General features: G+C 37.5%; 3 protein-coding genes across 5 annotated transcripts; 2 read left to right on the forward strand and 1 right to left on the reverse strand.

Annotated features, from left to right (window-relative positions):
- Nucleotides 1-590: 590 nt before the first annotated feature.
- LOC107826647 (mitogen-activated protein kinase kinase kinase 18-like) lies at nt 591-2,697 on the forward strand. Its single transcript, XM_016653647.2, has one exon. The coding sequence runs from the start codon at nt 982-984 to the stop codon at nt 2,050-2,052; it is 1,071 nt and encodes a 356-aa protein (XP_016509133.1). The 5' UTR covers nt 591-981; the 3' UTR covers nt 2,053-2,697.
- Nucleotides 2,698-36,868: 34,171 nt separating this feature from the next.
- LOC107811222 (zinc finger CCCH domain-containing protein 19-like) lies at nt 36,869-74,445 on the forward strand. 2 transcript variants are annotated; one of them, XM_075217529.1, is made up of 10 exons: nt 36,869-37,236; nt 37,416-37,576; nt 56,712-56,791; nt 65,403-65,590; nt 66,424-67,357; nt 68,398-68,507; nt 71,627-71,686; nt 73,296-73,346; nt 73,583-73,653; nt 73,831-74,445. In XM_075217529.1, the coding sequence occupies exons 2-10, from the start codon at nt 37,470-37,472 to the stop codon at nt 74,171-74,173; spliced, it is 1,944 nt and encodes a 647-aa protein (XP_075073630.1). In that variant the 5' UTR covers nt 36,869-37,236; nt 37,416-37,469; the 3' UTR covers nt 74,174-74,445. The 2 variants fall into 2 exon arrangements, with proteins under 2 accessions (XP_075073630.1, XP_075073631.1); XM_075217530.1 differs by having other exon boundaries at nt 36,873-37,157.
- Nucleotides 74,446-131,033: 56,588 nt separating this feature from the next.
- LOC107804681 (uncharacterized) lies at nt 131,034-139,817 on the reverse strand. 2 transcript variants are annotated; one of them, XM_016628604.2, is made up of 9 exons: nt 139,691-139,817; nt 138,039-138,145; nt 136,369-136,498; nt 134,377-134,499; nt 134,213-134,266; nt 132,904-132,950; nt 132,678-132,782; nt 132,406-132,463; nt 131,034-131,238 (listed from the first exon to the last, which is right to left on the reverse strand). In XM_016628604.2, exons 2-9 carry the CDS (start codon nt 138,120-138,122, stop codon nt 131,129-131,131), a joined length of 711 nt encoding a protein of 236 aa, XP_016484090.2. In that variant the 5' UTR covers nt 138,123-138,145; nt 139,691-139,817; the 3' UTR covers nt 131,034-131,128. The 2 variants fall into 2 exon arrangements, with proteins under 2 accessions (XP_016484090.2, XP_016484093.2); XM_016628607.2 differs by lacking the exon at nt 131,034-131,238 and adding an exon at nt 132,086-132,293.
- Between the last annotated feature and the right edge of the window lie 4,362 nt (nt 139,818-144,179).

Genomic DNA, 144,179 nt, shown 5'->3' on the forward strand with positions numbered 1-144,179 from the left:
TAAATTGTAGGAGAGGCAGTAGTAAGGAGAGGTTCCCGAGGAAAACTCCACTGAAGCTTGTCCTATTACAGATTCGAACCTGGTATTAAATTGTAACTTTTTGACCATTTGCTGTTTTCTTGTATATGAGAACTAATAGTACTACTTGTCTTTTAAAATTAATGCACGGCCCCTTAATTAAGTTATTTAACACTGATAGTAAAAATATTTGTCTATACTATCATTTATCTCTTAAACATCTTATTTAATTAACACTCTACTAATTAAATTTGCAAGACCGAATTTAAAAAAGAAAAGGTAATACAATGCTTCGTGTTTTTGAAAATGTCAAATATTTTTTGAGCAGATTCAGTTTATCAAATGTAGTAGTAATAATTAATTACTGTATGTTTAGACACATTTAATCAAGTTTAAATGTGACCTTCAAACATCCCCCTTAGAAAGTTCTCCTTTAGTCAAAATTCAAAGAACATGAAATTAGTTTAATGTGGCAGTTACTGTCCGTTTATTTCCAAAATTCTTGGATCATCAGACACACCCCTTATAAGTTGGATCTTGTATACAAAATCATACTTCTCCCTTTTTACTTTCTTCTTTCATTCCAAAGAGAAAATTATCAACACTGCCAAAAAAAAAAAATCAATCTTCCTATTGATTGTATACAAGGATTACTTGATGAGAGCGGTTTTCCATTATATGGGAAACCGCTCCTTCAATATTATCCCTGGTGATCCTTTGAAACTTTTGTCAATATACAACAACTTTTGCTATCAAATTTCCTACTTTTGTATTTTCTGTGAATTGTTTGGGACTGCCCAGTTTTTGTTTTATGATATACTTGTGCATTATGCAGTTTAGATCAAATTTAGAAGAAGTTGAGATCTTTAGTCTAGATTGTGAATTGAGTTTTGACACCCAAATCAAGATTGATCATTTGATCTTAGGTATACCATATATATACCATAAAGTGAGGAAGAAAATATGGCTGGAATTTGTAAATGTTCATGTCCTCAACCTACTAAGTGGTTGAAGGGAAAAGTGATAGGATCAGGATCATTTGGGAGTATTCATTTGGCTATGGACAAAGCGACAGGGGGACTTTTCGTCGTAAAATCTGCGGACTCTGAGGCTGGACTAAAGTGTCTCGAAAATGAAGTAAAAATTCTTGAGAATTTGGGTTCACCTCATATTGTCAAATTCATAGGTAAAGATTTCTCTTTTGAAGCAAATGGTAAGAGAAAGTTGAGTCTTTTTATAGAGTATATGACAGGGGGGAGTTTAGCTGATGTGGCTGAGAAATTTGGAGGGTTCTTAGATGAAGAAGTTATAAGTTTGTATACAAAAGGAATTCTTAAGGGTCTAAAGTATATTCATGAAAATGGGATTGTACATTGTGATTTGAAGTGTAAGAATATACTATTAGGAACTAGTGGAGAAGTAAAATTGGCTGATTTTGGATGTGCAAAGAGAATAAAAGACAATAAGGTAAATGGTAGTCCAAAATCTTTGTCTAAGTCTATTGGTGGCACTCCTTTGTGGATGGCACCAGAAATTTTGAGAAATGAAGAGTTAGATTTTGCTGCTGATATTTGGTCTTTAGGTTGTACAATTATCGAAATGGCGACGGGGAAGCCTCCCTGGGGAGGGGATATTTGTACAAATCCCTTGGCTGCAGTTTTGAAAATTGCTTGTAGTAATGATATGCCACAGTTTCCAGCACATTTTTCTGATGATGGTTTGGATTTCTTGGCTAAGTGTTTGGAAAGGGACACTAAAAAGAGGTGGAGAGTTGAACAATTGCTTGATCATCCATTTGTATCAAAGATGTCAAAAGGCAAGAATTTAGAAAAGATTGATGCTAGTACACCTGCTAGTGTTTTAGATGCTAGATTTTTCTCTGAGATGGATTTCTTAGATGAATCAAGTGATGAAGATGATTCTATGAGTGGAAATCCATTCTCAATGAGATGCGATCACGAGTTTTGGATCTCGAGAAGAGGAGGGAAAAATGACTTGGAATCATCAGAAAGTTGGATCACGGTGAGAAACTAGTTGAGGATGATGTAAATACATTAGGTGAAGTATGTATGATATGTGGAAATGTACAAAAGATAGGTGAGCTTGGCACCAGAGTCGGAGCCAGGATTTCAACCTTATAGGTTCTAGATTTTTGGATCACGACTTCAAGTGTTAATGACTGGGTTCTAAATTTAATATTTATACATATTTCATGACTTCAAAATACCAAATATACTGTTTGAGAAAATACAATTGACCGAACCCGTAGGGCGACTTGTGCCTCCGCCCCTGCCTGGCACAACGGTAAGAGTTGTCGTCGTTTGACTAAGAGATCATGGATTCGAGTTGCGGAAACAATCTCTTGTAGAAATACAATAATAGACCTAATTTAGTCTGGGCATCCCTAAACGCCGTGCATAGCATGAACGCGGACTGCCTTTTCTTAATATAGAAATATAAAAAGATAGAGGTTAGTATTGTGCCATTCTTCTGTATGAAATTGTAGCAGCAGCTATAGACAAGAAGATTAAAACAATTGTTAGCTGCCTTAGTTTGTTTTAGATTTTGACAGTATTTTTCTCTTTAGTATATGAGGGCTACTTAGGGATGTGAATTGTACAATTGGCACATTGCTAAGTTGATTCTCATTGAATAACATTAGCTTTTTGTTTTAAATCAGTTGGCAAATGCATCTTACCTTGTGTTTTAGTTTATTGACAAAGTTAGTGAACTAAATAGCAGTAGATATTTACATGAACTCTCATAAGTTTGCCGTTGAAACTAGGAAAACAATTAAAGACAGCCAGTGAAATTGACATGGAGCATGTAATGTTGGTTTTCTTTTGATATCTTTGAGATTTTTATACGTTAAACGTGAAAAAACCTAATTATACCTGTTGTTTATATTAAATCAATTATAACATGGCATGTGTCTTCAACGTTGAGTTTATTCACTTGAACTATAGTTAATCAACAAGTAGTTTCGCTTCAATTTATCAGTTGACAATTACTACTATAAATTGGTGCAGTTTAGATAAACACCATTGTTTGGGCAAAAAAGTTTAGGATTCTTTTGTCAAATCCAATTATCAATAATAAAGAAGGTAAATCTTAGCCAAGCATAATTAACTTCGGATTCAAATATACATAGTAGGAAATAACAAAAGATCAGAATGTACCATATTTATTGATGTCATAATCTTATATCAAACACGAGAATTGGGCTTACATCAGAGGCAGAAAAAAATTACAAGTGAGAGAGTAAAGAGGAAAAGCCGAGCCACTGTTTCTCGTGTGAGATCCCTTTTTATTAGTGCTTATATCCATCTATATATAGTTACTAGAACTTCTATTAGTGGTCTTTGACCAACATGCTTTCCTACGAATGACCTTTTCGTCATTACTCGAGTATAGTATTGACTTAACATATGCTGTCGATGATTTGACCCTGAGGTCGGTCGTGGCGTTCTTTGCTATTTCGCCACCTAGGCGAGCTCCCAGCTTGGTGATAATAGGTGAATTGGACTATAATTAGGCCCTAAAGAACCACCTTCTTGTATAGTTTTTATGGTAAAAAGTGATAACAAAATACTCTGATTAGTGCTTTTCATGCGTTGCAGGCTATATACAATAAAAGAAGTCTATAGAGTACTTTTGGGATCAATTACAGAGAAAAAGAGGCCAATAGTACAATATCCGTTAAGTGCACCACGGAAGGCAGCAAAACCAGAACTGGAGATGGACTGTCGCGGTCCCTGCGTAACCGCGGTCGGACCGCGGCAGAAGGCTGTTGCGGATTCTGAGAGGCTAGTTGGGCGCGGTGGCGTAACCGCGGTAGGACCGCGATAGGAAGCGGAAAATTGAGGGACTGAAGTGCAAAAATACGGGATTTTTAGCCCAAAACCCTATATTAAACAATAGAACTGGCCCAAGGGAGGCATGTAATATTTTAGAGAGTACTTTGGCAAGAAAAACAAGTGTGAGAGATCACCCAAAACATCATATTTTCTTCTTCTCTTTATTTTTCTAGCAATTTTGATCATGAATATTTTCATAGTTTATCTACCCATTGTCATGAGTAGCTAAATCCTTTGTCTAGAGTTTTGATGGAACCTATTGAAGGATGAACTTCTTGATTATGTTAATATAGTTTGTCAGTTTAATCTCTATTTATTTAACTACGTGTTTGTTGTAATTAATTGACAGGATCCTCAATTAGCTGTGCCTAATTAGTGTGCATAACTCGGGAGAGAGTGCATATTAGGTGATTGTTGAACAACACCACTCCGAAAGTATAAGAGGGATCTATAACTGCGGGTTTAAAGGTGGGATTAGGGATAACGAAGTCTTGGGTGCAATCTAAAGTGAACTGTAATAAACAAAGCCAGCTAGCGTATCTCGGGAGAGTGCGTCTAGTAAATTATCGTGATTACTCGGGAGAGATTCACGGTAAAAAGAGTGTTCATGATTGATAGAGATGTGTTGGTAAATCTATATGAAACATAAACAGAAGGGATTCCATCAATAGGGGAAATCACTACCTTAGAACGTTCTCATTATTGTTCACAACTTAAGCATATTTAGTTTACAACTATTTATTGACTTTCAATCTTAGTTATTAAATATACCATCAGCTGTTATTCACAACGTTTGGGGAAGTTGATTCTAAAGAATTTAGTAAGTCCAACGAAAGTAATTGATAGGTTAATTTTCTGTGGATTCGACTCTGGGCATAAATACTCAGGTTATATTTGCAACGTACGCATTGTCCTTTTATAAGGCATAGTTGGGCGTGATCAATTTTTGGCGTCGTTGCCGGGGAATTAACGGTGTTATCAATTACAATTGAAAGAAGTGCATGCCTAGAAACTCATCGAGATCTGGTGAAGTATTTGAAGCATTATCAGATCCCGAGAAAGTTTTCAAGGCCTTGAATCGGGCTAATCGGAAAAACAAACAAAAACCAACAACTGCACAATTCGAAACAGTCATGGGGGTCACGAGGAAAACCCAGCGGTACCAATAGTGCCAGAGGCTGCTCTCTATGACTGGGCACAACCCACAGCTGAAAATCTGTCCACAGCCATTGTAGTTCCACAGATACAGGCTGAGTCATTCCAAATTACGAATAACATGCTGCACTTGTTGCAGAACAAGGGACTATTTTCGGGGTCGCAAGTCGAAGATCCTCAGCAGCACTTGAAGAACTTCCTTTCTATCTGCAAAACCCAAAGGCAGCCCAATGTAACTCGTGAAGCAATCAAACTGTTATTGTTTCCATTCTTAGTGACAGGAGCTGCTCAGACTTGGCTAAACTCACTTCCCATAAATTCTATAACAACTTGGGATGAGTTAGTTAGGCAATTCCATAACAAGTTCCACCCACCCAATAAGACTGCTCAACAAATTGATGAAATTTTGAGTTTTAAACAGAGACCAATGGAGACACTGCATAAAACATGGGAGCGCTTTAAAAGGATGCTGGTTATATGCCCGCACCATGGTATTCCAGATCTGATGTTGGGGCAGCGGTTTTACATGGGATTGTCAGATAGCATGAAGAACATTGTTGATGCTTCAGCTGGTGGAGCATTTTTGAGCAAAACATGGAGAGTAGGCCAGAGTCTGCTTGACAAGATGGAACAAAATTCGGGATGGACAACCAGGAATGCACCTATCACTCCAATGGTTCACTCAGTGCCCTTAGATCCATCCAACTCTATGGCTGAAAATATGGCCACCTTATTGACACAGATGAGTATACTCACTAAAAAGGTGGAAGAGTCAGGGCAGAAGCAACAGGTACACATCGTAGATACTACCAATAGGGGCTTGTGCGCATCTTGCATTAGTCAGCCAATCGGTAACCAATGGAATGCAGAACATGATCATCACCACTACCCTGAAGACATGAATTATGTGTCTAATCATGGAGGCCAGACACAGGGTGGTCAGAATTGGGACCAGCAAAATCAGCAATATAGGCCAGTCCATCCACAGTTCAACAATGGAAACATGGGAGGTATGAGACCCCCTAACAATATGGCACCTTACCCAAGGCCACAGGAATATAATAATCAGAATCAGCAGCAGGGGTATCACCCTCCTCAGCAGCAGCATGGTGGAAGGCAAGAAGATGGGTTTGCTAGACTTGAGGCAATGATGCAGCGGGTTATTGGGTCTAATGCAAAGATTAATGAGAGAGTGGATGCACATGATGCAGCAATCAAGAATATTGAAGTGCATGTGGGCCAAATTTCTATGTCTCTGAACAATCTTCCTCATGGGACACTACCTGCAGACACCCAGATAAATTCAAAAGATCAAGGCCCAAAGCAGATGATAGCGGTAAGTCTATGTAATGGCAGAGATCTGGATGTAAAGCAAGAGAGGGATCGAGAAACTAGATAAGCTGAGACACTTATACCAGTGCCCATTGAGCTGGATGAGTCAACGAAACTGATAGAGGTGCCAATCCAGCCTGCCCAGGAAGAAAATAGCATTCAGAATGCGACCGATAAAGAAGCTGAGACAGTCCACGAACCTGTAGTTGATGTAGCAGTTGATAAGGATCAATCCCAATTGATTGGGAAGAAGAGACCTCCTGCACCTTTCCCTCAGAGGTTGGCTAAGTACCAAAAGGAGGAGCAATACAAGAAGTTCTTCGAAATGCTGAAACAAATCTAGGTAAACATACCATTGATTGAAGCGTTGAAGGAGATGCCTGGGTATGCAAAAATGATGAAGGACTTGATGTCCCTAAAGTTTGATTTCCAAGACTTGGCCACAGTTACTCTTACTCAGACATGTAGTGCAGTGGTGACTAGATCAATTGCAGAAAAACTGTCTGACCCAGGGAGCTTTACAATTCCATGCACTATTGATAATTTTGCTTTTGCTAAAGCACTGTGTGATCTAGGGGCTAGCATCAATCTTATGCCCCTGGCGATTTACAAGAGGTTGGGCATTGGAAGAGCTAGACCCACCTCTATGTTGTTGCAGCTGGCTAACAAGACAATGAAATGACCCTCTGGTATCTTAGATGAATTTCTAATTCAGGTAGGGAAATTTGTGTTCCTTGCAGATTTTGTGATCTTAGACTGAAGAGTGGATGAAGAGATTCTCATAATTTGGGAAGACCATTCTTGGCCACAGGGAGAGCTCTCATTGATTGTGAAACCGGGGAGCTCAAGATGAGATTGAACGATGAGGAGATAACATTCGATGTGCAGAAATCTATAAGGCGACCAAGTGAATTTGCCAATTGTTCTCTTATTGATGTCGTGGATGTAATCGTAGAGACTGATGATGAGGTGCTAACCATTGAGGACCCCCTTGCTGCATATTTAATGAATTTGGATGAGGTGAATGGAGAGGAACTGGTGGAATGGATGTTGGCATTAGATGGTAGAGGGTTCTGGGATAGAACTCTAGAATTTGAGCTCTTGCACTTGGAAAATCGAGAGACTCCTCCAGCCAAGCCATCTATCGAAGAACCACCAAAGCTGGAGTTAAAGTCATTGCCCAACCATCTCAGGTATGAATTCCTTGGACCTAACTCCACATTACCTGTTATTATCTCATCTAGTTTGTTAGATGTGCAGGCGCAACAACTCTTGCAGGTACTTAAGGAGTGCAAGACTGCCATTGGGTGGACCATGACAGACATAAAGGGGATCAGCCCCGCCTACTATATGCACAAAATTCTACTGGAAGAGGGACACAAACCTTCTAGGAAACACCAAAGAAGGATGAACCCTAACATGAAGTAAGTGGTGAAGAAGGAAGTAATAATGTGGTTAGACGCGGGAATTATCTTCCCAATCTCTGACAGCAGTTGAGTTAGCCCAGTTCAATATGTACCTAAAAAGGGTGGCATGACGGTAGTTAAGAATGATAACAATGAATTGATCTCTACAAGAACAGTCTAGGGCTGGAGAATTTGCATGGATTATAGAAAGCTAAATCTAGTCACCCAGAAAGACCACTTCCCACTTCACTTCATTGATCAGATGTTAGACAGACTGGCAGGGAGGTCGCACCTTCTGTTTTCTGGACGGGTACTCAGGATACAACTAGATCTCCATTGCACCGGAGGACAGAGAGAAGACCTCTTTCACTTGACCTTATGGCATTTATGCCTTTCGGAGGATGCCCTTTGGCCTATGCAACACACCCGCCACATTCCAACGGTGCATGATGACCATATTCACTGACATGGTAGAGGACATAATGGAGGTGTTCATGGATGACTTCTCAGTGGTAGGGAACTCATTTGATGAGTGCTTGATAAATCTGACTCGTGTGCTGAAACGGTGTATCGAGACTAACCTGGTTCTGAACTGGGAGAAGTGCTACTTCATGGTACAAAAAGGCATAGTCTTGGGGCACCGGGTGTCAAGCAAAGGAATTGAGGTGGATCGTGCTAAAGTGGATGTAATAGCAAAGCTACCTCCTCCAACTTCAGTCAAAGCAATCAGAAGCTTCCTTGGGCATGCCGGTTTCTACCGGAGATTCATAAAAGACTTCTCAAAAATTGTCAACCCTCTTTATAAGTTGTTAGAAAAATATCACCCTTTCTTGTTTTCTGATGATTGCAGGGTAGCATTCGAGGAGCTAAAAAAGAGACTAGCATACGATTGCACTTTGGTATTGCTGAAGTTTTCAATCTGTTACTGGGTTATTCTACTGGTTGTCACTGGTTTGCGGTGTTGCTGAACCTGCTGTTGCTGTGTTATTATTGCTGCTGACTTCTCCTTCTTTTGTTCTTGTACTGCCATTTCCAGGTACACATTTGTACACTTTCGGCTTGAAGCGAAATGAAATATTAATCAGGCTTTGTTCCTGTTGAATTCCTCCTGTTTGGATTTGTGTTTGAATATAATTTTCCTTTCTTTGTATAAAAATGTAGTCGATTGAGCAATGAGTAATGAGGCTGCATATGTTAGCTTCTTCATCTAATAATGTTAGTTTAAATTAATCGAAGAATAGTTAATCTGTTTTGATATTATTGTGCGTCAATCTCATGTTCCAGTGTTATTAAATAGTAGAATATAGAACTAAAGCAATCTCTCTTTATACAAACTCCGTTGCAATTTTCCATTTGTATCAACCGTAAACTAATAACTAATAAGTTACGTATTTTTCAACATGTATATTGAGGGATTTTCTTTTATTTTAGAGACGAACTTAATAGAAAAAATGTAGTCACTATAGGTTTATCCTTTTAAATAAAACGAGACGAGCCTCGCCAAATAAAACACACATATTGCGGGGCCCTCACAAAAATATATGTGTTAATTACTTAGAATTCGGGAGAGCCGTTTAGCGAATTTTACGGCCTTCCCAGAATAATAACACGATAGTCTCTTTAGGCGCGTGTTTAATAATTTACTTTCTTAAACATGGGTGTGCATTTCATGCGACCCAAATCCAAATCCCAAAACATCAAATAAAATGTGTTCCGGATTGTGGGTGATTTCATGTGACGCAGCCCAAAGACATGTTTTAAGCGATGTTCACATTCTTTTAAAATAATAATAATAAAGTGGTAAAAAGTTAAAATTGGCACATCGGTTCATAATTGTATAAAAATCAGATAAATAAGCTGAATATGACAGTTGAGCGACCGTGCTAGAACCACGGAACTCGGGAATGCTTAACACCTTCTCCCGGGTTAACAGAATTCCTTATCCGGATTTCTGGTACGCAGACAGTAATATGGAGTCATTCTTTTCCTCGATTCGGGATTAAAATTGGTGACTTGGGACACCCTAAATCTCCCAAGTGGCGACTTTGAAATAAATAAATAAATCCCGTTTCGATTGTCCTTTAATTGGAAAAAACTCCTACGTCCTCGCGGGGGCGAAAAAAGGAGGTGTGACAGCTCTGGCGACTCTGCTGGGGACAATACCCAGAACCACTGGTTCAGGGTTAGAAATTCGAGCTTATATAAATTGTTATATTTGGTATTATCTGATTTTGTTACATGTTTTTGGCTCAATGTGCTAATTGGTTGCCTTTTACCGCTTTGATATTTTGTGAACTGTATATAAACTGTGCCGAAACCCATATCCTCTCTGAGTCTTCTAAATCATGAAGAAGGGTGTACTTCGTACGACTTCTTTTCTGTATAGTGTCAAATCCCAATTTAGAACGAGGTTCGGATAAGTTGCTAAGCCGGTGAAGCTTCTGTATTCCCGGTACGCTACCCCCCTCGGCTCGAGCTGTCCGCTCGGGTAAGCCAGGTCTAGAACAAACACCCAGGTTCTGAACCTAGTATAACAAAGCCACATGCCGGATCCCTAGTAGGAACGTTTGTTTGCATCACGTGCATCTGACTTTGGAGGCTCAACACAGGGGTTGGGTCTGTCTAGGACAGGTGCACCAAAAATGAAAATAACCATCCTGGTGCATCTTACTTGCTGCTACTTGCGCATTTATTCGATTCGGACTTGTGTGTTGACCGATTTTTGAATATCAGGAATATTGTGAAATTGAGGGAAAAAAAGAGAAAAAAAAAAGAAATAGCGGTTAGGGAATTGATTGTTTATTTTTGAAAAAAAACAATACACAAATACTGTCAAAACTTTGCCGAAATTTTGAGAAAATGAAAAAAAAATGTCTTATTAGTTTGTTTATTAAAAGCAAAGGAAAAATAGAAGAAAAAAAAAAGTCGTTGTTCCGTCTTGTTTTTCAAAAAATATAGAAAACATAGTTTGTCTTGCCATAAAAATGAAAAAAAAAAGTCTTGTTTTTAAAATGGTTTTTATTATTATTTTAGTTATTTGTTTATGAAAATGCCAAAAAAAAATAATAAAAAGAGTCGGGCGTTGAAAGTGGTTTGCATATATATATATATATATAAATCCAAAAAGTTTTTCTTTATTTTCAAAAAGAAAATATATATATATATATATATATATATATATATATATATATATATATATATGTATGTATGTATGTATGTTGCAAAAATATTTATCTTGCCAAAAAATCTAGAAAAGTTTTCTTAGACCCCCAATTTTCAAAACAAAAAATCCAAAGATATTTTTCATTATTGACTTCTTTAGAAAGTTTTTTTAATTATTTTTTTAAAAAATAAAATAAAAAATATATATATATATAATAAAAATAAAAATCCGAAATATTTTCCGTGTTCTTTCAAAATTGAAATGAAAATTCAAAATTCAAAAAATACTTTTAGAAGCCTTTCTTTCATTGAAGGTAAAATTCCAAAAAAAAAAAACATTTTCTTAGAAATCTTTCTTTGTAAAAATGCTCCTTCTCTTAGTTCATTTACTTATTCATGATTCGCCCGAACTACGCGGGTTTGATTCTCACCGGATGTGAGATACGTAGGCAACCTTCATCGGGTCCAACCCCACCTTATGCTAAAATAGCCAAAAATAAATAAATAAATAAAAACATGTCAAATTTTAATTCTGTCATAAATAAGCCAGGTGATTCTGTTTTGTCATAAATAGCCGAATGTTTCCGAAAGGGACGCTGGAAGGCTGACTTTGCATAAACAGCCACTTTTTGGGTCATGTTTAGGATTTTTGGTCTAGTTGACCCACACAGCCCTATAAATCTTCGTCCCCGAGGCGCTGAAGGGCCGTGTTTGCAACACCAGGTTTTATTGTAATTTGAAAAGAAAAAAAAAAGTCAGCGGTCGGGTGAATACAGGTTGGATTTTTAGACAAAATAAGCCGAGCCAGCTTCGGCAGTGTCTTAAACCGTTCTTGCCGAAATAGCCTTAGAGTATCTTTCAGTTGTCGAAAGGCTATTTTCGTAAAAGAATGGACAAGTTTGTAAAGCGTCATAAAATAATCCTCCCCGGCCTCAAAATTCATGTGAAATTTGGAAGGGGCCACGTTTGCAAAAAATAACCGTTCGGTTGCATTTGTCAAACAGAGAAAGGAAGTTGGTTGTTTGTTTTTGGAGTTTGTAAATCTTTTAATTAGAATACGTGGGTTGTTTTATTTTCGAGTTTGTAGGTCATCTTCAAACCTTTGAAACCCAGTTTGTTTAATATGAAAATTGAAAAAAAATGTTTAGTATTGTTTATCTTTTATTGGTCCGAACTACGCAAGGTCTGATTCATGCGGGGTCATGATACGTAGGCAATCTCCATAAGATTCGACCACGACAAAAAAAGCAAAATGAAAAAAGCAAAAAAAGAGAATGAAAAATGAAAAAAGAGAAAAAAAATGGAAAAAAAAAAAAAAAAAACATCGGAAAAAAAAAGAAAAAGAAAAAAGATGTTGTTATTGAGGACCGACTGAGTCCATTCTAACCTGTTTGTTTCGCAAATAAAGTTAAGGTGGTTGGTTTGTGGTAAGCCGGACAATGACACTCAGAATCCTTTACTTGCACCTCATGATACACACTCTGCGGGGATCAGGCCTGATAACAGAAGCACTTGAATCCTATTGGGAACTTGTTGACGGAGGTTGATGATATTGAAGTTGGTAATGGTCTTGGCAGTATTGATGCGAAGCTCAGTGGCTAAGATGCCAGTTTTGATAAAGTGGGAGGACGCTGCGTTCCTTGGTTAGCAAGAGAGAAGCTCGTGGTAGCTTATTTTGTTGTCATTTCTGTTGTTCGGATTCTTAGGATTGTAATTCGGATATTGTTTTGTGTCAATATCTTTCCGCTTATCTTTCCATTTTGTCATAGCGGTTTGTTTAAGTTTTGTCCAGGTTGTTTAGGATTTTATTCCGGTTTATTTTTGTTTTTTTTACCATTTCACCGGTAGTCCAATGCAAAATCCGGTCTTTTATTATTTCCAGTCATCTTTTTGTTTAGTCCTTTTGTCATTTTGTTCAGCGCCGATTCTAGTGACATGTCGTGCGCACACAGTTTGGGCCTAATCTTAGAAGTTAAATCATAAAATCCCGGAAAGGTGATCAGAACCTTTAAAGAAAATAAGGACGGTTTGAGAATGTTCGGAGCTCGAGTCATGTGGAACTAGGGCAAGTTAAACACAAAGAAAACCGTTAAAAGCAAGATTCACCTTTCATGATAATAAGAGTGAGAGTGTCGCCCAACGGTGCTTTAGAAATGACAAAGGAAAAATAAAATGTTTAACATAATTGTCAAGTCCAGCACCATCGGAAGAGACTATAAATCTATGTTCAATTATGTTGTTTGCACTTGGCATATTTTGAAGACTGGAATGACGAAGGCATTTTGTTCTGCTACCTAAACACTTTATCCTTTATTACCCCTTTTGAGCCTTATTTATTTTCTTTCATACCCCTCGTTCGGAATCAGTAGCAACGAAAAAAAAGAAAGAGAGAAAGAAAACAACAAAACGAAAAAAAAAGAGGAAAAGAAAAGAAAAGAAAAATGATAAAAAAAACAAAGGAAAGTCAAATGAAAATAGAGGAAGTGGGAACTACTTTTGACCTGATTCCTCAAAGAGGATACGTAGGCGCTTCACGGCTCGGTCATAGTTTTAAAAAATGAAAAAAAAATCAATTAAGTTATCCCCAAGCAAGAAACTGGGGCAGAGGTTGTGTTCGTTGTAAATAAATCTGGTTCCGAAGGTTGTAATTAATAACCCAGAATTGATGCACTTTTGAGCCTTTAATACCCTTTCTTTCTAGCCCTATCCAAAACCCACATTACGGTCCAAAGAAAGACCTTCTGATCAGTCTTCGAAAGATGTCAAGTCAGGCAAATGAAGAGTCTTACCAACGAACATAACATTCTGTTCCACAGCAGAAAGGACTCTAATCTCCAACAGAAAGAGTCATACCGGCAACACTCCAAATCCCCAGATGGAGAGAGATATAAAACGAGAGAGTCTTATTGGTGAAAACCTTCACAGGCACCATAAGGCGATGAAAGTTGAGAGAAAAACCAAAATGAGAGAGGCTTGATAGTGAAAACCCTTCGGGCACTACAAGTCGAATAAGATTGGAGAATCAGATGAGGAATCGCCAATTGAGGGTCTTGAAAGGTGATTGACGGCGGAGGATAGACAACATATGCATGTCATGACCATTAGAGTCGGTATCTGCATTTGATAAGTTTTTATTTATATTTTCTTTTGTTAAAGAGTCATTTTTCCTTTTGTCTTTTTATTCTGTTCCCTTTTATCTTTTTCCTTTCATAGAAAAATCTCCAATAGAGATCTGACTTCAAAATAGGCCATCAACTTTCCAATCATGCAAGATGAGATCTGACTAGTACGTCCAAGTGGTATAGTCATCAAGGACCAAGCGCGAGGCCAGTGTCAAAAAAGGATATCCCCAGCAAAGGGAATTGACAAAAGGATTGACGAGTGTCAAGAGGATACCCTTGTCGAAATCAAAGGTTATAAACCTCAAGGCCAAGGCTCGTGAACAAAGCAAGGAGAGCAGTGAGCTATGCCACAAAAGAAGAGGGATATCCCCATCAGAAAGGGATTATCCCCCGCAAATAATATCATCCCCAACAAGTTGTGGAGCGCAGAGCAAGGAAGGAGAAAAGGAAAAGTCATCTCAGTAGGAGTATCACAACCAACCACCATGTTTTAAACTAACAAATTTTGTTTGATTTGAAACAGGTAAAGGAAATGGCATTGATGCCAGAAATACATGCCACAAGGGATATTATCAAACTGGGGCAGAAAATTTTCCTTCCATTTAGAAAATTTTCTTGAAGTCAGGTACACATTCGGGGAAGAATAAAGATAACGCCAGTCTCAAGGGAAGTGGTCTTAGAACTAGTGTTGCCCCCAACATAATAAGTTTCAATGGAGGAAGTTGTTCCCCAGCAAAGGGATGAAACTTGAGCTCAGAAAAAGCAAGAGGCCAGCATCATTCCCAACAGCCTTCCGAAGAGTGAAGCACTAGTTCTGAAGGAATCAGAATCCCCCAGAAGTGTTATCATCGACAGCGTTATCCCCAGCTGATAACATTTTACCCCCCAACAGGTAAGTAAATAATTCCCCAACAGTGTTATCCCCAACAGTTTCGAGGAGTCCAACACCAGTTTGGTGAAAATCGGTATCCTCAGCGGTTCCTTTCGGGGAAAGGCAAAATGAGTCTCAAGGGAGGTAGTCTTCGAAGGAAGAAGCTATGCAAAAAAACAAAAAAAAAGAATAAAAAAGAATTTTTTTTTTTAAAAAAAAGGGAAGCAGTTGCAGAGGAATGAAACATCCTACTCAAAAGGAAGTAGTTCTAGAAGGAGTAAGATAACATATTTACTCAGCAGAGTTATCTTCATCAGTGTTATCCCCAGCGAATCATCAAGATGTAGAAGCATCTTCGACAGATTTTCGACCAAGTTTCAATAGGGTCATAATGGGGAAGGAAGAAAAGGAAAATTCATCCCCAGCAAAATAATCCCAAGCAAGTTTTCGAAGTAAGACATTTTCAAGTTTTAAAGATATTTTGGGTTCATCCGCCCTCGAATAGGATATTTTGGGTTCATCCGCCCTCGAATAGGATATTTTGGGTTCATCCGCCCTCGAATAGGATATTTTGGGTTTATCCGCCCTCGAATAGGATATTTTGGGTTCGTCCGCCCTCGAATAGGATATTTTGGGTTCGTCCGCCCTCGAATAGGATATTTTGGGTTCGTCCGCCCTCGAATAGGATATTTTGGGTTCGTCCGCCCTCGAATAGGATATTTTGGGTTCGTCCGCCCTCGAATAGGATATTTTGGGTTCGTCCGCCCTCGAATAGGATATTTTGGGTTCGTCCGCCCTCGAATAGGATATTTTGGGTTCGTCCGCCCTCGAATAGGATATTTTGGGTTCGTCCGCCCTCGAATAGGATATTTTGGGTTCGTCCGCCCTCGAATAGGATATTTTGGGTTCGTCCGCCCTCGAATAGGATATTTTGGGTTCGTCCGCCCTCGAATAGGATATTTTGGGTTCGTCCGCCCTCGAATAGGATATTTTGGGTTCGTCCGCCCTCGAATAGGATATTTTGGGTTCGTCCGCCCTCGAATAGGATATTTTGGGTTCGTCCGCCTATATAACAAGAGAATACATTCCACGCCTTTACCAATAGGAGACGCACTTCCTAGGTCTAGTTTTGCCAATAGGAGACGCACTTCCTAAGTTTTGCCAATAGGAGACGCACTTCCTAAGTTTTACCCATAGGAGACGCATTTTCTAAGTTTATTTTACCTAGAGGAGACGCATTTCCTGAATTAAGATTTCACGCATAGGAGACGCACTTTCTAAGTTAAAGATTTCATTAATAGGAGACACACTTCCTAAGTTTAGTTTTACCGATAGGAGAAGCACTTCCTAAGTTCATTTTACCCATAGGAGATGCATTTCCTCCTAAGTTTACTTTTACCCATAGGAGACGCATTTCCTCCTAAGTTTAGTTTTACCCATAGGAGATGCATTTCCTCCTAAGTTTAGTTTTACCGATAGGAGAAGCACTTCCTAAGTTCATTTTACCCATAGGAGATGCATTTCCTCCTAAGTTTACTTTTACCCATAGGAGACGCATTTCCTCCTAAGTTTAGTTTTACCCATAGGAGATGCATTTCCTCCTAAGTTTAGTTTTACCGATAGGAGAAGCACTTCCTAAGTTCATTTTACCCATAGGAGATGCATTTCCTCCTAAGTTCATTTTACCCATAGGAGATGCATTTCCTCCTAAGTTTACTTTTACCCATAGGAGACGCATTTCCTCCTAAGTTTAGTTTTACCCATAGGAGATGCATTTCCTCCTAAGTTTAGTTTTACCGATAGGAGAAGCACTTCCTAAGTTCATTTTACCCATAGGAGATGCATTTCCTCCTAAGTTTACTTTTACCCATAGGAGATGCATTTCCTCCTAAGTTTACTTTTACCCATAGGAATACTTTTCTGTCTTTTCATTTCTATTCTAGGTTGCCCACCAGTATAATGCGGGAATACATTTATGTTCTAGGTCGCCCACCAGTATAATGCGGGAATACATTTCATGTTCTAGGTCGCCCACCAGTATAATGCGGGAATACATTTCATGTTCTAGGTCGCCCACCAGTATAATGCGGGAATACATTTCTGTTCTAGGTCGCCCACCAGTATAATGCGGGAATACATTTCTGTTCTAGGTCGCCCACCAGTATAATGCGGGAATACATTTCATGTTCTAGGTCGCCCACCAGTATAATGCGGGAATACATTTCTTGTTCTAGGTCACCCACCAGTATAATGAGGGAATACATTTCTGTTCTAGGTCGCCCACCAGTATAATGCGGGAATATATTTCATGTTCTAGGTCGCCCACCAGTATAATGCGGGAATACATTTCATGTTCTAGGTCGCCCACCAGTATAATGCGGGAATACATTTCATGTTCTAGGTCGCCCACCAGTATAATGCGGGAATACATTTCTGTTCTAGGTCGCCCACCAGTATAATGCGGGAATACATTTCTGTTCTAGGTCGCCCACCAGTATAATGCGGGAATACATTTCTGTTCTAGGTCGCCCACCAGTATAATGCGGGAATACATTTCTGTTCTAGGTCGCCCACCAGTATAATGCGGGAATACATTTCTGTTCTAGGTCGCCCACCAGTATAATGCGGGAATACATTTCTGTTCTAGGTCGCCCACCAGTATAATGCGGGAATACATTTCTGTTCTAGGTCGCCCACCAGTATAATGCGGGAATACATTTTTGTTTTGCATTCAGGCACCCACCTGTAATACAAGAGGAATACTTTTGAGTCTTATACTGCAGATCTTGAAATCAGTAACCCACCGGAAGGTAGAAGGTTACAACAGGAATCCCCAGCAGGAAACAATAAAAATCCCCAGCACCGGGAAGCAGAAGGTTGCAAACTCAGGCGCACGAGTCAAAAGGACGCGTAAGGACGCGTTTCGAAAGAAGCAGCTTGTGAACATTAAATCATGCCCAACATGGCAAATCTGATGAAGAGAGCCGTATCCCCAGAGGAACCGCCGAAAAGCTTAATGAAGAAAGCCATGTCCCAGCGGACCGAGCAAAATGATGAAAGCTGGTATTCAGAAAAGCGAAGGGCCAGTATCATTCCCAAATTCACGGAAGAAAAGCACCGGAGGAAACACAAGCCGACAAGAAAGCAAGGCAACAAGAACAAATTTTAGTCTAGCCTAGCTTCTTGTTTTCTTTTAAGCACGGTGTAACAAGGAGATCGGTAAGCAGTGATAACAGCATGTAGCAGCAGTAACATTGCAGTCCCACGGTAGTCCCAGCTACCAAAACTTCCCGAACTACATTAATCTGATTCCCCTTTAGCCAGGGATATGTAGGAAACCTTTGAAGCAAAGGTTCGGTTAAATCTTTTTCAAAAAAAAAATGCTTCACACGGAGTACTCGGATGGGCAAAAATCGCTCGCTTTATCTTTGCGCGAAAACCCTTCGTGTCTTCGGGCAAAGAGGGGCAGCTGTAAGCACGTGATTTTTACCCTATATGAGAATTACTCCCAAAAAATTCAAAATTAAATGATTTTCCTTGGTGTGCAATTTTGTGAGATTTTGTGATATTTTTGGATAATTATTTGTATTTGTCCGTATTTGTTTATTTGTTAAATTAATAAAAAATACAAAAAATATGCCGCATTTTGCATGTAGGATTTAATTCTACAATTGTTAGTAATTAAATTTGTTTTACAAAAATTAAAAAATTACAAAAATAGGCATCTTTTGCATTTTTATCATTTAATGTCCAAATGAACAATTTTATGCTTAATTATTACTTAATTGTGCGTTAATTGTTATTGGGAGTTAATTTGCATTTCTATAACTTAATTTAGTTCTTAAATTTAAGTATTTTTAGAATTTAGTTTTAGAAAAATAAAAGAAGAAAAGAGAACAAAAATACAAAGAAAAATCGGATTGGGCCACTTCTTCAATTTTCAAACCATAGGCCCAAGTAATTGCCCAATCTTCCCCACGAACCGGTCCACTTCAAACCGGGTCGACTCGGTCTGCCCCATTAACAAAAAACATCCGTCCAAAGTCCAAACACCCCTATCTTGCAAAAAACAAAACCCAAAAACCCTAAAAGACCTAAAACCATCCGCCCCCCCCACTGTGGCTTCTTCTCCTCAAAACTCCAAAGCACAACCATGGCTGCCCTCGACCCCACTCCCTCTCGTCCAAACACGACCAAAAAACAGTTCGTCATGTCCAAACGACCCCAAGAACCATAGCTGCTGCTGTCCACGCAGCTGTCTCTGCGTCGTCACTTCATCTTCTTCGTCCTTCGTCAAGCTCGAGCTTGAGCTCGACATCCATGGCTGCCCAGTTCCACCAAGCAGTCCGCCATTTCCCTCGTCGACCACTCGCTTCCATGGCAGCTGATTCCGCGTCGACTTCTACTTTCTGCTTTATCTTCTCCGTCCAAACAACCGAACGCACCCCAGCTGCTTCTGTTTCGCGTCAACTGCTGCTACTGTCTGCTCCTCCGTCGTCACTGTAACGGCTGCTGCGTCCAGCCATAGATCACCGTCGCATCTGCCTTACCTTCATCGCATTGCTGCCCACGAGCAACTTATTTTGTTTCAGTTATGCTGCTGCCACCATTTCGTTTGGTCGAGTTTTAGTCGAGGTCGTCAAGCGTCATCTTGAGTTCATCAAGTTTACAAGGAAGGTGAGTTCGTCGTTGAGTTAGTCGTTGAGTCCGGACAGATTTATTCCCATTCGAGGTTTGTCGAAACAGTCCGTACATATTCGTGTCGATCTGGTTGGTAGATTTTGAGTTTTATTTTGTCCGTATTTTGTTTTGATATTCTCGAATCTAAAATCGGCAAATGACTCCATATTACAGTCTGCGTACCAGAAATCCGGATAAGGAATTCTGTTAACCCGGGAGAAGGTGTTAGGCATTTTCGAGTTCCGTGGTTCTAGCACGGTCGCTCAACTATCATATTCGGCTTATTTATCTGATTTTTATACAATTATGAACCGATGTGCCAATTTTAACTTTTTACCACTTTATTATTATTATTTTAAAAGAATGTGAACATCGCTTAAAACATGTCTTTGGACTGCGTCACATGAAATGCACCCACAATCCGGAACATATTTTATTTGATGTTTTGGGATTTGGATTTGGGTCGCATGAAATGCACACCCATGTTTAAGAAAGTAAATTATTAAACACGCGCCTAAAGAGACTATCGTGTTATTATTCTAGGAAGGCCGTAAAATTCGCTAATCGGCTCTCCCGAATTCTAAGTAATTAACACATATATTTTTGTGAGGGCCCCGCAATCTGTGTGTTTCATTTGGCGAGGCTCATCTCGTTTTATTTAAAAGGATAAACCTATAGTGACTACATTTTTTCTATTAAGTTCGTCTCTAAAATAAAAGAAAATCCCTCAATTAATTACATGTTGAAAAATACGTAACTTATTAGTTATTAGTTTACGGTTGATACAAATGGAAAATTGCAACGGAGTTTGTACAAAGAGAGATTGCTTTAGTTCTATATTCTACTATTTAATAACACTGGAACATTAGATTGACGCACAATAATATCAAAACAGATTAACTATTCTCCGATTAATTTAAACTAAAATTATTAGATGAAGAAGCTAACATATGCAGCCTCATTACTCATTACTCAATCGACTACATTTTTATACAAAGAAAGGAAAATTGTATTCAAACACAAATCCAAACAGGAGGAATTCAACAGGAACAAAGCCTGATTAATATTTCATTTCGCTTCAAGCCGAAAGTGTACAAATGTGTACCTGGAAATGGCAGTACAAGAACAAAAGAAGGAGAAATCAGCAGCAATAATAACACAGCAACAGCAGGTTCAACAACACCGCAAACCAGTGACAACCAGTAGAATAACCCAATAACAGATTGAAAACTTCAGCAATACCAAAGTGCAATCGTAGTCAAAGCAGAAGAGAGACGGATACAAGATGCAGTAGTTTACTGATTTTGAATAACACTCGAGAAAAGCAAACGGAAATTATTCAAGTGAAAGTTCAAATTGTCTTTCTCTTTTCAAAAACTTTACCACACTTCTTCAGATTTTCAGAATGTATTACTCTCAAAATATTCTCCCCAAGAATCTCTCTAGAAAATAATCCTCCTAATAATCTCCAAGTCCATCAATAATGTTCAACCTCCGTCCTCAAAATATGTCAAATGACCCTATATATATAGCAAGACAAGTCTTGAATCCCCAACCCCAAATTATTCCCCCAATGGCATGCTTTGTCCCCACTACTTAATGTTTTATTTATTTTAAACCTTGTCCCCCATGCCTACATTAAATAAATACAACCACCCCAACCCATTACAATTTGTCCCCCATGCCTAACATAAACAAATGCAATATTCCCCTCCACTACTTTATGTTTTGTCCCCCATTATATTAAACAATTATATCAAACACCACCCCATTATATTTTGTCCCCATGCTTAACATAAAGAATAAAAATAATGTTCAATTACCAAACTACCCCTCCGACCTTATTGCAATTTACCAAAATACCCCTGAATGTAATGCAATCTACCAAACTACCCCCATCAGTTCTAAACAATCAATTAATCATAACTTAACCAAAATATAGCCAAGATGACCAATATCTCAACAATCTTCAACAACAACTCATATGAACACGATGAACAACACAACTCAAAATTAATGGAATGAATTAACCATATTGGGAACCAATCCTGGTTAATTTAGACCAAAAATGGATGAGCAAGGATACAACAATACAAACAACAAAATACATGATTCAAACTAAATCAACAAATCAAAACAAACAAACTCATATTAAATTACTGGACGAACTTCAAACAATGAATAATCATGCATTAAAATCTATTTTAAAACAACAAACATGACGGATTAAATGATTCAAACAACATTAATAATTTCTGGAAAATACATAACAACACATGAAACAAATTGAAGAAATAATTAATTAAATTTTAATTTGAATCTAACAAACATTAAACTAACAAATATTTACCTAAACAATAATACAAACATGAAATAAACATGAAAAACAACTAATTAAACTTTCATTTGAAATCTGAAAATTAATTTAACAAAGCACATGAACAAACTAAAAAATTAATTCAAACGATGAACAAAACAAACATTTGCCGATTTTAGATTCGAGAATATCAAAACAAAATACGGACAAAATAAAACTCAAAATCTACCAACCGGATCGACACGAATATGTACGGACTGTTTCGACAAACCTCGAATGGGAATAAATCTGTCCGGACTCAATGACTAACTCAACGACGAACTCACCTTCCTTGTAAACTTGACGAACTCAAGACGACGCTTGACGACCTCGACTAAAACTCGACCAAATGAAATGGTGGCAGTAGCATAACTGAAACAAAATAAGCTGCTCGTGGGCAGCAATGCGATGAAGGTAAGGCAGATGCGACGGCGATCTATGGCTGGACGCAGCAGCCGCTACAGTGACGACGGAGGAGCAGACAGTAGCAGCAGTTGACGCGAAACAGAAGCAGCTGGGGTGCGTTCGGTTGTTTGGACGGAGAAGATGAAGCAGAAAGCAGAAGACGACGTGGAATCAGCTGCCATGGAAGTGAGTGGTCGACGAGGGCAATGGCGGACTGCTTGGTGGAACTGGGCAGCCATGGATGTCGAGCTCAAGCTCGAGCTTGACGAAGGACGAAGAAGATGAAGTGACGACGCAGAGACAACTGCGTGGACAACAGCAGCTATGGTTCTTGGGGTCGTTTGGATATGACGAACTGTTTGTTGGTGGCGTTTGGATGAGAGGGAGTGGGGTCGAGGGCAGCCATGGTTGTGCTTTGGAGTTTTGAGGAGAAGAAGCCACAGTGGGGGGGGGATGGTTTTAGGTCTTTAGGGTTTTTGGGTTTTGTTTTTTGCAAGATAGGGGTGTTTGGACTTTGGACGGATGTTTTTTGTTAATGGGGCAGGCCGAGTCGACCCGGTTTGAAGTGGACCGGGCCGCGGGGAAGATTGGGCAATTATTTGGGCCTATGGTTTGAAAATTGAAGAAGTGGCCCAATCCGATTTTTCTTTGTATTTTTGTTCTCTTTTCTTTTTTTATTTTTCTAAAACTAAATTCTAAAAATACTTAAATTTAAGAACTAAATTAAGTTATAGAAACGCAAATTAACACACAATTAAGTAATAATTAAGCATAAAATTGTTCATTTGGACATTAAATGCTAAAAATGCAAAAGATGCCTATTTTTGTAATTTTTTAATTTTTGTAAAACAAATTTAATTACTAACAATTGTAGAATTAAATCCTACATGCAAAATGTGACATATTTTTGTATTTTTTATTAATTTAACAAATAAACAAACACGGACAAATACAAATAATTATCCAAAAATATCACAAAATTTCACAAAATTGCACACTAAGGAAAATCATTTGATTTTGAATTTTTTGGGAGTAATTCTCATATAGGGTAAAAATCACGTGCTTACAGCCGCGACGCTAAATCAGGTACTGCGTGGGGGGCAACCCACGAATGTGTTGTAAGTGTAATGCATAACTTCATGAAAAAAAAAGTAGCAGGAACACGCCCAGACCGCGGTCCTAGCATAACCTCAGTCAGACCACGGTCAAGGACCTCCTCTGAAAGAAGTCTACCACGGTCCCAGCGTAACCGCGGTAGGACTGCGGTCAAATACCCCCTATGAAAGAGGTCTACCGCGGTCCCAGCGTAACCGTGGTAGGACCACGGCAGACCAACGCGGGCCAGGTAAGTTGCAGATTTTTTTTCCTTTTTCCCCCCCTTTTTAATAAACCTAACCCCCCACTATTCCCCCATCCCTTTCTTTCTTCTCTTCTCTCTTTCACACCATCTCCTATCCCTCAAACCCCCATTGTTGCCCTTCCTTTCTTCTCCATCTCTCTCTCTCCACAACCTATCCCTTCCATTCATCCTCAAGGTAAGCTTCTCTATTCTTTTCTCTTTCTTTTACATAACTTAGTGTAATGAGTAGTCTAAATTAGTTTCAATTAAACCCTAGGTAGTGTTTTAGTGTAAATTTTTTCTTTTTTTTCTTTCTTTTCTTTCCTTTTCTCCATTATTTGCTTCTTTTGGCCATGATTGATGTTTAAATGGCCGGGTTTTCATTGTGCTTAACTTGGGGGCAATTTTTAGAATGTTTGGAGGCCTAAACAAATTTGTGCGTATGGATGACATGTCTCAGCGGCAGGCCAGGTCTGAGAGTCGGATGATAGCTTGGTTCCGTGCTTTGGGGAGGGCTTGTCATGTGGATCCCAACACCGTTTCCGACTCCGAGTGATGCTCAGGGAAGTCTTCTTACCCTTCTGCACTTTATTTGTGTTATGACATGGGGACATGTCATATTCTTTTTGTGTGGGGTGAGAGACTTGCTTTAGTGGTGTATTGTTAGTGTACATATACATTGGTTGTAAAATAAATAAATGTAGGAGACTCTTCCTGAGGACGGACTACTTGGACATCACTCTTGAGGAAAGTAGTCCGTTTAGATTTTTTTATTTTATTTTTCTTTTTAGGTAGTGTAGTAATTCCTTCTTGGTTTTTCTTTTGACCACGGTTCTTTTCCAAGGGCTTTTCTTGGACCGGGTTAGGTAGATTTTTCTTTAATATTTTTAGGACTCTTAGGACTCTATTGGACCAAGATGGGTGAAGGCAAGAATGCAACCCCTAATGTACACACCTGCAAATAACTAAAACGAACTTGAGGGTGCGACGTCTAGGCTCGTTTGTAGACTCGTAATTTTATGCCTTAATTCTGCACACCTTGTCTTTCTTGAACGCTCATGTGAGTGTGTTGACAAACTAATTCGGAATGAGTTACATGCCAAGTGTGTGTGAGATAATACTTGTATTTTGTGCTTGCATGTGATACCTAGAACTTGCCATGTGTGTTTGCAAAGCGAAATAGAAGTTGTTTGGCCTTAGAGATGATTGAGGCAGTTCCTTGTGTAGCATGTATAATTATGAACCCACCTGTACATATTACCATAGTTAACTCCTTCGAGCCTGAAGCATGTTCTTTGATAACCTTACAATAACCTACATCCTTGTGTTTGAATAGTTTGACTGTTTGAACCTGTACCTCCTAGAAGCACTTGAATCGTTAAAGAGCATATAAAAGTCAAAGTGTGGGGTAGTAATGGAGTGAGAAAAGGAAAATCAGGAAAATACTTGAATGGTGCAATGGCTATGAAAAAAAGAGGCCAGTTGCACCTAAAGAAAAGTGGGGGTAGCCTATGAAACAAGTGTGGAAGAATGATTGGGTTGAACATGAAAATTGGAATAAAGGGAACGATTGTATTAAAAGTGCTTAGGGAGGTTAGTCACTATATCCAAATATATCCTACCCGTATCTTAGCCTACATTATAACAAAATAAAGACCTCTTGATCTTGGATTGAACAACTCGATTAGTAGAGTATTACACTAAGGGCAAACTTATGGTGTATCTGTGTGGCATGTGAATGTTCTTTGCTGAGAGTGAGTGGATTCGTTCTATCGATAGTTCCTTGTTGCTTGATTTTATGTGTGTGGAAGTTCTCTCAGAAATGTGATGTGAAGGCATGTGACTCAAGAAGAAAAAGCAAATTTTCACATCTGTTTAGAGTAACTAGAAGCACGAGTGTGACATGGCATTAGAGTCTTCATCTGAGGTGTGGCTGTTACACTACTTAGATTGTTCTTTCATAATGGCGGGTGTGACATAAACTGGGTAATGCATCGAAAGATTAGGCCTAGAAGTGTGGTTCAACTTGCTCGAGGACGAGCAAAGATTTAAGTGTGGGGTGTTGATAATAGGTGAATTGGACTATAATTAGGTCCTAAAGAACCACCTTCTTGTATAGTTTTTATGGTAAAAAATGATAACAAAATGCTCTGATTAGTGCTTTTCATGCGTTGCAGGCTATATACAATAAAAGAAGTCTATGGAGTACTTTTGGGATCAATTACGGAGAAAAAAGGCCAATCGTACAATATCCGCTAAGTGCACCACGCGAAGGTAGCAAAACTAGAACTGGAGATGGACTGCCGCGGTTGGACCGTGGCAGAAGGCTGTTGCGGATTCTGAGAGGCTAGTTGGCCGCGGTCATGGTGTAACCGTGGTAGGACCGCGATAGGAAGCGGAAAATTGAGGAACTGAAGTGCAAAAACACGGGATTTTTAGCCTAAAGCCCTATATTAAACAATAGAATAGGCCCAAAGGAGGCATGTAATGTTTTAGAGAGTACTTTGATAAGAAAAACAAGTGTGAGAAATCACCCAAAACATCATATTTTCTTCTTCTCTTTATTTTTCTGGCAATTTTGATCATGCGTATTTTCAAAGTTTATTTACCCATTATCATGAGTAGCTAAATCCTTTGTCTAGGGTTTTGATGGAACCTATTGAAGGATGAACTTCTTGATTATGTTAATATAGTTTGCCAGTTTAATCTCTATTTGTTCAACTACGTATTTGTTGTAGTTAATTGACAGGATCCTCAATTAGTTGTGCCTATTTAGTATGCATAACTCGGGAGAGAGTGCATATTTAGGTGATTGTTGAACAACACCACTCCCAAAGTATAAGAGGGATCTATAACTGCGGGTTTAAAGATGGGATTAGGGATAACGAAGTCTTGGGTGCAATCTAAAGTGAACTGTAATAAACAAAGCCAGCTAGCGTATCTCGGGAGAGTGCATCTAGTAAATTATCGTGATTACTCAAGAGAGATTCACGATAAAAAGAGTGTTCATGATTGATAGAGATGTGTTGGTAAATCTGTATGAAACATAAACAGAAGGGATTCCATCAATAGGGGAAATCACTACCTTAGAACCTTCTCATTATTGTTCACAACTTAAGCATATTTAGTTTACAACTGTTTATTGACTTTCAATATTAGTTATTAAATATACCATCAACTGTTATTCACAACGTTTAGGGAAGTTGATTCTAAAGAATTTAGTAAGTCCAACGAAAGTAATTGATAGGTTAATTCTCTGTGGATTTGACTCTGGGCATAAATACTCAGGTTATATTTGCAACATCCGCATTGTCCTTTTATAAGGCATAGTTGGGCGTGATCACTTGGTCGACCACTATGGCCAGATTTTGACCTATACAGTTAGTCCCTTCGTCTGTCGAGGTCGTATCTTAGTGGGCTCGACGGGCGAATTCTATTGATTCGAGAGTTAGGAGAAATCTGAATGTTTACACCTTGAGCGAGATTTTTAGGTCGGGGTGATGGCGTAACGCTTCAATGATACATTTGGATCGTCACATCCGTTCGGAGTTGAACCGTTGTGCTGATTCGAAACTTCGTTTGTAATCATTGTCACTATGACACACGTTCCCTATGGATTGAACCATTTCTCATGCCCTATTAGTTTTGATTGACGACTCTCGGGTTTCCCGCTCGGTGCATTTATGTTCCTATAAGTAGCGGAAAACACCATTCAATTGGCACACCTTTTCGATCTATCAAAGGAGCTTTGTGAGTCTTTACCTTTTCTGATACTTCAGATTTTTAATTCACTCTCCTGTTAGTCGGAAATTGACATCACCGTCTTCCCTCTTACTTCCCTTTGCTTATTCACTCTGTTCAATTGAGATAAATGGCTGGTACTTCTTCCCGCGTTGGCAGTCTTGCCGAAGTTTCGGCGTCAAAAAATGATGCTCTTACTCCCGGAGGAGTGGAGGTGGTGGAGGATGAGGGGGTTCCAAAAATGGCCGAAATATTGCCCCGTCCGGGGAAGCCATGGACTAATTTTAACAGCCCTGCCGAAGAGGAACCGGAGCCTGTTTCCTCTATTGTGGATGAAGCGGCGATTGCAGAGCTTAAGACCAAATGGGGGATTCCACACCATGTTGAGATGTTGCCGGCAGTAGGAGATGATATTATACATTTTGACCGCCCAGGATATTGTGTGTTCTATGCTTATCCTTCTATTGTCGGGTATATGCTTCCTCTCTCTTCCTTGGTGGTAGACTTCTGCCTTTTCTACGAGGTATGCCCGACTCAACTTTCGTTGTACTTATACAAACTGTTCCTTATGCTGCTCAAGTTCGCGGAGCTTGCCGGTCGGGAGATCACTCTGGGGCATATGCTCAATATTTTTTCCCCTCAACTTATTCGAGGCACTATGATACACATGGGCTATCGAGGAATGAAGAGTCTGGTAGTGAAGATGGATGACATAGCCAATCGTCGTTTCTACGAGAACTATTTTTATATGCGGACCGAACACCTTGTGACGGACTCTGCAGGGTTCCCTGAGAGGTGGAACTTCGCACATAAGTTTTTGTATCTCCTGTCGGAGTGATGGTCGACCGCCATTCTTCCTCATATGGTGGGAGTTCGCGAATGGGCATCTTTTTACGAGACATACATATATAAGCCCCTTACTGGTAAGCTGACTTACCGTAGCTTTTCTATTTTTCGCCTTGCAATTTGACCGCGTTGCTTATATGACCATTACCGTTATTAGGGAGAGTGCGAAGGGCGAGGGATCCTCCGCTTGCATTCCGTGCCGACGTCTTCCGCTCGGCCTGCACCAAGGTCTGTTGCCCGAACTATAGCGAGGGTTGCTCAAGTTGAACCTACGACCGGAGCCGTATGCATGGAAACTGTTCCCAAACTGGGACTCCGGCTCCTACCACCCGCTCAATGGGTGAGTCTTCCCGTGCTGAGGACGGGGAAGGTCCGTCGATGAGACAACGAGTGAAGTCCAAAATGGCTCCCCTAGCCGCAGTATATTCAAAGGGAAACATTCCCTTGACGGTGTTTGAAATGGGTGGTGATGCTAACCCGGCCGCAAAGGTAAACCCGACGACCGTGACCAACCCGATGATAGAGGCTTCGGCTGCTACTATTGATTAACAGACTACTGCGACGGGAAGTCAGGACCCCGAGGCCGCTGTTGCTACTTTGGGCGGGCCTTCGTCGTTTGGATCGAGTCGTGCTTCTTCTTCAGCCGCAGAGAGGGGAAAGGGTATCGTTGTCGACGACTACGAGTCTGAATCCTTGATCCTGATGATGTTAGAATGTTTGAGGAGGGCCTTACCCACACGGTGGTAAGAGCGGGAGGTCCGTCCTGTACACTTGAGATTCCGTCGGAGATTAACCTTCTTGGGGACACGGAGAACTTGGTACCGCAGTTTGACATTTTGTGCTCTGCCGCAGAGTGTGAGGCTCTTCGGGACGTCTGTGACGTTGATTTGATGCATGAGATGGTTGTTATGGGCCTGAGGGTAAGTTTCTCCTCTTTCATTTTTGTGTTCCTTTTGTTTTTGGCAACCTTGACCTTTACCGACTCTTTTCGTCTTTTTTGGGCTTTCAGTCATACATGGTGGAGATTGAAAGTACTCGCAGGGCCGACACTCGGGCCAAACGTTTTTTGATGATGTTGGAGAAGTATCGGTGCTACCGTAACAAGTGTTGTAAGATGCACGAACGACTTAGGGCGAACGCCTGTAATCAATCTCTCGGCGAGGACTGGAGAAGAGGTATCAGAAGCTGATGCAGGCTATTCGCAGGAATAGCGAGCTCGAGGAGCTACTTCGTGTAAAGGACGAAGAACTTAAGTTGGGAAAAAGGGTCACCGTAGGGTGTGAGCATCTTCAGGCAAAGGTGCTGTCATTGCAGTCCGAGTTGGATCATAACGCCATCAAAGTCGAGGCTTTGAGTACATAGTGGATGGGGAAATTAACCGAGCTGGAGAGAAAGGTCTCCGAGTTGGAGAGAGCCGAGAGTGCTTGGGCGTAGGCTTCAACGATGGCTGCGGCATTGGAGGACACTATCTGCGTCCTTCAATCCAAGCAAGAATCCGAGAGGGCAACGACTATGCTAAGGGAGGCGAGGCTCGAAGAACACATTGGCGAAATTGATCGAGAAGCTTCAACCTTGGGAGATCGGGTTGCTGCTCTTGAGGCCGAAAAGGCGCAATTGTTGGCCCAAGTTGAATCTGTCTCCGTCGTTGTTCCTTGCTATTTGCTCGAGCTCTGGGTCCATGTTGAAGCCCAGCGTGACATATACAAGAGATTGTGAGAAGCGGGCAATGTTTCTGAGGCCACTTATGAAGGAGCTCGGGCGAAGGTACGCGAGGCTCGTGTTAATTGTGGCTACGATCCTACGACACCGGAGGCCAGCAAGGATGTTCATCCTGAGGAGGAATTTCCTGGAGATGGTGATGGGGAGGACGACAGTGATGACACCGAGTGAAAAGTTGTTACCTTAGTCTTTTTTTGTATTTTCTGTACTGGACCGGTTTTAGCCGTGTATAATCTGCGGCAATTTGCGCAACTGTCTAAATAAAAGGAATTATCGTCGTTATACGTTCTTTGTATTTCTCTCCCTTCCCCTTGTTTCATACATCTTTAGCGTAGATTTTCGGATTTTTGCATGGTGAATTCCTGAATTTTTAAGGAAGTTAATTTTAACCGGACCGATTAGGATTTCGTCGTGTGAGTCCAAATGGAGTCTCATCGGATTCGCCTATTTGGGCGAGATCGACTTTTGACTTATCGCTTTAAGTAGATTCATCCTTGACTCCAACGTGGTTATATCCGGATTCATTGTTTTGGATAAATTTAGTCTTGACTTGAGTCATTCGAGTGGGATCAAACTATTGTTGATTTGGCGATGGCCCTTGGCCATAGGGGTGTTATTTCGAGCTAATGTCAAAATGTTAACCTGTTATGATTCGAACGAGGTCGAACTCTTCTTTTTGGCGATGGCCCTTGGCCGTAGGGGTGTTATTTCGAGCTAATGTCAAAATGTTAACTCGTTATGATTCGAACGAGGTCAAACTCTTCTTTTTGGCGATGGCCTTTGGTCGTAGGGTTGTTATTTCGATCTAATGTCGAAATATTAATCCGTTATGATTCGAACGAGGTCGAACTCTTCTTTTTAGCGATGGCCTTTGGCCGTAAGGGTGTTATTTCAAGCTGATGTCGAAATGTTAACCCGTCGTAATTCGAGTGAGGTCGAACTCTTCTTTTTGGAGATTCACAGGCTACTATACTGTTTGTAGACATCAGAGAGGATCTTGGCGTATTTGATTTTGCTTCTTTTTTTAGAAGAGTTTCGGGTGTCCCCTAGAGGAGTCCCAGTTTTGCTTAACCTCTGTGTTTTCTGGGTGAGTCCCAGTTCGCTTAATTTCTGCATTTTTTTGGGTGAGTCCCAGTTCGCATAATTTCTGCGTTTCCTGTGTGAGTCCCAGTTTGCTTAATTTTGCTTGTATTGGAGAGTATGATGTCAGAGAGTATAAAATGTTGTTATTTTGCTAACTGGGGGGGGGGTACCGTATGTCGTTTCATGCATATATTGGAATTTCCCCGTATCTAGTCCCTTCATCGTCCGGCCTGGAGAGCTCATCGCTAGGCGGGGTGATGAATTATCCCTTGAACTTGGATACGTCCCCCTCATCGCCTCGTTAAAAACCTCCCCGAGAAAACCCAATTGGGACAAAACCCGGGTGAGGGAAACGGAGTACGACTTAAGGAGCGTCATTTTTCAGAAGTTGAAGTGTTTGAGATGGGCGATATTCGAGTTATTTTGTAGTAATTTTCCTTTCAGTGTCTCTAATTAGAATGCTCCTTTGCTCGCTTGCCCGTGCGGCGCTTGTGTTCCTGTTTAAGCAAACAACAGAAGGTAAACCAAAATGAGATTTTCCTTACCTCGATCCAATGAGTCGGTGAACGACGATAGCCTTATAGCGTTGCTCACTCTGCCTGGCGTTTAAGTGGGTGATGGAATGGTGGTTTTTAGATTCGGCGGTTGTATTCAACTCTCCTTTCCTTTTTAAAGGTGTACTAGCTCAGCGTGGGTTGGGTTAGCCCTAACTGTTGCGGTGTAAAAATTGAGTCACAGTTCGATTTCATCTAATTCGTACTCATAACAGGGGAGACATGTCGTATCTTGTTCATGGATCATCCGATGTGTGTGGGGGGGGGGATGTCAGAGTAGGGCAGGATGTGCCCATTCTTTTATAGGATTGAGCAGCAGGTGTCGTCCTCTCGTGTGGGCTTTGCGTGGATATTGGTTATAACTTCTGCTTTTATGTAGCAGGCTGATCTGGGTTAGCATGTGAGGTTTGCTTACCACTCTTTTGGGTGGGGTGATTATGTTTCACCGGCTTTGGATCTAAAGGAAACTAGAAAATTTGGCTAAGAAATTCCCACATACGGCGCCAAATTGTTTGGGCAAAAAAGTTTAGGACTCTTTTGCCAAATTCAATTATCAATAATAAAGAAGGTAAATCTTAGCCAAACATAATTAACTTCGGATCCAAACATACATAGCAGGAAATAACGAAAGATTAGAATGTACCAGATTTATTGATGTCATAATCTTATATTAAACACAAGAATTGGGCTTACATCAGAGGCAGAAAAGAATTACAGGTGAGAGAGCAAAGAGGAAAATCCGAGCCACTGTTTCTCGTGTGAGATCCCTTTTTATTAGTGCTTATACCCATCTATATATAGTTCCTAGAACTTCTATTAGTGTTCTTTGACCAACATGCTTTCCTACGAATGTCCTTTTCGTCATTACTCGAGTACAGTATTAACTTGACATACGCTATCGATGATTTGACCCCGAGGTCGGTCGTGGTGTTCTTTGCTATTTCACCACCTGGGCGAGCTCCCAACTTGGTCGACCACTATGGTGAGATTTTGACGTATACAACCATATGTATGTGAGGTAAGTTTGTTTCGTTTACTTTTCTACGGTTGTTAAGATGTGTTTATTGTATTGATTATTGAATATTTGGTTCTTCATGTTTAATCTGGACATACTAGATCTAATTTAACACCAAACGATTGATTTTTAATTCGATGGCAACTTGTTGCTTTTAACAGTAATATCCTTGACTTATATTAAGATTATTCAATCGTACACGATCAAAGCTAAATAGCACAACGTAATTTTCTTTTTGTTACACTTGTATTAATATTTGTCTTATTTTGCTTTTCAACATCAGTTTGATCAATTTAATAAAAAACAAAATCATTGTCTCAATTAAATACTATTAATTGACGTACCCTTTAAGTTAAATATCAAAAAGGATACTCTTGAGGAGTTTTGAAAAAAGAGATACTCCTAAACATTGAAATGGGAGTGTGTGAAGATTGGGAGCAGTGTAATCTTTCTTACTATTTTTTTTGGTTTTCATCCGATTTTCGGCATCCGCATTGAAGTCCGATTATATCCGGATTTACATTGCGTAGGGCTTCATTCGAGGTTAAGCGCTCCCTGCCAAGGATTTTTTCATACTTAGGGCTCGAACTCGAGACCTCTAGTTAAGGGAAGAGTAGTCTCATCCACTGCACCACATCCTTCCACATTGGATAGGTATTTTCTTTTCATATTACGACAGGGGTGAACACAACCCTTATCATCAACTATAATATTTTCGGCACGAAATATAAATAATTATATAAATCAATTAAAAGTCCAAAAAATACTGAATTAAGAACCATAGACGGCTTCACGCAAAGTCCTATTCATAATTGGGCAAAATACAAAATTGTTCCGTGGACCGATAGTAATATCATAGACACTTCACAACTTCAGGCAAGTATGCAGTGGCTTATTTAAAGTTGGTTAATAGGCTGAAACTAATTATATTTTCTAACATATATATATATATATGATCAAACATGTTGTTGTATATATATATATATAAAAAAAAGTAGACAATACAAAAGAAAAAAAAGTCAAAGAGAGAAAAAAAGATAAGCGGAAGAATTCATCTTTGAATTTTTTTTGTTATGACGTAAGTGCTTACGTCAGCATTTCTTATGACGTAAGTGCTTACAACGGCAAGTTGAATTCTTTTCTTATGACATAAGTGCTTACGTCGGCAGGGCATTCAAATGCCTATAAAAGGAGTCTGCATTTTCATTTGTAGATCATTCCTCAATTTCTTATTTCTCTTCAATTAATAAAGAACTTTTCTTTGTGTGATCGTGGAATAAGCAAAAATTTAACGAACCATGTAAATCTTGTCTTGTCTTCTGTAATTTATTGCTTTTCACTTTTAAATATTTTTTCTCTTCTATTAGCCTGACACGCTTCCCAACAACTGGTATCAGAATGCAGACAATGTAATTCTGGTAGAAAAGTATGGTATTGGTGCAGGTACTATTCACAAGAATAATGTGACGCTATTGATCATCATTATTAACACTATTCATTAACAGTGATAGTACTACTCACCAACAACGATTGTTGTCTACCTTATACGGTTGTAATATTTTTTCTTACACGGAAGTATTCGACTTTACTATTCACAAGCACTATTCACATAAAAAATTGAGAAAAATGGCATTGGAAGAAGGGAATGTTAAGATTGATAAGTTCAATAGCAAAGATTTTGGATTCTGAAAAATGCAAATAGAGTATTATTTGTACCAGAAAAAATTATACTTACCTCTGACCGAGATAAAACAAGAGAATATGACCAAAGCGGATTGTGATCAATTGGATCGCCAAGCTCTTGGTGTGATTCGTTTGACACTAACACGAAATATGGCGCTTAACATCATTAAGGAGAAGACCACTGCATGCTCGATGAAGGCGTTATCAAATATGTACGAGAAGCCATCTGCTTCAAATAAAGTCGATTTGATGCATCAATTGTTCAAGTTAAAGATGACAGAAGGTGGATCTGTCACGGAATATATCAATGAGTTTAATATAATATTTAAGGCAAAGTCAGGGCATTTATTCTACTATCATCTCCACTGGAGAGTTGGTCTGCAACGGTAACTGTAGTTAGCAGTTCATCGAGAAGTACCAAACACAAATTGAATGATATCAAAGACTTGGTTCTGAGCGAAGATATTAGCCGGAGAGAATCAAGTGATTCCCCAGGATCTGTTCTTAATACCGAAAGTAGGGGAGAATCAACCAAACAGGACAAAGTCATGGTCGTGGCAGATCAAAGTCAAGGAGAAGAGGGCAATCCAAAAATCGCAAGGACATTACTTGTTGGAATTACGATAAAAAGGGTCACTACAATAGTCAATGTAGAGAACCAAAGAACAAGAAGGAAGAAAATTCAGCAAATGCATTTGCTGAACAAGTCGGTGATACACAAATTTGTTATGCAGAGAGTCCAATCGAATATTAGATTCTGGACTCAGGTGCATCCTTTCACTCTACATCATGCAAGGAACTATTGCATAATTATATTGCTGGAAAATACGGAAAAGTTTATCTAGCAGACGACGAACCTCTGGATATTGTCGAGAAAGGTGAAGTTCATATAAAGACTTCACAAGGCATGCTATGGAACTGTAAAATGTCCGACATATTCCCGGCCTCAAGAAAAATCTTATATCTATGGGTCGGATTGACAGTGAAGGAGTCCTTAATTTTTTGAAATCATAATTAATGTAATTTTACACGATATACTAACTTAGTTATCATTTATTTTAGGTTATAGTAAACGAGTAATCTATCTATCTACATCTATACTTTGTTAAAAATAAAAGTCCCTTAGCTAAATATCGTTCATCATGTTTTATTTTTTAAAAATAGGTTTCACATTCTAATATATGAAAATTTGAAATCAACTAAATGGTTATTTATTTAAATCTTTTTTTATTTAAAATATGTAAGAATTTAAGACTTTCAAATTAATAAATATTTAATTCGTATATTAAATCTTTCTTTAATTGAAATGTATAGGAATCCAAATATTAAAATTTTTAAAATCGAATAAAAATTCTTAATAGTAAGTCATAGAGATAAAAAACACGACTTATTTTATATTTTATTTGAGGTGAGATATATAGGTAAATTGTATGATACGTGATCATTTGCAATATCTCAAATTATTACCTAATTCTAGCATTTTAAAAGATAAAATACCCCTAAATTATTATACACCTAAATAATTCACTAATGAATCAGTTGATCAATTCGATAATTAGTCGTGATAAATTTAGTCAAGTAATTTTTTGTTTAATATTATCCATTTAAAAGTAACTTCATTTATCAGCTACGTTATTTGTCCTTGATCGTGGATGCAATTTCATTTGTAATGTTCTCCTTCAATTAACTAACTAGCTTAGACTTTTATTTTACAACTTAGATATAGTTTTTTATCTAATATTTATGCTATCTTTTACAAAAAAAAAAAATACCTTTGAGATTAGTGTTTATTAAAGGGAAACTATCAAACTATGTTCATTTATAAGTAACTTATTACAAAAATTGGTCAATTCATAAAATACTACTAATATTAGAAAAATATTATCAATATTAGACAATTAGCTATTTGTAGCACAAAAAAAGGTCAAATTTTTGCTTTCTTTTGGGTGAGTGTTATTAGAATAGATTGAGTATATCTTAAGGAGCTTGAATCTCACTTGTGGGATGATTTGATGGAGTTTTGAGGTGGTTTGAGTTGAAAATTTAAAGTAATTGATGAACATGAAAAAAATATGTGCAGCATTTGTATATCACATATGTATCATATATGTATTAAATGTGTATCACATATATATCCATGTATAATTGTGTGTGAGATACATGCGTGATACACGTGACGCAGAGGAATTTTCGAACTCGATTTTAACTTGAATTTTGATACCAAATCACCTCTACTATTCCTCAAATTTTGTATATTGGCTCATCTATATGTTTTTAATGAATTTCAACCATACTCATTGTATATTGACTCATCTATGTGATTTTTGGAGAGAAAAAATCTTATTTATTTGAGTTTTTAATTTTTATATATGCTTTACTAGTTTTAATAAACCTATGATTAATAGTTAGAGGTTGATAAATTAAGACTTATTTGAGATTTTTGTAACATTCCGTCTATTAAATGAAGTTAGTACTATTACCGTAATGCATCTCTTAAATAAAGTTAAAGCCTCTTTTTATACTAAAGCGAACTTTTTTTAAAATAAGCAATTACTAATAGACATTGTTTAGTTGTTCGTTCCAAACTGACAATTGTATCCATTTTTCTGCCAACTGTTTAGTGTGTGTCAGTAACTTAACTTTGTTGTAATCTAACATAGATTTCTCCAAATCCCATTTGATTCTTCTTTCCTGAATAGGATTCTTCTCTTCAATTCAATTCCTTAATTACAAAAATCTGTCTTTCTCTTTATCCCTCTTCTCCCCCCAATTTTCTGTCCAATGGTAGCAGTACCAGCTTTCTATTGAACAAGGTTAGACAAGTAAAGCTGATTTTTTATTTTATTTTGTGAACATCTTTCAGTTGATCAAAACGACATTCATGTTTTCTAGGTAAAAAATCTCTGTTTTTTTTTGTTATGATTCTTGTGATTTCTTTAGAATTTTATGCTATTTCTTCTAAAAGGGTTTGTTTTCTTTAAATTTTTGGACCAAGAAAAAGAAAAAAAATCATCTATCTGCATTCTAGTTTTGATTATCTGAACTAAACCAGTGGCTTATGTTGATTACAGTGAAGTGGGTCTCAGGTAATTAACTTTTGGCCTATATATATCAAAGAACTTGAAATGAAGAAGAAGAGGGGCAGGCCCAAGAAATTGAAGAAAGAAGAAATAGCAGAAGATTGGTGCTTTGAATGTAAAGATGGAGGAGAGCTAATGATTTGTGATTATGGGTAAGTTATTTTAGTAAAACCCATTTTATTTTGATACGTCGAAACAGTTGAGGTAGGCGCAAGCTAATCTGAACATAAAAGTTACAGTATTTGTTCCTTCTTTTCGGGCTTTACTTTGGTCAATGAAAACGTGGACATGAAAGGTGGGAAGTTTAATTTTTTTCTGGGTTGAAAAAGACACCTTTACTAAATTTAGGTCAAAATTGCCCCTCTGCATGGTGGGAGGTAACTTTTTGTCTTTTTCCAGAACCCTAGGTTGTGTCTTGTCTTTTTCTATATTTTGCGTTACTGGCCCTAAAAGATTCGTTGATTACAAAAAAAAAAGTTCTTTTTTTGTGAAGTAATAGCCACTGTTTGGCTTTCTGGGGAAAGGTTGTTTCCTTTTCCGTGACCAACCATAAATTTCTGTGGATAAACTCAAGCTTGCTTGCAAACATTGTTAGTTGGTTCCAATAATTTTAAAAAATGAATGAAAAATGGAACAGGTTAATTCATTCAGTTTTCAGCTGGGACTTCTTTTATTAGGAACTTGTCAACTTGACTTTTATGAAAGACAAAGTCTGTAGATTTACAGATGTCCACTAGCCTTGGATGCTAGAGTGGATTGTGTGTGGACAGTAATTCTTAACCTCATGCTCTACTTACTGGCACAATGTATATACCTTTGAAAGAAAGGGATGGCATAGTAATTCTGGTCAATATTCCTTTAGTGGAAGGATAAAGTAAGAGTGTATCTTGGAATGTGAGGGGATGAATCACCCAAACAAAAGGTCCATTGTTGGGGGATGAATATGAGGGGGAGGGGACGATGACTTACTTTGTTGATGCTATAGTCCAAGAAGTGTAAAAGGAGGGAGGTGATTAGCTTGAGGGAATGCGGGACCGAGAGAAAAATGGAGGTAAAAAAAAGAGGTCCGTGATAGCAGTTCTCAGAAATTGCATGGAAAAAATAAGGGAGGTTCCTGATGATTTTTCAATCTTTTCTAAATTCAGAAAGGTGTGCTTCGCTGAGGCGAGGATGCCTTGTCAGCGACTAAAAATTTAAAAGTTGGGAAGTTTTGGTGCTTTTTGGAATGTATATGGGTCAGTGGGTAGGGTCTAATTAAATTAGAGGTATTTGTAGGCATATAAATTTTATTAAAATTAAATTCACAAAATAATTTGGACTATATTTTAAATTCAAGATATATTGGCCAAAATAAATATTATGGGCTAATATAATTGAATTAATTATATAAGTCCAACACATATGGGTTAAGTAAATAAGTCTTAATCCATTGGGCTAGCCCATTTAATTGGGCTAAAGGGATGAGCCCACTTCATTAAGCCCAAGATGACATCTTCCTAGAGGCCTAGTTTGGTGCCACGTGTCAAATGACGTGACACACCAAGTCAAACAGAAGAGCCAATAGGATCATGCCACGTGTCAAAATGGCAAGGCATGCCAAGTCACATTAGCAGGCTAATGAAATCGCGCCACGTGTGCAAGTGACATGTTCTGGCCAATCAAATGTGGCCATGTCACACTTCAATTTGATTGGTCGGAAAGAGTTTGTTCTTATCACAACTCCTCCCTTCCACAACTACAAATAAGGGTTTTCATAACCCAGAAAAGACACCAGAAGTTATAACAAGAAACAAGAGCAAGCAATCAGTTCAAGTTCAAGAAATCAAGTTCAAGCTCAAGAACGAAGAACGAATCAAGATCAAGTTCAAGCAATCAAGCTCAAGAACAAGATCATCATTCGTGGAAACAAATATAGATTCAAGATCAAGCTCTAAAGCCCTTGAATTTATTTACTATTGAAAAGAAGAATCAGAGGATCCATAGAGATTACAACAACTACTACTAACCTAGTTTGATCCCAACATGTGAGGTCTAGGGAGGGTAGTCTGTTGTAACACTCAAATATTCAAAATAAAATACTACGATTGTTGCGATATTTTCGGTCTTGATTTTATTTTCTCTATGCAAATTTATTGTCTACAAATTCTAGCATGCCCGGTGGGACAATCTCTACCTCTCATCTCAACTTTTCAATCACCAAAGTTCAAGAACATTGAAATGGCTTCGAAGAAAATCAACTCCAGATCAACATCCACCAAGGCTGCTAACTCCAGGTTCTATGCTGATGTGGAAAGCATCCTCGATGTCACCTTTGGAAGCTTCGGACCAGTTACGAGGAGCAAAGCAAGCTCTTTAGGACAACAAGCACCCCAAGTGCCGTCCGCATCAACCCCTATTTTCGGATCTTCATCCTCAAAAGGAGCAAGATCTTCCACAAACGCATCTGAAGGAGGAAGCGATGTTGCTGAAAAGATCAAGAAAACTCTTGCTCTGCTTGACCTCTCCGGATCCAAGCACTCTGTTGTGAAAGAAGATGATGATGCTTCAAGTGACGAATCCTCCCCACTTACACCACATAGCGTGAGTCAATCAAGGATCAATCTGCGTGGAAATCCATGCTACTCTCAGTCTTCCACAACAATCATGCAAGCCATGGTGACAAATACTTCATCTGTGGAGGAGCAGTTGGCAAACTTGACGGAAGCAATCGCTGGATTGACCAAATGCATGCAAAATCAAGAGGCTAGAATTGACAAGCTAACCGACAGGGTGAGAATCTTGATGGAAGAAGAATCCACCCATGCACCCGGCAAGCTCCTAGAAGTTCTAGAGAGTGACTCTCCCCCAAGACCAGTAGCATCTACTAAAGTTATCCCTATCTCATCTGAAGGGACGATTCCAATCGATCAACTGAAGGAGTTCATTGAAGGAACCATTAAGAACAAATATGAAGTTGTTGCCAAATCCTCCCTTACATATGCAAAGCCATACACTGCAAGGGTCGATATGTTGAAGATGCCTGCAGGCTATCAACCTCCAAAGTTTTAACAGTTTGATGGTAAAGGTAACCCAAAGCAACATGTGGCGCACTTCGTGGAGACGTGCAACAATGCTGGGACTTGTGGAGATTACCTCATTAAGCAGTTTGTCCGCTCGCTAAAAGGAAATGCTTTTGACGGTACACAGACCTCGAGGCTGGATCTATCGATAGCTGGGATCAACTAGAGCAAGAGTTCCTCAGTCGCTTTAATAGTACGAGACACACTGTGAGTATGATAGAACTTACAAATACTCGTCAACGAAAGGGGGAACCAGTTATCAACTTTATCAATCGTTGGAGGAATGCAAGCCTAACTGCAAAGACAGACTTAGTGAAGCTTCAGGCAGAGAGATGTGCATCCAAGGCATGTATTGGGGATTCCGCTACATCTTGCAAGGTATCAAGCCTGACACATTTGAAGAACTTGCAACTCGTGCCCATGACATGGAATTGAGCATGGCCTCCGCTGGAAATGAAAGGCTGCCCATCTATGAACCTCGCAAAGGGAATGACAAGCAAGAAGTCAGGAAGTGGGGCAAGTTTGCACCCAAGTCTGAAAGCAAAGAAGCTATGAATGTCAACACATCACCTGTGAAGTTCACAACGAAGGTGAGCAAGAAGCAGAATATGAAATCCACTTCTTTTCAAGATAAGCCATGTGGAAAGTTGACTTTAAAAGAAATGCAAGAGAAAGAGTACCCATTTTTGGATTCTGATGTGCCAGCTATTTTTGAAGAACTCCTCGAGTTAAGTCCCATTGAGCTTCCGGAGATGAAGCGACCAAATGAAGCTGGAAAAACAAATGACCCAAATTACTGCAAATACCATCGACTTGTGAGCCATCATCTGGAGAAGTGCTTTGTCTTCAAGGACAAAGTCATGGACTTGGCTCGCTAAAAGAAGATCGTGCTTGAAGATGAGAAAGCAAGCGCAAACCAAGTCTCTATCACATTTGGCTTATTTAGTCCGGATGAATTATGCGGTATTAAAGAAAGTAAAGATGAAGAATTACTGGAGAATGACAAAGCTGAAGTCAATCAACCTGAGGATGATGAAGGTTGGACATTGGTGACTCGTCGTAGGCGCCACAAAAGGAGCCCACAGAAAGGATCAATGGAACAACCAACAAGGAAAATAATGGTGAAAAGACCGAGGAGATGGAATCCAGTTAAGCACGTAAAGAAAGCAAAAGTGGAGGTGCACCACCCTCAAAAGCCACGACATCCAGTGACCTTGGAGGATTTCTTGCCATGTTGGTTCCGCATGAAGATTTCCCGTGATGATATTGAAGCCTCTTGTTGCAATGCTGATAAAGGGGAAGAAAAGAGTGATGACCTACCGTTAGCACCATCTTCAGAAAAGCTCATCGAGTCTATTCCTCAAGAAGCTAATGCGTGCGAGGAAAAGGTTACGTTCACAAACGGCGATCTTCTACTAGGTGACACTCTTGACAATCGCCCATTATACCTGGTTGGCTATATGCGCGATGAAAGAATAAATCGAATTTTGGTTGATGGGGGATCCTCAGTGAACATTTTGCCAATTCGCACTGTGAAAGAACATGGTATTCTCATGAGTGAACTCTCAGAAAGTCGTGTGATGATCCAAGGATTCAACCAAGGGGGGCAAAGAGCCATAGGCGCGATCAGGCTGGAAATCACCATTGAAGATATGCAATCAAGTGCATGGCTACATGTGATCGATGCAAAGACTTCATACAATGTCTTGCTTGGAAGGCCTTGGATACATGAGAACAAAGTGGTTCCATCTACCTACCATCAATGTCTTTCTCCACAACTAAAAGAGTCGAAGTGACTACTGGTAGAGTCAAAGATGTTACCGAGGAGGTACAACCCAACGCGAATAAATCTTATAGAGGGGGTATTGCATCTTATCGCAAGAAAGTGAGTCATCCGCTCCAATATGTCCCTAAAAGGAAGAAAGATAAGGGTGAATCATCTAATCTCCAAACTAACACGCTAAAGGAGTTAACTCTTCCGGTAATACGAATTGAGGCAGTAAAGTTGTCCTCGAAGCCGCTTGCAGGGTTTGTAGCCCAAAATCGTTTGCAGAATGTGGCACTCCCTACAAAGCGAACAAATGAAGGTTTTGACCCTAATGCTTACAAGCTATTTGCAAAAGTTGGATACAATCCTAATGAGCCGTCAAAGTTAGGGAAGCTCCTATCAGAAGCTACAATGAGGCAACCACGTGAAGGTTTGGGATACAAGCAATCCTCACCGGTGCGCATCTCAATAAGAAGAGCGAGCAACAATTATATCACTGTAGAAGATGAGTCAGCCGCTTCTAACAAGCCTTTTGTCTTTGATCGACTTGGAAAATCACCTGTGAGGACCTCCGTATGTTGAATGATAGCGGATTTCCAAGAAGATATTCTCCATATCAAGATTTGTTCCTCTAAGATTTGTCCATATCAAGTTTTGATTCTCTAAGATCTTTCCATATCAAATTTTGATTCTTGTTTTATTTTATTTTGTATAATCCCAGATTTTATGGGATTTTGTTAGATTTTATGGGATTTTGTTTCTAACCTCTTCTTGTATATAAAGCCATGTATATGACATTCAAAAATATGAATGAAATTATTCAAGTTTCTTACTCTTTCCACATGGTATCAGAGCCTTAGGCTTATTACTGACATATTTTTTTCATTCATCCATCTTTTCATCACATTTGTCCTCTTTATTCCGCCCAAGAGTTGAAACCATTTGAAAACCATGTCCGAAGAGAGTACTATTGCGAATACTCCAGTCTCTGAAAATGTTTTTGCCACTGTAGAGCATAGCTCTACAGCTTCAACGGGAGATTTACAAAATATTCAAGCCTCTTATCGGTTGAATGGGAAAAATTATCTAAAATGGTCTCAGCTTGTTCGTACCTTTCTAAAAGGTAAAGGGAAATTAGGACATCTCCTCGGTACATGACCATCCAAAGAAGACCCCAAGTTTGATGCATGGGATGAACATGATTCAATGGTGATGTCATGGTTATGGAACTCCATGCTTCCAGAAATTAGTGATACTGTTATGTTTCTGAATACTGCTAAGGAAATTTGGGATGCAGTGAAGGAGACATACTCTAAAGTTCATGATGCTGCCAGGATCTATGAAATAAAAACAAATTATCTGCAACAAAACAGGGAGCTTGATCTGTCACGTAATATTCTAACCTTTTATAGGGGTTATGGCAAGAGATGGATCACTATCAATGCATTCAAATGCGTTAGACAGACGATGCTGTAATTTTGAAAAGATTTATTGAAAAAGAAAGGATTTATGATTTTCTTGCAGGGCTAAATGCAGAGTTTGATGTTGTACGAGTGCAAATTTTAGGGAAAGAAGATCTGCCATCATTGAATGAGACAATGGCCATTATACGGACAGAGGAAGGACGGAGGAGTGTTATGCTTGAAACTCAAATAAATGAAGGATCAGCTCTTATGACAAAAGGGATAAATAAAAAGGAATCTGGAGTTTCACAATTGGAGAGCACCATCAAGCCCGCAAGTTCATTCAAACCGATTGTCAACAGGGACAATCTTTACTGCACTTACTGCAAAAAGTACCAGCACACGAGAGAGATGTTGGAAACTCAATGGTAAACCTCCAACCAAGAATACTTTTGATGGAACGCAGGCACACATTGCTAACAACCCTCAGGTTAATAAAAAAAGTCCATTAGTCCCAGAATTCAACAAAGAAGATATTGAAAAATTGAAGACATTGCTGGAATCTCTGGAGATATCATCTTCGGCAGGTAGTTGTTCAATGGCCTTTGCAGGTATTTCTTCCACTTTTGTTGCTAATGCTAGAGACAAATTTTCTCCAATGTGGGTGGTTGATTCCGGGGCAACTGATCATATGACTTGTTCCTCCCATCTCTTTATATCATATTCACCTTGCCTTAGCTATAAAAAATAACTATAGCCGATGGTTCAGTTATTACGGTAGCTGGCCAAGGAGACATACAACTGGGAAAGTCTTTGATACTTAAGAATGTTCTTCATGTCCCAAAGTTATTTGCATATCTCATTTCTGTCCACAAAGTCACCAAAGATTCCAAATGCAAAGTAACCTTTTTCTCTTCATATTGTGCATTTCAGAAACAGGACACGAAGGAGATAAATGCGTGCTAGTGAGAAAGGTGGTCTTTATTTTCTGGATTTTCACAATGGTGGAGATACAATTAAGAATTCCTTATCTAGTTCATTCTTGTCTGAATCTGTTATGTCCAATAAAGAGAGAGTTTGGCTCTATCATCGTCGCTTAGGTCATCCTTCTTTTTATGTAATCAAGCTAATGTTTCCATCGTTATTCAAAAATTTGGTTGTTGAGTCTTTTCATTGTGAAGATTGTGAAATCGCAAAACATAAATGTGTTGCCTTTCCAATAAGCAACAAAAGATGTCAGACTCCATTTTCTCTTATTCATAGTGATGTATGGGGACCCTCTTCCATTCCTAATATTTCTGGTGCTAGATGATTTGTGTCATTCATTGATGATTGTACAAGAGTAGCATGGATCTATTTGTTAAAGCAAAAATCAGATGTCAGCCACGTTCTTCCTACATTTTTTAATCTGGTTAAAACCCAATTTGATGTGACAATTAAAAGATTTCGTTCTGATAATGCCAAGGACTACTTCAATCAAAACCTCTCTGTTTTCTTAAAAAATGAGGGAATTATTCACGAATCTTCATGTGTCAATACTCCTCAACAAAATGGGATAGCGGAGAGAAGAAACGGTTTGTTACTTGACATTACTAGATCACCATTGTTTCACAAAAGGGTTCCAAATCAGTATTGGGGGGAAGTTGTTCTAACTGCTGCATATCTTAGTAACAGAATACCATCAAGAATTCTGAAATTTAAGATTCCACTTGATACTCTTAGGAGTTTCTTCCCGAATTTCGAATATTCTAGTAAATTGATTTCTAGAATCTTTGGGAGTATTGCCTATGTTCACATTCATTCTCAGAATAGAGGCAAATTAGATCCACGTGCTCCTAAGTGTGTTTTCATTGGATATTTTCCTACTAAAAAAGGATATAAGTGTTGCCAACCATCAACCAAGAAAGTTTTTTGTTTCAACTGATGTCACATTTGATAAAAGTGAGTCATTTTTTAAAAATTCTTACATTCAGGGGGAGTCATTGGATGGAAAAGAATCTCTAGACTTATCACTACTTGATTTGTCTATTCCTAGCCATGACAAATCCTTATCTATGTCCTTGCCTGAGTCATCATCTCTTAACTCATCTGAGTCTCTAAATCCTAATGAACCTATTGAGTCTTCTAATCTTGATATAGATAAAGGAATTCAAGAAAGTAATCCACCATTGCAGGTTTATTCCAGAAGAAAGAGGCTAACTGATCAAACTACTCAACCACAATTATCTCCTCATGTTCCTGCTCCTAATACCTATCCTGAACCTGTTGAACCATCAGAAACACCAAACCAAACTGATCATGAAGATCATAACCAACCAAATGATCTTGACCTTCCCATTGCACTTAGAAAAGGAACCAGAACCTGCACACAACACCTTTTGTGCCTTTCCTTGACATATCAAAATCTATCCCCAAGCCATAAAGCTTTTCTCAGTAACCTCCACACAATTCCTGTCCCAAAAAATTTGTCTGAAGCATTAGGTAACAAAGAGTGGGAAGAAGCTATGAAGGTGGAAATGGAAGCATTGCACAAGAATAAAACTTGGGAAATGGTGGAATTACCAAAAGGGAAAAAGTCGGTAGGGTGTAGATGGGTGTTTACCGTGAAATACAAGTCCGATGGGTCCATAGAAAGATTTAAAGCACGTTTGGTAGCAAAGGGTTACACACAGACCTATGGAATTGATTATTTGGAGATTTTTGCTCCAATGGCAAAAATGAATACAGTGAGGATCTTATTGTCATTGGCTGCGATTTTTAATTGGAACCTACAATAATTTGATGTTAAAAATGCTTTTCTACATGGAGATTTAGATGAGGAGATCTATATGGAGGTACCACCTGGTTTTGAAAGCAAGAAAGGAATGGTATGTAGACTGAAGAAGACACTCTATGGACTAAAGCAATCACCCCGTGCATGGTTTGGAAGATTTACAAAGGTTATGATCAAGCTAGGCTATCGGAGAAGATACATAATTTGAAGAATTGTTTACTCAAGGAATTTGATATCAAAGATCTTGGAAAATTAAAGTATTTTTTGGGAATTGAAGTAGCACATTCTAAACAAGGAATCTTTATTTCCCAACAAAAATATGTGCTTGATTTGTTGAAAGAAATTTGAAAATTAGGGTGTAAACCAGTGGCCACACCAATTGAATATAATCATGGGTTGTGTAATTCTCCCGAAGATTCTGTGGTAGATAAAGGCTCGTATCAAAGGCTTGTAGGGAAATTGATCTACTTGTCCCATACAAGGCCAAACAATGCTTTTGCTGTAAGTGTCGTTAGCCAATTTATGCATGACCCTAGAGAAATGCATCTCCAAGCGGCGAACATGATTCTACAATATCTTAAAGGAAGCCCCGGAAAAGGAATACTATTCAGAAGAGGAGGAGACATGGTTTTAAAGGCTTATACTGATGCAGATTATGCTGGTTCATTAGTGGATCGAAGGTCAACTTCTGGATACTGTACCTTTTTAGGAGGAAATCTTGTGACTTGGAGAAGTAAAAAACAGAATGTGGTGGCCAGATCAAGTGCAGAATCCGAGTTCAGATCTATGGCAATGGGAGTTTTTGAGTTGTTATGGTTAAAGATAATCCTTGATGATTTGAAAATAAGATGGGAAGGACCTATGAGACTATATTGTGACAATAAATCAGCAATAAGTATAGCTCATTTTCCTGTACAGCATGATCGCACTAAGCATATTAAGGTAGATAGACACTTCATTAAGGAGAAATTAGATAGTGGACTCATCTGTACACCATTTGTATCTACAAAGATCAGTTGGCCGATGTTTTAACAAAAGGACTGCCAAACAATGTGTTTCAAGACCTGATAAGCAAGCTAGGAATGGAAGATATCCATTCACCAGCTTGAGGGGGAGTGTTGAATGATAGAGGATTTCCAAGAAGATATTCTCCATATCAAGATTTGATCCTCTAAGATTTATCCATATCAAGTTTTGATTCTCTAAGATCTTTCCATATCAAATTTTGATTCTTTGTTTTATTTTATTTTGTATAATCCCAGATTTTATGAGATTTTGTTAGATTTTAAGGGATTTTGTTTCTAACTTCTTCTTGTATCCATCTATATGACATTCAAAAATATGAATGAAATTATTCAAGTTTCTTACTCTTTCCACACCGTGTTTGAAAGATTGGGTCCATTAAAGAAGGGGAATAAGTTTCGGAGAAATTTTCAAAGCATAAGAACACCCGCTTCACCCAAAATCCAGGAGATCTCTAAGGATTTCCAAAGTTTGGTTCCTTCTAGAATGAGGCGACAAACAAAACTTGTGGTTTCATGTAAAGAAGTACTGAAGGTAAAGCCATATACTGTGGTCTACACTAAGGAACGTGACGAAGATGAAGAAAGTGTGGGTTCTTCGTATCATGTTACTGTACAAGTCGAGAATGTCGTTCCATTTTCAATGGAGGATAATGCGGAATTGGAGGATGCTTCACCGTGTTATCACATATTTTTCAACGATGGGGACCCTCAAGAAGATGAAGATGCGAAGGATGCTCCACCTAAACTTGAAGAAGGAGTGAAGACGACAATTGATGCCTTAAAAGAAGTTAACCTTGGCCCCGATGAAGAACCAAGACCCACCTACCTAAGTGCTTTACTAGAAGCTGATGAAGAGATCACTTATATTGAGTTACTCAAGGAGTTCAGGGACGTCTTTGCTTGGAGTTACAAAGAGATGCCTGGCTTGGACCCGAAAGTAGCAGTCCATCACCTTGCAGTCAAAAATGGTGCTTGCCCTGTTAAACAAGCTCAAAGGCATTTTTGGCCGGACTTGGTTCCCTTGATCGAAACCGAAGTTAACAAACTCATCGAAGCTGGCTTTATTCGTGAAGTTAAATACCCAACATGGGTTTCAAGTATTGTCCCTGTAAGGAAGAGAAGTGGCCAGATTCGAGTGTGCGTTGACTTTAGGGATCTTAACAATGTGTGTCCCAAAGATGAGTTCTCGCTTCCCATTCCAGAACTGATGATCGATGCTACTACTGGGTACGAGGCAATGTCATTTATGGACGGTTCATCAGGCTATAACCAAATTCTCATGGCGCCAAAAGATGAAGAACTTACTGCATTCCGTACCCTCAAGGGTATTTATAGCTACAAGATAATGCCTTTTAGCTTGAAAAACGCTGGTGCTACTTACTAAAGGGCTATGCATAATATTTTTGACGATTTTATCCACAAGAATGTCGAATGCTATGTTGACGACTTGGTGGTAAAATCAAGAGAGAAGGACGACCACTTGAAAGACTTGAGAATGGTGTTTGAGTTGCTCCGGAGGTACCAACTTAGGATGAATCCATTGAAACGCGCCTTTGGAGTTACTTCCGGAAAGTTCCTTGGTTTCATTGTTCGACATCGAGGGATTGAAATTGATCGAGCCAAAGTAGAAGCAATCTTGAAAATGCTCGAGCCTAGGGACATTCACGAATTGAAAAGTCTGCACGAAAAGTTAGCGTACCTTAGGAGATTCATCTCAAACCTAGCTGGGAGGTGCCAACCATTCAATCGCCTTATGAAGAAAGGTGTCCCTTTCAAATGGGACCAAGCGTGTAGCAATGCCTTTGAGAGCATTAAATCCTACTTGATGAAGCCTCCTGTTCTGGCAGCCCCTATACTTGGGAAGCCGCTGATGTTAGACATTTCAACACAAGAAAGGTCTGTTGGAGCGCTGTTGGCCCAAGAAAATAGTGAAGGGAAAGAAAACTCCCTTTACTACTTGAGCAGAATGATGACACCAAACGAGTTGAATTATTCGCCAATTGAAAAGTTATGTTTGGCGCTGGTCTTCTCAATCCAAAAGTTGAAGCACTACTTTCAAGCTCATGTCGTTCGTTTGGTTTCTAGAGCAAATCCCATCAAGTTCGTGATGTCCAAACCTGTCCTTAGTGATCGACTAACAAGGTGGTACCTCTAGTTTCAACAATTTGAAATCGTGTACATCTCAAAAGGCTATAAAAGGACAAGCGTTAGCGGATTTCTTGGCAGATCACCCTATACCTGATGATTGGGAGCTAACTGACGAACTACCTGATGAGAACGCCATCGTCATCGAAGTTCAGCCTCCGTGGAAGATGTACTTTGATGGTGCTGCACATCTCGGAGGAGCTGGTGCTGGTGTAGTATTTGTCACTTCTCACGGTGAAGTTCTGCCCTACTCTTTTACGTTGGCGCAACTCTGCTCTAACAACATTGTTGAGTATCAAGCACTAATACTTGGGCTCGAAATGGCTGTCGAAATGAAGCGGTTGTAATTGCAAGTCTTTGGTGACTCTCAGTTAGTGTTTAATCGGCTTTTAGGTAGTTACGAGGTCAAAAATCTGAACTACGCCCATATCATGATTACGCTAAAAAATTAATGGGGTGGCTCGGTGATGTGACTATTCAGCATGTGCCAAGGAAAGAAAATAAGAAGGCTAATGCTTTAGCTGTCCTAGCTTCATCGTTAATCCTACCTGATCAAGCGCAAGTTACTATCTGCCAAAAGTACCGCTGCCAAATGAGGCGGAGGGGGAAGAAAATTAACTCAAGCATCTCGTCGCTCTTTCTGAAGTTGAGAAAGAAGAATGGCGACAACCCATTATCGACTACTTATGCCATGGGATACTTCCAGAAAATCCGCGGAGAAGAACTGAAATCCGTCGTCGTGCACCTCGCTTCCTTTACTACAAAAATACCCTATACAGAAGATCATTCAAGGGAGTACTCTTGTGATGCTTAGGGGAAGATGAAGCACTCCAAGCTTTGCAAGAAGCGGATTCTGGCGTATGTGGGTCACACCAGTCTGGACCAAAGCTCCACTTCCATATAAAAAGGATGGGATTTTATTGGCCAACGATGGTAAAAGATTGCTTGGACTACGCTCGAAGATGCAAGGCTTGTCAATTCCATGCGAATTTTATTCATCAACCTCCTGAAGTGTTGCACCCGACTGGGGCATCCTGGCCGTTTGACGCTTGGGGATTGGATGTTGTTGGACCACTGCCAAAGTCCTCTGGAGGGCACCTATACATCCTGGCTGCAACAGACTACTTCTCAAAATGGGTTGAAGATGTAGCTCTTAAGGAAGTAAAGAAGGAAAATGTTGCAAATTTCATCCGAGTAAACATTATTTATCGCTTTGGCATTCCTCGTTACATAATAACGGATAATGGAAAGTCATTCGATAATAGGTTGATGAATAAGATTTGTGATCTCTTTGGCTTCAAGCAACATAACTCTTTGATGTACAATGCTGCCGCCAATGGTCTAGCTGAGGCATTCAACAAAACTCTATGCAACTTGCTAAAGAAAGTCATCTCCAAATCCAAACGAGATTGGAATGACCGTATGGAAGAAACTCTATGGGCATATAGGACGACTCACTGCACGCCAACACAGGCGACTCCCTAGTCACTCGTTTATGGAGTCGAAGCCGTCTTGCCACTTGAGCGTCAAATACCTTCGTTACGACTGGCTATTCAAGAAGGGATTATTGATGAAGAAAATGCTCGACTTCGATTAACAGAGTTGGAGGTTCTCGATGAGAAGAGGTTGGAAGCTCAACAGAGTCTTGAATGTTATCAAGCTCGATTGTCTCGCGCCTTCAATAAAAGAGTTCGCCTGAGATCCTTTCAAGTAGGAGATCAAGTCCTTACCGTACGAAGACCCATAATTACTTCCCATAAACCTGTAGGGAAGTTCACTTCAAAATGGGATGGGCCATATATCGTACAAGAAGCTTACTCAAGTGGGGCTTACAAGTTGGTTGATGCAGATGGCACGAGAATCGGCCCTATCAATGGAAAGTTTTTAAAGAATTATTATCCTTGAAGTTGCAACGCGTCTTGACGCATGAGCCTAAATTGCATGTTGCTACACTCCTGGCCCGCATGAGTCTAAACTGTGTATGGCCCCCACATAAAAAAAGGAGTTTGCTAGGTTGAAAACTTCGAAAAAGGCGGCCTAGGCAAAAGTTAGGACATAAAAAAAAATCACCTAGTCTGAACTACGGTATGACTTGATCCTCTTCACCGAGATACGTAGGCAGCTTAGAGTTTCATTCTAAGTTCAGTCGCGTAAGTTCAAAAGATACATATTGCCCCAATTGTTGTTCGAATGAAGTACGAAGGAATGTAAGATCAAGCTGAAATGTCATCCTCCCGTTGAACTTTAATCTCATTTGATTTAAAGGGGGCAACCCTCCCTGTTAAATTGATATCTTCAATGAGCCAATTTTAGGAGGATGTCAAGTATTTGCATTGAAGTCCAGGAATTCTCTATGTCTTCAGGTTCGCCAAACCTTCAAGTTTGTTGATCTCCAAGTCCGCCCTCTGCCTTAAAAAGGGGGGGAGAGGGAAGAGAGGCGTCGAAAGGAAACACAAGTATAAAGAAAAGATTGCTTGGCACAACGTTTTAAATTCAGTGAGACTTGAACCCAAGATATTTGTGAGAATATAGCTCTTAAATTTCGATTAATGGCAAGTGAGACATCTTCCAATCTCGAGGCTTCCATACCAAGATACAAAAGTTTTGGTGAAGTCGCGCAACCTGAAATCATCAGCGTGTCAAAATTTTACGTTAGACTTTGGAATATTATCTGAAACTATCCTTAAGGTATTAAAATCTGCATTTTGGATATGATTTAAATTTCGAAGTTTGGTTTCCAAAAAATCAAACGGTTTGTAATTTCGATGTTTCTACAGCAAGATATGAATTTTTTTGGTGAGACTGCGCAAATCTGGAATTGATAGCGTGGTACAATATAAAGTTGATTTCAAAATATTATCTGGGACGATTCTGAAGTTGTTTGATTAAGAATTTTGGATATGTTCTAGATCTTGAAGTTTAGTTTTCTTGAAATCAAACGGTTTGCAATTTCGATATTTCTACACCGAGATATGAATTTTTTGGTGAGACTGCGCAAATTTGGAATTGATAGCGTGGTGCAATATAAAGTTGATTTCAAAATATTATCTGGGACGATTCTGAAGTTGTTTGATTGAGAATTTTGGATATGTTCTAGATCTTGAAGTCTAGTTTTCAAGAAATCAAACGGTTTGCAATTTCGATATTTCTACACCAAGATATGATTTTTGTTGGTGAGGCTGCGCGAATCTGAAATTTTCAACGTGGTGGAATCTAAAGTTGGTTTCAAAATATTATCGGAGACGATTTTGAAGTTGTTTGATTGAGAACTTTGGATATGTTCTAGATCTTGAAGTCTAGTTTTCAAGAAATCAAACGGTTTGCAATTTCGATATTTCTACACCAAGATATGGATTTTTTTGGTGAGGCTGCGCGAATCTGAAATTTTCAACGTGGTGGAATCTAAAGTTGGTTTCAAAATATTATCTGGGGCGATTCTGAAGGTGTTTGATTCTAAATTTTGGATATATTTTAGATATTGAAGTCTAATTTTTGAGAAATCAAATGGTTCATTATTTGGACTCTCCCACGACAAAATATGAATCTTTTGTTTCAAGCGCTTAAAGCCGTAAATTATGCGAATCAAAAGAGAAGCTGAAACATTTAAGCCCTCGAAGTCTCCAAGTTGAAATCTTCAAGTTCGTTGGTCTTCAAGCTGAAGTCTCCACGTTCGCCACCCTTCAAGTTGAGATATCTAAGCCCTCCAGGTCTCCAAGTTGAAATCTTCAAGTTGAGGTCCTCAAACTCGTCAGTCTTCAAGTGGAAGTATCTGAGCCCTCAATTTTTTAGATTGAAACGTCAAAGTCCGCCGAATCTTCAAGTTTGCCGGTCTTCAAGTTGAAGTCTGCAAAGTCCCCTGAATCTTCAAAGTTTTCCAAATGTTCAAGTCAATGTCATCAAGTCCATGAAGTCTTCGAGTTGAAGCTTTATTACTTTCCAATCTTAAGGTGGACATATGAGTGCCTTTGCACCTTAAGTTGACCTCTTCGTGGGTTTGTCCTTAAAAGGAACTATAACTTTCCAATCTTAAGGTGGACATATGAGTCCCTTTGCACCCTAAGTTGGCCTCTCCGATAGTCGGGCCGTTTTGAGAGTAATCTCTCCGGTAGTCGGGCCGTTTTGAGAGTAATCTCTCCGGTAGTCGGGCCACATTGAGAGTAATCTCTCCGGTAGTCGGGCCACATTGAGAGTAATCTCTCCGGTAGTCGGGCCACATTGAGTAATCTCTCCGATATTCGGATAGGGATTTGTACCCATCCCTTCACACCTAAGACCGCTTTCTTCATGCGTGAATCATCTTGTTGAACAAGAACATATCTTTCTCGCTTGACCTACAAAAAAAAGAAGGCAAAAACGCAGTAGAAAAAAAAAGGAAAAAAAATTACTTTCTCGTTACTGCTCTTCAAAGTGGCTTGCAAGAACCAAAGATTAATGCTCAATTGGTGAAGTAGTATGGAGTTTATATAGAGCTTGCAAAGAGGCTGCCGAGAACTTATTTCCGATGTGGGATCGAGTGTATGAGGAAGCTGTTACAATCCTTCTCCGTATATGATGCATCTGGTCGGCGACAATGAGTCCAAGAAGGACTCAAATTGTTGTAAGAAGCTATACTAATATATTGTGTCTAATCATGACAATGGAAAAGATTTCCTTTCCCGAAAGGAATTGCAGACGTAAGACAATTATGATTTTATATTGAAATCATAACTTTCAATAGCTTTGTCTTAGCCCTATTTAAATTAAATGATCATTATATTGTTCAAATAATTGACGGGGTGTACACATAACAAAATCGCATGGACAATCTTTTGTGCTCTAAACTGGCCTAAACCAAGTTTGAAAGACCGCCAGTACTTCGTTACCCGTTTTCGGTTTTGACAAGTCTACACCTCAACAAGTCTTAAAGTGGGGGCATTTGTAGGCATATAAATTTTATTAAAATTAAATTCAAAAAATAATTTGGACTATATTTTAAATTCAAGATATATTGGTCCAAATAAATATTATGGGCTAATATAATTGAATTAATTATATAAGTCCAACACATATGGGTTAAATAAATAAGTCTTAATCCATTGGGCTAGCCCATTTAATTGGGCTAAAGGGTCAGCCCACTTCATTAAGCCCAAGATGACATCTCCTAGAGGTCCAGTTTGGTGCCACGTGTCAAATGACATGGCACGCCAAGTCAAACGGAAGAGCCAATAGGATCATGCCACGTGTCAAAATGACATGTCATGCCAAGTCATATTAGTAGGCTAATGAAATCGCGCCACGTGTGCAAGTGACATGTTCTGGCCAATCAAATGTGGCCATGTCACACTTCAATTTGATTGGTCGGAAAGAGTTTGTTCTTATCACAACTCCTCCCTTCCACAACTACAAATAGGGGTTTTCATAACCCAGAAAAAACACCAGAAGTTATAACAAGAAGCAAGAGAGAGCTCGTGGATCAAACGCCGCGAATTTCTCTGCAAGTTTCAAGGTTCCAGCAATCAAGTTCAAGAAATCAAGTTCAAGCTCAAGAACGAAGAACGAATCAAGATCAAGTTCAAGCAATCAAGCTCAAGCTTAAGAACAAGATCATCGTTCGTGGAAACAAATATAGATTCAAGATCAAGCTCAAAAGCCCTTGAATTTATTTAATATTGAAAAGAAGAATTAGAGGATCCATGGAGATTGTAACACTCAAATATTCTAAATAAAATAGTACGATTGTTGCGATATTTTCGGTCTTGATTTTATTTTCTTGATGCAAATTTATTGTCTACAGTATTGGGATGAGTTATCCACCTCTATAGTGAAACGGGTTTTTCCATGGGTAATTGGGGGGGGGGGGCTCAAAATACTATTATTAGCTTTCTGGAGGAAATGATGGGATGCAGAACGGCAATGGAGGATCTCTCGAAGCTCATTGATAATCATCTTCTTATTAGTCTTTCTTGGATTGGGATTGGCCAAAGGCGGAGGAATCGACATCAAGATCAAGACTTGTTAGATTCTTGGTGTCAACCTCCTAGGAGGAACAGGTAGCAAATGTGCTTCAGATTCCCTTGCCAGTGCTAATCTCGTCCTACTCTCCCATCATGCAAGACTAGAAGGTAGTAGAGGTACAAACATGCAAGCTCACCTCAGATTTGAGAATATGTGGCTAAAGGCAACGGATTTCAAACATAGAGTGGCGGGCTGGTGCAATGGATTTGTAATCACGGGCAAACCATCATCCCAACTCGCAAAGAAGTTAAAAATGCTAAAAGGGGCATGCATGTGTGGAATAGGGAAGTTCTTGGGAGAGTAAATGTGAAGAGAGCTTATGAATGAGTTGGGGGAAAGTTGAGAGCGGCGAAATGATGACGGGAAAAGGGAGGAAGAAGGAGGTGAAGAGAGAGATAACTGCGCCGGCTATAGCTCAAGAGAGTAGTAGGAGACAAAAATCGAGGGCTTTATGGTTGGAGGAGGGGGTTTGTAGCGAATAAGAGGAGAAATTTTGCCTATGGAAGTGGATAAGGGGGTATATTAGGGAGATGAGGTAAGGGGCAATAGTAGAATTTATAAACACTTGTACAAAGAGGAGGTGAATTGGAGACCAAAGTTGCGAGGGCTAGTGTTCAATCAAATTGGTGAGGATAAGGGAGTGGTCCCGGTCCAGGGGTTCACCCTGGCGTTCTTCCAACAATGTTCGCATACAGTCTAAGGAATGATTATGTAAGATCATTTCTACAGTTTATTGCACTTGCTTGAATACAATAATGCTTTTGTCTTTCTCCTCTCAACTTAGGCCATGTTCAACTGAGAAAGCGAAAGTACGGATAAATACATTGTGTATCTTCGAGAAACAGTGGCACACTATAGTAAATAAGCACGTCCTCTAATTTAATGGATGTAAACAATCTTTTCTACACAGTCCGTATGCAAAATTATATTCAGTTTCTTGGGGTTCATTCACTTTCGTCGCAATTGCAGTTCATTTCCTTTCTCGTAACTCAAAGGGTTAAAGAAGTTCACGGTGCACTGTGATTGATTACCTTTGCTGCTGATGTTTACCCTGTGACTTGGTGACTAATTTCTTTCTCTACATGGACTTTTACTAAATAATATATTTTTGATTTTGCAGGCAATGCTTGAAAGCATATCACCCTGAATGTGTGGGGATAGCTGACTCGTTTTTGACAAGTGATAAACGTTGGATATGTGGCAAGCCTCTTAATTCATTCTCCTTTAAGCAAATTTAATATTTCTAAATTTACTCTTTCTCCTTTTGTTTTGTCTGTAGTATTTCTTCTTTTGCTAATTTATCGATTTTGAATAGCCAAAGTGAAGCATGACAAAGCATACTGTATATTGAGCGAGAAAAGGCAATTGAATTTTGAGTTCTGTTATATTTAGATTTTCCAAAATAAACACTGGAAGAAAAAACTGTCTTTGCCATTTCTCCATGTATACTAAAATGAAAAGGGATACCAAGTCTCTCCTTAGATAACTGCTTTGCAACCTTGCCTATTTACCCTATCATAGTTACTTGGATGAACCAAAATAGTTTTCTTTGATGAAGATTCAATGTAAAAGGGAGGACATTAAGTTATATAGTAGGAGAAGTCACTTGAAACTGTCTGTTGTGTTCAAGGAATTAGAAAGACGCCACTTTGACAAACAAGGTTTCCAATGATTTGAATGTTCAGGAAATATTTGTTGTAAGCTGGGTTTGTTTTTTTTTTTTTTTTTTTTTTTTTGCAAGTAAATAATTCTCGTTAAGGAATAAATTTCCAAGGATACATGATTCCTCCTGTAATGGTATGCCGTCCATAGTTGCTGAAGTTCCCCTTCATGCCAGTTAGCCGCTTTAGGAATAAAGTTTAATTTTTGGATCCATTGTAATTTCACTCTTATCTTGCCTCAATGGAATCTTTTGATGGCTGGATGCTACATTTAAAATCTTAACAACTTGCTAGTTATGCTCAGCTGCCTTTGGTCACTTATGCACCAAAGCGTTGCTTTTATATGTTGCTCATTATAAATCAGCTTTGTTTTCTCATCCAAATTTATGAACCACATTGATCTCCACTGGAGCAGTTCAGGTATTCCAAACCTATTCAAAAATTCCAAAGTTTGGACTCATAAGCCCACCAAACTCATCTCCTTAATCTCCCTCTTGTAATAAGTGATTCTGCTGCTGGTTTCAAGGTATATATGAAGAGAAAATTTGCATTGGGGAGCCAATTCACGTGCTTTCCATATGGAATTCGCTAATTTAGTTTGGTTACTCTTGAACATTGTTTCTATCAGGTGGTCAAGAGTAGCATCCAGCCAAACAATGTCGCAAAACATGGGTAAATAAATTGTGCAAAACTGCTCCTATTAGGCAGGGTGGTGATCACGCCCAACTCTAGTCCTAAAAAGGATAGGCGATCACTGCAAATATAATCCGGTCTAAGAGTCCGGAGTCGAATCCCACAAAGAACTAAGATTTGGCTGTAACTCTTAACTATCACTAAGAAGACAAGCTCGAATAATTTCTAAGCTATATGTTAGAATAGTTATGTGAATATATGTAATTAGTCCTAGTCCTAGGGCTGCGCATATATCGGATAAAACCGATAACCCGAACCGTTAATTGTTTATTGGGTTATCGGTATCGGGTAATTGAGTTAACGATTTAGAATTTTTTCACTATTGATTGATTCGGGCCTCGGGTTGCCAATTATGTTAATGGGTTAACCGATAACCCAATAAGAATTAATAAAATTACGACTCTACCCTTAAGTATGTACATATGCTAGAGCTTCAGTTCATTCTCTCCTATTCTTTCTCAGTCGCACTCTTCATTTGCTTCATCTTCATTCTTCATAGGCCTTACTAGTTACTCCTAGTGTAAGTCTTTAGACTTATACATTAGGCTTTTAATTTCTATAACAAAATTCATCTTCATGTTGGTATTTTTGTCGGTTAATGATTCTTTATTTTTTTATTTTCATTTCTTAATTTTGTGAGCTCAAGTTATGCGGCCTATAACTACTACCAATTTCTCTTTGCACTTATCAATTCTCAATCGACAATCTTCGTCAGTTTCGGGTATATTTTTGAACATTATTCTTCTGTACAGTACGCTGAGCTTTGACATCATGACAATATTTTCTTGCCTTCTAGGCGTTTTTCATTTTTGTGTTAGTATTGCCCATGCACAGATCAAGATTTTGCTCTATGGTTTCTTTTTTCAAGTTAGGCATTTGACAAACAACATCCAGTTTATCTTGGACTGTTAGTAATATATGTTTGGACTTGTTAATTTTAAGGTGAAATTGCTACTACTTTGTATTATTATTAATGTATGAGAAAATGCATAAAGAACCTATTCAACTTGTCCTGAAAAATCATTTACTCACCTAAACTTTACGGGTGTCCAGTACCATCCTATTCTTATTCAAAGTGAAATTAGTACCCCCTTCAAAGGTGAGGTGGCAGAGAAACTAATTTCACCTTACTTAAAGCGCGCGGAAGGCTGAGAAACTGTAAAAAGCTACTTAACTTTTACAGATGATAATTTTCCATTAGTTGTTACATTTAATTACACTTAATTAGTTGTATTTGATGTAATACTAACCCTTTTTATTTTCATTTTCCTGTTTTCTTTTCTTCTCCTTCCTCTTTCCTTTTCTTCTCTCTCTTTCCTCCATTATCACAAGAGAGCAGCACCATACAAGCATAATCGTAACAGAACAAAAATTAAAGACTGATAGCTCTTTCTACACCTATTTTATCATCTCCTCCACCCTCAAATTGTTCTTCACAGCTTGGCCGGAGCAAACAACTAAGGTGAAAACGAAAACCCAACACTTTATTGAATCTTTCTTAGCTTCCTCTTGCTTTGCGGTTGTGCTCTATACATTAACTTTACTTTATATATTTATTTTTCGACCAAGATGGAAGAAGAAAATTGACGAGAAAACCCCAAAAAAAGAGATCATTTTCTTGTCAATATAGTCAGCTAGTTTCTCTTGCAAAGGTTCCATCAAAAAAACTTTTTCTGAAAAAGTCACTTCTTTAGTTGTAATTTGATTGCCCATGGAGATCCAACAAATGTGACTGAAATTTCTTAGGCAAGCTGGAAAATTTGATAAATATATTTGGAATATTTTTAAGGAGAGAAAGAAAGGTTCGGTTGGGGGAGGGGGACGATTATTCCGGTCAAAGAAAGAAAAAAATGAAAAAACTTGCGAAAATGCCACGTCTCAGCGTGTGTAAACACTACTTGGGTAGAATTTGGTTGTGACATTTTAGGGGTTAAATAAATTCATCTTGGATAAGAATAGGGTGGTAATAGGACACCCGTAAAATTTAGATATGTAAATGATTTTTCAGGACAAGTTGAATGGGGTCTTTATGTATTTTCTCTTAATGTATTTGGACAACTGCTGTTGAAGAATTAGTACTATTCCAATTGTGGCCTCCAGACAGAACGCAGAAATGGGTAGTATACTATATGTGAATTCTTTTCTCTTTTTTGCTTAACTCCAATGAATTGTTTCTCTTTTTTGCTTAACTCTATATTGAGTTATTTTATCAGGTAAACCGATAATGATCGATAATCGATTAACCGATATCTTATCGGTTCGGTTATCGGGTTATCAAATTTGTAAATCGATAACCGATAATATTCATAACTAAACTGAACCGACTGATGCCCACCCCTACCTAGTCCCATATATAATAGGAGTAGGTTATGTGTTATGTATACTTTAAATAGGGCTCATTGTAACATAGAATATCAATAATAGATTTTTCTCAAGCATTCGCACATGGTATATAATTATCGTTGTGCGTCATTCCAATGACATCCGGGAAGAAATCCGTCGTCACCGTGTAATTTTCCGGTGACTTGAGCAGCTGTTCACGTCAATCTGAGTTTCAGTGGGGTTTGTGCAAATCCAACACCACCACAAGGTTCTCCTGTCACCGGCGACCAAACCCAGTGAAGTTCTCCGGTAGAAAACTTCACACGCACTATCACGCGCCTTCGGCAGTTAGGGTTTCGGCGCGTGAGGTAATTTTCCGGCATCTTTCAAGTCTGATTTTTCTACTGGGCTGGTTGCCTGCCTCTTCCGACTCGACCCATCGAGATTTTGTGGTTTCTCAGTTACCGAAAAAGTGTTTTCCGGCAAGAGTAGTGGTTTTTCAGCGAAAGCAGTGGTCTGTCACTGTTTAGGTCACTTTTCCGGCCACCTTATTCACATAACTATTCTAACACTATAAAAATCAAGATTCTTATGTCTAATTAATTAACTAGAAAATTAAAAAAAGTAAATTAACAACTAGAGATACTAAGGCCTCATTTGTTTTTTTAAGATTAAGACGCCTGAATCTGAATACACATCTGAACATCAAGGTGTGTATTAAGATTAAAACATCTGAATTTGATTACATATCTGAATATATTAGATGTGTATTAAGATTTGAATACTAAAAATTAAGACTGTTTGATTTTTAACATCTGAATGTATAAAAAATATTTTATTTGAAAATTAATAAACATAAAATTCAAATGAATATTAACTAATCTAATATTCTATCAATAAATATATAGTTTTTTAAAATATGATAGCTGTTGGTGGTGATGATTAACGGGTGAATGCCGACTAGAGACGGTGGTTGGTAGTAGTTTTGGTTGATGATGGTAGTTCATGCTAGTAGCTAGTAGTGATTGGTAGTGGTGGCGATTATGATTGATGATGGTGGTGACAAGTGGTGACAAGTGGTGATAGTTAATAATGGCAGGTGGTGGTAGTAATTGTGAATGAGGAAGGTAATGGGTTGGCAGGTTATAATGATGGGCGGTGCCGGCTGTGGTTGTTGATGGTGATAGGATGGTTAGTTGTGGTAGTTGAGGTGGATGAGTGTTGATTGTGGGTGAGAATGATGGTGGTCAGAGTGGTGGGATGGTGGGTGGTGATGGTCAATAATGGTGGCGGCTATGATTGAGGATGATAGTGGCGTGTTGATGGTGGTGGCATGGTGGTAGTTGATAATGGTAGGTGGCGGCGGCAGTTAATAATGAATATATGATATCATCTTAATGAAATTAAGTCTTTGTTATAGATCTTAATCATACAGACCTATTCAGACCCATTAAGTGGTTGTGAAGTAAAAAAAACAAACACACTTAATGATTAAGATATGAATAATTAAGATTCAGACTTTAAAAACAAACGCACTTAATGTCTGAGATCTGAATGATTAAGATTCAGACCTCTATTAAGTGCAAACAAATGAGGCCTAAGTGTTGGAGACAAGATTAAGAAGGTCTAGAGTTATTGTTTCCCCAATTGATCTCCTTGTGTGTTCTTGCCTCCTTAGGCCGAATCCCCCTCCTTAGGTCGAAGCTCTTAGGCCGAATTCCCCCTTCTTAGGACGAATCCCCCCCCTTCCCCTTCAAAAGTGAGTTTAAAGACTATTTATATGGGATAGGGTTAGCATGGGGCGAAATAATACAAGCCAACTTTTGAATAGACTATTCAGGTTAGCTCGTTCACTCTCTCGTGCGCACGCGAGAGTGAATGAGCAAAGTTCTTCTCTTTTTTTTTTTCCTTCTAGGTCTCTCGTGCACTTCCATGCCTTTTTGCCATAATCCGCTGTTTTTTTTTCAAGCTCTCCTTAGCTAGCTCGTTCACTTTCTCGTGTGCATGCAAGAGTGAACGAGCGAAGTACTTCTCTTGTCTTTTGGTCCCAAATAACTTCTTTGGCTCATCTTTAATCCAACTTGCTCCTACATATAAGAATGCACGTAATTAGCATAATTAACTACAAAAACTCGTGTAATCTCCCACGTTCACACAAGTTATGAGATGAAAGTACACCAAAAAAATATGCATTTTTAGCCTTTTATCAACACCCCACACTTAAACTCTTGCTCGTCCTCGAGCAACTTTCAAAATTAAGCACAATGGCAAGAAACACATTTCAACAAAAATTACTCAAGCATCACATCAATGATAATGGTTTATACCAACACTTAGAACTCAACATAAGAACTATTGACATCTTTCTTCAAAATTTGACCCATGCCCAGACTATTTAAAATATTTGTGCGACTTCTTCTAACATCCTAACCTCAAAAGATGACTCCAGTACATTTCCTACTCTGACTCACTTCTTGTGTGAACTCAAAATGCCTGAACTTTACTAGTAATTTACACAAATGAAGGAGTTCTTCTAATTTACGAAGAGTTTTCCTTCCTTTCAGAAACTTTCCTATTTCTCTTCGTCTATATTGTCCACATAAGTCCTTATCAAAAAAAAAAATATTGTCCACATAAGTACAAACGGTATACATCCCATGCTATGCTCGTCGTCTTTTTTCTTCCGAAGGCCTAATTAAGGAGCATGTTTTTAATCATAACACACGCAACCCATTGTACTCCGGAGAAATTCAAATAGGCTCCCCCACAATTGGTGAACCTTGTAGTGCAAAATAAGATGGTCCACATCTTCCCTCAAGTTCTTGCACATGTCGGAACAATCTACATGTGTTACTTCCCTGCTTCTAAGGTTCTCGAGAGTAAGGATGGCCCCTCTTGCTCCTAGCCAAGTGAAAAAGCAAAGTCTTCTTGTTGTTCTATGCTTCTTTTCTTATCTTCCAGCATCCTCTATGGTAGAAAGATTCAACCGAGAAGAGTCCAACTTTCCCATCCCAATTCCCTATGTCACTTGTTACATTGTGAGAAGAAAATATTGACACATGTATAGTAAACTCTTAATAGTTTTGAGTTAATCGTCTCCAAACAATCTCTAAAACGATGGCCTAGCGGCTAGGAGCTTGAATAACGTCTTTGGGAACCGGTACTTGGAAGTAGCAGATGTCCAATCAATTAGTCGAAGCGTACGCAAGCTGGTGTGGATACCACAGCGATATACATTTCATCAGGAGGAGAAAAATATCCTTTATGAATAATAGATTTCCAAAAGCAATTTTATTCCAGCTACCAAAGTTGATATTTCTAATACTTAATATTAAAATATTTTGGAAATATTTTTGGAGTGTAATTGTCATAATTGAAGGTGATTGATACGTAATTGTCATAATTCGATTTGTGGAAGAAGCCACTAATGCTCATGTCAGGATAAGTTGCCTACGTCAATCCCTTGGGGTCCTGCCTCTCTCGGACCCTGCATGAACGGATGCTTTGTGCATCAGGCTGCCCTATTGATGAATACAACTTTTCTTATTCCATTCCTCAATAACACAAAAGTTAATATTTAATCTCTTGTGCTTTCAAAAACAAATATTGAAGAACTGATCTTGTCAATCCTTCTTAGTTACAGCACCAAAAATCAAACTAGGAAAATACATCAGTATGGGGAAGAGAAAAAGTTTACTTGAGAATTGATTATGAATCTATTCCATTCTAAATGCACAAAGCTTAACTTGGAGATTATGGTTGTGTTGATGATAGCATATGAAAAGCTCTTGTTGATTTTGAGTGATGAGGAAACCAAGATTGAGAAAGACTTGAGACAACCCCTCTATAACTTTTAGTGACTAGCTGCAGATGATTTTACAACAAATTGGTCAATGTTTTATAGTTCAAATCATATTCTCTAAGAATGTTAGCATGCAAGCTTCAATAATAATTTGCATATTCAGACTCAAAGAGTTAATGTGACATTTCCTCTACACCTACTGATGCAATATCTTGGCAAATTAATTTCTTAAACTTCGTGCAGTGTCAAATTGATCAAGCAAGATGAAACTGAGATTTTTGTTAATCAACTTGTGGCACAAATAGAAACTGAGATACTTGCTTTTCAACAATATATTTAACAAAAGCACCACTATTCCTTATATAGCTTCTTTTGCTACTTCATTGTGAAATTTTTTGCTAACTGTCTTGGCACAATTGGAAAGAGTTACTTTCTAGGCAGTTTCGGGGGGTCTCACATTTCTCCGTACAGTATTTTTGATGCAGTTGCATGGTATTGGAGAAAATTTACTCGCAGAGAGAGGAAGGAGGAAAACTGTTCTTTGCTAGAGCCAGTATTTTTTTTATTCCTTTGTGTAGTTAGATTTTCTATTTGTTGCACAAGTCAGGAGGAAAATAAAAATATAAAGGAACCAAAAAGAAAATTAAAAGTATTTGGTGGCTAGCCCTATTTCAGGATGAGCAAGTATGCTTAGTGCTGATTTAATCCTGAAATTAATACTGCATAAGGAATTGTTTTCTCATTATTTGGAGATAAATTACTATACGGAAATTGTTAAGCTCAAAAGTAGACTTAGATTTTTTATTTTTTTTTATAAAAAAAGACCTTAATATGTAGATACAAGTTTGAATTTCGTCACCTAATCAAAGCCATAATTCTGTATGGTTAGGTCTCTTTAAATCGTACGTGTGTATGCTTAACAATCCTTGATTCTAATATGATAATATACTTGAGTCTAGAGAAAATATAAGGGCTTAAAATAGTACTAATATACTAAGACATGGATTGTTGGAATCACATTTTCTGGAGTGCTGAGTTTGATTTAGAAACAATTTTGCCTCTAAATTACAAAAATATATTAGAATAAATCCAATTGCTTTATTTGGCTCCAAATTGCTACTGCACCACTTTTTTGTAATGATGAATTACAATGCTAGAGTATATATGTGGTAACTGCTTCTGAAATAAATGAGTTTGTCTGTAATCTCAAACACATTAGATTGCAATCAAATATTTTTAGTTTGAGTACTTATCTTCTGGGCATGTGTTGCCTTTTCATTACATAGAGTTAAATAATTGTGTGAAAAGTAACATCAGTTTTACCATGTTCCAGGATGGCATAAATGCTTAGTTTGCCTGAGAAGTCCAAATTATCACTGTTATTGTTGTGATAGAGCTGTATGCTCTCGGTGCATTGGTCGAGTCGAGTTTGTCCTTCTTAAAGGGAAGTATGGATTCTGCAATAACTGTTTAAAGCTCGCATTGCTCGTGGAAGAAGACGTGAATGTTGATTCTGATGGGGTATGCATGACTATTATGGTTATTCTCAAACTATAATGTTTGGTTCAGTACTAATTAATTACTTACTTTACTATTTTGGAAATGTTTATCTTTACATCTGAAGAAAACTTGTCATGGGAACTTAACTGAACTAGCCCAGGAAATATCTTGAACATGCACCTTACTAGCATGACGCTTTACAGCATTTACATATAATTGTGTGTTATATTCATGATAGTAGGAGATAAATGAAGCCAAATCTCGAAAGCACTTTGAGACGCAACAGGCTCGACAATAGGAAAGTATGAGATGCTTTATGAGTCTCTCTTTAAAATACTATCTATATTCATCTGTGATTATTAAAAAGAAGTAATAGAGATTATATAAGGAAAAAGACAGAAAATCCTGTTCAATTTGGAAGGTGAACTGTATTTTATGGAAGTTTAAAAAGTTACTTGTCTCTTACGAAGTGGCTTCACACTGGTTTAACAGGAGAGGAGCTCGGTAGATAATGTTGTATTTACGGGGCGTAAGTTGGATCATCGTTTTGATGTTTTCTGGATTTTCTTCTTCTAGGGTTCCGAAGTTGAATTTATTCTAGCTACATGTGAGGTGGATATTATGATAATTGATCTTTTTTGTCACAAACTCTATTTAACAGCTAACATTTCCTCGGTTTGAGCATGTAAGATTACGTCTTGTGGATTTATCACTATTATCAGATTGGCAATATTCAGTTAGAGGAGTCTTCTTTTATTTCTTGCTATAATCTTCCTCTCTTATTTGCTCTGTTAATCCAGTAGTTGATGGAGTAATCTGTTTCATTTCTCATATGAATGATTGTTGTTTTCCAGGAATGCGTAGACCTCAGAGATCGGGAAACATACGAGGGCCTTTTCAGGGAGTATTACGAGATAGTAAAGGAAAAAGAAGGCTTTGACAAAAACAGTGTTCTTGCTGCTAAGGCTCAACTAGACAAGGAAAAAAGTTGCCGAATTAACTCTGATTCTGATAAATGTAGTGATGAAGAGGATGAATTTAGTGAAGAGGATGAGCAATTCGCTTCGGACGATGGAGATTTAAATGACGGAGAACCTTACAAGAAAGGACTTAAAAAGAAGAGATGTACACAGCAAAAAACAAAGATGCAAAGAAGAGTAAAGTCAAAGAAAAATGAATTTGTCGGATGGGGATCAAAAGCTCTAATTGACTTTCTTCAGTTTATTGGCCAAGATACTAGAGAAAAATTATCTCAATATGATGTGACCTCGATCATAAGTAAATATGTAAAAGAACATAACCTTATCCATCCAGTTAAAAAGAAAAGGATCGTTTGTGATGTTTGGTTACAAGCTGTTTTTGGGAAGAAAGAGGTCAACAGACACAGAATATATAGCCTCCTTGACAGCCACTTCATTGAAAATGAGGAGCGATCGAAAAAGGATAAGCTTGATCATGATCTTGAAGACAATGACACAGAAAAGTTGGTGGCTGAGAAAAAGGCTGAACAAAACAAGATGTCCTCAGTTAAGTATTCCACTGCAGCTCAAAGTCCAGCTGAACAAAACAAGATGTTGTCAGTTAAGTATTCAACCGCAGCTAAGAGTCCGTTTGCAGCCTTGATTCCTGAAAATATCAAACTTGTTTACCTGAGGAGGAGCTTGGTGCTGGAGATTATCAAACAGCCTCAGCCAATAGAAGCAAAGATTATAGGAAGTTTTGTCCGGATCAAGTTAGATCCACGTGATTACAGGCGGAGTAACTCTCATCAGCTTGTGCAAATTGCAGGTTGTTTTAACTTGACTTCATACTTTGATTTATCTTGAAATAGTTGCCAAACATCCCTCGCGTCTTCCATAAGAAGTTTTTGGATAATTGGACAGTAACTAACCAGAAAGCCTGTTTTTTCGCATTTTAATTGATTATGTTTCCTTCACCTTTTGTTGTTATCATGTCATTGATAATCTGTTCAAGCATCTAAATATAATGTTCCTAATAGCACATGAAATAAAAGTTGAAAGTTGAAACTCGTTTTTCATCTTCCCATGAACCAGATTTCCTTTTGTAAGTCATTTTGCTGAGTTCTTAATGCTGTGAGGACAATATCGTCTTAACACCCTTCTGTATTTTGTTTGGAACAAATAAACCGTATTCGGTCTTAAATTTTATTATACTTCCTCTGCCCAGAGTCAACCTGTATCTTTCTTTGACTACAAATATGTTAGAATAAGTTTAAATAAGATTTTACCAAAATAAGGGTGATTAGCAGTAATTTCTATCTTACTTTTAAATATGTAAATATTTTTAAAAAATATTTAAAAGTCAATGTCTGAATTCACATAGAGAATTAAATGAGTTGACTCCGGATTGGACAACTTTTTTCGCGACGGAGGTTGACGGTTGCTAAACTAAAACATGTTTTCTCCCATCCGGAAGAAGAGTAGAAGACCTAGTTCGACTAACACCAATATTGAGAGAGAAAATTAAATATAGGTTACTAGAATTAAACTTCATAGGATGTGGAGAAATTTGAAGTAAAAAATTGAAATGTGAATAAAGTGGCATAGATCACTGAAAAGATATGACATGATGAAAACTTCATCAAAAGATATGACATGATGAAAATAAGACAAATCAATCTATTAAAGAATATGATTAAATTGGGGAGAGAAAAGAGCAAGCAGGTCAAGTAAATGGGATGGAGAGAGTGAGGCGCACTTCTTTCAAATCTATTACAAGTCTTATATAGAATATTATCTTCCCTTAAGATCTTAATCTTCAGCTTGCTTCCAAACTGATTTCTTTCTTGTTCAAGCGAGTTTTCTCAGGGATCAAACGCGGATCAAGCGATGAGTGCAACAGTGAGATTTCTCTTCAAGTTTCAAATATGTCCACAGATGTTTGCTTGACCATGCTTTCTGATGATGAGTTTTCTAAGGTAACCTACTTCTTCTTTTTAGACATCTGTCTATTCGATCACTACCTATAATTTGACATGATTCTGCAGCTACATATACTGCAAATGACTGTGAATATTTTCGTATGCCTGCTCAAAAGTCCACCAAACTTCTGCTCATTTTGAGGAGGCAGATATACACAACCTTTATATGATCATTCTACCAATGCATTCATGAGATACAGAGATTAAATGTTGTTAATCGAAGTCTTGCATGTACAAATACTTGTCACTCTTCTAACTTGGTGTTGGATGTCCAAACTGCTCACAGCTGCCTTGCAAAAAAAGTAGTTACTTTTGGATGTTGATTATTTTCTAGGTTATATATGTTGCTCTTGGCCAAGTGTAAATGAAGCTAGGTGTGCCAAAGCATAATGTTGCTCTTCTAAAAAAATCATAGGTTTTCTTTTGTTTTAAGAAGGTGTTGTCATTGGCTGTCTCAGATTTTGGTGTTGTGACATTAAATTAAGATTTCAACCTAGGTCAAGATCCCAATTGGACCCAATGATGGGCATTGGGCAGTGTAGCATGTGGATTAGCTATCCTTTTCTATTTTGAATGGAGGAAAATGACTTTTTGACCCTTTAATTAGGAGTAGTCTGCACTGCAGAAATCATATATTCATACCTTTATTACAATTTTACACGACTCCTAAGATACTTGAACACCTAATATTTCGACTAAAATTTCAAATCACTTTACTTTAATACTTAAGTCTTATGCATATTAACTTGACTGGTTCAATAACTTGGATTAATTTATTGAAAAACTAATTTGGATAAGAAAGTCGAGCCTATGCTTTTACAATAAGTAGTCTAAAGCCATATAATTTGTTGAGGTTTTTGTTATTTAAGATGAAATAGTCTTAAAATGAGGGTGAATGGGAAATAGAGGGAAAAATAACCCAAAAAATTATAAAATAAAAATTCAAAAGTGTAAGTTCTTGAAAATAAATAATATTAATCATCTTTAGATTGATCGATAAAGGAAAAAATATTGCCATACAGAAATTCTCAAACATATAATGAAAGCACTAATAAGATAAAATTTTAAAATAAAAGATTAATGTAAAAATATAAATTGAAACACCACATACATTTGACCCCGATTTTGATCAACTCATAGATTCTTCCTTCGCGTCTCAAAAAAATGCTATAATTGACTTGAATACAAAGAGATATTGTCCATCACAAATTTATCAAATTTTTAAATGGACAGAAATCTAGTTGAATTTAAAGTTCTCTATAAATTAAAATCTAAATATATAAGATAATATTAATTATTTTTCTTGCCTAATATTATAATGAGCTTTTCAAATGTATTTTCTAATTAATTTTGACGAATGAACTATTATCATCATTCATAAAATGGCTCTAACTTTGATTTATCTTTGAGCTTTCCACCTATCTCTAAACCAAACCTTAAAGAAAATATGATATCTCACTATTCAAATTTCTATCCTTTGACCGAACTAATCTTACTATAGCATCTTTTTTCTCTAACTATTAAATTTCTCCTCAAGTATTCTATTATATCAAAGTTCCAAAAGGATGTTCTTTTTTTCCTTCAAAGAATGAAAATTCTCCTTTGAGTTTGTGGTTATTACCTAATATTACAATGAGTTTTAAAATATTAGCTTTAGTGATAGTAACATTTAAAAAGAGATTAAAATATCATATATAGTTACAAAGTAAAAGGAACAGAGTCTGAGAGCCTAAAATATCCTTGAATATAGAAGGAGTACCGACTAATATTATTGATTTTAATAACTATTAGTTCTTATTTATTCTTTGTGGACATTGCCGTTTTTGGTTTCTTGTTCATCATTATATCCCAACTCATTTCTCTCATTTGAATTAACAATTAGTAATTTTAATTGAATTTATCATTTGGATGAGAAGACAATATACCTTAATATTCTTGATCATTATTTAATATTAAAACAAAATTGTTAAAACGGGTAAAATGTAGTTCGTTCATTTTCAATATTCATGATTGTTATTAGATCTTGATAAATAAAAAACTAAAATTAAATTTTTGGTTTTTCTCTTTGAACATGAATTAGATTAAAGAGTTATGGTTATTTTACGCAATTCAAATAAGAAAATAATTTATTTAAGTTAAAATCTTTTTTCTTTAACTTCTAAATATTAGGAGTTCCTATTATATCAAAAAATTAGTTAATGTTGAAGTTCTGAATATTAAAAAATGATTAAGTGACGTTTGTATTTAATGTATAATATGATGTATGTGTTTTCCATCATTAATGATTAAAAGGTTTATATTAAAAAAAATAGTTTCTAAGTCACCTTAGACATTTGTGTTAATGTCAAAAAATTAGAGTTACCACTACTCACATGGTCCAAAAAGAAGGCAACAAAAAATTGAATTTTAAAAACATGCTTCATGATTCTTAAGTGTTTAATTCTACTAAAAAAAAACGAACACAAACTTTGAAGAAAAGCTTTCATTACAATTCCTAACATGTCAAGAATCGTGAATAGTTACACAAGTTGAATAAGGAAAAGATTTATAAAAATAAACTTACTCAAGTTTAAATTCCTACATATTAGGAGTTTTTACATAGTCCAAATAAGTAAGAATTTAATAAATAAAATTTAGTTGATTTTAAAGTCCTATATTGTATTAGGAAAATAATTAAAATACACAATTACAATTTTGTCCAATGTGACATCAATTTTTAAAGGGTAAAAAGGCGCACGACATTCGCTAAGAGGCTTCGCGCTTTTAACAGTATAGATGAGAAATACTTATCCAAAAATATTATAGGCCTATTAGGAAGGTATTACTGATTGTTCCCTTTTCCATCTACTTTTCAGTTGAGAGTTTGGGATCGTTTTGAGTATTTTTAACTGTGGAGGACAAAACTGATTGAACGTTTCTAGTAACTCTAGATCCAAATGGAAGCTAGTTTTTGTTTCTTCAGAATACTACATAGTATCTCAACGTTACTTGATTTGAAGCTGTTACATATATTCCTCTATACTTGAGAAAAACCTTAACAGTGAGGAAATCTGGCAGGAAGCTTTCGTAGTTGACCCTTTAACTCTATGTATTTTGAATTTTACTCTGTGTTTCAGGAAGAATGTGATGATCTGAGAGAGAAGGTGAAAAAAGGCCTGCTTAAAAAGCCTACAATTGTAAGTATTTTTTTTTTGCAGTTTGATATAGGAGTGTCAAATGAGTGGGTATTTTGGGGGGGTCAAAAAGGGCTGAGTCAATAAATGGGCGAGTCATTTGGCTCGCCCTAAAGTAACTTGGGTTGAGATGGGTTGGGTCAAGTTGGGCTAAATTTTGGGTCATAGTCTAACCTGCCCAACATTTACCAAGCTTTAATAAATTTGTATTATTTTTTTATGAATTATTTAATTATCAAATAAGACTTTTTCTCTTTTATTATGATCATGTTTAACATATCAAACAAAAAAAAAATTATTTTAAAGATATTTTAACAAAATTACTCATGGATCAATTTGGGCTAAATATTAGCCCAACTTTAGAAGGGTTGAAATGAGTTGGGTCAAGATGGGCCGAGTACAACAAATCGGCGGGTCAATGACCAGCCCAACCTTGGACAGTTTGGGCGGGTCAAATGGGTTTGGGCTCAAATTGCCACCTCTAGACTTTGACATAGCTATCCCACTGAAACATAGTTGGGATATTCCTGGAACATTGAAAGCTTTAATATGTTTAACTATCATATTCCAGCTAATTTTTACCCCAAAAAAAGGATGTGATCTCTCTGTTCGCACTGCTCAGTGCAAGCTCTGGTTTCCCTCTCGGACAACCAATTTCTCATGGATTATTAAGCGTTATAGCTTGTAGTATGGATTACGATAGGGAGCTAGTTTCTCCAGTCTAAAATAATCACTGGCGCACAAGTGAATTCTCAATCTTCCTCTTCTTCTAATCCTTTCCCTTATTGTTGTTGATGGAAAATGGGTCACTACAATGCGAAGAAGGTTGATGCTTAGTTTCTCCAGTCCTGGTCTCTAGCAGTTTAAATATTCCATGTACTTGATATTGTCCTCAGTTTTGTGTCACCAAGTAAAAGTGCCTGGTAGCTGGTCCTTATTACTGTCTTCCATTTCAAATAAAAAGCATGCCTCGCTGAAACCCATTGTACATCTTTCTTTTTGAGTAAACTCTACAGTGCCAACATGTGACTTCCCATCGGCATGGCACATGAATGTTTTTTCCCACAAAAGAGAACAAGATGACTTTAGAATTGCATTAATGGGAAGGTTTTAAGATGGGAGTACAACTGGACATCGAATATGTTCATCTAGAACACCACTTCAGATCAGCCGAGCAACGTGATTCAATAGTGGTTACATGGATTCGTGCACTTCTTGCCCAGTGGGAGGTCATGAGGGAGTCTTCCAGCTTGCGAGTTTACGCAATGCTTCTTTTGTAGTTCCCTTTTTAGTATATGGAGAGTCCTTTTGAATTGTGTGTCACCTCTACTAAATTTTTAAGGTATTAGAAAGCTTGTACTTTTATGTTGGTGTTCTACATATCTGAAAAGATATAAGCGCAAAGCGCAGTGCATCAAGTTTTCCAGTTATAGATTCATCTGAACTCCAATTCTGTTTAGTACTACTGTACTTTTATGTTGGTGTTCTACATATCTGAAAAGATATAAGCGCAAAGCGCAGTGCATCAAGTTTTCCAGTTATAGATTCATCTGAACTCCAATTCTGTTTAGTACTACTGTACTACCATCAAAACTTAGTATCCTTTTTGCAGGTGGAGCTTGAACAGAAGGCTAAAATCCTTCATGAAGACATCACAAAGCATGTATGGTTTCAGTCTTACACTACTAGTTTATACTCCATCAGCATGAGAATACAGAATATGATCCTGTAACACGGATCAAATGTTATAAAATGATTTCAGCTTCCATTTCAGTAACATGAAAATATTCTTCACCTGTTTATTTGTACCTTCAATCAATGTATTTGCGGAACATATGAATATCTGATGCCACCCACCTTTAAAATTATTTGGTTCTTCTCTTTCCTTTTTACTGTCAGAGGATTGCTCGAGAGCTGGATTTGTTGAAGAAACTCATTGACCGGGCAAATGAGAAAGGATGGAGATATGAATATCCTTTTTTCTTTTTCTTTTTTGGTGACTAAATTATTATGTGACTATCTGTGGATCACCAATTTTAGCGCCTCTTCCTTCTCATTTGTGTCTGTATATTGTTGTATCACTGTTCTTCATCCTGGTCTATTCTGCAAAGAAAGGGAAGTGTTTCCTTAACCCCTTTGGTCTTTACACTTTTCCAGCATTTGGGGAGAAAAAAGCTCCTACAGCAACCTTCATACCTGCCATCTGTGCTACAGAATATTCCGGGAGTGATTCCTGAGGAAGTAGAGCTTGAAGCTCTGGCTAAGGACGAAAGCGACGGTAATCAGATGAAGCAATGCTCAGATAAGACCACCTCTCCAAAGCAGAATATTCCGGGAGTGATTCCTGAGGAAGTAGAGCTTGAAGCTCTGGATAAGGACAAGAAGGATTGCAGTCAGTTGCAGCAATGCTCGGATGAGATGATCAAAGTTGTCATCTTCAAAGAGGAAGATGGTGCAGCTCGTCAACCCTCTCCTTCAAAACTTCAGTAGCTCGTCAAAGATGCATCTATCAGTTGCAGATATTACCTTGGTATATTAGTTGCTAGAAAGGTTTTTCAGTTCTAGCTTTGTTTTCTATATTATAGCCAGTTAGACTTTTTCCAGACTGCTCTAGCTATAAGAAAAGCCGGATGAACTCGTTGTAAACTTTTTGGGCTTGGAACTTTTGGGTCTTCCCTGTTGTGCACACTGAAAAACGGGGAAAATTTTTCAAGTAGGCATATTAATGTGGAAAATCATCTAAGTGGTGATATGAATTACCTTTAGATTTGGCATCCTTTTCTCAGAAAAAAGACAAACCAGTGTTGTGCATATTCTGCAGAAGGAAAACTGAAAGTAGTGTGTTAAGAGTAGTCTCATCAGTTACTGTGAATGTGATCTGAACATGTCAAAACATTCCCTCCAAATAAGAGTAACTGGCTAAGAATATGGTAAGTGTTTAATCACAGAATTAAGTCAAGAGAATGGTATTGACAAGAGATTGCTAAGCTATGTTACGTATAAACTTGAGGAGTAGAAGGTGTTGGGGTGTAGCAAGTTGGAGAATAGCATCTAAGGTTGGGGTTAGAGGCAGATCCAAGATTTAATGTTTATGGGTTCCTGCAACGACGTAGCGTAAATTTTCAATAGTAATTGGGTTCATATTCAAACATTTATAGATATTTAGTGAATTTTTGGAACACATTTACACTGTTTGGACAAAAGCTACTAGGTTCGCGTGAACCCGGAGGCCGCAAGCTGGATTCTCCCCTGGTTGTGGTGGAATGGTTTGGATTCACTCCACCCTAAATTAAAAGTTTGGGAATAAAAAATTCTTGGTAGGGAGTTTTACACTCTTAGTTGACCTATCTTGTGCGAATTCGAATTAATCTGTCCAACCAACGCTAGAGCTAAGGTTCAATTGAATCACCTTTGTTTGAAAATTATACTGTGCAAGTAACGTAAAAAATAAAATTTATTTTTATATAGAAAAAATCACATTATTAGGAATCCTGGTTTTTCCACTGGGTTCCATAGATATCACCATTCACAGTAACTAATGAGGCTATTCTAATATGTTTTCTATTTGTACGGTGCATGGTATAATCTCCTTTCATGTAGTAATGAAAAGCTATGGAGCGTGTGTAAGTTGATATTAGGTAGAAGTTAAAGAAAACACACAACTTTGAATCAACGCGTGCAATTCCAATTCGTAAGTTGTTAGGAGATCTTCGAATTATTACCTAAGTTTAATTATTGTTCGTTCTCGTTTTTATTCCCACATATAATAAATTCAAAAGTTAGACACAACGATAAACTCGGCTACTAATCTTCGCATTTTGTTCACTTAACCATTTGTTGTTTGGACCTAACTTTATCTCTAAAAATAATATTTCTAAAATTCAACTTGTAGTGGCGAAAAGATTAAAGACTTTATTGGCTTTACAAATGGAAGTGCCTAATTAGGCTAAATATTTTGTTCGTAGAACAAACTAAGAAATAAATAGTCAAACTTTCAGATGTTGGCTTTCGAAAGAGAAAATTAAATTTTGTTTGGATAACTTGTTCTAGTTTTTCTAAGGAAAAGTAAACGTTTGGATGTTTGTTTTCTAATACATAAAGTAAAGCAAAAGTTGCAAGACAATAATTTATCCAAGCTTTCAAGTGACCCCGTATATTACAAGAAAATCAAATACTATTAGATGTTATGAAATACAAGCAATATAGCAAAAACTATGTAATTAAAATTATAATAGAAGAGAATAATAATAGTAAAAAGGAACGTTTCTTTCTTTTGTTTCAAAAAGTATCTTCTTTAAGTTCATCAATGAACCTATTTATAGATACTATTGCATTGTTACATATAAATTCCTAAATCTAGTTATGAGTCTCAAAATCAACAAAAATCTAGACATGAAGACAAACCTAAGATATGGCAAGATTTCCAAATCTCAAGTTGAACATCCACCTTCTATGCAAGTGGATTTATAACACTCCTCTTGGATGTCCATTCAAAAAATAATAGTGCCTCGTTAAAATCTTACTAAGAAAAATCCAGTAGGAAAAAAGTTTAGTGAAAAAAAGAGAGTACACCATCTTGTAATATCTTGTAATACGCAATGAGAGCTGCCTCATTAAAAACCTTACCATGAAAACCCAATTGGGACAAAACCTTGGTCAAGGAAAAAAGAGTGCAACGCGTATTTCTCTCCTGATAAATATTCTATTTGATATCTCGGAGACGACGCATTCCAATCCTATATCTCAACTTCTCAAATGTTGATGTCGGAATGCAAATCTGCTACATTATCACTTGAACCAACTTGTTGAACATCTACTTCACCATTCTTTTGAAGATCATGCGTGAATTTGTTTTTAGTGAAATGTGCTTTAATATATCCCCATTAATATATTCTCCTTTTAGTTGAGTTATACATGCAACATTATCTTCATACAATATTATTGGCATATCATTTCCCCATGAAAGACCACATATCTCCTGGATATGTCGAGTTACTGATATTAACAAAACACATTCTCGGCTCACTTCATGAATAGCCATTATTTCTACATGATTTGAAGAAGTAGCAACCATCATTTGTTTTATTGAACACCATGATATGGCAGTAACTCCACATGTGAATAAATAGCCTGTTTGAGATCCACCCTTATGTGGATCTGACAAATATCCTGTATCTGCATAACCAATCAGTTGTGACATGGATTCATTTGAATAAAATAATCCCATATCAATGGTCCCTCGGAGATATCTGAATAGATGCTTAATACCATTCCAATGTCTTCGTGTTGGGGAAGAACTAAATCTTGATAACAAGCTTATGGGGAAAGCTATATCTGGTCGAGAATTATTAGTATGATACATTAATGCTCCAATTACACTAAAATATGGTATTTCAGCACCTAAAAGCTCTTCATCATTTTCATGAGGGCAAAATGGATCTTTATTTATATCAAACGATCTCACAACCATCGGGTACTCAATGGATGTGCTTTATCCATATAAAAGCGCTTTAAAATATTTTTAGCGTATATTGATTGATGGACAAGACTCTACTAGTGGGATTCCACTGGATCGTTGTTATTGTTATTGTTAATTGATGGACAAATATTCCATTTTTCAAATACTCAGTTTGTAATCCAAGATAAAATTTTATCTTTCCAAGATATTTCATTTCAAATCCATTCTTCAAACATTCTACTGGCTTTGAAGCTATTCAGGAGTTCCAATGATATTCAAGTCATCAACGTACACAGATATTAAGACAAACTTAGATCTAGTCCTTTTATAAAAGCAAAGGACAAATGTCATTCTTGTACTCTTCTTTCAGTAGGTATTTGCTAAGGCGATTATACCACATGCGTCCTGATTGCTTCAATCCGTATAAGAATTTCTGAAGCCTTATTGAATAAGTTTCTCGTGTATCTTTATATGTTCAGGCACTTTGAATCCTTCAGGGATTTTCATAAAAATTTCGTTGTGCAATGAGCCATATAAATAGGTTGTGACAACATCGATAAGACGCATATCCAATTTTTCACGTACTGCCAGACTAATAAGATAACCAGAATGTGATTGCATCCACCACAGGAGAATATGTCTCCATAAAATCAATGCAAGCTCGTTGCGAAAATCCCTGTGCCATAAGTGGAGCTTTGTATCTTACGACTTTATTTTTTTTATTTCTTTTTCGCACAAAAATCTATTTGTACCCCACGGGCTTCACACCTTCTAGTGTTCAGGCTATAGGTCTAAAAACTTTACGTTTTTCAAGTGAAGTCAATTATACTTGGATAACATTTTTTCATTTTGGCCAATCATTTCTTCTTTTACATTCATCGGCAGATTTAGGTTCAAGATCTTTATCTTGTTGCATTATTTCAACAATATTATAAGCAAAAATATTGTCGACAACTATATCATTTTGATTCCATCTTTTTCCATTTGATACATAATTTATTGATATCTCTTCATTTTTATTATTTTTAGGTACCTACCTCCCCTGCGGTTTTATCCATTGTTATGTCTCGTGGCTCTTCTTGAGTAACTAGCTCCATATTATGACCATCTTGATCATTTATTATTTTTTCTTTTCGAGAATTTTTATCTTTGGAACCGATTGGTCTACCACGTTTTAATTGTGTCTTAGACTCATTTGCTTTAACAGATTGTCCTACTAGGACATCAATTCGAATATGATCATTTGCAGCTAGATTATGCGGTTTGGTAACTCGTGGAAGGTTAGTAAATGCATCATTTTGCATATAAATGATCTTTTGAACTTCTTTTTCGCATTGATTTGTACGGGAATCTAAATAGAGATAATACATTCCAATCTATCTCTTATTCAGGTTGTTTACTTTCTCCCTCTAATGTTGGAAAATTTGATTCATCAAAATGACAATCTACAAAACTGGTCGTAAACAATCTCCTGTCATAAGCTCCAGATATTTGATAATAGAAGGAGATTCATAACCAATATATATTCCCAACCTTTTTGGGGACCTGATAAATGGTCAAAGTGCATGATTTTGAGTGTACTTTCATCTCATTTGTCATGTGAGTTGCGGGAGATTACATGATTTTTGAAGTGAATTATATTTATTACGTATTTTTTATTTGTAGAAGTGAGCTTGGATGATAATGGACCAAAAGATATCAAATTATTGTAAAAAGGAGAAAAGTGGGCACAAAATAACGAAGTCAAGCAAAGGCACAGATCACTTTGCGAAATAGAAGAATTTCACAAGTTGAATCCGCATCCATGGGTGCGAGACGCGCGAAGGCAGGCGCGCCCTCCAGCTCTCCTATCCGATTTTGGGTTGTATTGGATGGCCCTCCACCCTACCTAGGTCATATAAATACATCCTAAAACATAACCTTAAGGGGAAGCTGCCACTCTAGAGAGCAGACACTAGTGGAGGGTTACACAATATCTTTGAAGGCAAGAACAAGTAAGGAGCAAGACAGAAGATTCGGAAACGAGTTTTTATCTTTCTTCTTCCCTTTTATATTATTGGTGATGAATTCTTATATTATAGTTGTGCAAACAATTATGAGTAGCTAAAATCTTTATTCTAGGGTTTGATGGAACCTCTTGGAGGATATATTTTTATTGTGTTTAATATAAGTTTGCCATTGGATTTTCTCTACTTATTCAACTACGTGATTATTGTGGTTGATTGAAGGGCCCTCAATTGGCTATGCCTATTTAGTGTGTATTACTTGAAAAATGGTACATATTTAGGTAGTTGTTTAACAACATCACTCTTAACGTATATGAGAGATCAATACAGAGGGTTTAAAGGTGAGATTAGAAATAACGAAACCTTGGTGTGAACTAATGCTAGCTAGCGTAGTTCTGAAAAATACATGTAGTTTATTGTTATAGTTGCTCGGAAGAGAATTATGACACCTAAAGTAATCACAATCAGTAGAGAATATCTAGGTGAATTTATAGGAGACACATCGGGGTGGATTCCAATAAGAAGGAAAATCGTAACCCTAGACCTTTCCAATCTTGTCTACAATATTTGCTTTGTTAGTAATAAAATTACAGCTTTTTAATTACCTTGGTTTTAGTTAGTAACACTCAACTCATTATTCCATATTTCTGGAAGTTAATTACTTGAATTCTTGCTAAACTAGCAGTTGTGATTAGTAGGTTAATTCCTTGTAAGATTCGACTCCGGACTTGTAAACCATATTATATTTGCAACGACCGCTTATTCCTTTTTATAAGGCATCATTGGGCGTGATCAGGACTCATCTTTGTGCGTTGTGGTGGAGCAATTGGAACATATATCGCACATCTAAAAATTCTTAGATGGAAAATATTTGGCTCTTGACCTAAAGCCAATTGTAATAGGGAGACTTCATGATAACTTGTTGGCCTTATGTGCAGCAGTGCTGCTGCATGCAAAAAATAGCACGTCCACACACTGAAAGGGAAAGTTTTGTCCTCATTAGCAATGGTCTAGCTATTAATTGGAAGCGTTTAATCAACGATTCTACTAGACCATTTTGAGTATAAATATGAGCAACCGGATGCTCAACTTTTATTCTAGTGGCCATACAATAATCAATAAAGGCTTGAGATGTAAATTCACCAGCATTATCAAGACGAATTGTCTTAATAGCATAATCTGGAAATTGCGCTCTTAACCTTATTATTTGTGCTAACAATCTCACAAATATCATATTGCGAGTTGGCAATAAGCACATGTGTGACCATCTTGTAGATGCGCCTATCAAGACCACAAAATACTTGAATGGTTCACATCGAGGATGTATAGACGCACATATATCATCATGTATACGTTCCAGAACTGTCGGGGATTCAATCCGAACTTTAGTTGCTGATGGTTTGATAACCAATTTTCCTTGAGAACAAGCAACACAAGAGAATTCCTTAAATTGAAGAATCTTCTTGTTCTTCAATGTGTGCCCATTTGAATTCTCTATTATTATACGCATCATATTAGAACCGGGATGGCCAAATCGGTCATGACAAATGATAAAATTATTAGAAGTAGTAAACCTTTTGTTTATTATGGCGTGTGATTCAACCACACCAATATTTGTGTGGTACAACCCAGAAAAAAATGTGGGTAATTTTTCACGCACACATTTGTTTCCTTCTTTTGTTGTAGTATATAAAGATATTCAACATTTCCTTTGTTAAAGGCCTTAACATGGTAGCCATTTTGGTGAATAGCTTTGAAATTCAACAAGTTTCTTTGAGACTTACTACAATATAATGCATTATTAATAGCTAATATCGTTCCTCCAGGTAGTAATAAGGTCGCTCTTCCAAAGCTCTCAATTAAATTTGTACTACCAGATATTTTATTAACATATGCCTTTTTCATAACCAAACTAGAGAAGAATTCTTTTCTCTTAATATTGTGTGAGTTGTAGTACTATCCAAAAGGCATAAATCTTCATTACTCATCGTGGATCAAATTGAAGACTCGAGAATTTTACTTTTTTCACAAATAAACAAAAAATACATCATAAGAAATATAAAAGACTATCAATAAAAGAAACATTAAGAAATTACAGTAGGAATGTAGAAACTATCATATATGATGCTTTAGAAAAGTACACTAAGAAGAAGAAAAAACTACTTGAGGACATAATATAAAAATACCAACTTTTCTTTAAGTTTTTATCCCCTAGTAAGATGATCACTTCTTCAATCAATATCCTCAAAGAAGTCTCCAACTTCTAAATGAGTAATATTTTCAAGGCCTCCAAAATCATCATCTTTATATGCAGCATTTCCCTCAACGTCATCATATTTGTTAGAGGGACCTACGTCATCATCATTATTTTGAAAAGTCAAGTGTGCCTCCACATTGTTCTCTTTTATTTGAATGGAAGCTTGATAGAATTTAACAAAATGGTCGGGTGTACGACATACATGTGCCCAATAGCCTTTCATACCACATCGGTGGCAAATATTTTCTCTGCCTTTTAAAGGATTATTTTGAGGACCCTTATTGTTCTCCTATTTATTTCCATGATGATGATAATTATTTTTTCCCCTGTCATGTCCATGTCCACGACCATGGGTACGGCCACAATAATTATTTTGCCTTCTTTCAAACTTTTATTCCCTGCTACCAAATTCACTTCGAGAAATGGTGTATGTCCAGTGAGACGAGCTTCATGATTTTTCATTAAAGGAGTATTATGTTTCTCAGCCATCACGAGGCATGAGGATTAATTCAGAATATTTCTTTAAACCTTTTTCCCGGTATTGTTGTTGCAATATCATATTTGAGGCATGAAAAGTAGAAAGAGTCTTTTCTAGTAAGTCCTCATCGTATTCTGGGCCGGAGCAATGAACCTATTTGAAGTGGCCCATTTTGTACTAGAGAAGCCTATGTATGAACAAGGATTAATTTGACTTCCCCATCTATTTATACTCTTTTCACATAGGGAAATATGAAATTCAGACTCATGTGACAAGCCAAGGCCCTGAAAAAGTAACTAATGAAATATCGCATTTAGAAGCCCATTTACTCCGCAATTTAGATAAAAATGGAATTGTGATGCTGGGATCTTGGGTAGAGACGGGTGATATTTTAGTAGGTAAATTAACACCCCAGGTCGTGAATTGGGTAGTTATCCTGAATACAACAGAATTATATTCACTTACGGTTTTAAAATCTTGTAACAGTAAGTGAATCCATTCATACTTAGCTCTTGGAAATATTGTTGCCTTAAGATGGTCATATCGTTCCTTCAAACTGCTCCATAATTCAAATGGATCTTTCAGGTTAAATATTCAGTCTTTGCCCCTTCATCAAGATGATGACGAAGGAAAATCATAACATTTGCTTTAACCTGTCCTGATGCTTCATTTCCTTGTATAATAGTATTTTCAAGAGCTTTTGCAGCAAGATGAATTTCAGCATCAAAGACCCATGATAAATAATTATTTTCGAAGATGTCAAGTGCCACAAATTCAAGCTTTGATAAGTTCAACATAGCGAACTTGGACTCTTGTGCTGATAACGTGTTATGAAATAAAAGCAATATAGCAAGAACTATATAATTAAGATTAATAATAGAAGAGAATGATAATAGTAGAAAGGAATGTTTCTTTCTTTTGTTTCAAAAAGTGTCTTCTTTAGGTTCACGAATGAACCTATTTATAGATACTATTGCATTGTTACATATAACTTCCTAAATCTAGTTATGAGTCTCAAAATCAACAAAAATATAGACATGAAGACAAATCTAAGATATGGCAAGATTTCCAAATCTCAAGTTGGACATCCACCTTCTATGCAAGTGGATTTATAACATTAGGAAATGGAATTTTTACATTCATATGTCATATAGTAAACTATATTACCTTCAATGTTTAAGGTTTGATATAATTACATTTAGTATACCTAATTACTAATTTTATACCATAATGTGTTTTAACGGTACATTAATTGTACCGTATATTCCTCCTAAATTAATGGTACCGTATATTCCTCCAAATTCCCCCCCCCCCCACGTTTCTCTCTCCCAAACCCACACCCTCACCCACGTATCACCCCACACCCACGTTTCAAACCCATTATTTCCTCTACTAAAACCAGAGAAACATATGTAACCCCCACCATTAATGTCCAATTTTAAGTTTTTTCTTCTACAACCATTCAAAATTGAAGTCAAATCTTCAAAATTCACACACACATTTACCTTCAACTTCAAATTTTCTCAATGAAGAAGAACAAACCTTCAAAGCACAGCTCTAAAAAAGTTAGAGAAGCTGATATTCCTTCTTTCAATTTGAGTGTATTATCACCACATTCACCCAAAAAGCAAGGGAAATCTACACATGCAATTGTAGATATGAAGCATAGTCTTTCTCCGTGTCAAATCAGGACTGAAGCTAGAACTAAACAAAAACATGATTTCGATGCTGGAGAATCTTCGAGGCCAATCAAACAAGCGGAAAGGAAACGAAAAGAGATATTATTCGATAATGATTTTGTAGAAGATGTGCCTATCAGTAATCCTGGAAAGAAAGCGAAGGTGTCTCCCAGTTCAAAATCTCCCAAAAGGAAGAAAAATTCAAAAAAAGCCCCTAGTGTTAAATCTCCTAAAAATGTTCGAAAACAGTTATTGGTGAAGGTAAAAATTTAGCAATTTCTTCACTAGTTATTTCGTTTGTTTTAGTTGTTAAAAATCTACATAATCTATGTTGTTTCTGCTTTGTAGATTTTTTGTAGAAATTTTGTATATAAATTGAAAATGTATCTATGCTTTTTAAGCACTGAATTAATATAAGATTATTTGTCTTCATTTTGAAGATTAATTGTAGTTTTATTGATCTGTTTAAAATTGTTGATATTTTGTATATTTTTTGAAGTTATTTTGTAGATAAATTGCAAATGTATCTATATTTTTTAAGCACTGTATTAATGTGAGATTATATTTAGTGATTGTGCAGAATGGAAATTTTTTGCATCCCATAATGTTGATTATGAGGTGCTTAGATTCCAGACATTATGTGACCCTAGCATTCCTAGCTAAATTAAAGAGTTTTTGTCTCCAAATGGTTTGAAGCTATTCAAGAAGACATGCTTTGGTTATTTACTGTCATTTCCCAATTTATGCATACAAAATCAAGCTATTCATCTGCTTATGAAGTATGAATTGAATTCGTCCAATGCTTCCTATTTTTCAGCTGAGTTAAAAGGTGAGAGGTTAAATTTTGGATTGAGAGAGTTTGCATTAATAACTGGTCTTAGATATCATACCGAGGTGACAGACTTTGGTTACACTCCAAATTATGTTAGTAAGATAATGAGCAGTTACTTTCCAAACAAGGTAAAAGTGGAGAAGACATACCTAAAATAGATTGTAACCAACAAAAGTTGGGTAAATGATGAGGATGCAGTAAAGTTATGTATTCTATATCTCATAGAATTCTTCATTTGTCCTTCAGAGAGAGACCATATTGGGTTGGTAGATCATTTTAGGTTTTATTTGGTGGAATCTGGTTAGTACGAGACATTTCCATGGGGTATTCAGTCTTACAAACAGTTGATTGAATCAGTTAGGCACAAGCTAAATCCTTTCGTTCATTCTTATCTCATTTGAGGATTCCCACTAGCCATGCAAGTATGGTTGTATGAGTGTTGTTCCTCCGTCAACACTGATATAGCTACAAGAATTTCTATTCCAATCCCTCGCATACTTAACTGGTCAGCTAGTAAGGGTCAGATTTGGTTAGCTGCAATTGAAGACAGAATGATCAAGCTTGAATGGATGAAGGTAAATGGTTTTTATTTATGATTATACAATTTACCTACAAAATATCTACAATTTGTATACATATTCTGCCTTAATCAAACTAATTTATTTTTTTCCTCATTCAGCTCACCAACATAAATGAATCACCTGAAGAGCTTTTAGTGATGTCTTTGCCTGATAAAGTTGAGTACATAATTGAAGAGGTTGAGCATGTTTCTGAGGATCCCAAAGTTGATGCTCCTTCATTGGAACCCAAAGAATCAATTGTAGCTTGGGAAATGTTAAAAGCAATGTTAAGAAAATGTCCACACCACAATATTCCTGAACATATGCAATTATATATTTTTTATCACGGGGTAAAACCCTCTTCTAGAAATGTGATAGGTGCAGCTGCAGGAGGTTCAGTAATGGGAAAAACAACAGAGGAAGCATTGCAATTGTTGAATGAAATTTCTGAGAATTCCATCCAATGGCCATCTGAGCGTATAATTATCAAGAAGGCCGCTACAGTAAATCAGGTTGATGCTTTAAATACACTAACACAACAAATTGTTTCTTTGGCACAAAAGTTTGAAACTTTTCAGGTGAATACACAACAACCAAGCCAATCTGAGGCTTGTGACATGTGTGGAGGAAATCATCAGAACCATGAATGTCAAGCAACCAATCACAATGATGAACATGTCAATGTCATCGGTTACAAGCAGTATCCTTTTGGAAGTCCAATGGCACAGAAATATCCAGGATTTCAATGGAGCAATCCAAATGGTGCAGAGAACTCTCAAAGTTTCCAGAAGCAACAAATACAAAGTCCACCCGGATATCAACAAGCTGGGCCCTATCAGCAAAGGCCTCAACAAGCTCATTCAAGTCTTGATGATCTTCTGTATAAATATATTAAGGTCACTAATGAAAAGATGGAGAGCAAAAATTCATCCCTCAAAAATCTGGAAATACAGTTGAGCCAATTGGCAGCTCTTGTTTCAGAAAAGATTTAAGGTCCTTTACCAAGCAATACAGAAAAAAAACCCAAAAGAGCACCTTAAGGCCATCACCTTATGGTCAGGTAAGGAGCTTGATGAACCCTATACAAACCAGTCAGAACAACAGGTAAACAACAGTAAGAATGTTGAAATACCCTCTAAACCATCTGAAAAGAATAAAGTCAAGAAAAAAGAAGAAAAAAATATTGAAAAATTGACTCCTCTCCCTGTGACTATTCCCTTTCCACAAAAATGAAAAGAGAAAAGCTTGACAACCAATTTGCAAAATTTTTGGAGATTTTAAAACAAATTCACATCGTTATTCCTTTTACTGATGTTTTGTTACAAATGCCTTCATATGCCAAATTTTTAAAGGAAATTTTGTCAAATAAAAGAAAATTAGAAGAAGTTTTTGTGATAATGATTATGGAAAAATGCAGTGCTATACTTCAAAATAAGCTACTACAAAAACTTGGTGATCCAGGCAGTTTTACAATTCCATGCACTTTGGGAGAAGTATATTTTGAAAAAGCACTTTGGGATTCTGGAGCTTCAATAAATTTAATGTCATTTTCTATATTTAAAAAGTTAGATCTTGGTGAAATAAAAGACACAAGTATTTCTCTTCAGTTTGCAGATCAAAATACTAAGAAACCTAAGGGAATAATTGAAAATGTACTCGTAAGAGTAAATAAGTTTGTTTTCCCTATAGATTTTATAGTACTTGAAATGAAAGAATGTCCTAATGAACCAATAATTTTAGGTAGACCATTTCTTGCTACAGGAAGAGCAATTATAGATGTTCATCAAGGACAATTAATTTTAAGAGTTGATGAAGAAAGAGTCATATTTGATATGCAAAAGATACTAAGATATTCGGGAGATGAAACATCATCTTCATGTTTTTCAATTTACATGATTAGTTATCTTACAAATGAATTCAAAGATGATCAATTAATTCCAGATTCAATGGAAAGATGCTTGATCAAATCAGGCACCACAAAGGACGATGATCCCACCATCAGAAGAGAAGCTGAAATATTGGACAAAGATTCAGAAGAAGAAGAGATGAAATCCGAACAAGTTCAATCAAAAATTGAACTCAAAACTCTCCCTTCTCATTTAAAATATGTTTATCTTGAGCAAGAATTATTTCCAGTAATTATTTCATCTTCTCTTATTGCAGAACAAGAAAATAGTTTGATTAAAGTATTGAAAGCACACAAAGGATCATTGGGGTGGACTGTAGAAGATATTAAAGGGATTCGCCCGGCTATTTGTACACATAGAATCCTCATGGAGGATATCTACAAGCCAATAGTCCAGCCGCAAAGAAGATTGAATCCAGCAATGCAGGAAGTAGTGAAAAGAGAGATCGTAAAGCTGTTAGCAACATGTATTATATACCCCATTTCTGACAGCCCGTGGGTAAGTCCCATTCAGGTAGTACCAAAGAAAGGAGGAATGACAGTTATAAAAAATAAAAATAATGAGCTTATACCTACTAGGACTATTACAGGATGGAGAGTCTGTATTGATTACAGACGTCTCAATGCTGTCACTAGAAAAGATCATTTTCCTTTGCCATTTATTGATCAAATGTTGGAAAGAGTTGCCAGATATGGTTTTTACTGTTTTCTTGATAGCTATTCAGGATATAATCAGATACCAATTGCACTAGAAGATCAAGATAAGACAATCTTCACATGCCCTCATGGAACATATGCCTATAGGAGAATACCATTTGATCTATGCAACGCCCCTGCTACATTTCAGCGTTGCATGTCGGCAATTTTTGCTGACATGATTGACAAATTTCTTGAAATTTTTATGGATGATTTTATACTATTTGGAAAAACATATAAGGATTGTCTTAACCATTTGACCTTAGTTATTAAAAGATGTGAAGAAACAAACTTAGTTCTTAATTGGGAAGAATGTCATTTTATGGTTACGAAAGGAATTATTTTAGGACATAAAATCACTGCTAAAGGGATAGAAGTTGATAAGGCAAAAATTAATCTTATAGCAGGATTACCCCCTCCCACAACTGTTAAAGGAATTAGAAGCTTTCTAGGTCATGCGGGTTTTTACAAACGATTCATAAAAGACTTCTCAAAGATTTCAAAACCGCTGACTAACCTCTTGATGAAAGACACTAAGTATGAATTTTCAGGTGACTATGTGAAAGCATTTGAAACCCTTAAGGAAAAGTTATCAACTGCACCTGTAGTTATCTCCCTTGATTGGAACCGACCTTTTGAGGTCATGTAGAATAAATTCTTGGTTTGCAGATATCGCGAATTACTTGGTTGGAAAGTGGATACCGCAAGATTTCTCTTACCAGCAAAGAAAAAAGCTTATACTGATACAAAATATTATCTGTGGGATGAACCTTACTTATTCAAAAATTGTGCAGATAATATCATTAGAAGGTGTGTACCTGAAGAAGAGATGAATAAAATTGTATATCACTGTCATGATGGAGCAATTGGAGGACATTATGCAGCAAATCGAATAGATTTTAAAGTTTTAGAAGCCGAATTCTTCTGGCCCACACTCTTTAAAGATGCCCGAGCATATGTAGCACAATGTGACAGGTGTCAGAGAACATGTAATATCATCAAGAGAGATGAGATGCCACTGCAATCAATACAGGTATGTGAAATATTTGATGTTTGGGGAATAGATTTTATGGGTCTTTTTCCTTCTTCTCACTCTTTCGAATATATCCTTGTGGCTATGGATTACGTTTCAAGATGGGTTGAAGCCATCCCTACAAGAAAGAATGATGCTCGTACAGTGTGTAATTTCTTAGAAAAAATATTTTTATCAGATTTGGCACACCGCGAGTCATCATTAGTGACCAAGGAACTCATTTCATCAATATGCAATTTTCTGCTTTACTGTCAAAATATAATGTGACTCACAAAACAGGAACACCATATCATGCTCAAATTCAAGGGCAAGTTGAGGTTTCCAACCACGAGTTAAAAAGAATTCTTGAAAAAACGGTTGGAATCTCAAGAAAAGACTGGGCTTTAAAATTGGATGATGCATTATGGGCGTACCGAACGGCTTTCAAAACGCCAATTGGAACATCTCCATATAGATTAGTCTTTGGAAAAGCTTGTCAATTAGAACATAAAGATTTTTGGGCAATGAAAGCACTGAACTTTGATTTAACCTCCGCTGGTAAAAAGCGATTTATTCAGGTTAATAAATTGAAAGAACTGAGATTGGGAGCCTATGAAAATGCTAAAAATTTTAAAGAAAAAACAAAAATATGGCATGACAAGTTGATCCGACCAAAGAGTTTCAAAATTGGAGGTCAGGTACTTCTTTACAATAGCCGACTCAGGTTATTCCCAGGAAAATTAAAATCCAAGTGGACGGGTCCTTACAATGTTATAGGTGTTACTCCGTACGGGGCAATTGAAATTCAGAAAATTGGAGGAGACAAGTTTAAGGTAAATGGTCATAGGCTAAAATTGTACTATGGAAGACATTTTGAACAACATCCATTGGTTACTTTGATAGACTGATGAATTCTGCATTAATAAGTCGAGCTGACGATGTTAAACTCAGAACTAAGATACAAAACCCGTAGCCATTGAGGGAGAAGTAGTGGAGCCTCATAAGCCCGACATAGATTTGGATAATTAAATGCTTAGTCAATTGATCTGGTCAATATCCAGGTTATTGTACAACCAGAACATGTCATGAAGACCTCTACAAAAACAGAGTCACCTGTGCAGGAGTAACTCCATGGTGATCGGTATGCCTAAGTAACTGGTTGATTAACCATTTAATGAATCAATTCAAAATGTTGGCACAGGTAAATTAGTTGGTTTATATTTAAACCAGGACCAAATGACTGATAAGGTCTTAAATTAGTCAGTCTATTACATATAAAAACATGTGTTGTCATACACTCTTTCAAGTTTTTTCTTCTCTCTCACTCCCTCCCTCTCTCTATATATATACATATATATATATATATCCATCTTTTATTTTATTCTTAATTGTTGTTCTTGTACAATATTAAAGTTTTAAAGTAAAAGTTTACATATTTTTCAAACATAATTTTTTTCATTTATGTCATATAACTTCCAAGTTTGTGATTTTATTTTTGTGAAGGCAAGAACGAGTATCTCCAAATTTGAAAAAGTGTTGGAATTGAGAAGCATTATGATCTCAACAGGTAGAATCAATAAAATTCTGCTAGAACTTGCCCCAAATGTCTATCAAGGCGAAATTCTAGACAATACTATTTTTAGAATAAAATTAGGCTTTCTTTGATATCCTTTTTAGCCTATCTATTTTCAACCACAAATATTTATATTTTACCTTTTAGCACCCAACTTTGAGCCCAAAAAAAAAAAGAAAAAAAGAAGAGGGATAAACCAAATTTTATTGATACACCATATTGGTTTATCCTACAAAAAGATTCATACTACTCCTTCCGGTTATAGTTGAGAAAAAATGATTATTAAAGCAAACGATGAAGGAATACTTGTAGAGTAAATGTTCTATTTCACTCTAAAAAAAGGGGGAAAAAGAAAACGAAAACAACGTGTATATATCTGTAGAATAAATTCTTGGTTCAAGAAGCTTGAATTTAAGGAATCTATTGAGAGAAATGATGACTTAAGTGATATTAATTATGGAATTGGAGACCGGTACCTTTAGCTCAATCTCTAGAGTTATTTTCTTTGTGTTGAGTTGTACATAGTTACTTTGGTAAAATAGTCAGCTCTCATAATAAAGCTGGATGGAACAAAGTCACTACCAATATATCCCTTTACCTTACCAGCATTAAGCCTATCATTACAAGCCTGAAAAGGTCCTAAATTAATTTTAGAAATTAGTGTTGATTCTACATTAGTGGAGACTGACATGAAGGGTAAGCCTATAGACAAAATTTGAGAAACTCGAAATTGTGATCATAATGTTATCAATCTCAAAAGGTTCATCAAAAGAGAATTTGAAAGTTTTTGGCAAACAAAAGCAGAAGCAGAAACAAGGTATAGATTTGGCGACTTAAAAAACTTATAGGTTTTGAATTTTATGTGAAACTTTATTTTTTTACTTTTCTACTCTACAAGAAAATAATTATTAATAAAATTACTGCCTCGAAGACGAGCAAGGATTCAAGTGCGGGGGAGTTTGATGACTATAAAATATTCATATATTATATACTTAAAAATAAATTATTTTAAATAATATATATATATATATATATATAATATATATATATATATATATATATGTCAATTATCTGTATTTTCTAATAGTATTTTGCAGGAAATAAAAATATCATGATAAAGTAAATAAAGGAATAAAAAGAGAAGCACGACGCATCATGGCAAAAGAACCACGAGGCATCGTGGAACCTTATGAGATTTGATTTCTATAAATAGGATGTTTGTGTTGAAAGGAGGAGGATCATACGTGCCTAATTAGCAAATTTTCTCTAGTTTTTGTCTTTACTTCTCTCATTATCTCTTTCACTTTATCTTGTAGTGTTTGAATTTTCTAAGAGTGTTGATAATATTTTAAGAATATCTTTCTTTGTGAGATTTAAATACTCCATAATGGAGTAATCTTTTTTGTTGGGATAGTTGATGAAGCTAGATATAGTTATAATATTAATCTCAATTTTACTACATGCTTGACCTGAAATTTTCTAATTTTATTTCGATATTGTGCTGGAATATTAGTTTTAATTAATTATTATCACTTCTATCTATTTATTCTCCAAAGTTAGTTGTATGTCAATTTTGTAATTCTCACGAAGGAAAATTAATATAGGATAACTATTGGGTAAAATAATAGAGTGAGAGTAATTCTTTTTAAGTTATCATTCCAAATCTGTAATCTTGCTTACTTCTATTCTAATTCTCACGGAGGAGTTGTAGTTGGCAAGATTATTGATTGTTAGTAGAAAGTAATCGCAAGAGGTTTTTGCTATCTTTTAGCACAATTCATGCAAGAAAATTATTTCAGTTTAATCGTCATGAGTCATATATCAATTGATTTACATAACCTTGCGGAGTTATTAATTGATTATTTCTTAGTGAGCAAAATATAATTGTATTAGCAATAAACAGTTATTCCTAAGAGAAATACATGTAGAAGCTAAGATTTTATTATTATCACGCTATCGAGTGAATTCAGTGATTCCCAACTCTTTTTAAATATAAATCTTCCGAAAGTTATTTTGTTTCAACTTAAGCAATTTAAATTTTCAACAAACAAAACTTCATCAATCTGATTCTCTCAAATAGTAGTAAAAATATTATAAGTTTGTAGCTAGATTCTCCAATCTTTGTGGAACGATTTCATAAACTATACTAGAATTTGACAAAGTACAAGTAGCAAAATCTTATATGCATTGGCCTCGGCCTTAGTATTTTACCTTTTGAAACCACAAATAAGCCCAATACCTCATCCCTCTAGGATTAGTAGTCCCAAGTGTCTTCGGGGCTGATAAGATTGGGGCGGGTAATAACATGCAATAAGTAAACGAGACCATTCTGTGCTTTAATACCTTAACAGGGTGGGAAGGGTAGATATGGATATGATGACCACGCAATAACATCACGTGTAGCCCCTCACTGAGGAGTGATTACCGGATGTTGTGTGGGGTGATCCATATTATTAATAAACCTAGGACCCCCCCTCCCTTCCTTTGTTTTCTTTGTTTCTTTTAAATCTTTTTTTAACCATTTCTTTTAAGAAAATCAACTCTTTTAGTTCCTTTTTCTTACTTTTGTTTATTTGTAACCATTACGTGAAAATCTTCTCTTATTTGAAGCCTTTATTTGCCTATGTGTTATTTTCACTTAAGTCACAACAATAGTTTGGTCGGGAACCACACTAGTGGATCTTGAGGGGTGCCTAACACCTTCCCCTTGGGATAATTTCAAGCCCTTACCCAATCTCTGGTTACTCAAAACAAACCCCTCCTAGTGTCCTAATACACTTTAATCATTAGGTGACGACTCTTCAATTCAAACCCAATTCCCGAAAGGGAACGAGTTGTCCTCCCATATGTCATAAACCCGATTTTCGTGAGAAAAAGGGGGCGCGACAGCGTGGCGACTCTGCTGGGAAACGACTTTTAGGCTTTTACCATTTCAAGCTATTACTATGACTTTACATTTCTTATGTGCTTTATTTGGTTAATACCTTTAAGCATTTAATTCCCTCTTCTACTGCAAAAACTAACTTGTCTCTTGTTTCTTTCCCCTGTTTCTTTCACTGCTTTCCTTTATTGCACTCCTTTATTACTGTTTTAATTTATTGTAATTACTACTTTATGAACGTGCAAATACGTGACAACTTGTTTTAATTATTGCATATGCATGTTTCCAACATCATATTCCACTCGTGCCAAACAAATACCATAGCAATTCTTATAATGAGTGGTTGTTCTCTTTCGATATTATCACCCTTTAAATCCGGCAAAGGCGAATTTGCGGTAAAACCAGTCGATCAATGGTGTAGTCGACTGTTCCGTGCCTTTCTCTCTTGAGTTGTCCGCTCAAGGGTATCAGTCTAAAACCCCGTAGAAACCTTACTCTATTTAAACTGTGCATGCATCATGTTCAAACCTAGCTGAGTCAGTTATATTGTCTACATAATGACTCTTTAAGATAGCATTGTCTAAAGTTCACTGGGTTTCCCAAAACCTCAAACAGACACTATCACGTTGTGTGCATTTATTTGGAGAACTAAATTCTTTTATGTCAATTATTGGTATTTAATAGTCGAGTTTGGTGGGGGGTAAGGGTCTAACCTTTTTGTCTTGCAGAAACATGAGGCACAAAGTCCCCAGATTCGGTATGGTCACAAACATCCACCCAAGGTTGCTAAGCTGGTGGGAGGATCTTCATTCCAGTGATCAGACTCTTGTCCGGAAATACCTAGGAAATCTACCTTCCCTCCTGGAGGTCCAACCCAACAATAAAATCATAGAAGCTGTTACTCTGTTCTGGGATTGTGATAGGTCTGTGTTTCACTTCGGAGAGATTGAGATGACACCCCTGCTAGAGGAAATAGGAGGATTGGTTGGTATACCATGGGAGACCCCGGGTTTCTTAATGCCGAAAAATCACAAGGGTAGAGGTTTTCTCAAAATGATGGGCCTAAAGAAGAATCCAAACTTGACATGTTTGAAGGAGTCCTACATTCCCTTTGATTATTTGTACGAGAGGTACGGTCATAACAAATCCTACCGTACTTATCCGGATGAGTTTGCCCTTACATAGTTGGGGCATATTCAGCGAAGGGTCTTTGTCTTCATGTTCTGCTTCTTGGGGATGATAGTGTTTCCAATGAAGAAAGCAAGGACCCACACCAGGCTAGCCATGGTTACCAAAACTTTGATAGAGGAAATTGGTGGACAACTATTTAGCATAGTGCCCATGATCATCGCAGAGATATACCGAGCCTTGGAAAAGTGTCAACAAGGAGCCCAACACTTTGAGGGCTGCAACTTGCTACTCCAGCTTGTGGCTCATGGAGCATCTTCAAAGGGGTGAATATCGGCAAGAGATTTAGCGCAGAGACTGGGACGATCATATAGCCTTCCATCAACCAAGGCAAATGAACTACATGCCCAACATGTTTGATCAGCCAAAAGATGCCAAGGGGTGGGTAGAGCTATTTGAAAATCTAACTGAGGATCAAATACAATGGATGTTCGAGCGGTTCCCTATTGAAGAGTTCATCGCCCGATCCAGGGACGCACCATTTATGATATTGATCGGTTTGAGAGGAACCTACCATTATGTCCCTCTCCGAGTTATGAGACAAGCTGGTAGGAAGCAGGTTATACCAAGGGTCAACAAGATGAGTCACTTTCGGGCTGACTTCCAAGCTGATAACAGTCCTTATAAGTGCCAAGCTCAGCATATGTAGCATTGCAAGATCATCATGGGAAGAGATACTATCGAACCAGACAGATACCATACTGGCTGCACCCCATACTATTCAGGCTGGCTGGAGGATAATCATAATGGTCTGGGCCAACCCGGGTTTGTTCGAGGTCACAGAATCATCGATGAAAGGGCTGAAGCACAGGTCAAATACAACCAACTGCGCAAGAGGATTCGGGATTGTGAAAGCGAGCACTGTGAGATTTAAGAAGCCCACCAAAAACTGATTGAAGAGTGGAAAGACATGGATGTCAGTGCCAACAAGCGATTAAGATACCTGGAACGAGGTTTAGTGGAGCTAGAAAGGAAGTTTTTCAAGAGGATCGAGGACTGCCAGAATGCTGAAGGAAACGAGGGTGGACACCTAGACAGAGCCTATCTGCTGCTGGGACTTCGCGAGCTGGTGAAGCTATTCGATGGAGCCAAAGATGCTGAGTCTGGGGAAGGTCCTTCTGGGACTAAATAGATAGGAGTTTTCTTTTACTTTATGAAATGTAATAAGGCCAATGGCCACTAATGACATTTTATTCCTTGTTATTTAGTGTCGTTTTGGGATTCGTCTACTTTTTATCAATAAAATGAGGCATTTAGTATTCTAAGTTCTCCAAATCAATTTGTCGCTAGGCCTACCTCGGGCACAATGAGGCTCCCAAATTAGGACGCAATTTACATTCTTGCACTATGTGTTTAAATATCGCAACACTTTCTTATAATCCCCACTGACTTGTTACCTTTTTGTTTTTACTTTTTGTTTATTTACTCCCCTCCCTAAAGGTTAATTCGTGCACTCTAACATCGTCATCATATTCCACAAGATCAAAGGGCCCTCCACCCCACTCCTCCTCCTACTCCTATCAGAAGCAGGAACAAAGGAAAGATGGAAGATTTGAATAACACCAGAAAGGAAAACTCAACTGAACGGGTAGAGGTCACTCATGGTGCTCAGGTCTCCAAAGAAAGTGTGTCTCAACTCGAGCAGAAATTGTTGAAATTTCAGGAGGAACTTGATCATGTCCGGAATCTGGAAAACTTGTCATTTTCCCTCACCACTCCGGATGTCAATTTTCCAAACGCTCAGAACCCCACGCCTCCACAAAACATCCCAAAACCACAAAACCATCCCGCTCCTCACTACCACTGCAATACATGCCACATATCCAGCAATACTCCACTGCTCATCCTAGCACCTCTGAATTCCACAAATGACCATTTCTACCATAACATCCCCATCTATGTGGAAACCATGCCACTCCACCCAACCTGTCTCAAGCACACCCAAGTCTTATGATAAAGACTCACTCATCAGGAACCTGGCTGCGGAACTCAAGAAATTGACTAGTCGAAGTCAGGGTGTCGAAAGAAGTAAGGGGATTAAAGGGTTGAACTACGAAGATCTTTGCATACAACCGGATGTCAAACTACCTGAGGGGTACAAACCTCCTAAGTTCGAGATGTTTGATGGTACCGGGGATCCTAAAGTCCACTTGAGAACATACTGCGACAAGCTGGTCGGAGTAGGGAAGGACGAAAGGATTCACATGAAGCTTTTCATGAGGAGTCTGAAGGGAGATACTATGTCTTGGTACATTAGCCAAGACCCGAAAAATGGTCGAACTGGGTGAGTATGGCATTCAACTTTATGGACAGGTTCAGGTTCAACACAGAAAATGCACCAGATGTGTTCTACATTCAGAACTTAAAGAAGAAGCCCACAGAAAATTCTGCGAGTATGCCACTCGTTGGAGATCAGAAGCTGCTAAGGTCAGACCTGCTTTAGAATAAGAACAAATGAACAAGTTTTTCGTCCGGGCTCAAGACACGTAGTACTATGAAAGGCTGATATTGATTGAGAACTAGAAATTTTCCGACATCATCAAGCTAGGGGAAAACATCGAGGAAGGCATCAAAAGTGGTACGGTTACAAATTTTGAAGCTTTGCAAGATACCAATAAGGATTTACAGTCTGGTGGTACATCCAAGAAAAGGGATGTAGGTGCCGTAATGGTTGCACAAAGAGCCAGATCCCCTATCAAATACAAAGCCTATCTGATACCTCCACTAATATATCAGCCTGCCCCGAATTACCAAGCACCCTCACCCTTTTACCAAACTCCACCACCTACTTACCAATCACCCACACCTCCCATATATAAACCTACTTTACCCAGATATTCCCAAGTCGCACATGTCTACCAAGCCTACAATGCTCAGCCATCCCACTATCAATCACCTCCCACACGCCAAAACTTTCCTAGACCTCAACCAAATTTTGATCACAGACCCCCTAAACAGTATACCGCTATTGCTAAACCGATTGACCAGCTGTACGAAAGGCTCAAAGTTGCTGGTTATGTCACCCCTATCCCTGCTATAACCCCGAAAAACCATTCTCAATGGGTCAATCCAAATAAATCCTGTGCATACCATTCTGGCATGAAAGGGCATACCATTGATGAATGCCGCTCTCTGAAAAACAAGATCCAGACTTTGATATCAACAAGATTATTGTAGCAAAGGAGCCTACTTCGATCATCCGCAACAACCCTCTGCCGGACCATAAGAGTGGAGGTGTTCACATGATTGAAATAGAGGATGATTGGGATCCCCAAGTATCGTTCGGTTTAATCACAGAAGGTGACGAACCAAAGAAGCCAATAGTCACCCTCAATCCCATTGTAGTCCAGAATCAGCCTTCTGGGTATGCCGAGGTAAACATGTCTGTACCATTTGAGTTTGAATCACCACCCCCTACAAAGATGCCAACACCAATTGAGGTCGTGTTTGGGTCTCCAGCAAACGCACCCGCACCATTTGAAGTTGCAGTTTTACCCTCCAAAATACATGTTCCGTTCGGAGTAAAGGTGCCCATCCCAATAACAATGTCGGCCGTAACACCGTTCCATACAAATGCCATACCTTGGGATTACACAGCCGAGGCGAGAAGGAAAGCGAAAGCTAAATTCGGGGAAACAGTTGCAGCACAGGGTATGACAAGAACCGGCAGGGTTTATACTCTGGAGCATTTAGCTGAGTCGAGTAAGCAGGCCTCTGGTCGGCCGACCATCACTAAAGCCGGGCTCGATGATCTCTGGAGAGAGATACAAGTCAAGGAATACTCAGTCATTGATCATCTGAACAAAACACCGGCACATATTTCTATCCTAGCTTTGCTGCAAAGTTCTGACGTACATAAGAATGCCTTGTTGAAGGTGCTGAGTGAGGCATATGTACCAAGCAACATCACCAGAGAAGAAATGGCAAACATAGTAGGGCGGGTATTGGAAAGTCACAAGATTACTTTTCATGAAGATAAGCTGCCACCAGAAGGGTTGAGCCACAACAAAGCATTGCGCATCACCGTGCAATGCGAAGATTATTTCATCACTAGGGTCCTGATTGATGGAGGGTACAGCCTTAATATTTGTCCGTTAGTAACACTCAGAACATTGGGAAAGGGTCTGCATGAGATCAAGGATGGGGCCATCAACGTCAAAACTTTTGACGGTTCCCAAAGATCCACCATTGGGGAAATCAACCTGTGTTTGCAAATGGGGCCTACTTGGTTCGACGTTAATTTTCAGCTTATAGACGTGTCGACATCTTACAACTTGCTGTTGGGACGACCGTAGATTCATGTCGCTGGGGCCGTAGCATCTACACTGCATCAGGCGTTGAAATTTGAGTGGAACCACCAAGAGCTGATCATTCACAGCGACGGTAGCAATCCCATATATTGTCGCCAAACCATCCCAGCGATTGGAGGAAGGAGAAAGATAGGCGGGGAAACCTATCACCACATCGAGCTAGTCAACGCCGTTGATAAAGACAAATGGTGGGACAATAAAATTGAAAGCATATTGAATTGGAGCGGATATGAGCCTAGCAAGGGACTTGGAAAGAACCTCCAAGGAATCGCCAAGCCTATCAAACTGAAGAAACATGGCACCACTTTTGGTCTGGGATATGAGTATACTTGGGAGGAATTCAACAACTGGTCGCCACCATGGCGCGGTCCATACTACCTGCTGGAGCAGTCAATACCACATTTGGAGCAGATTTTCCAGCTGGCCGATGTTATCTATAGGTCGAAAGAAGAGGAAGCACTAGCAACAGTAAGGAATTTATTCCTAGAAGAAGATGACATGGATTGTTGTGTCATTTTCGAGAAGGAGGGGGAGGAAGGCCCTTCCATACAGGTCGTAAGCCGAGGAGTACGCCTCAACAATTGGACCATCAGAACCACCAAAGCTCGGAAAGACTCGGGGTAGCAAGGCTGAACAAAGCATCATGCACTATCTTTTATTTTTACTAGTTAATTTTCCTTTCGCATTTTTTAATTTTTGCAATAAGATCTTCCAATTTTCAAAACAGTTATGAAATTTATCAAAGCATTTTGGTTTCCTTACAAATCTTTCTCTTATTATTTTCTCTCATTACTTTACTTATACAACATTACTATTACCTATCTTGATGAACCAATGATTGTGACATGCAACGAGACAACGCAACAAACGGGCATAGATTCAGAGGAAGATGATATACTGGAAGAGATTGTTAAAGAGGTCGAAAATTTTAAAAATAGACCTAAGTATAACCTGGATGAGACCGAGATTATTAACCTGGGAGATACAGAAAATATCAAAGAAACTCGGATCAGCGTCCATTTGTCACCGTCAGAAAAGGAAGAATACACAGAATTTCTGAAGAAATATGAGGACATATTCGCCTGGTCATATGATGACATGACTGGTTTGAGCACATCTATTGTGGCCCACAAACTGCCAACTAATCTGACATGTCCACCAGTAAAACAGAAGCTTAGAAAGTTTAAACCCGACATGAGTCTGAAAATCAAGGAAGAAGTCACTAAGCAAGTCAAAGCTAAGGTCCTCAGGGTAGTAGAATATCCGACGTGGTTAGCCAATATTGTGCCGGTGCTGAAGAAGGATGGGAAGGTCAAAGTCAGTGTCGACTACCAGGAACTCAATTGGGCCAGTCCAAAGGACAACTTCCCCTTACCAAACATACACATCCTGATTGACAATTTCACCAAGCATGAGTTGCAATCATTTGTAGATTGCTTCGCTGGATATCATCAGATTTGGATGGACGAAGAAGATGATGAGAAAACGGCTTTCATTACGCTGTGGGGGATGTATTGCTACAAGATGATGCCATTTGGGTTAAAGAATGCAGGGGCCACCTACATGAGGGACATGACTACTATCTTCCATGATATTATACACAAGGAGATTGAGGTGTATGTAGATGATGACATCATAAAGTCCAAGAAAGCCACTGACCACATGGAAGATTTGAGGAAGTTCTTCAACAGACTCAGAAGATACAACCTAAAACTGAACCCCGCGAAATGTGCATTTGGGGTTCATGCCGGAAAACTACTTAGGTTCATTGTGAGTCGTCGAGGGATAGAACTGGATCCATCTAAGGTCAAAGATATTCAAGAACTGCCACCACTAAAGAGCAAGAAGGACGTAATGAGCTTCTTGGGAAGACTTAACTACATCATCCGGTTCATAGCACAATCTACAGTCATCTGTGAGCCGATCTTTAAGATGTTGAAGAAGGACGCCGCTACCACATGGACTGATGATTGCCAAAAAACTTTCGACAGAATCAAGGAATACCTATCAACACCACCAGTCTTAGTTCCGCCTGATCCGGGTAGACCTCTATTACTCTACCTTGTAGTATTGGATGGAGCGTTCGGTTGTGTTCTGGGGTAGCATGATGAAACAGGGAGGAAGGAGCAGGCCATCTATTACCTCAGTAAGAAATTCACCCTATACGAGGCTCGGTATTCTCTGTTAGAGCGCACCTGTTGTGCTTTGACTTGGGTAGCTCAGGAGTTGAGGCACTACTTCTTTTCCTATACTACATATCTCATATCAAGAATGGATCCCTTGAAATACATCCTTCAAAAGCCCATGCCCACTGGCAAGCTGGACAAGTGGCAAATCCTATTGAGTGAATTTGACATTGTCTACGTGACTCAGAAAGCAATCAAAGGACAGACACTAGCAGATCACCTTGCTGAAAATCCCGTGGATGGAGAATACGAACCCATGAAAACATATTTTCCTGATAAAGAGGTATCATTCATAGGAGAAAACATTGCAGAATCCTATGACGGTTGGAGAATGTTTTTTGATGGAGCAACAAATTTCAAAGGAGTTGGAATAGGAGCAGCCCTAGTATCATAAACCGGTCAGCATTATCCAATATCTTCCAAGCTCAGGTTCCCGTGCACCAACAATATGGTCGAGTACGAAGCCTTCATCTTAGGGCTCAAGATAGCCATTGACATGAACATCCAAGAGTTGCTAGTAATTGGGGATTCAGACTTGTTTATACATCAGGTCCGAGAAGAATGGGCGACCAAGAACTCCAAGATACTCCTTTATTTGCATCATGTGCAGGAGTTGAGAAAGAGGTTCACAAAGACAAAATTCCAGCATGTTCCCAGGGTCCAGAATGAATTCGCTGATGCACTAGCTACCCTATCATCCATGATACAACATCCATACAAGAATTTCATTGATCCCATTCCGGTAAAGATCTACGATCAGTCCACTTATTGTGCTCATGTCGAAGAAGAAGCAGACGGAAAGTCATTGTCACACCTCCTTTTTGCGCGCCCGGCCCCGAAGGGTTAAATGCGCGAGGGGAGTTTTTCCAATTTAAGTAAAAATATTCGAAATGGGATTATTTATTTAATTCAGAGTCGCCACTTGGGAAAGGTTTGGCTTTTGGTGTCCCAAGTCACCGGTTTATCTTGAATCCCGAATCGAGGAAATTTTCGACTTTTCCAAATGAAGTTTGCGAACCAGAAATTCTAAGTAAGGAATTCTGTTGACCCGAGGGAAGGTGTTAGGCACCCTCGAATCCCGTGGTTCTAGCACGGTCGCTTAAATTGTTATAATGGCTAAATATCTGATTTAAATACATGTTATGACTTACGTGCTTTTATTAAGTTTAAAACCGCTTTTATTATCATCATTTATTTTTATAGAATTGCAACGTCGTGAAAATGTATCTCAAACCACGTCACAATCAATGCACCCGTAGTTGTTAACACATTTCGGCTCTGTTGAGATTTGAGTTTGGGTCGCATAAATGCGCACCCGAATTTAAGAATGTAATTTAATTAAGTCGCGCCTAAAGAGTCTAACGCGTTATTATCTTTGGGGAAGGCCATGAAATTCGCTAAACGGCCTGTCCTGAATTCTAAATATTTATTATAGTTAATTATTGAGGGCCCCGCAATTTACGTTTTATTTGGCTAGGCTCGTCTCATTATTTTAGAAGGAACATCCTAAAGCGACATACATTTCTAATGTGTTTGTCTCTAAAAATAGAAGAAAAGATGCATGCTAATTCAATTATATGCTTTGGCCAAATCCAGATTTTGGTTAATCGTCTGATTAATTATTTACAGAGTGAAGCAACGTTGTACCTCATGAAACATGCTTTTAATTTGATAGAAGAATTATATACAAGATTGATGAAATGCTACGACTACTACAAGAGCTCCTTAACTTTAACTTATTTAGACAAGATTAATTAAGACCAACTTATTAGAAGATGCGACTAATGATATTTGAAACTCGTCCTATAAACTGCCTAATGAAGCTGAAACTCGAGAATCTGAAACTGTATTATCTTTAGCTAGATTTAAACGGCCATTTGCCCTTACATATTCAAAGCATGCTGAAGGAGCGAGTTTAAGTTAACAATCGTGTTAAATGGCTGCACATTTCATGAATTGTATTTACATCTTGTATACTACTAAACGAGTCAAATGTCGCAGTTTTAGATTGGCATAAACTTTAATTAAGTACAACCTTACTAATGTATCTCTATTAAGCTAACAGACTAAAAACTTACACATCTTAACAACATTTATATAAAAAATTCGTAAACAATGCAACAGATGATTATAACTCCTTCAGATCTTTCGATTCAACTTTCATTGCAACATCAGACAGATTCGAAATGTGTACCTGAGGAAATGCTTACAATGAAGAAAGTAGGGGAGCCAGTTGAGCAACAGTGCAAGCGGAACAGCAGTAACAGATGAACAACAGCAGGACAAATTCCCAGTGCAAAAATGCAATTTAGAGCCAATGAAAGATGGCAGAGTGTAGCAAATTCCCAGCAATATGGAATCAGAATTTAACCAGAATGGATCCAGAACTGAACTGATACTACACACAACTAGTAATCTCAAACAAGACTCAGGATAACTCAATATGGAACAGGCAAATCTAGACTAGTTGAGAATCAAGACAAAGATGAAAAAAAAACTGCAGTTCCTTTTTTCTGTGTTAGGCCTCTCTTTATCTATTTCTGTCCGTGTGTTTTCAGACAACTCTCTTTTCCTGTTTTCTTATCAATCCCCCTTATATCAGTGTATTCCCCTCCCTTTATTATCAATGTCCATCTGTGTGTGTGTCTATGTGTGTATATGTATGTATTTTTGCTCTCTCTTTCCAGATCTATCTGATGTCCTTTTCTCTTATGTCTGTCTCCTTTTTCTTTTATAAGCCTAAACGTCAGCCCTTTTAACAGCCTGTTAGACCAAAAGAACACCCCTCCCATGTGCCATCATCTTTTCAGTTTCCACTTAGCTATTTAAGTATTAAACCCATGACATTCCCTTGGCAGGCTTAAACTTTTTAGTAATGTTTATTACTTCTGAAACTTAAAGCAGAATATGGGCAGCAGGATGTAGTCTGACAGCACATGCTGTCCAACTATTTAATTCAAAAGCACTTAGGCAGGGCACAGGCTGTGCACAAAATGCACATGTTGTGCATAAGTGCACATGCCCTCCAATTTCAAAACTGTGACTAAACAGAACATTGATTTTTGCATTTCTGATTCAAATTACCAATTATAAATAAGCAAACTCAGTTCCTAATTGATTCAAACAAATGCTTAGCAGAAGTAAGTCGATTTGTTATTGTTCGGACAACTGAAATTAATTGACGACATATGTCGACTCGACTATACTAGTTATAACACATACAATCGTAACCAAAAATCAGACATTTAAAGGTAACACACGAGGGGTTCATATTGCAATATTAACACAGAAAGGCCCTAGGAACTAAATGAATGACCAATTACGAATTCAATTGAACATACAGTTTATATACACACATTATGAAGAAAGACTTGACTGAATACAGGAGTCCGGGCAAAGGGGGCAATTGACAGTTGACAAAAGAAATTCAGAGACAAATTACACAAAATATGCACAGACCTCTAAACCACACACGTACTGAATAACAAAGAGAAAACAAACTTACCTTAAAAACTTTGAAAGAAGGAACAAAAAATCAGCTTGTGTTTGAACAGACCATTTTTTTAAGGTTGAACGGACTTTAATCGAAGGGTTTCTCAGATGAGAAACACTTCGATTAAGGTCCATTAGACCCTAACCTCTTGGCTTAACAGGCACGGACTGGGCTTGGGGTTTTTAGGTTTTGTGGAAGGTAGATTTGGAACTTGAGCTTCCATGGTTAGAATCGGACCAAACCAAGCATGGTTTGGTCACGAGGGGGGGTCCGGGGATTGTCTGGTATGAATCTAGGACAGATCAGCGTAGATCGAGTTTTGCTCGAATCTTCAAATGAAGATTCGAGGACCTGGAGGATGATTCGAACTAAACGATCAACAGGTCCGTGTTTAGGGGGGTGAGATGGTCCTATGGTGTTAAGGTGAAGGCCACCGGCGTTCATGCCGCCGGCTTTCATGGTGAAGGTGTACAGAGGCGGCTCTAGGGTTTGGGGTTCTGGTGAAGACGATGAAGGCTGGGGTTCGGATAGGGGGGCAGGGTAAGGTTATGAGTTTATATAGTTAGTGGGTAGGTGGATCCTGGCCGTTGGATGAGATATGATGAAGGGCCAGGATCCTTCGACTAACAGGGAACAGCGTCGTTTCAAGGGTAAAGGGTTGGGGTCGGTCCGGGTGAGACGGGTCGGGTCTATTAGTGGTTACGGGGTGTGAGATTTTGGCCGTTGATCAATCTGAGATCAACGGCCCAGATCAGACCAGGTTAAAACGGTGTCGTTTGGAAGCTCTAGGTATCAGCTGGTCTGGACCGGGGCAGGCTCACTCTCTGGGCTTGATTTGGGCCTCAAATTTAATAAAAATGAGCCCAAGCAGATTTTTTAAACAAATTCTGCATTCTCTTTTATATTTTCTTACATATATTTTATTTTATTTTTAAAACAAACCCAAGTAAATCAAATTAAAATTAAATAGACACTTAATACAAATATTTACACACATATCAAAATATTTGAAGCAGGTAAAATCAAACAAAACAAAAATCACGGACCAAGATGCCTATTTATGATTTTCTATTTAACAACCGGATTACGGTTCAAATTACGCATGACACATACATTTTTTGTATTTTGTTTTAATAAAAATAAAATGAGCAAAAGTCATAAATAATTAACAAAGTGCCATGTAAAAAATCCAAAAATTGTACAGCAGGACCAATTGTTATTATTTTTTATTTCTTTTGGAGCGATTGTCGCGCGAAACAAAAATCACGTGCTCACAGCTGCCCTTCTTTGTTCGGAAACACGAAGGGTTTTTGTGCAAAGATAAAGTGAGCGTGTATGAGCGATTTTTGCCTATGGACTACTCCGTGCGAAGCATGTTTTTGAAAGATCTGACCGAATCTTGCTTCAAAGATTTCCTACATATCCTGGGCTAAACAGGAATCAGGTCAATGTAGTTCGGGAAAATTTTGGCAGCTGGGACTACCATGGGATTGCAATGCTTGCTGTTACAGCTGTTGCTGTTGTCACTGCTGCGTCACTGACCGCCTTATTACAACCAAAGAAAAATTGAAACTGAACTTAAATACTTATATGCATGTCAACTGCTAGTTATAAGATCCCTATCTATGATTCTTTTGCGACTCGATCATGGGTCTTAGCTGATTTTGCTTGGAGACTTCGATCCGAACCTTGATGCTTGCGAGTTGTAGGTGCTTGCTTATTCTCCGGGATGCTGAATGAGGCGTGACTGGCAGAGTTCAAGACCTTAATCCAATGTTGGAGTCGATCCACCTTCCATTAACTCCGATATCTCGGGACATCTTCTTTTTGTTCTTTTCTTTTGGATTCTGGTTTGAGACTCATCTCGTGGGTCATTTCGATCCGTGTGGCTCGAGGTTAGACCTGCGGGAGAAAACAAACAAACGAGCGAAATTTTCTGCCCCAGTTTTACTAGGAAAATTTCGTGAATTATTCGCCAAAAAGTTCATAAAATTGATGAAGGAAAAAATGCTCAGTTCAGGGTTGGAGCCCTAATACCGAATAGCTAGGGAGAAGTTCAGTTCCTTGAGTCGAAACTCTAATACTGACCAACTGGGGAAAAGTTCAGTTTAGGGTTGGGGCCCTAATGCTGACTAAAGGAAAAGTTCAGTTTAGGGTTTAAAACCCTAATGCTGGCTGAAGGAAAAAGTTCAGTTTAGGGTTTAAAACCCTAATGCTGGCTGAAGGAAAAAGTTCAGTTTAGGGTTTAAACCCCTAATGCTGATTGCATGGAAAAACTCAGTTTAGGGTTTAAAACCCTAATGCTGGCTGAATGGAAAAAGTTCAGTTTAGGGTTTAAAACCCTAATGCTGACTGCATGGAAAAGAGTTCTCGGGTTATGCCGAAAGATTCATCGAGTCATGCCGGGAGGATTCATCGGGTTATGCCGAGAAGATTTATCGGATTATGCCGAAAAGATTCATCGGGTTATGCCGAGGGGATTCGGGTTATGCCGAAAAGATTCGGGTTATGCCGAAAAGATTCGTCGGGTTATGCCGGGAAGATTTATCGGAATATGCCGAAAAGATTCATCGGGTTATGCCGAGGGGATTCATCGGGTTATGCCGGGGGGATTCATCGGATCATGCCGGGAGGATTCATCGGATTATGCCGAAAAGATTCATCAGGTTATGCCGAGAGATTCATCGGGTTATGCCGAGGAGATTTATCGGGTCATGCCGGGAGGATTCATCGGATCATGCCGGGGAGATTCATCGGGTTATGCCGAGAGATTCATCGGGTTATGCCGAGGAGATTTATCGGGTTATGCCAAAAGATTTATCGGGTTATGCCGGAGGGATTCGTCGGGTTATGCCGGAGGTTCATCGGGTTATGCCGGAAAGGTTTATCGGGTTATGCCGAAAAGATTCCTCGGGTTATGCCGAAAAGATTCATCGGGTTATGCCGGGGGGATTCATCGGGTTATGCCGGGAAGATTCATCGGGTTATGCCGGGAAGATTTATCGGATTATGCCGAAAAGATTTATCGGGTCATGCCGAAAGATTTATCGGGTTATGCCGGAGGGATTCGTCGGGTTATGCCGGAGGTTCATCGGGTTATGCCGGAAAGGTTTATCGGGTTATGCCGAAAAGATTCCTCGGGTTATGCCGAAAAGATTCATCGGGTTATGCCGGGGGGATTCATCGGGTTATGCCGGGAAGATTCATCGGGTTATGCCGAAAAGGAAAAGAGTCCTCGGGTTATGCCGGGAATTTGGGTAGAAAAAGTTCCTTGGGTTATGCCAGGGAGATCCGGGGTTTATACCGGGATAGTTGAGGAACGAGGTCCTATGCTACCATGATTTGTTTTTCTTTTGAGATGTTCATTTTTTATTCCTTGTCTTCTTTCCTTCCTTTGGTTCTCCCTTTCTCTCTTTTTTTTTCTCTTTTTTTTTTATCAGAAATGCACGAAAGAATTATGGGGAAACTTACCATTGGTCGTTTTCCCGCTGCAAGGCTGTTTCAATGCTTGTGTGCTCCATTTCTTTTGGGATACACCAGCTTCATGCATGGCTGCTTCGGGTCGCACCTGTCTCAATTTCCTGGACAAAGAAAACATTGTCAGTTTGAAAATGGCAGTTGGTTTTGGGGGCCTTGACCGTTCCAATTGCTTTGTCTTAGCCTAATTCTTGTTGAAAAACTCTGCCATTGATTAGATTTACATGCGAAACCCTTTGGACTACTCAGACTTGCGTTTCCAGATTTTGTGATGATTTGCCTTATAAGGCTTTGGTTTTTCCGTCCCGTTCTGCTTGGGGATTTTGGTGGGGATTTTATCAGGGAGACTCTGTGGGGATTTGTACAAGAGAAACTCCGTGTGGATTTGTCCAATGCGAACTCTGTGAGGATTTTTTTTTTGTAGCAAACTTGCTGGGGATGTGCTGGGGTGGACTTCTTTGGGGAATTGTACAAGGGGAGACTCCATGGGGGATTTGTAACAAGGGATACCCTGTGGGGATTTGTCGGTTTTGGAAGCAAATCAACTACCATGGCCAGTCGGGATGGGACTGACGCGCCACTGAGGTCGTACATTTTATTTGACTCTTGCCAAACGGAGCCCTGTAAAACCGGTCCTGCCACCTTTCTTTGCGATTATTACGGAATTAAGAGTTAGATCAAAAAGAACTCAAAGAAAACTATGTAAAGGAGAACATATGAGTTTAAAGAGAAACTGCCCCTTTCGGGGAGAAAAGAAGGACTTATCTGGAGTGTATGCCAGTTTCGAACTGACATGACATGCCTTTTGGACTGGATGCCCGACCTCCGAGAACTTGCATTTCCTCATGAATCAAAACAGATCTATATTTTTTTTCAAAACCCGGGAACCTTGCCAGGACTTTCTGAGGTGGAATCATCTTTTTGGCCGACAACGCCCTTTGCGGGTTTTCGCTAGTCGACCTCTCTCATTTCTCTTCTTACTGTCGCCTGCTAGTACTCTTTGCGAGTTTTTACTAAACAAGCTCTCTCATTTTCAATTTCTCTTCTCGCATCGCCTCACGGTGCCCAAAGGTTTTCACCGACAAGACTCTCTTATCTTTATTCTCCTCATTTGTTGTATCGGACCCAAATAATTCCATCTTCCTATTTTGGAATGCTTCGTTGATTGATCAGAAGGACTTGAAAAAGGTTTGGGGTGAAAAGAATTTGGATTGAACTACAACTTTGGAACCTTTTGGGTGGGATTATTGCTGAATCGTTATAACTTCTGCCCCAGTTTTACTTTCGGGGGGAATTCCTGGATTTTATTTTGATGTGACTGAACCCCAAGGAGAGGTTGCCTACGTATCCTTTCGGAATCAAGTCAGACGTAGTTCATAATGTTCTTTTTTTTGTTGTTTTTTTTTCTTTTATATATATATATATATATATATATATTTCCTCATTCTTCCAATTCTTTCTTCTTCTTTTTTCATTCATTTTTTTCAATAATATTTTCAGGTTCCAAAGAGGGTAATCAAAGAAGAGTAACCTGCTCAAATGGGTTTGCAAAGGGTTAATAGTGTTTGGGTAGCGAGAATGAAAGCCTTCGTCATCTCAAACTGTGCAAAGATATCGCCAGAGTGATTTAGACATATCACTGCACCTGCTTTCCAAGCAAGGCTGACGTCGTTTCTTTCGACGTCGCCCAGATACAAATGCTCCATTTGGTAACGTTTTTCAATGACGTATGGACCATTCTTTATGGGTACAATTGCTCGTGACAAACCGCAGTTATTAAGGTTATCATTCTGTACGGGTCTAAACCCATTTACTGCTCTCAAACTCTGCTTCAGTGACGGACATTTTCCAAACCATGAACCAATTTTCTTTAGCTGTTCCTACTTTTCAAATTCTTTATATCTCAAATTTTGACTCATTATTTGAAGTCTGATCGGAGTTCTCGTGATCCGGGCATGAAGTCCGCAAACATGTCATGTTATTTAAAGCTGCATTTATCAGAATTGAAGAGAACACAAAAGAAAACATAGAAGAAGAAAGTGAGTAATCAAGCATGATTTCATTTCTTGGCATTTTGGGGAAGATAAGGAAAAAGGTTGACATTCAGGAAATTAAAAACATGAAACTGAAGAAAAACATCTGAGTCACCCTCTGGGGTTACTCGTGATGCAGAGAAAGTGGCAAGACAGGTTCATTAGGACTTCCGTTTGATCAAGAATGGCGTAGCCTTCTAGTTTTGAAGCTTGGCGCTTGGTCCCATGTACGATACTTCAACGGTGCTAGTGCCCTCTCCTGGCTGGACCATGTGTATTTCGCATAGCTTTTCCCTTGTCGCCTCACATATTTCCTCACTCTCGTCGAGCGGGGACACCTTATCATCTTCCTCTTTGTTGTATTTTGGCTCCTGTGGTATGCGTCCGACAAACACTGGCTCGTTCGGCCAAGGTGGTTTGATCGTCCCCCATACCATGGAGGCCTGCTTGAATACATCGCTTATTCCTTTTTCTTGCTCCGGAGTTACCCTGGGTCCTTTTTCTGTATCAGCAATAGCAATTATGGCTTTAAGTGCTGGATCAACTTCCTCGTCTTCATAAATCATCCCAACTATCGGCCTGTTGTTGTGGCCGGGCAGCGGATTATTGGTCACATTTGGGATATCCTCGTCTCTCAACACAATCTTCCCTTGGTCTAACAGATTCTCCACAGCTTGTTTCAATGTCCAACAGTCGTTGGTGTTGTGCCCTTCTACCCCTGAATGGTATGCACATCTGACACCCCGCTGATATGATGGTGATCCCGGGTTCTGCCCGTTCGGTGGTATGGGCTGCAACAAATTCATTTGGACAAGCTTAGGGAATAGGGTGGAATATGGTTCACTGATTGGTGTGTAGTTGGGTCTCCTGGGTGGTTCCCGAGGACGGAAATTATTTTGAGGAGGTCGAGGATTGTAGTGGTTTCAGTGAGGAGGCTAATTCCTAGGATGTGGGGCCTGCCCCCGATTGACTGGTTGTGTCCGCTGGATATAAGGCTGGGTGCTCATGACCATGTAGGGCTGAGGAGCGTAGGTCGCATTTTGGTGGGGGAAATAATGTTGCGAGGTTCTTTCCGAAGAACAAAGCCCGGGATTATGATATTCTCCCACCTCTGATACCGCCATGGATGTTTCCTCTTTTTTCTTCCCTCTTGCCATTCCTCCAGACCCGCTTTGGACGGCCTAGGAGGTTGCCCTTATGGATGCCTGACTCAAAATTCTTCCCGTTTTCAAACCGTTCTCCACCATCTCTCCAATCTTAATCGCTTCTGCGAAAGGCTTTCCCATGGCCGACATCATGTTTTGGAAATAGTCAGACTCTTGAGCCTGGAGAAAAGTAGTGACCATCTCTATCTCGTCCATGGAAGGTTTTACCCTTGACGCTTGCTCACGCCATTTGATGACGTATTCTCTGAAACTTTCCGAGGGTTTCTTCTTTAAGTTTGACAAGGCATTTCTGTCTGGTGCGATGTCAATATTATATTGAAACTGCCCTACGAAGTCTCTGGCAAGATCATCCCATATATGCCAGCGAGATATGTCCTGGTCCATATACCATTCTGAAGCGACTCCCACCAAACTTCCTCCAAAATATGCCATTAGCAGTTCTTCTTTTCCGCCGACTCCCCGCAATTGATTGCAGTATTTTTTAAGATGTGCAATGGGGTCACCGTGCCCATCATATTTCTCGAACTTTGGGGTCTTGAAACCTGCTGGCAGGTGCACGTGAGGGAACATGCATAGGTCGGCGTAAGAGACGCTCTTCTGTCCGCTCAATCCTTGCATATTTTTCAAACTTTGTTCAAGGCTTCTCATTCTCTTGGCAATCTCATTTTGTTCTGCAATTTTTCTGATCCTGCCCGGGTGCAAGCTCGCACTGAGGCGGTAGAGGATTAGTGCTGGTAGCGAATCTAGTTGGTTCCATTGAGAACGATGGTGCTTGGAATGTAAAAGAGGATGAGTCAAAGCTTGGCTTGTACGTGGCAGGCTGTGCCGTAATCGGGCAAGGCGATGCAGTAAAGATGTTCATGCTTGCATCGGTGGCTGACATTCGGGGATGAGGGTCAGAAGGCGATCCAGCAGAGAAGGCTGAGGTGGCTGGGTACCCGAATGGGGTAGCAGGATAATTTATGGGGACATTAGAAGTCCCACTTGACCTGGAGAATAATTCAGGGAATCCGGGGACGACACTTGGCGGCTCTTTCCCATTATTCCAGTCGTCCAGCATTTCCAACATGCGGAGCCGTAGGATTCTATTTTCCTCCGCAGTTGCGGACTCAGGTGTGAGGACGGCTGAGATCGTGCTCTCCTCGGAAACAGGGATTGTTTGCAATGGAATTTCTGAAGACATTTCCACACTTCCTTTTGACCTGGTGAAGTAAGTGTGAGTACTGCTTCTGGTCCTAACAACAGGTAGTTGAACACTTCTCCTTGACCTCGTGAAGTATGAGTGCGAGGCCAGACTTTCACCAAACCAACCGTATTTTCAAAACCCTGGATACTCAACGACAAACGCACGGTTAATTTGCAGCGAATAACAGGTAGTTAATCTCACGTTGGCCATGATGCACCTATACAGTTAAGTGGATTACTACATGTTTGCTACGAGAGCATGCGTCATTCCGGCATTTTTCCTCTTTATTAGTTTTTTCCCTTTTTTTTATTATTATATATTTTTTATTTTGCAGTAAAAGAAATGCGACCGGATCCGATGAGGATTGCCTACGTATCACGATGCCTACGTGAATCAGATCATTACGTAGTTCGAAACTAACAAGTATAAAAATAAAGAAGCAAGTGCTCATTTAGCATAGGGCTCAAAAGATTTGACTATTCTTTGTTTATTTACTTATTCAAATTTTTTTTTTTGGAATTTTTGAAAGAAATACTTTAAAAGAAGAAAGAAAATTTTGTTTATTTTGATTTTTGTTTTATTTTTTAAAGAAAGACTTCTAAAAAATTTATTTGCTTTTGACTTGAATTCTGGAAATTTATTAAAAAAAAGAAAATATGTTTGGTTGATTTTTTTTCGTTTGTTTTACCTTTTCTACGGAAGAAAGAATGTATATGATGTTGCCCCTTAAATTTTGAAAGAGGGACTTTTAAGAAAATGATGTGGAATTCTGAGTTTTATTTATTTACAAAAGCACTTCTAAAGAAAAATCCTAATATTTTGAAATTCAATTTTTCAAATATATATTTTTTTTAAAAAAAGAAAACACTTTACAAAAGAGAGACTAAAAAGCAAAGAGTATTTTTTTTTTTTGGATTTTTATTGCTGATTTTTAATTCTTATTACATTATTTCACATGAAAGACTTCAGAAAGAAGGAGACTATTTTTATTTGAGTTTAAGAAAACTTCTATATTATTTTTTATTTTTTTTTTATATTTTCTAAGGAAAAATTTATAAAGAAAGAACTAAAGGGAAATATATTTTTTTTTGGATTTTTAAAAATTGGGGCCGGAACCGATGAGGTTTGCCTACGTATCTCACATCCGGTGAGAATCAGACCCGCGTAGTTCGGTCAAATTAACCGAATTATTTTAGAACAAAATTCTTTCCTTTTCAACAAACAACTTTCCAAAAATAAAAGACTATTTTTCTATCTTTTTCTTTTTCTTAGTAAATAAACATTTTCCTTTTTTATTATCGCAAAATTTCGGCAGAGTTTTGACAGTAATTGGGCATTGCTATTTTTCAAAGTAGAAAATTATCCCTATACACTGTTATTTTTTTATATTTTTTTTTGTTTATATTTTTCAAATACTCCAAAGTCAGGCAGCATGCATGTCCGAGACAAATAAATGCACGGAAACAAATAGGATGCAACAGGATGGTCTTTCATTTCAGGTTGCTAATCCTAGACGGACCCAACCCCTGTGTTGAGTCCCCTAAGTCAAATGCAACATGATGCAAATAAGCGTTCCTACTAGGGATCCGGCATGAAGTCAAGTTATTCTAGGTTCGTAACCTGGGTATTTGTTCTAGACTGTGTACCCGAGCGGACAACTCGAGTCGAGGAGGGGGCTACGTACCGGGGACCCGCGAGATCGTCCGGCTTTGTAACTTGTCCGACCTCTTTCTTATTTCAGGTATTGACACTAACAGAATAGGGAGTCTCGACCAGCGAGCTTCTCCCCGGAGGTAAGAAGAGAAGGGTTTCGGCACAGTTTATATACAGTTCAGATAATATCAAAGCGGTAGAAGACAACATTTAGCACGTTATGCAAAAACATGTAATAAAGATCAGATAATAAAGCCAAATATAACAATTATTCTAAGCTCAAATTCTTGAACCCTGAACCAGTGGTTCTGGGTCACATATCCCCAGCGGAGTCGCCAGAGCTGTCACACCTCCTTTTTGCGCGCCCGGCCCCGAAGGGTTAAATGCGCGAGGGGAGTTTTTCCAATTTAAGTGAAAATATTCGAAATGGGATTATTTATTTAATTCAGAGTCGCCACTTGGGAAAGGTTTGGCTTTTGGTGTCCCAAGTCACCGGTTTATCTTGAATCCCGAATCGAGAAAATTTTCGACTTTTCCAAATGAAGTTTGCGAACCAGAAATTCTAAGTAAGGAATTATGTTGACCCGAGGGAAGGTGTTAGGCACCCTCGAATCCCGTGGTTCTAGCACGGTCGCTTAAATTGTTATAATGGCTAAATATCTGATTTAAATACATGTTATGACTTACGTGCTTTTATTAAGTTTAAAACCGCTTTTATTATCATCATTTATTTTTATAGAATCGCAACCGATTTAAAGATGCATGCTAATTCAATTATATGCTTTGGCCAAATCCAGATTTTGGTTAATCGTCTGATTAATTATTTACAGAGTGAAGCAACGTTGTACCTCATGAAACATGCTTTTAATTTGATAGAAGAATTATATACAAGATTGATGAAATGCTACGACTACTACAAGAGCTCCTTAACTTTAACTTATTTAGACAAGATTAATTAAGACCAACTTATTAGAAGATGCGACTAATGATATTTGAAACTCGTCCTATAAACTGCCTAATGAAGCTGAAACTCGAGAATCTGAAACTGTATTATCTTTAGCTAGATTTAAACGGCCATTTGCCCTTACATATTCAAAGCATGCTGAAGGAGCGAGTTTAAGTTAACAATCGTGTTAAATGGCTGCACATTTCATGAATTGTATTTACATCTTGTATACTACTAAACGAGTCAAATGTCGCAGTTTTAGATTGGCATAAACTTTAATTAAGTACAACCTTACTAATGTATCTCTATTAAGCTAACAGACTAAAAACTTACACATCTTAACAACATTTATATAAAAAATTCGTAAACAATGCAACAGATGATTATAAACTCCTTCAGATCTTTCGATTCAACTTTCATTGCAACATCAGACAGATTCGAAATGTGTACCTGAGGAAATGCTTACAATGAAGAAAGTAGGGGAGCCAGTTGAGCAACAGTGCAAGCGGAACAGCAGTAACAGATGAACAACAGCAGGACAAATTCCCAGTGCAAAAATGCAATTTAGAGCCAATGAAAGATGGCAGAGTGTAGCAAATTCCCAGCAATATGGAATCAGAATTTAACCAGAATGGATCCAGAACTGAACTGATACTACACACAACTAGTAATCTCAAACAAGACTCAGGATAACTCAATATGGAACAGGCAAATCTAGACTAGTTGAGAATCAAGACAAAGATGAAAAAAAAACTGCAGTTCCTTTTTTCTGTGTTAGGCCTCTCTTTATCTATTTCTGTCCGTGTGTTTTCAGACAACTCTCTTTTCCTGTTTTCTTATCAATCCCCCTTATATCAGTGTATTCCCCTCCCTTTATTATCAATGTCCATCTGTGTGTGTGTCTATGTGTGTATATGTATGTATTTTTGCTCTCTCTTTCCAGATCTATCTGATGTCCTTTTCTCTTATGTCTGTCTCCTTTTTCTTTTATAAGCCTAAACCTCAGCCCTTTTAACAGCCTGTTAGACCAAAAGAACACCCCTCCCATGTGCCATCATCTTTTCAGTTTCCACTTAGCTATTTAAGTATTAAACCCATGACATTCCCTTGGCAGGCTTAAACTTTTTAGTAATGTTTATTACTTCTGAAACTTAAAGCAGAATATGGGCAGCAGGATGTAGTCTGACAGCACATGCTGTCCAACTATTTAATTCAAAAGCACTTAGGCAGGGCACAGGCTGTGCACAAAATGCACATGTTGTGCATAAGTGCACATGCCCTCCAATTTCAAAACTGTGACTAAACAGAACATTGATTTTTGCATTTCTGATTCAAATTACCAATTATAAATAAGCAAACTCAGTTCCTAATTGATTCAAACAAATGCTTAGCAGAAGTAAGTCGATTTGTTATTGTTCGGACAACTGAAATTAATTGACGACATATGTCGACTCGACTATACTAGTTATAACACATACAATCGTAACCAAAAATCAGACATTTAAAGGTATCACACGAGGGGTTCATATTGCAATATTAACACAGAAAGGCCCTAGGAACTAAATGAATGACCAATTACGAATTCAATTGAACATACAGTTTATATACACACATTATGAAGAAAGACTTGACTGAGTACAGGAGTCCGGGCAAAGGGGGCAATTGACAGTTGACAAAAGAAATTCAGAGACAAATTACACAAAATATGCACAGACCTCTAAACCACACACGTACTAAATAACAAAGAGAAAACAAACTTACCTTAAAAACTTTGAAAGAAGGAACAGAAAATCAGCTTGTGTTTGAACAGACCCTTTTTAAGGTTGAACGGACTTTAATCGAAGGGTTTCTCATATGAGAAACACTTCGATTAAGGTCCATTAGACCCTAACCTCTTGGCTTAACAGGCACGGACTGGGCTTGGGTTTTTAGGTTTTGTGGAAGGTAGATTTGGAACTTGAGCTTCCATGGTTAGATTCGGACCAAACCAAGCATGGTTTGGTCACGAGGGGGGTCCGGGGATTGTCTGGTATGAATCTAGGATAGATCGGCGTAGATCGAGTTTTGCTCGAATCTTCAAATGAAGATTCGAGGACCTGGAGGATGATTCGAACTAAACGATCAACAGGTCCGTGTTTAGGGGGGTGAGATGGTCCTATGGTGTTAAGATGAAGGCCACCGGCGTTCATGCCGCAGGCTTTCATGGTGAAGGTGTACAGAGGCGGCTCTAGGGTTTGGGGTTCTGGTGAAGCGATGAAGGCTGGGGTTCGGATAGGGGGGCAGGGTAAGGTTATGAGTTTATATAGTTAGTGGGTAGGTGGATCCTGGCCGTTGGATGAGATGTGATGAAGGGCCAGGATCCTTCGACTAACAGGGAACGACGTCGTTTCAAGGGTAAAGGGTTGGGGTCGGTCCGGGTGAGACGGGTCGGGTCTATTAGTGGGTACGGGGTGTGAGATTTTGGCCGTTGATCAATCTGAGATCAACGGCCCAGATCAGACCAGGTTAAAACGGTGTCGTTTGGAAGCTCTGGGTATCAGCTGGTCTGGACCGGGGCAGGCTCACTCTCTGGGCTTGATTTGGGCCTCAAATTTAATAAAAATGAGCCCAAGCAGATTTTTTAAACAAATTCTGCATTCTCTTTTATATTTTCTTACATATATTTTATTTTATTTTTAAAACAAACCCAAGTAAATCAAATTAAAATTAAATAGACACTTAATACAAATATTTACACACATATCAAAATATTTGAAGTAGGTAAAATCAAACAAAACAAAAATCACGGACCAAGATGCCTATTTATGATTTTCTATTTAACAACCGGATTACGGTTCAAATTACGCATGACACATACATTTTTTGTATTTTGTTTTAATAAAAATAAAATGGGCAAAAGTCATAAATAATTAACAAAGTGCCATGTAAAAAATCCAAAAATTGTACAGCAGGACCAATTGTTATTATTTTTTATTTCTTTTGGAGCGATTGTCGCGCGAAACAAAAATCACGTGCTCACAGTCGTGGTTTCATGATATCAACGAATACTTGGCAAAAGGAGAATACCCAGAACTCGGGAACGCTACTCAGAAGCGCATGATTCGGAGGTTATCCAACAATTTCTTTCACAGCGGAGGAATCCTGTACAGGAGGACTCCTGATTTGGGATTACTAAGGTGTGTCGACGCAAAGGAAGCATCCAGGCTATTAGAGGAAATTCATGTAGGGACCTGTGGTCCACATATGAATGGCTTTGTTTTAGCAAAGAAAATACTCCGAGCTGGTTACTTTTGGATAACTATGGAAATAGACTGCATTAGTATGTTCGAAAGTGCCACCACTGCCAGATACATGCAAACATGATAAAGGTGCCTCCGAATAAGCTTAATGCAACAAGCTCGTCATGGTCGTTCGCCGCCTGGGAAATGGATGTTATCGGACCAATCAAACCCGCCGCATCAAACGAACACAGGTTTATCCTAGTAGCAATTGATTATTTCACCAAATGGGTTGAAGCAGCATCTTATAGGGCAGTGACTAAGAAAGTCGTGGGGGATTTTGTCCGTGACCGTATCATGTGTCGGTTCGGGATTCCAGAGTCGATCATTACTAATAATGGCTACAACCTCAATAGTGATTTGATAAAATACATGTGTGAAACCTTCAAGATCAAACACAAGAATTCTACAGCTTACAGACCTCAGATGAACAGAGTCGTAAAGGCCGCCAACAAGAATATCAAGAAGATACTAAGGAAAATTATAGAGAAGCATAAGCAATGGAACGAGAAGCTATCGTTTGCTTTATTGAGATACTGCACCACAGTCCGTATATCGACAGGAGCAACCCCTATATGCTGGTCTATGGTACAGAGGCAGTCATTCCTGCTGAGGTAGAAATTCCTTCCTTAAGGATCATACAGGAAGCAGTGCTCGACGACACAGAATGGGTGAAGAGTCGTTACGAGCAACTAGCTCTTATAGACGGAAAGAGAATGAATGCAGTTTTCCACGGTCAGCTCTATCAGACAGAATGTCCAAAGCCTTCAACAAAAGAGTTAAGCCGAGACAATTCACACCGGGGCACCTGGTGTTAAAGAAAAATTTTCCGCATCAAGATGAAGCCAAAGGGAAATTCTCTCCCAACTGGCAGGGTCCGTACATGGTTCACCAGGTTCTGACAGGAGGAGCCCCCATACTTGCAGAAATGGATGGAGAAGTTTGGCCAAAGACAATCAATTCAGACGCAGTCAAGCTATACTATGTGTAATCTTTATGCTTTCCTTATATGATGTAATTTGAACTACGCCTGACCTAATTCCCGTTTAAGAGGGGATACGTAGGCAGCCCTATGGGTTCGGACACAATTCAATATATTTCGTTTCCCCCGCAATTGGAAACTGGGGCAGAATTTTGAGGAGGACCCTCAAAATTCCGAAGTGATTTCAGCCATTCGCCTCAAGCAGCCGTCAGAGCAGCAGCCCAGTAAACTGGGGCAGAAATTTTAGGAGGACCCTCAAAATTTCGGAGCAAGAGAATTTGCAATGTCTTGAACCACGTTGCAGTCATCGGTTCATCTAAAGAAAACTATCTTAATTATGTATTTATGTTACATTTTATTTACTAAAATCATGCATGTTTATTTCTGAAATTGCTCTGTTTAGCAATGCTACCCCAATGATACGGGCAGTATCACCAGATCAAAATCGAGCAGGTCAAGCAAAGCCAGCAGAGATACGAACTAACCTCCCCCTTTACAAACTCACGACTTTTTCTTTGGATGCAGACACTTGAGTTGCAAAATCATAAAATATACTATACGCTCACTCATAAAGTTTAGGAATACAACTCTCTGAACCATTGCACTTGCTCGCAACTGCTGTCCGCACAAAACAGTGTCCCCAGCAGGCACAATATCCCTAGTAATCACGATACCACAATCCGCTATCAGCTAAGAAAACTCTATTGCCATTTACTATTTTTACTTCCTGCATAAGGCTACCATTCTGCCTTCCGAGGTTAAGCTCTACCTACTTCTGCATTCTCTGCATTGCATAAGGCTATCATTCTACCTTCTGATACTAAGCTCTATCTCCATCTGCATTCTCTGCATTGCATAAGGCTACCATTCTGCCTTCTGAGACTAAGCTCTGTCTCCATCTGCACTCTCTGCATTGCATAAGGCTACCATTTTTCCTTCCGAGGTTAAGCTCTACCTCTATCTGCATTCTCTACATTGTATAAGGCTACCATTCTGCCTTCCGAGGTTAAGCTCTACCTCCATCTGCATTCTCTACATTGCATAAGGCTACCATTCTGCCTTACGATCCTAAGCTATGTCTCCATCTGCATACTCTGCATTGCATAAGGCTACCATTCTGCCTTCCGAGGTTAAGCTCTACCCCCATCTGCATTCTCTGCATTGCATAAGGCTACCATTCTGCCTTCCAAGGTTAAGCTCTACCTTTATCTGCATTTTCTTGCATTGCATAAGGCTACCATTCTGCCTTCCGAGGTTAAGCTCTACCTCCATCTGCATGGTTGAAAGATCGCCACCTCTACATCTGCATGGCTGAAAGATCGCCACTTTATTTACATCTTGCATGGCTGAAAGATCGCCACTTTATTTACATCTTGCATGGCTGAAAGATCGCCACTTTATTTACATCTTGCATGGCTGAAAGATTGCCACTTCATTTATATCTTGCATCGACTGAAAGATCGCCACTTTATTTACATCTTACATGGCTGAAAGATCGCCATTTCATTTACATCTTGCATCGGCTGAAAGATCGCCACTTTATTTACATCTTGCATCAGCTGAAATATCGCCACTTTATTTACATCTTACATGGCTGAAAGATCGCCATTTCATTTACATCTTGTATCGACTGAAAGATCGCCACCTTATTTACATCTTGCATTGGCTGAAGATCGCCACCTTATTTACATTTACACTAGCAGAAAGATCGCCACCTACTGCATCTCATAGGCTGAAAGATCGCCAAATAATCCAAAGGCATCATTGTTCAGAGGCACCATTCTCATAGCCCGAGAGCACCATTTCATGGCCTGCGAATCCTTATTATACGCTTCATGGCCCAGGACGTCATGGTCTGAGGATGTCATCCTAACCGTCCAAAGACAACATTTCATGGTTCGACGGGAACTTGCATCATGTTTAAATTTCCGCACAACACATTGTTCATTTTCAGGTAAACTGGCGAGCAACGGTCGTCTCAGCAAGAGCAATCCGCCTCTAAACTCTCAAACTCTCTCGAACATTCCAAACCCTAACCGCCTCTTACTACCACCTCCACCTTGAAACCCACCAGAATCCATGGCTTCTCAGGCTATAGGAGTCTTATACTCACCTTCTCTTGCTCTTACGCGCCTGATACCTGAAGATTCGAGGCCTGACCTTGAAGGTTTTCACCCAGACCTCTGTCGATTCAAGGTTCCACGGCCATCTCCGGCTTTACTCCGGCGTACCATGGTGGTTTGAGCCTGATTCCGACCTCTCCGACTCAGATCGGTGACCTTTCAAAGCCTATCTCACTTCTAGGGTTCTTTTGAAACCCTAACCCTTCGAGGTTTTCTCCGATTTCCTTAGATCCGATGTGTATTTGTGCTCTCCTTGAGTTTTCAAACGATTTCCCTAACTTTTCTTTCAAAAATTACTTTCAAAACCATTTCCTTTCCGATCTAGGGTTTTCTGAAAATGTTTAAGTGTTTCTCTGACTTTCTCTCCTTTATCTTTTGTGTTTATTTGCCTCTACTGTGTTCTTATATTTTCTTCTACTGAGTTTTTACACTCCGTTCTTGTATGTTCTTCTACTGAGTTTTTACACTCCATTCTTGTATATTCTTTTACTGAGTTTTATATACTACATGCTTGTATGTTCTTCTACCATGTTTTCCATACTATGCTCTCATATGCTTTTCTATTGTGTTCTTATATTTTTTTGTCTTCTACTATGTTCCAGCATGTTTCTCCTACTGTATTTTCCTGCTAAGTTCTTAAGTTTCCTTATTTTCCTTCTATTAAGCCCTGTTTAAGTTTCTTCTGAAAAATCTATTAAGCATGTTTCTTTTACTATTCCTATCAGTGTTTTTCTTTTGAGTGCTTCTACTATGTTTTGAATGTTACTTTGCTATCATGTTTTTCTCATGAGTTTCTGCTAATGAAAGAAGCATGCAAGAGGTTTCAACTCTGAAACCTTTGAGCCTGTTTCAACTACTTGCCTTCTCATCTCTGTACTTGATTCAGTGTGAAAACCCTAGAATTTGGGGGTTCCTCCAAGCTTGATTATGTGATTTGATTGAACTTAGGGTTTATTTCAAAACCCCTAACTCTTTCAGACCCATTCCTTGCTTTCATACGACTCTGACCTTTTGCTAAACTTTTCTATACTGGATTTTCTACTAACTTTACAATGACACTACAGTCTTCCTTCATGCTTAACATGTTCGTATGCTCCTTATATATGATAGACTTCCCTTTAAAATAGCTTCTGAATTTATGATTAGTTCCTACTTCCCTCTGAATATGGGTCTAATTGATTCCCTTTCCATTGTTTGCTGATTTCCCTTAAGTTAAAAACCTTTCCCATCTTTTGACTCGGTTCATTCATACAAAATCTCAGACCCTTTTGATTTACTGGTTGTTAATTGAACTTCTTACCTAATTCGCACAAACCGTGTATTTCAAAAAACCGTACTTAAATAACTTTTATGTATTCACCCCTAATTGCCTACTTTGCACAAAGTGTTTGATTAATTTCTTTCCTTAATTGGTTTATACCCATTTGAATCTGAATCCCTTAACTAAAGGGAGTCTTGTGTAATTGATTGACAATCAGCTCTTCAATTATTTCTTACCTTATTTCTACTTGGTTTTTACACTATAAAAGGGCACGACCTTTCTTCACACAGCAAAGGACACAATTCACAATCTCTTCTGAACTCTTACTCACATAATAGAACTCTTTCTTCTTGTCTGCACTGAAGTTTTTACCAAACTACTGCATTTTCTCTACTTGTTTCTTTGAAATCGGTATGTCCTAATTTCAAATTTCAGCATCCCCACAATGTGTTTACTTACAACTTTCTGCATCTATGTCTACTTTACTACTTCTGTAGAGTTAAATACTTAAACTAGCATGTTGATTCTCTTTTGCTTGTTTCTGCTATGAATCCTTATTCCCTATTTCCCTTTATATGCCTTGAGTTACAGTTTAAGACATGGCAATATACAAGTTATTGTCTATGGATTGAACTTGTTCCCTTAAGGGATCCTAACTTCTAAACAATGTGTTCCAGTAGGCTTATGGGTGTGCCAGCATCTCCCATTGTTGGGTTATGCCCACTAGCCTGCTTTTTACCTCTTACAACTCCTCATTCCCTATATCCCCATGTGTGTTGTTTCCTTTTCCCTTTCCCCCTTTCAGAATTTTGCACTTACACTCTCTCTTAGTTCCTAAGTTCTGCCCCCCTCTTGTGAGCCTTGCCTTGGGACCTTGAGTTCCCTCTAAACTTGGACATCTGAGGGCTGGCCCTTCCACACTGCACTTTGGCTTAATATGGTGATACATTTGGGTGTAAGCACTGCCTGGAGTTCTTATAAAACTCTTAGGGAACTCTGACACACCCAAGTGGGATAAAGACTTTGAAACATGATCTTTGGAGTTGGTTTACTTCATACTTCAAACAAGAAGTCTGAATCAGGCTCTCCTTGGTTGTAATTTTCAATTTCTGATGTATTTTTCTTTATTTTATTTGGACTGTAATAACTTGTAATAACTTTTGGGGATGGTTAGTGAAAAGGGAAGGGTAACCATGCATGTAAAAGAAGTAGATATCCTGCTCATAGGGAATTTCTTATTTCTGCATATCACATAGATATTTTGCCTATAGGAATTTTGCACTTTCATATGTAGATATTATGCCTATAAGGAATTCTGCACTCATATAGATATCCTACCTATAGGTTTTTGAAATTCTACATTCATATGGTATCCTGCCTATAGTTAAATTTCTGCATCTCTCATATAGATACCATGCTTATAGTTAACTAGAAATCTGAATCCTGCATATGCATATGTCACTAGGCAAACCTGTTTATAGGGCTTAAACAACTAACTGCATTTAGATATCATGTTCATAGGCTTAAATGAAGTACAACATTTAGATGCCATGCCTATAGGATTTCTGCACTCTTGCTATGTCTGTAAAAGTGTTTAAAATCAACAATGCCTAGAAAGCATGCCTATAGGAATTAATAACCAAGTCTGAAGCGTCTCACTCGTCTACAAATCTAAAATCATTGTCTAACGTCTGCGGAATTTATGATCTTTTGTCAAAACTCGTCTTTCCTGAATAACTGACAACCTTTTTCTAAAATCAGTATAATTCATCTTTTCTAAAATCAGTAGATATCATGCCTATAGGTTTTCATCTAACACTTAGGCAAGCCATAGGGCAGTTTATAAACTGAATCAGATTTTATTAACTACAACCAGCAGGCAGGCCTGATTCGGGCTTCTTATCTAAAATATGCAATAAATCAGTCTACCCCAACTATTAAGTTTAATCAGATCTTAATCAGTATGTGTAAGACATGCTAAACTATATGCTTTTCTTTGATTTAAGGAGGTCTGTTTGAGCCCTTTTATCTGTTTATATGCTTCCCTAAACTTGTTATATGTGTTTTATTTGTCACCTTAGTATTTTACCTTTTGAAACCACAAATAAGCCCAATACCTCCTCCCTCTAGGATTAGTAGTCCCAAGTGCCTCTGGGGCTGATAGGATTGTGGCGGGTAATAGCATGCAATAAGTAAACGAGACCATTATGTGCTTTAATACCTTAACGGGGTGGGAAGGGTAGATATGGATATGATGACCACGCAATAACATCACGTGTAGCCCCTCACTGAGGAGTGATTACCGGATGTTGTGTGGGGTGATCCATATTATTAATAAACCTAGGACCCCCCCCCCCCCCCCTTCCTTTGTTTTCTTTGTTTCTTTTAAATCTTTTTTTAACCATTTCTTTTAAGAAAATCAACTCTTTTAGTTCATTTTTCTTACTTTTGTTTATTTGTAACCATTACGTGAAAATCTTCTCTTATTTGAAGCCTTTATTTGCCTATGTGTTATTTTCACTTAAGTCACAACAATAGTTTGGTCGGGAACCACACTAGTGGATCCTGAGGGGTGCCTAACACCTTCCTCTTAGGATAATTTCAAGCCCTTACCCAATCTCTGGTTACTCAAAACAAACCCCTCCTAGTGTCCTAACACACTTTAATCATTAGGTGATGACTCTTCAATTCAAACCCAATTCCCGAAAGGGAACAAGTTGTCCTCCCATATGTCACAAACCCGATTTTTGCGAGAAAAAGGGGCCACGACATGCCTTACGTGTTTTCTTACTTTCAGTCATTATTTACGTTTGTTACTCACTGAGGTGGAGTACTCACTTTACTCACTGCACCCCTGTGTGCAGATTCGGCCGTTGCTGATCTTGCCAGTGCGAGTTGAGAGCCCCCGGCGGACATTTGGAGTTCACGAGGTAGCTGCTTGACGTCCGCACACCCGCGTTTCTCCGTCTTTATCATTTCTATTTCATATCAGACTTTTGTACTAGTTGTAGACCTTTCAGACTTGTATTGGGTTTTATAGATGCTCATGACTAGTGACACCCCGGTTAGGGCTGTGTTGTACTTTTGCACTTTATTGACATTATCCGCTACTTAATATTTATATCATGTTTTAGACTGCTTTTATGTTATTTAACTGTTTAAAAAGTGAATTGAGTTTAATTGGCTGGCCTTGTCTTCACGAGATATGCCATCACTACTGGGTTCGGGTTTAGGGTCGTGACAATTGTGATGTATACATAATAGTGCATCTCTTCTTTATTGTATGTTAAGACATATTCTGAAGTTACTATGTATTTTTTTTAATATGTAGGTCGATGAAAAGCTTGAAGATTTTAGGAAATATGTCTTTGAAGAACTAGGTAGCCTTCGAGTTCTAATAAATGAGTCTGTCAAGATTGTTTTGCAGACGATAAACAGTCCAAATGATCACGTTGATGCAAAGGTAACATTTGAATTTTATTCATATTAACAAAACTATTTATGTCACCTCTAAAATATATATCCTAACTAATATAAAACTTTCAGTTTGCTAGGAGTTCAACCAAAAATACTGACCAACCAAAAGATAAGAACAATCAGCAATTTCAGTTCACTAGTGGAGAACCAGTACAGGCCAGCACCAGCAAAACAGGTATCTACAAAATAACTCCACTTTATCTACAATTATCTACAAATTATCTACAAAATATCTACAAGTTATCTACAACATAATTACAATTTGTCTACATTATATATACAAATAAATACAACATATTGGTACAACTCATACAAATTTATATAGATCTTATAACACACCTACATATCTTCTTAAACTGTCAAGCCACTACTATCCAATATGATTTAACATTTTTAATGGAAAAAACAGAACATGTTGAAGGTGCACTTGGTGAAGAAAATCATCAAGCACGTGTTGATTTATATACACATTTTGAAGGGCGGATTGATGAAGAGAATGCAGGTATGAAATTATATTCAGAGATATTTGCTTTATGTTTCAATATTTTTACCATTCTATTAAGCTAGATATACATGGTGTTACAGAGAGGGAAGATATGCATGCACAATCTCCAATTCACGGAGTGACAATAGCAGCTCAAAGAGAACAGCAGAATGAAGAAGATGACAATGTAGGTGAAGAGGCAGAGTATGTGAATGTAGGTGATTCAGAAGACTCCGAAGGTGAGAAGAAGGAGGTTACACTTGATGATTTCGAGCTGCCTGATAACTTCTCCCAGTTGGTTAAGTTCGGCGAGCCTATACAAGATGAAACAACACCTGTGTATCAAGGTAGAACAAGGCAGTCGGGAAAGCATGCCCGATCACCATTTCTCCCTTTATACAGTTCTGATGGCAGCACCTTGGTTGGACCTCAAATTTTTCACCTCAAGCACTCATTTCCTAGTGTTATTGGTCAATATATAGATCTTGAGGTGTTGGATCAATTCCACAAGTGGTTATACCACGGTACCGACACAGGTTCGAAGAGGTTAGTTTGCACAATTTGACACTTTTATTCCAGTATTCATCTTTTACACATCTACTTCATGCAATAATTTGATTTTAATTTCTATTTGTTTATATAGGAGGAAGGCTTTGTATTCTATAAAGGACAACCAAATTAAGCCATAGTTAGATCTTTGAGTGGAAAAGGTTGACAAGAAGGAGTGGTTCTTTTCCCTGGCACACCTAGGACAAGTCTTCAATGACTCGGTAAGATTCAATGTATTTGATTTGTAGATAATTTGTACCCTGATTGTAGATGAATTGTAGTTATTTTCTAGTTTTGTGTAGATTATTTGAAGATAACTTGTATTATAAATGCAATATGGTTTTGTTGCAGCACATTAATGTTATAATGTACTACTTGAGGAAAAGAGGCAAGTATGGGCCCCACAACAAGACTAGGTTATTACAATAGATTGTGTGTTCAAGACTAGGATTGATCAGATTTATGAAAAGTTCCAAAATTCTCCTCAAGAAAAGAAGTTTTCTGTTGTCAAACCCCAGTATGTTGTAGCAGAATATATATTGGGGGATAGACTGCTCGCAAATATTGCATGGGATGAAGTTGATTATGTCATCATTCCCGTCAACATTGTAGAAAAATTCCACTGGGTGTTGGTTGTTTTTGACATTGCAGACAGGAAACTTTATGCGTATGATTCCATGGTCTCTTCACGCAATCACCCTATTGTTGAATCTTGTGTCGACAAGTTTTCTGTTACTATCCCTTTGTATTTGTCATGCATCAGTTTTTATGGGAAGCGTAAAGACATCAACTTCAAGAATACAAAGGCATACATTGAGAAAGTTGTTACCAACCCTCTTAACATTCAGTGGATCGTCGGAGAGATACCACAATAAAAAGAAGGATCACTGTAACAAAAATCTTCTTCCTTTCTATACATTTAACCTTTTTTTTCTAATGGTTTAGTAAATATTGACATCTTTTATCTCTGCAGCGATTGTGGTGTATTTGTTGCTGCCTTTGCAGAGTATGTTAGTCTTGGAGAGTTATCAATTCTGGCAGAAGATCTTTCTGATATTGACCAACACCGTAGACGCTATGGAGCGCTACTTTGGGACTATGCTAGAAAGAAGCAGGAGCATGGGACAATTAGTGAAAGTGAGGTGACAGGCAAATTGGCAAGGAGAAAAGGTGCACCGGCTTTGAATGAGAAAACACGAGTCTAGAGGAAGAAGAAGTAGTTGTAATGTTTTGTATGGAACATGTAGTACAATTGTTTAGTTGATGCTAGTTTAGAAGAAAGATGATAGACAAGTTTTTGAACAATATTATTGTGTTTTAATTGTAGCAGACTTGCGCTACAATTATAGTAGCCTTTGTTTTTTTTTCCTATCCAGTATAGTAGTTCAAATGGAAACATTCTGTTGGTTTTATATTCACTTGTTGAATCTTTAAAGTACTTGATCTTCATTATTTTAGCATATAAATTCTTTCCAACTGAATTTTTATACAGTTATTTTATCAACGCAAAAATATGTAGTTATTTTGTTGTTTTTTTTGTAGATAAAGTGTAAAATCCAGTAACTAAACATTTTGTTGCTTAAATTGAATGTAAAAAGTACCTGATCTACATTATTTTAGCATATAGCTTCTTTCTAGCTGAATTATAATCTAGATATTATGTCAGCTCCAGCTATTGTAGTTTTTTTGTAGTTGTATTTGTAGATAATTTATAGAAAATATTTAACAATGTATTTTTTTTCTTTTATATTCATTTGTTGAATGTAAACAATACTTGATCTACAATGTTTTAGTATATAACTCCTTTCCTACTGATTTATAATGTAGTTACTCTGTAAATTCCAGTTAATTTTTTATAGTTGTATTGTAGATAAATTGCAAAAATACATCAACAACAATGTAAAGGATGCTAGAGATAGTAAAAAAAAGTGGTAGATTATATATATAGAAACCATTCATAAACAAATTACTCTATGAAAGTATTATCTCAATATAGAAAAATCCTAACTAACTACATTATGATCTTAAAAAACTCAACAATTACACATCAAAATCTGTTATCCTGAACTCACCAAAAAATTTATGAAATATTCTGTTAACTACATAAAATTTTATTTCTTTTTGGGTGCATTCTTGCAAGATCTTTTGTTATGCCCTTCTCCTCCGCAGTTACCACATGAAACCTTGTACTTCTTTGAATTTATTTCATCATATGTTTTGTATCTTTATTTTTGAGGTCTTCCTGGATGCCTTTTCCCTCCTGTAGGTGGATTTACTACTTCTTCAGATATATGTTGTGGCACATTCCATTTGCTTTCATCATGAAGGGAATTTACTGGTATTTCATAAGTACGCAAAAGGTTCTCCCTTGTGTAATAAGGAGAACAATATTGTTCAGAAGACTCATCCCTGTGTCTTAAAGCAGCCAAAGCATGTGGACAAGGAAGTTCATCAAGCTGGAATTGCCCACAAATACATCTCTTATTTTTCAAGACAAACAATATAGCGCCTCACATCATCTAGTACTGTATGGATGTAGTCTGTTGAAGCCCTCACCTACGATTACATACAAACAAAAAAAACAATTCATATACGGTTAAACTCAAACTATCTACAAAATATCTACATTGTCCTGTATAAATTAATTTGATTCAATAAATGATCAGATCTTACTCTAAGCTTGTGCGACAATGTTCTATTGTCATCCAACTCTTTGTTGAATTTGAACCTAAGGTATGTGATTGTACCTTTTGCTTTCAATAACTTTTCCTTCGACCAACGTTCAAGAAAGGTCCTATATACTCTAATAGTTCTACTATCGGCAACTCTCTTACATATTTTGTTACAGCATTCAACGACTCTGCAATGTTTGATGTCATAGTCCAAGTTCTGTTCAGCTTAGCATGTACTCGAGACCATCTATGATAGCCAATATTATATAATTATGCTTTAACATGTGGGTCAATCTCTTCAATCTTTGACATCCTTTCATTAAATTCATCAAGCGTGTATGATCGTGTCGTGGCAAAGTACAATTCACTTAACTTTAGATGATCCTTCTTGAACTTTGCCCGTATATTTGTCCAAATATACCACATGCAAGAATAATGTGGCATGCCGGGATAAACAATAGATGTTGCCTTCAAGATACTCTCATTCTGATTCGAAACAGCACACATATTTGGTCTTTCACTATATGCATGTTTGAATTGCTCAAAAAACCACTTCCATGATGCGTCATTTTCTTAATCAACAACGGGATATGCCAATGGTAATATGGTACCTACATTATGTGGCAAAAAGCAATTAATTGGTTGCAGAAAAAATGCAGAAGAAGACATATACATACAAACTACAACTTTTCTACAATATATCTACAACATATCTACAAGTACTACAAAAAACATACAAGCTACAATATTTCTACAATAAAACTTCAATATCTGCTGCATCCATTGTACTGGTTGTTAGCATTATTCCCCTGTATCCTGACTTTAAGAAGGTCTCATCAACTACTACAACTGGCCTGCAATATTCCCAACCACTGATTGACGTACAAATCGCAACAAATACATACAAGAAGCAGTCATCGTCTGCCTTCTTCAATTTAACTACAGACCCCGGATAAGTCTTCTCTAGAATATACAAATAACTAGGAAATTTGTTGTAGGAGTCAGCAAGATGACCTCTCAAAAACTGTAAAGCCTTTTCCTTTGCTCTCCAAGCTTGCATGTAGGTTAGATTCACGTCGTGTTCAGACAACATGTCAAATTATATGTCTTTCGGTGTGTAAATTGTCTTAGGATCATAATATTTTGGAATAACCATGCTACCAACTACCATGGCAGTAGGTTTGCGTTGTATGAATGTATTGTCCATTAAAGAGCATGTGTGTTGGCTGTTGAAATTTCTGACCTTGAACATTGCAGAATCATTTATGCTAGTTGCCTTGAAGTGCCATGTACAGTTTTCACCAACACATATCAGCCAGTAGCTACAAAATAAATACAATTTAAACACTGGTTTAAAATGTAGATTTAAAAAGAAAAAAGATCGTTTTAGCTTAAACGATCACATTATACAATTTATATACAATATAACTACAATTCATTTACAATACTGATAAACATTATCACAAGAAAAAACTGAAGAAGTAATAAATTATAAATAAACTACAAAATTAAAAAAATAATGATCTTTGACCATTCATATGTTCATACCTTCTAGCACTAGATCTTTTAACCCTGAATTAGAACTTGTGCATGACAGAATAGTGCTTCATTGCAGTTGCAATTGTTTGCTTATCTTGGTATACTTATCCTACTTCAATAAAACTTGGTGTACTATCTGTAATTATTATACTTTCATATTCCTCTATAACGGGAGATGTTGGCATATCAAGTAACTTTAGTGTTCCAAACAAACCTGCACGAAAATAAAGATAAATACTGTTATTAACAGTTTGTAGAAATTTTGTAGATAATTTGTATAAACATTGAAATTCTGTAATTCATATTAATTTTCAAATGATATGTAGTTTTATTGTAGAATAAATGTAGAAATTTTGTAGATATTATAAAAATCCATACTGATATATATATTTACTCTGACATGTAGTTTATTTGTGGATAAAATATAGATAAAGTGTAGGATATTAACATACAATAGAATTTGATAGAAAAAATAACAGCACAAACCTGCAGTTGTGTTCTCATTGGTATACTCAATTCCATATTGAAATCGCGAACAGTTATACATAGCGGATATGATCCTAAGTTTTTGTTTTCCTTTTTCGTCTCCATGTATACACGAACACCCATATCGTTCCTAATTTCCATTGGAGGACAATGCTCGTTGACAATGTATTTGATTTCTATAATTTTTTCGAATGTATCGATCATTAATTGTTGTGCTATTGTAAAAATCAATAGACTATAACTCGCATCCTCATCGACTACAATGCCATCGACCTGAAATTCTCTAAATCTCTCATAGCTATCCCAATTCCCATTCAGTTGTAGCATAATTGAAATTTTGGATATAATTGCGTTTTTGCAGAAGAATTGTAGAAGATTTAGTCCTTTTTGATTTGTAAAATTAGAAAAAAGGATGAAACACAATGTATCACAAAACCAGAGTGGCTAAATTTGAAACGAAACAAACGATAATTATTAATGTGTGTGATTTGCATTGTAGAAGATCTGGAAGAATATTTAATTCCTCAATTTTAGCGCGCCTAAATAAGGAAGCCTACAGCTACAATGATTCCTTATTTAATGAATTGTCTATATTTTGTAGAAATACTATTAGCATGACGGATAATATGCAAACTATGAACATATTTGGTAATATTCAAGGCCTATGTGTGAGCTAAGCTTTCTAGAAAATCCAATAACATAATTAAAGACTTCAATCTCTGAAAAAAATTCCTAAGGCAAGCGAAAACCACCCAACAAGCAACCTTCAATACATGCCTTCATCTGCAACAGAGGTTGCTTAGCATTATTTCATAAGCATTCGAACGGCAATAAGAAGTAATCAATACTGCTGCATCAAATAAAAGAAGAAAAGAAACTGCAAGTAGGACCGTACCATTATTATCTTCATTCATATTGTAGTCGTCTTCATCATCATCATAATCATAAAGATTCTGTACCAATGTTCAACAGTTTCAAAATACTTAAGCTTTGTGTAGATATACACTTTTCTATTAAAGAATGACGCTTAATGATGTTGATCTAGGTAGGCAAACAATTGACAAGCAATGCAAGTATAGTTCATACTAGAGGAACATAAAGCATTCTGATTCAAGTTCCTTAAACATGGATGTCCATTTGCGGAAGCAGAATGTTTACCAACATTACCTGGTTGTAATCTCCGTCGTCACTAAATTCTTCTTCTTCCTCTTCAATTTTCTCCTCTTGTTCGTCCTCCTCGTCTTCACCGTCTTTTTTCTTCTCCTCATCGCCCTAAGAATTTGCAGTGAGTTGAAACGTAACAATCAAAAGATAAGAAAGCATTGCAGTAGACGAGTAACCTTCTTGCTAAAACACTTCAAAAGAAACATTTCCTGTAAAGGTAGAGGTTAACCTCAAGCTTCTTATCAAGCTTCTCAAGAAGATCCAATTTTTGCATGTCTGTCACCAAAAAACAATTTCATGAGCTCGATAAATTGCAACAAATGAAAGTCAAAAGAGAGAAAAGCATCTGCATTTCTGTTCAATGTGATGTCAGCTCTTAGCCTCTTATACATCTTCTCTTTGATAGGTAACTTTAGTCCAAATTCAACGAACTCACATGACTTACAAGATCACTGAGAACCCTAGCATACCACACAGGCACATACCCACTTAAATGAAATATATCCAAGTGGAGAATAGCTTTCTCTTTGTGTGTATGGAAGAAGGGTCACATAAACAGCTAATGTTCTGCAACCGTTTAACAAACTTGTGAACGTACAGTGAAAAGTATTAGACTCCAGGAATATGTCTATTGACAAATTGAAGTTCAAAAGAAGTTGGGCCTGATCTCTTGCCCCAGCAATAAGATAACTTTGTTCAGTGCTCATAAATAGAGCGAGCTCACCATATCATGAACTGCTTGGGATGTGTAGAACCAATGCTATCTCACTTTAAGAGAATTTTAAGTCGAGAAGATACAAAATAAAGTTAAAGAACCAAAGGGCTGATCAGTAGTGGAACTCTTTAAATACTAAGCTGGGCTGTTATGAAAATTGATAAAGGCACGCTGATGTATATCACATAAGCTAACCGAGGTTCCAAACCCAGCGTGTGCTAACGAAGAACATTATGTACAAAGTCAATCTCTGCCAGGCATAGTGCTACTGATACTTTGCTAGAGGTTCTGATCCAGGTTAGTGTTCAAAGGGCTTTGCTATAAATCAGTAGTTCTATTACCGAAGTGGAAATATTTTATGCATGGTATGTTCAGGGAACATGATATGCAACTCAGGACTTCAGAAGATGTATAAAATGTCCATATGTGAAATAGAAAGGAAAATCTACAGGTTCTAGATTACTATTGGATAAAAAAGAACAAAGAACAAAAACATACACTCCAAAAATACCATAGCAACATTACGAGGCCTTATCAAAGACTTTAAGTCAAACTTAGTTTGACCACGGGGTGTATATGTGCTTTTGTGCACAAAGGTAAATTTCTCAATAATTGTCCTCGGGTATACTATCAAATCCATTCTCATGAAGCAATGGAATAATGAGATCCAACTCCAAGTTATGCACCTAATTTTTATGCACAGGAGGTGAGAGACATAATATTAGGTGCACAAGGTGGACAAACCAATTTATTTTACGTCAGAAAGTTTGCAGAGAACAAAGACAAAACAGCAAGAAAGAAAGATAAAACCATGGAACTTTACCTGACTCTGGGTTCCAGCGCACTCTTTTCGCAGCACGATTCTCCTCCCTTCCACCTGCAATATTTATCATCATAAAGCATCTAACTAAGCAAATGAATTAGGTTGAAGAGATCTGACTAAGCAGCATGCCCAAAGAATTTAGCAGGAATTAAGGAGGACAAAACCTTTAGCTAGTTCTGCAGGAACATAGGCTGGATCCATCCTTATGAAGTGCGACAATGGTGGCTTTGACTTGCCCCTCTCTGACTTCCTATCTGAGAATCTTTCTATATCCATGCCTTTTGTTTCTAGAAACATAGTGTGTGATGTGCAGAAGATCAGAAATCTGAAACTCGCAGCGATTCATATAAAGTGCCACGTAAAAAAAGAAGTAATCAAAATTCTGAACGCCAGATATAAAATAACAAGACATTAAATATCAAATAGTGCAGAAGGGTATGCGAAGTATAGAAAATTGGGAATCTGAAACTACACCGTATGGACATCAAATCGGAGCATCAAATAATCCATAGTCACAACAAATTAATTGTCAGATGGTGCAGAAGGAGAAAGATTAATTTTCAAATAATGCAGCAATTCTTCTAACAGAAAATGTTTTCCAAACTGTACTTGAACTGAACCACATGAACCTCAAGCTTTTTTACTTTAAGAATTATGTAGCTGTTCTAATTTGCATTGTGGACCTTCATGTATTCTCACGAGGAAAATAATAAAAGCAGAATCTTCTAAAAGAAAACAAAATCCTATGAAAAATTTGTCCATGATTACTCCTTGAAACGACAATCAGATAGTATTGCAGCATGCACAAAATACGAACGACTACAGGTAATAATGCTAACTTCATCCACCGACTGTGGACTATCTGGTGCCCCACAGTTTAGTTAGCTCTTGAATAATGAATAGACCACTGCGGACTATCTGCTTGCCCTCTAGTGTGCCAACAAAGGGCGCTTTTGCCGTTTGGACTGCCTAATGCCTGGACAAGGGTGGCCAACAAAGCTAGTGCTGGGCTATCTGATGCCCGCAGAATGTGTCAAGCAGATATAAGAGTGTCACTATAAACTTTCTGGATATTGGCATAGTGCGCCAAGCTGGGATAAAGAGCTTTTGCCATTGTGGACTCTGGTGCCTGCACAACTTGCCAAGCAAATATAAGTTGTAACGCCAAAGATTGTCTGGTGCCGCATTGTGCACCAAGCATAGATGCAGGTTGCCTAAGTTTCAGGAATGTTGTATGAGGTGCATGATTTGTAAAGTAATTTTTATGATTTGTAATTATGACGTTTTATGCCTTGTTTGCGCTAGGTTGACTAATGTTAAAGGAATATTATGTTTCAAAGAAACTACAACACAACATACCCAGTATATTCTCACAAGTGGAGTTACGGAGGGTAGTATGTACGCAATCCTTACCCCTACCTTGAAACTCTTTTCATAATTTTTTACACATTTATGACTTTAGAACTAATGTCTCCATATGAAACATTCAAGTTTTCTAAAGTTATGACCTTTCATACAAATGCATGTTTTCTCTTAAGACTTGTCCCAACTTTTAGAGGCAGGTCTATCAGATTTGCTGAGTATACTCCGTCCATCTACTTTCAGGTCTTAAGATTCCGTCGACATCTCCATTTACGAGGCTTGAGCACCACTAGATAAAACTTTTGCGGTGAGCCCCACACTAGATTGGTGGTGGCTTCCTTTGATATTTCTACCTTTACTTATTGATGGGCTACATCCAGTTTCGGTTTATGTATAACGTTATTCATTAGACGCTCCATACTTTACTGTGGATTGATGTGTAAGTACTTGGGACCGTAAATAGATTGTATCTCTCGTCAAGGCTTAATTCAAATATGTGATGTTTTCGCTTCGATGGGAAGTTATGCTTCATTTATCTGACGCATGACAATGTGGGATCGCTTGGAACCCCAATGTATGCTTTATGGGTAGTTGATACAACAACGTTAAGTGTTCTCTCTACAGACGCTGGCTCATCGCGCGCCATCCGTGGCCCTCCAGATTTCGGTTGTGACAAAATGTTAGTGCCAATCATTTACAACAAGTATAATAAGTGACTTTATCCATTCCTAAACAAGAGGTATGAAATTTCCTCAAAGAAGGAGTGCATAAGTTTCAAAAATTTGAATGCTTACTCTTCAAAACATCACTTTCCTCTCCCAAATAGTAAGGAGAGGAGTTCCAATACTTCTGTAACTTTGAGTGCCAAATTGCCAGTGTTGTCCTTTCAGTGACACTTGCCGCATTACCTAAGTTCTCAATTTCCTGCAAATGGTAGAAAGGTCAAAATTGTGTTAGCTGCAAATCGACTGACCAACCATAGCAAGCTAAATTAATAACATATTCAATCTTTCTTCTTAATTAACTTAAAGTAGCAAGAGATCTATCTATATCAAGCTTAATTGTTAATCTCAGCTGACAGGCTGACATTAATCAGTTCAGATTAAATCTGCCAAAAGAATTATGAGTCAGATTAACTCAACTAAACTACCAGTGGACATGACCTAAACATCCAGTAACCATAGGACACATTAATCAGACCTTACATCAAATTCTTCACTCGACTATAAAATATACCGTGTAATAGCAGAGCAGAAAGAATCTTCTTATGTCAAATCCACATGCACTATAGATCAATTGTTATTGTAGATCTGTCAAAATTAGTTAATAGGGGACCAAAGGTGCAACTAAAATGAATTTAACTGACAAGGAAAAAGGAAATTCATTGGGCTAAACAATTGTCCAATATATCAATGTGTAAAAGTTCAAACCATATTAATATGCAAATAATGTAGAAGGATACTTCTACAGTACTACAAAGGCTGCCATATTACACCCATTGATAGGCAATGAAGAAAACCTTTTTTACACTTGCATAGAAAGAGAGGAAATTTTGTCCATATCTTCTCCTAAAAGTGGTACTACAAAGTGCTGACCTGCCGGTACAGCGACCAATTTTGTATTCGTCCTTCTGATGCTATTGGAGCATAATACTCCATACGTATTAAGTGAAAATACAGACAAATTCTTCTAAGAATACAGCTTTTGAATGGTTGAAACTACATAAAAGCTACAAAAAAAGTCTATATTTTACATGCTTGTTTGATGAGAAATGATTAATTGACAAAACACGAGGACATACTGTTCAAATTGGGTGGGGGGATTATTTTAGCTCGTTAAAGGACTATAGAACTTTTATATTGTGATTTTGTTAGTAGTAATAATATATGATGCAACTCCTTAACTTTTCCATGAATTTATTCCAGGTATTCTGGATATTTATTTTGATGAAGGTATTCTAGATATTTATAATCACATTATGTACCTCAAACATCAAAACGGGCATTATGTGTCAGACATCTTTCTATTTATCATCATATAAACTCTCATAATTGGCTGAGTGCATTTTTGAGTAAAACATTATTGCAGGTGCTAAATCTCCTATGATTAACTTCAATACGAGAAAACATTCCTTTTTAAAACCTTTTTCCCATCCGTTTACAAAGTTCAGTCTCTATGTTAGCACGCATTTTACAGCTTCAAAAGTTGGAAAAGTTTACTCATTTCCCAAGACCAATGTATTAGTAATCAACTATGCCTCAATCCTAAATTAGTTGTGTATATTATATGATCCATACGGCTTTCTTACCGTGGTATACAAGATCATTCATTAAAGTTCAATATTTTATCTAACAGTTAACCTATCACAACCCTCGTCCATTAACCGAACTTGTGATCTCCTTAAGCAATGTACCATAATTCGTGTGAAGAATATCGCATAAATGAGCCAAAGGAGTTGACTTACAGGGAAAAGTTCAAATGGAACTTGCTTAGCTAGTCGCAAATTGCCACCTCCAAATCCACCACGCCCTCGACCTCGGAAGGCCATCTAATCGAACCCTCTATCAGGGCCTGTATTAATGCATTACCCAAAATAAAACAGTAAATACACCACAAATCTTTTGTTGCTTAAAATATGAAACACTAGGCTTCGTTTTTTTTTTTTAAGATTAAGACGTCTGAATCTGAATGCACGTCTGAATATTAAAACATGGTATGCAGATCTGAACACTGAATGATTAAGATTGTTTGTTTTTCAACATCCGAATACGTATTATATATTTCAAGATAAAAACATATACAATTCAAAAAAAAGTAATTAAATATTACATCAATTAGTGAAAATACTAACTTGAACAAAAAAAATTATTATTTGAGATAAATTGAAATATTATAAGATATAAATTAATATTTTATGTAAGATCCAATTGTTAAACTATTTAAACCATAAATGAAAATTATATATAATAACAACAATTGTAGTAACGAAATGTAACCAAAAAAATATTTTGAACGTAAGGTATTCATACAAGATATATGACTTTTAGGTTCATTTAGTAATATTATTATTTATATTATCAAGTGTTAATTCAAATTAGTAAGATGTTAGCCATATGTTTGCAATGCATTACCTTGGATCTTGATGTAAAAAACTTTATTTGCTAAAACAAAGATTTGAGTAGTTTAATTCGAAGTTCTAGAATATTTCTTATGTTAAAAAGTAAATATTCTTTGTTTTTTTAAAACCTTTTTTACACGGATTTTATACTTTTTTCTACAAAGTTCAAAGTGAAAATATTATTACGTATTTTACAACACTTTTTGGGGCCTCAAAATTTTTGGGGCCTAAAGCGATAGCCTCACCCTTGAGCCACCCATGAAGATAAGTTGTATATTTCTAAGCAAATAATCTGTTTGAAGATTGCAAAGATGTAGTAAATGGTATGATCTTAAACACAAAATAGGAAAAAAATTGAGGAAGTAAAGAAGCTATTCTTGAATAAACAAAAGAAAGCATGGTTCAATTATAAAACATGTAACATATGACGAATAATTCAAGAGCAATAGCACATAAATATTCAGAAAGCACTGAAATATAAATCTTACTTATGTATACATTATCCGAATTCTAGCCAAATATGAAACTATAGCGGCTCTAATTTCAACAACACAGAACTTCGTTATCCGAATTCTAGCCATAGCAAAGTTTGATTTTGGACGAGCTTCATAAACACTAATTACGGTTTATATTTCAACTAGAGAAATTGAATTTCAGTCACTAATATGCAAGTCTTGAAGAAAACGAAAGAACGTTCAAAAGGGACTATGTGAATCTGCAAAAGAGAAAAAAAAACATTGCTAACAATTTAGAAGATTTACGATTTAGAGAATCGGGATGTCAACAAAATCAAGAAAAATTACAGAACATTCAGAGATTCAATCAAACTAGAATATCCAAAAATGAGAACAAGACACAAATAAGAGGCAAGCAAAACCTTCTAGTTTAGCCCCTTCTCAAAAAGGGGTTTTTTTAAACCCTAAACTCGAAACTGAAATTTACCATTAGAAAAGTGGAAACAAGATGGAGAATTCCAAGTATAATTTTCAAAATCTTACCCAGAAAAAGATTCGGCGGCTACTTGATCCTTGAAGAGAGAGAGAAAAGGAGCACCGAAAAAAGAGGCGTGTATTTTCGGTATTTTTAACCTCTGACCAGAATTAAGACTCAATTAAAGGTCTGACCGAATCAGACCCAATAAGACCTACTCAGACTTTTTAAAAATAAAAAAAAAAATATACTTAATGGGCTAAGATCTGATTCATTCAGATTCAGACCTCATTAAGTGCAAACAAATGTGGCCTAATACTCCCTCCTAATTTATACGAATTCATTTGATTGAGCATGGAGTTTAAGAAAAAATAAAGATTTTTTTGAATTTATGGTCCTGAACAAGTTAAAAAGGAGCCCAGAGGACTTGTGTGGTTAAAAAAACTTTTCATTAAGGATAGAATTGTAAGTTTAAGCTAAATTGTTACCAAATTTAGAAAGAATTTATTCTTTTTGGAACGGACCAAAAAGGAAATAGGTTCACATAAACTGGAACAGAGGAACTATATTATTATATAATATATACTCCATAATTTGTATTTATATAATTATTAATAAAAGAATTCAAATTGTAGTAATTTTTAAATTTTGGTAGAGGTAGGACTAAGTGACTTAATAAAATAATTTTTTTCTCTCACTAAATTAATGAACATATTTACCTTCTCATCATTCTATTTTTCTTCCTTTGTATAGTCTTTTTTTTTATGTTTATCACGATTTTACTTTCAAATTCTCTAAATTAGCTATTCTTTTTTGTCATATTTGATTGTTCTACATACTAGAAAGCAGATTTTTTTGTGTCTCATCTTTTTTAACTAAGATATCCCGAGACAAATATCACAAGGCTCAAAACACGATGGATAATGGGCTCACTCTTTTACCATTTTTACTTAAGGTAAGAATTCAATACCATAAGACGTGCGCCTAACCCATACATCTTGAGATGCGCTCTCACCACTAGATCAAAGTCATGTACGTTTTTTTGTGTTTCAATATTTATGGAGTTTATAAAAGAAGTTACAGGGTCTTTTAATATATTTTGGTTTTAAGCCACCAGTTCTGTTAAGCCGTCCCGCATTGATGATCAACAATTATTTATAGACTACTGCCCCACCATGAACGTGTTGTTCAACCAACTTTATTCACATTTAGTAACTGAATGACAAACTCAGTGCATTTAATGTTCTTGTTATTGTTGTTTTATCTTAATTGAGACTCTATAAATTTAATTGGGAATGTTAGGGGTGGACTAGTGACTCTAATAGGAGATTCGTAAAGCTCTGATTTAGGTCCGCAAAGTTTTTAATAATGAATTTCATAATTTTATTTCAAATTAGACAATATTAATGTTCATAAAAAAATTAAAAAGTACAAAATATTTGTAAAAAAGAAAGTAAGATGTCTACTCATTAATAGTAAAATATTTTTAAAACTTTAAATTAAACTGTTTAAATCTTCATATTAGTAAATATATTGTTTTCAACAATATGAAAGATAACATATTGCAAATACATGTCTAACATCTTATTTATTTAAATTACCCTTTTCTAGTATAAACAATAATAGTACTATGTGAAGTTAAAGACTTTATGTCATTTAAGAATATATATATACTATAAACAACAAGTATGAAAAAAAATGGCAAGACTAATTCTTTTGCATATATGTGTGTATACGTACTATATTAAAACTTGACTTTAGACCACTAATTTTATGAAGCCGCCCTTGGCCATTACCCAAAAAAACAGTAAACACACCACAAATCTTTTGTTGCTTAAATAATAGGATAAATGTTAGTAGCGGTATGCATGGTTCACTCTGACACTGATTTTTTCTTTAAAAAAAGAAAAAATTTAAAAAGGAAGAAGAAAAAAGCAACATATGTAAACCAAATCAAACCAATTCACCAATAATTGAAATGAACAAAGTTTTGTAACTACATCCTTATATTGACAGGCGTAGTAGATGAGAAAATCAGAATGAAAAAAAAAACAAAGAAGCTCCCCAAAATTACTGCTATAATGCATTGAAAAGTTCATTCGCGAACAAACAACGACAATCTATAAACTATGAACCCAACGTAAACAAACATAGATAGCACAAAGCAAAAGTATAATGAGAAACTTACGCAGGAGTAGCAATTTCTGAGTTTCTACAAATAAAAAATTTCAGTGCGAGAATGATAGAGAAGGAGTCTGGTTGACGGACAAGAAGCGAGGGAACTATAACTCTATTTTCTACTTTTAAAGAGAAGTCACTAAACTCAGAACTTAAAAGAGTAGTCCTCTATGGGTCGTGAACTAAAAATGGGCTTGAGTTGCTAATTTTCACTCTAAGCCCATTACAAATCATCTTGTGCCCAACCCTTTTGCTAATAGCCGCCTACCAACCACTTAAAATAGCAAGTGGATATGCAATATATATAAAATTTACGAATAATATATACATATATATATAATCGTGTATTATTATTATATAATTTATGTGTATTGGCTACAAAAGTTAACAGTAAATTTGATTGGCTAATTGTATAAAGATCTCCAAAAAGTTTGGTCATCCAATTGACGATTGAATAAAAGATAAACTTCGAGGAATTGACATTGTATAATAAGGCATTACTATAATTGGCATTTTATTGGCCTTAAATTTAGTTTAGCAGCCGAAGTCCAAAAGCTTTGGCATTAAATAGCCTAATCCCCAATAGACGATTTTATAATTCCCCGAATATCGATATATGGGGGATTCTTAAGATTATGTTGACGCTACACGCTTATACGATGTATTCATTCAAAATCGTAATTATCCAGTCGAACCTAATAAATACAATTGGAGTTTTTCTATACCAATTCTTTTCAAAGGTTGTTATACCATATCATTTTCTCTTCGATTTCTTTCATAATAAAGGAAATAGAAAAAAAACTGCATACCTAGGTATAAAAAATGGATAAAATAGGATTGATTACCTAACTGTATAGTGGAAATGTGGAATCATTCCATACTATTGTACCAAAATTTCTACCTAGACTAATTAATACGTAACTTGTTTCACTAAACTTCTATGGATATTAAAAATTGTTACTTTCAAATTTTTAAAGATGTACTTACTTTTGGAAAGTTAAAGGTGGTTGGCTGGGTTTTTGAAGGGGAAAAAGGGTGAGCTTTAACATACTTTGTTTCGCAATTTTATTCTCGTAAATGTTTTAGAAGAGATTGGTCAAATTGTCTACGACCTAAAAGTATTTATATGTAAATATTATATATGTAAGTCTTTAAATAGTGTTTAGCGTTGATAAAGATTATATATATATATATATATATATCGATCTATATCTATATCTATATTATTATAAAAGTATGAATACAATGTCGGTTTACAAAAATAACCTTATAATATTAAGCATAATAACTCATAATAAAAAGATATAATCCAATGCGTTGGTCCTTCTTACTCGAGTTAAACAAGGAATATAACTTTAATACAATCCACTATATTAATACCTGTAAATCCTTCCCGTAAGAATTCACATAAAAAAGGAATTTTCGAACAAACGAACATGAATGTGGAAAACTCCGAGATAGATTTGGAACTTCTCTTTCGAACGAAATTCTATTACTTTTAGGATATACTTCTTTAAAAAATTCTATTACTAATTTATTTAAAAATATATTATATTGTTCAAATTCATTTAGAAACAGGAGAACATATTTTATTATAAAAGCACGAATATAATATTGATAGACCAAAATAGCCTTAAAATATTAAACACAAGAACTCATAAGGAAAGGACATAGATGTGCTAACTTATTTTTTTGGACTACAATAACTTCTATGTTAATTTTTTTAACTAGATATTAGCCTCATAATCCCATTGATTTTAGGACATAATGCTACAGGTTAGGAATCCTACATGATTATCTTTGGAATTCTATTAGTATAATTACTTTCGGGCTGTCCAATTCATATAAAATTGAACAAGTAAATATTTTTAGTCATGTAATCCTATTACTTTTAGGATATACTCCTTAAAAAATTATATTACAAACTTAATTCGAAAACATATTATAGTGTCCTATTACTAATTTAATTTAAGAATGTATTATATTGTCCAAATCCATTTAGAAAAAGGAGAGTGTATATTATCATAAAAGAATAAATACAATATTAATATACCAAAATAGCCCTAAAATATTAAGCGAAAGAACTCATATGGAAATGACATAACTGCAATAACATATTTTTTTGGATTACAATACCTTCTTTTCTAATTTTTAATATTTTAAGATTTAAAAATTAATAAAATTTTGTCTATTTAATTCTTATTAAAAATATATAGGAATCCTCCGTATTGGCAATACTGGCAATATATTACCACTCCATAATATCCAATACAAAAAAAAGTAATATTAAATAGACTGCATAAAGAGTTGAAATTGAGAAAAAATACTCCCACGATAATATATTTTTATATTATATTTGAAATATTTTCTGACTCAAAT

This window comes from Nicotiana tabacum, chromosome 7 (assembly GCF_000715075.1).
Source record: "Nicotiana tabacum cultivar K326 chromosome 7, ASM71507v2, whole genome shotgun sequence".
NCBI classification, from domain to species: Eukaryota; Viridiplantae; Streptophyta; class Magnoliopsida; order Solanales; family Solanaceae; genus Nicotiana; species Nicotiana tabacum.

What these genes read in the sequence shown, in the direction of transcription:
- LOC107826647 (XM_016653647.2), top strand. Translation starts at nt 982, where the DNA reads ATGGCTGGAATTTGTAAATGTTCATGTCCTCAACCTACTAAGTGGTTG.
- LOC107811222 (XM_075217529.1), top strand. Translation starts at nt 37,470, where the DNA reads ATGAAGAAGAAGAGGGGCAGGCCCAAGAAATTGAAGAAAGAAGAAATA. An exon ending in TCAGCTTGTGCAAATTGCAG is followed by an intron (nt 67,358 to 68,397) that starts GTTGTTTTAACT and finishes GAGTTTTCTCAG; the next exon opens with GGATCAAACGCGGATCAAGC. An exon ending in ATGAAGACATCACAAAGCAT is followed by an intron (nt 73,347 to 73,582) that starts GTATGGTTTCAG and finishes TTTTACTGTCAG; the next exon opens with AGGATTGCTCGAGAGCTGGA.
- LOC107804681 (XM_016628604.2), bottom strand. Translation starts at nt 138,122, where the DNA reads ATGGCCTTCCGAGGTCGAGGGCGTGGTGGATTTGGAGGTGGCAATTTG. An exon ending in GGAAAGTGATGTTTTGAAGA is followed by an intron (nt 134,500 to 136,368) that starts GTAAGCATTCAA and finishes CTATGTTTCTAG; the next exon opens with AAACAAAAGGCATGGATATA. An exon ending in ACGACGGAGATTACAACCAG is followed by an intron (nt 132,464 to 132,677) that starts GTAATGTTGGTA and finishes ACATTGGTACAG; the next exon opens with AATCTTTATGATTATGATGA.